General features: G+C 49.2%; 1 protein-coding gene and 4 long non-coding RNA genes across 6 annotated transcripts; all 5 read right to left on the reverse strand.

Annotated features, from left to right (window-relative positions):
- Window positions 1–18,784: 18,784 nt before the first annotated feature.
- On the reverse strand, window positions 18,785–23,440 carry LOC142923852 (uncharacterized). Its single transcript, XR_012940892.1, has 5 exons — window positions 23,025–23,440; window positions 21,640–21,763; window positions 21,009–21,104; window positions 20,102–20,172; window positions 18,785–19,668 (listed from the first exon to the last, which is right to left on the reverse strand). It is a non-coding gene; the product is annotated as an uncharacterized LOC142923852 (long non-coding RNA).
- Window positions 23,441–23,624: 184 nt separating this feature from the next.
- Window positions 23,625–27,407, reverse strand: LOC142923853 (uncharacterized). The gene is made up of 4 exons (XR_012940893.1): window positions 27,277–27,407; window positions 25,992–26,157; window positions 24,427–24,528; window positions 23,625–24,123 (listed from the first exon to the last, which is right to left on the reverse strand). It is a non-coding gene; the product is annotated as an uncharacterized LOC142923853 (long non-coding RNA).
- Window positions 27,408–53,338: 25,931 nt separating this feature from the next.
- Window positions 53,339–62,556, reverse strand: LOC142923844 (U3 small nucleolar ribonucleoprotein IMP4-like). Of its 2 annotated transcripts, none has more exons than XR_012940885.1 (8): window positions 62,427–62,556; window positions 61,115–61,280; window positions 59,550–59,651; window positions 59,166–59,246; window positions 58,143–58,252; window positions 56,131–56,885; window positions 55,224–55,294; window positions 53,339–54,790 (listed from the first exon to the last, which is right to left on the reverse strand). XR_012940885.1 is itself a non-coding variant. In XM_076064828.1 (8 exons), the coding sequence occupies exons 5-6, from the start codon at window positions 58,191–58,193 to the stop codon at window positions 56,712–56,714; spliced, it is 225 nt and encodes a 74-aa protein (XP_075920943.1). In that variant the 5' UTR covers window positions 58,194–58,252; window positions 59,166–59,246; window positions 59,550–59,651; window positions 61,115–61,301; window positions 62,427–62,554; the 3' UTR covers window positions 53,339–54,790; window positions 55,224–55,294; window positions 56,131–56,711. The 2 variants fall into 2 exon arrangements, 1 of the variants encoding a protein (XP_075920943.1); XM_076064828.1 differs by having other exon boundaries at window positions 61,115–61,301; window positions 62,427–62,554.
- Window positions 62,557–84,968: 22,412 nt separating this feature from the next.
- On the reverse strand, window positions 84,969–89,027 carry LOC142923858 (uncharacterized). The gene is made up of 2 exons (XR_012940901.1): window positions 88,405–89,027; window positions 84,969–87,568 (listed from the first exon to the last, which is right to left on the reverse strand). It is a non-coding gene; the product is annotated as an uncharacterized LOC142923858 (long non-coding RNA).
- A 2,737-nt stretch (window positions 89,028–91,764) lies between these two features.
- On the reverse strand, window positions 91,765–94,854 carry LOC142923865 (uncharacterized). The gene is made up of 3 exons (XR_012940910.1): window positions 94,714–94,854; window positions 93,400–93,586; window positions 91,765–91,934 (listed from the first exon to the last, which is right to left on the reverse strand). It is a non-coding gene; the product is annotated as an uncharacterized LOC142923865 (long non-coding RNA).
- Window positions 94,855–144,179: the final 49,325 nt, after the last annotated feature.

Below are 144,179 nucleotides of genomic sequence, written 5' to 3' on the forward strand. Positions count from 1 at the left end.
TTTGTTGATTTTGGTGTAATTGCTATCATTAAGAAGGTCCTGGATTATGTTGCTGAATGTGGTTTTATCCATGATGACAGTAGCATTGCCCTTGTCGGCTGAGAGGATGACTTTGTCCTCTCTATTTTTTAATTTGGTGAATTCAGAGCGCTCGTCCTTGCTGATGTTATTAATAGGATTCTTAGCATTTTTAAAGATGGTGGCAATTTTAAATCTTGCCACGTCTGTCGGGATGCGTCCCAAGCCTTTGAGGGCTACATCTACCTGGGTTTTTATATCATCCACTGGGATGTGTTTGAGGGTGACAGCAAAATTCAGCCCTCTAGCTAGTACCGATTTTAGGCTATCGGAGATTGTGCTGTTACTCTGATTAATAGCAGTCTTTTTTATGTGTGGATCTGGTTTCTTTTTTGACAAGTTATTGAATTTAGCAATAAGGTTAACCTTGCATTTGGAAGACATTGTTGTGGCAGAAGAAGCAGTCATGTTATCTACAAGGTTCCAATCAGATGCGGACATTTTATATTTTGATTTAAAGCTTTTGTGACTGCAGTAATTCATATTCTTAGTTTTTTCGGTAAAGTCACGTTGAAGGGAAACAACAAAATAATAATAATATATATAAAACAATAAAAAATTCTCACGACGTTTCGACCATAACTCAAACGGTCGTCTTCAGGTGTGTTGGACCAACACCTCGGCCGTTACAGATCATTATTATAATTCAGTAGGCTCACATGACATTGACTTTTCCAAGACAGAGGTTCTTTGTAAGCCATCTGGCTTCCATGAGAGATTCGTTCATGAGGCTATCCACATATACAAGCACAGAGACAATTTCAACCGAGAAGATGGATTCTATCTTAGCAATCATTGGAAAGATTTGATAAACCATTTCAGATCTTAATTGATTGTTCACGCTTACAGTGGCTTTCAGACAGCATACATTATAAAAAAAAAATTCGTCTCCCCCCTCCTCTTTTCAGAATATAGATGGACTAGTCCTAAATAAACTGCCAAATCGTTGCGCATGGCGCTAACGTTTTTTTATAAATAAATAAATGCGCCGTTTAAAAATAAATTTATGCAAACCAACACACCTGAAGACGACCGTTTGAGTTATGGTCGAAACGTCGTGAGAATTTTTTTATTGTTTTATATATATTTTATTATTTTGTTGTTTCCCTTCAACGTGACTTTACCGAAAAAACTAAGATTATGACTTTTTACCTGTTAATGTTAAGTGTGATTGTAGGAGACATTTGTCTAAATTATCAAGTTCAAGCCGGAGTATTCTTATCCTCTCTGAGATTAGAGAAAGGCTAGCTCTGAATAAGATCCGTTTAGAGTTGGGTTAAGTGACAGAAGCAGATGTGAGTTTAAATGTGGTCGGTATTATCTTGTTGTCGCGGCATCTCTTCAGAAAGGTGAGTGACTCGATCATGTGAGCCTTCTTGTCTCGCAGTCTGTTAAAGGTTCTAACAGATGTGTGGAACCTATTTGCGTGGTTAGTTTATTAACCTTCCCCCACACTGTTGATTAGCACCATTGGCTACATGCGGTGCAAAATAATTTCAACATACATAGCTGGGATTGGCAAAAACATCCCAATCCTGAAATATTTACCCTATAAATTGCTCAAAATTTAGGTTCACACACCTGTTGTTGTTATTCTCCTCGTGCCTACAGAAATCCTGGCTCACTTTGGCCCTCACTTGACCGACCGCGAAAAGCTGGAGCTCGCAGCCATGCAAGAAGTGTGGTACTTTGCACTCGACAACAAACCCAAGGGATGCAACAGGCATGGATATGATGACGACGAACGTAATTACATTCTGGTGAGGCTCACCACAAAACTACAGCCTTGGGGGCGGTCACAGGGCCCAGAGGTAGCGGGGTTTGTGGCTTCTTATTATTGCACCTGAATTACCAACCAGGGCACACACCAACGCGCTTCAAAATCAGAATGTTTAATCCCGAGTAAAGCCCTTTTAGATAAGAAGCAATTTTTCAAGGGAATCTTCGCCAACAGACAGTATCAAAGCATTCGACAATTACACCCACTCACACACTTACTCACCCACCCCCAGACGCACTCACTTGCTGACTCACTCACTCATTCACCCACTCAATCACTCACCGACCCACTCGCCCACTCACCAATGCACTCACCCGCACACATCTGAATCAGAAGTTTATTTCCCGAGTAAAGCCCATTGAGCTCAGAAGCTCTTTTTAAGGGTGACTCAGCCAGCAGACATCTGAGCATTCCAAATTATGGTTAAAAATAACTTCATAATTCCAAGCAAATGTTTTTGTTAAAATTACATTAGCACTTCTTAAACGTTGTGATTTTAACAATAGTCAGTTTAAATGATTATACCTTTTGTTCAGTTCCGACATGATCACCTCCACTACCGCTATGAGGTGCTCAAGATGATTGGGGAAGGAGGTCAAGGCCAGGTGATCCAGTGCCTTGACCACAAGAGGAACACCCTGGTAGCTGTAAAGATCCTGGTGTCACCGTCGAGGTAAGACTTCAGAGACGTGCCATCACGAGGCCGACGTTGTTAAGTCCATTGTCGTGCAATGCGGTGGTGACACTCATGCTTCACAGCGAGAAGGGGGGCCTTGGTTCGGCTCCTGACTCGGGCACCATCGTGTGTGGAGTGTGTACCTTCTACCCCTGTTCTGCATCGGTTCCTTCTAGGTACTCTGGTTTTTCGTCTCTAAAGCTTAAAATACATACACACACAGTGTGAACTGGTATCGGCCAAAACATCCCATTGCTACAAGATTACCTCCACATTACAGTAAGTCATCATTTAATGCTGTAGATACATTCATGAAAAGTTCCGCGTTAAGCGAAAAAGCATTGAGCGAAAAGAATCTCTCCATAAATAATGTAACAATAAAGTTTGGCGAGATGCAATGTATGCATACACTGTGAGATGATGAGACCAATAACTGAGGCTATGCTATAGTAATAGGTTTTACCCTTTTAACTGGCACAAAAACTGACACCTTCTTTGGTTCTTTCGGTAATGTCACGTAGAATGAGAATAAAATAATAAAATAATACAATAAAATTCTCACGACGTTTCGGCCACAATGCAAGCGGCCGTCTTCAGGTGAAAGTTACAGACCTGTCGGGACGACAGAGCTCAACACACCCGAGACGGCTTTTCTTAGAGCTTAGTCTCCACTGGTGTTGGACCAGAAGAGTGGAGACTAGGCTCTAAGAAAAGCCGTCTCGGGTGTGGACCAATGAAATTCAAGGACAGTGCATATTATTATCAGAGTTGTCTCTTTTGTTTGCATTTTGACTGCTTGTGTTGTGGTTATTGCAAACATGATGCCTTGAATAAAGGTGTCAGTTTTTGTGCCAGTTAAAAGGGTAAAACCTATTACTATATCTTGTTACTGGCAAAGGAGGTATCATAATGAGGCTATGCTGTCACGTTACTTTTATCATTCCGAGTACTGTATCATACCGCTCAACAGTGCAGCTCAAAAAAGTATTTTGTTGTCGACTACTCACAAACCACGTTATGATGGGCTTATTCCGTGTTATAATGGGTGCGTATCTTGTTAGAATGTGCGTGTTCCATGTTGTAATGGTCGCGTTTCTTGTTACAACGGACACATTCTGCATTGTGTAAAAAGTGTTGAAGAACCACGTTATAACGAAAACGCGTTGTTTTAACGGGCGTTTGCATTTAGTTTTCCCGAATGACCAATCCGATTTGAATGGCTCTTCACCTTCAAATCCTATTGGGTACCCTACGCCAGCTCCTGCGCCCCGTATGGTACCAATGAGAGTCGAGAACGCTACTCTAGCTCACAATGCCATTAGACCTGGTGAAAGTATATTTAATTATTAATTCTGAATAGCATTTGCCTCTGGGTGTCCCTTAAGCAAGTGTAAGTTATTAATTTGTGGACTTCCTCTGCGCAGCTCCAAGGAAGAAACATTGCAGAGGATGGAGCTCCAGATAGCTCTGGAACTTCAGAGTGAGGACAGCAATGAAGATTACAACGTCATCAAAGTCCTAAACAGCTTTGATTTCAGGGGACACCACTGCCTTGTCCTGGAGCTGTTGAAGTATGTACCGCGTGTTCCATCTCCCCCTCCCTCCGCTAATAGCGTGGTTAACTGATTAACTAAACAAACTTTTTGTTTTCGTGGGAAAGTCCACTGACCTATTAGTTATTTTTTTGTAAGCGACCTGCCCACAAATGATAGCTTAACAAAGTAACTTATCACGTGGAAATGTATAGCAGCCAAATACTATGAATGCATGTCGATTCGAAATGTGGAGGGGAAAACCAGAGGACCTACAGAATAATCCACATGATCACAGGGAGAACATGCAAACTCCAAATGTACATGCGTCAGGTTCGGGATCAAACCCCACGACCTTACCAGGCGGAGTTGTTAACTTCTCCCCATGGATAACCCTCTACCACCTGGCAAAAATGCCAATGAAATCAAGTTGTCAAGTGGGCAAATGAGCCAAATAATTTGGTTCATCGACAAACCAACGACCTGAACCTACACTGAACTATGACTCTGAATATTGGTCGTGAACATGCACGAACAATATTAAGATTGTTGTTAGCAGAATCAGCACAGCATTTAAGGAGATGACACTGACACTGTGTTGGTGTTGTTTCTGCTTTTGTCTTTCTCACAGGGAGAGCCTTTATGATGTGATGAGAGAATCGGGGTTCCGGTTGGACATGGAAATGGTGAAAAGTTATACCAGGGGAATCCTCATGTTCCTGTCCCACATCTTTTCCAGGAACATAGTTCACGCGGACATCAAGCCAGTGAGTGGACACAGCATTCAGTATGATTTTGTTGCAGAGGCGTATTGTTAGTAGGGAATCGTTCCACGGAGAAAACCGGCCACATTAGTCACAAGGTCTATGCGTTCGCTGTTTCCATCTAACTGGAAGGAGGCAGGGTCATTGTACCCCTGGTGAAGATAATGCGGTATGAATTAAACTGTAGTGTAGAGTCGTGTCGGTATTGGGGACTCACCATAGACAAAACCGGCAACGTTGATCACAGCGTTGCCCCAGTCCTTCGGAGACAGAAACTGGAGCAAATAAAGACTATTTCCTAAGTGTGCCAAACGTGTATTTTGACCTGACAGCTGCCCGTTGTCGGCTTCCACACTGCGAATGGAAAACTTCCGAAGACAAACGCGCGGTGGATAGCGTCATGGAATACGCGAGCTCTCATGTGTAGCTTTTGGTCCGTAACCCGTTAAAGGGCACTCTTGCAGCTGTGAGCTCAATGCACTCTCCTGTCAGAGGAACCATGATCAGTTGTCAATAGAGCTGCCCTCCTTTACTTCGATGGTCCCTTAGAGTGCTTTGAACATGAGCCTCAAATCAAATCTCTTTTCTAGATGCAATTGAAAGGGGCAACCCCCAGTAATAGCTGTCAACAAACATCAAATGTTGCACTTGACTGACGCTCGTTGACGGCACTACGCCTCGTCTAGTTCCCCTGTTTAGCGTAGGTGGTGGTACGTGATCGTTCCACTGCTGGCTGAATGTTATCGGCATAACCTCTGCATTTGAATTCATTCTGCCCCTTCTCCTGCAGGAAAATGTTCTCATCAAGGACACCGTGACCGGCACTGTGAGGGTCACGGACTTTGGCACGAGCTTTTTTGTGGAAAGTCAACGTGAGTGACCTCTCCTGGGTGTGTGAGCGTCTGCGTGTGGGTGTTTGTCTGATTGTGGATATGTGTGAGTATCTGCATCTCTGTACATGTGACTGTTCATGTGTGTGATGAAGATGCTGTTTAAGAAACAGTGAGTACACAAACACATATATGTGTTGTTCTTGTGATTGGTGTGCAGCTATGAATGTTGGTGGGACTCTGGAATACTCGGCTCCGGAGCTGCACTTGGGCTACAGCTTGACCTGTGGCGTAGACATGTGGGCGCTGGGTTGCACGGTGGCGGAGTTGGCGACGGGCAGACAATTATTTCAGTCCGACAGTGACAAAGATTACCTCCCGCGCTGCATTGAGGTATTTCCCACTGGGCGTCCATCCGCTCGTGATGCCCCTCTCTTTCCTTGGAGTCGTGGGTTTTGGGGGTGGCAGGAGGGGAGGTGGCCACTTAGTGATCTGGCGAATAGCGGCCGTCGTATGTTGTGTATGAGTGTACACGTGTCCATCTTGTACGTGTGAGGGGAGCAGTAGTGTAGCGGTTAGCATGCTGCGCTCATGGCCCACACTAGTGATGATTATCTGAACCGGTCCTGGGCCTCCCTTAGTTAGACTCAGCCTTAAATGAGTACCTAGTGCAGTGTGTAAAATACCTGGGTCAATGTGGCCACTCACCCCCTGTCTCTGTGTGCCATAATGCTTGCCCTCAACAAGCGCTGCTGCTGTTGTTACGCTATACTAACAGCACTTGCCCCTACAGTCAGCCGAGGATACACGGGTGACCTTTGTCTTTGTCTCAACCATGTGCAGATTCTGGGAATGCCTCCACGATACATGGTGAATTCAGCTCCCGACAGAAGGCAGTTTTTTGGTGAGTTAAAGGGTGGTGCGAGTGACGGACCGGATTCAGTTTTAAGAAGAGGCCTGCGGCTGTTGTTATTTTTTTGGTGGGGGGGGGGGGGAATGGCCTCTTTTTATTTTAAATTCCTTGGGTGAGTGGGTGGGTAAGTCGGTGTGTGGGCAAGTAGGTTGTAGGGTAAGTGGGCGAATTGGTCAGTGGGTAAGCAGGTGGGCGGGTGAGTGGGAGGTGGTTCGGTGATTGGGTAGGTGAGTGAGTGATTGTGTAGGTGGAAGAGTGGGTGGGTGGGTGAGTAGGTTGATGGATGGGTCGGTAAGTGGGTAAGTAGGTGACGTGGTGGTTGGTGACTGCATCTGTCCCGCTGTGCATGGCTCCCGCAGACCGTCAAGGGAAGATGTTGTGCCCAGGCAAGAAAAGGGTACCGGGGAGCTTCCCACTTGAAAGTGTGCTCAAAAGCCACGACCCGGCGTTTGTGGAATTCGTCAGCTTCTGTCTGCGGTAAGACACACCCACCACCCCCTCCCAATGAGGATCCCCCCCCCTCCAATTGATCGGCGATCACTCTCCACCGATCGCCAGGAAAATGTGGAGCTGAGTGGGACTGCCGATGTGCAGTACCACCGGTGTCAAGATCGCCCTCTGTGGAGGATGGAGAGGTCCGTGCAAGACGCTGCTGGCCAATGCGATGCTCGGGGCATTTTTAGTCTACTGGGCATCAGAGGATTGCCACTGTTCCTGCTGCTTCCGCTGCTGCCGTGCATTCCTGACCTTGTAGGAGAAGGGAAGCAACTTCAATGCTCTCACCACGCTTCTCTCACTACGTGTGGCGCGTGTGTCTCCCACGCGTCTCTCAACAGATGGGTTCCGGATTCTCGTATGACGCCAGCGCAGGCGCTGGATCACAGCTGGCTCCGGACCGCGGCCACCAGCACCACCAGCAATGCCACCACCACTGCTACTCCTGGCCGTGTCCAGTGCTTTGGAGCTGCTGAACGACGGTAACCCACATTCTGCTGACCAATTTTCAAGGCAGTCCATAGAGAGGTGTGGGGCCCAGGGCAAGTCACAACTCCCACATGGAGAAAGTGGCCCAAGTATGGGCATCAAACCCAGGTCCCTCTTTGGCTGTGAGTTCCAGCCCTGCCGCCCACAAACTAACACACGGAGAGTTCAAATCTCACCTGTACATTCGGTTATATACGGATGTATTTTTATAATTGCTTTCTGGGTGAGGACAAATAATGAAGTGGCCATATCTTTGCCATGTAGGTAACCCTTCATCCACTGTGACATCGCCAGCTCCCCCCCTCCCCCCCGATGGTGGGGGAGGGGATGGCTGCGATCTCTGCTGTAGCAGTAAGTTGGAACAATGTCGTGCGCATATCTTCACAGAGCGGAGCCGGCGCTGCCCCCATTCTCTTTGCTCGCCTGGGCCTCTGATTGGAGGCTGAAGGTTGTGGAGGAAGAGGAAACCCAGGTGGAGGAGCTGGTGTTGCAGGAGGAAGAGACCCTGGTGGAGGAGCTGGTGGTGCAAGAGGAGGAGACTCTGGTGGAAGAGCTGGTGGTGCAGGAGGAGGAGACCTTGGTTGAGGAGCTGGTTTTGCAGGAGGAGGAGGCCTTGGTGGAGGAGCTGGTGGTGCAGGAGGAGGAGACTCTGGTGGAGGAGCTGGTGGTGCAGGAGACCTTGGTGGAGGAGCTGGTTTTGCAGGAGGAGGAGACCTTGGTGGAGGAGCTGGTTTTGCAGGAGGAGGAGACCTTAGTGGAGGAGCTGGTTTTGCCAGAGGAGGAGACTCTGGTGGAGGAGCTGGTGGTGCAGGAGGAGGACACCCTGGTGGAGGAGATCGTTGTGGAAGAGATGGTGGTGGAGAAGGAGAAAACAAGGAAAGAGGATCAAGTGATGGTTATGCAGGAGAAGAGGAAGCCAGGGGGCCTGGCCCGCATGGGGAGAGTCATCCGCTCACTCCTCCGACGCGTGCTGCTGTGTGGTGGCCGGTCCACCGCACAGTAGAGATGGAGGTGGTCGTTGATCGGTCTGATCCATGACCACTATCACCACACCTACCACACACACCCTGTACCCACCCACCCCGTGACACCCACCACACTCCACACACACCCTGCACCCACCCACCCCGTGACACCCACCATCCACCACACTCCACACACACCCTGCACCCACCCCATGACACCCGCCACACTCCACACACACCCTGCACCTACCCACACTGTGACACCCACCACCCACCACACTCCACACACACCCTGCACCCACCCACCCCGTGACACCCACCATCCACCACACTCCACACACACACCCTGCACCCACCCACCCCGTGACACCCGCCACCCACCACACTCCACACACACACCCTGCACCCACCCACCCCGTGGCACCAACCACCCATCACACACCACACACACCCTGCACCCATCCACCCCGTGACACCCACCATCCACCACATTCCACACACACCCTGCACCCACCCACCCCGTGACACCCATCACCCACCACACACCCTGCACCCACCCACCCCGTGACACCCACCACACTCCACACACCCTGCACCCACCCACACCGTTACACCCACCACACACCACACTCCACACAGCCTGCACCCACCCACCCCGTGACACCCACCACACTCCACACACCACACACCCTGCACCCACCCACTCCGTGACACCCGCCACCCACCACACTCCACACACACACCCTGCACCCACCCACCCCGTGGCACCAACCACCCATCACACACCACTCACACCCTGCACCCATCCACCCCGTGACACCCACCATCCACCACATTCCACACACACCCTGCACCCACCCACCCCGTGACACCCATCATCCACCACACACCCTGCACCCACCCACCCCGTGACACCCACCACACTCCACACACTCTGTACCCACCCACGCCGTGACACCCACCACACACCACACTCCAAACACCCTGCACCCACCCACCCCGTGACACCCACCACACTCCACACACCACACACCCTGCAACCACCCACCCCGTGACACCCACCACACACCACACACCCTGCACCCACCCACCCCCTTGACACCCACCACCCACCACAATCCACTCACACCCTGCACCCACCCACCCTGTGACACCCAACACACTCCACACACCCTGCACTCACCCACCCCATGACACCCACCACTCACCACACACCCTGCAACCACCCACCCCGTGGCACCCACCACACACCCTGTACCCACCCACCCCATGACACCCACCACACTCCACACACACCCTGCACCCACCCGCCCCGTGACACCCATCACCCACCACATACCCTGCACCCACCCACCCCGTGACACGCACCACCCACCACACTCCACACACCCTGCACCAACTCACCCTGTGACACCAACCACACTCCACACACACCCTGCACCCACCCCGTGACACCCACCAGCCACCACACTCCACACACCCCCTGCACCCACCCACTCCGTGACACCCACCACCCACCACACTCCACACACACCCTGCACCCACCTACCCCGTGACAACCACCACACACCACACTCCACACAAAGGGTTAAGGGTTTTGAGGGTTACGTGTTTAAAGGATTAGGGGTGGAGAGATCTAGGGGTTTATAGAATTATGGTTTTAACAGTAAAGGGGTATAGAGTGTTAGGGGGTTTGGGATTTTTTGTTGTATTTGGGTTATGGTTTCAAAAGGTGAGGAGTTTAGATGGATAGGGTTTTATGGGTAAATCGGTTTAAAGGGTTAGGGATTTAGAGGATTATAAGTTAAGGGTTTAGAGGTTTACAGGGTGATGGGTTTAGGGGTTTAGAGGGTTAGGTATTTAGAGGGTGTGTGGTTTAGAGGTTTAGGGGTTTAGAGGCTGAGGGTTTTAAGGGTAAAATGTTTTAGAGGTTTAGCGGTTTAGAAGGTGATTAGCTTAGAGGGTTAGGGTTTTAGAGGGGTACAGTTTAGAAGGTTATGGGTTTATAGGGTTATAATTGTAAGGAGTTTGGTGTCCTGAGGTTTAGACGGTTTATGGGTTTCGATTGTTAAAGGGTTAGTGGTTTAGAGGGCTTGGAGTTTATAAGGTTACGTGTTAAGGGTTTAGAGGTTTTTTAGGGGATAAGCGTCTTCGATGTTTTGGGGGTTTCTAGGGTTATGGTGTTTAGGGGTTGAGCGTTTTAGGGGTTGAGGATTTTAAGGGTTAGGGGTTTAGAGGGTTGGTGTTTAGAGGGTTAGGGGTGCAGAGATCTAGGGCTTTTGAGAATTCGGATTTTAACGGTAAAGGGGTTTAGAGTGTTAGGGGGTTTGGGGTTTCAGGGTATTTGGGTTCTGGTTTCAAAGGGTGAGGAGTTTAGAAAGGATTTGATTTAATGGGTAAAGGCGTTTAGAGGGTTTGGGATTTAGAGGATTATAAGTTGAGCCGTTTAGAGGTTTACAGGGTTATGGGTTTAGAGGTTTAGGGGGTTAGAGGGTGAAGGTTTTAAGGATAAAGGGGTTTAGAGTGTTATGGGTTTCGAGAAGTAGCTGTTTAATGGGTTTATGGGTTTCGATTGTTATAGGTTAAGTGGTTTAGAGGGTTAGGAGCTTAGAAGTTTCGGGGTGTTTCGGGGATAAGGGGTTTCGTGGTTTATAGACTTCGAGGGTTTAGGGGTTGAGAGTGTTAGCGCTTGAGGGGATTCAAGGGTTAGGGGTTTAGAGGGTTAGGGTTTTAAGGTTAAAGGGCTTTATAGTGTTAGGTGTTTAGAGGATTGGGCTATTAGTGGTGTAGGAGTTTAGAGGGTGAGGGGTTTAGCAGGTTAGGTGCCGAGAGGTTTACGGTTTTAGGGGTTGCGGAGTTTAGAGGGTTTGGTGTTTAGACAGTTAGAGTTTTGGGGGTTTATGGGTGGGGTTTTCGAGGGAGAGGTTTTTAGACAGTTAGGGTTTTAAGGGTAAGGTCGTTTAGAGGATTAGGTGTTTAGAATGTTAGAGTTTAGAAGATTTTGGGGTAAAGAGGGTTGGGGGTTTAGAGAGTTAGGTGTTTAGAGATGTATGGGTTTCGATTGTTAGAGGTTGAATGGTTTAGATGGTTAGGAGTTTAGGAGGTTATAATTGTATGTGTTTAGGGGTTTAGAGGTATGGGGGTTTTGAGGGTTAGGGGTTTATAGGGTAATGGGGTTTAGCGGTTTAGAGGGTTATGGGTTTTGGGATTTGGGAGTTTAGAGGGTTTAACACCAAGACTTTGACAACTAATATTATCCATACTAAAGGTGTTTTGGATTTCTCTCCAACACTTAATGGCACTTTTTTATTGTCATGACAAACTTTACTAATTGGCTGTGTCGGATGGTGTCTGGTTTAACGACACATTTATATTTACACGATCTAACCCGAAAATATATTTATTATGCGTTTAGAGGGTTAGGGGCTTAGAGTGTTATGTGTTTAGAGGGTTAGCGTTTTAGGGGTATAGGTGTTTTAAGGTTTAGGTGTCTTGAGGGTTAGTTCTTTAGAGGGTATGGGTGTTAAATGTAGATTTGAAGTTTTCGTGACTGCAGGGATCCATACTCTTTGGTTCTTTCGGTAAAGTCACATAGGTAGAAATAAAATAAAACAAATCGCGACGTTTTGATCGCAACACAAGCGATCTTCATCAGGTGGGACAACCACAGCAAGAAATGCTGAAGTCGGCGGGAGAGCTGCCATGGCAAGAGGTTATATAGTTTAGAGAGGGGGGAAGAGGCAAGGGGACAGAGAGAAAAGGGGGGGGTGTGGGGTAGGAAGAGGGGGGCACGTAAGCGCTAGGGGAAGAGGACGTTAGGCTGGTGGGGGGACATGGGCGGGGCAGCAGTAAAACCGGCAGGTAATGATGGAAACAACAACACAAGTTAAGGCATTACCTGGTTGATAACATCCTTCCAGTGATTATTTAATTTGTATCCATCTTCTCGGTTGAAGTTTTGTCTATACCCTGGAGTCTACAAACTGAGTTGTAACTTCGGCCGCAGTTACGTTGGAGAAATAAAACGACACGTCTCGGACCGTGTTCACGAACACAAGGCGGATCTGAAACATAGCAAACCAATACCTCTGCCGTAGTGGCCATTGTTATAACGCTGTAGGCTCGCATGATATTGTTATTTTCGGAGGCCAAGGACAAAACTTCAATCGAGAAGATGGATACAAATTAAACAATCACTGGAAGGATGTTATCAACCAGGTAATGCCTTAACTTGTGTTGTTGTTTCCATCATTACCTGCCGATTACTGCTAGCCCCGCCCACGTCCCCCCACCCCAGCCTCACGTCCTCTTCTCCTAGCGCTCACGCGGCTCCCCTTCCTCTCCCTACCCCACACCCTCCCCTCTCTCTCTGCCCCCTTGCCTCCGCCCCCATCTCATACCTGTATAACCTCTTGCCACGGCAGCTCTCCCGCCGACTTCAGCATTTTCTTGCTGTGGTTGTCCCACCTGAAAATATCACTTATGTTGCGATCGAAACGTCGTGATTTGTTTAATTTTATTTAATTTATACCTACGTGACTTTACTGAAAGAACCAAAGAGTATGGATTCCTGCAGTCACGAAAGCTTCAAATAAAGATTAAAATAGTTTAGTTTAATTTGTTTATTTTTGAACAGTTTGTCTTTCCTGTCATTTTTTGTATTTTTTTAGTTATGTTCTGACCTGCCCGATTGGACAGCTGTGAAAACAGATCTTTGTAGCTCATCGATTTCATCCAGTGTAAATAAATATTCAGATTTAAATTTTATTGACCTCTGTGCGAGTCTATGGATTTCTGAGTTTGTGGGCCTCTGTGAGTGTATGGGTCTCTGTCTGAGTCTATGGATCCCTGTGTCAGTATATAGGGTCGCCGTATGAGTCTGAGTGTCTGAAGGAATGTATGGGTCTCTGTTGGAGTCTATGGGTTTCTGGTTCTGGGTCTGAGTGGGAATCTATGGTTCTCTGAGTATGGTTGTTTGTGCGAGTCTTAAGTGCACAAACTGAACTTAAAAAGGGCATTGAGGGGTGCGGAATCCAAGTTGACTATTAAGCTCCCCGCAGTGCAAGCCAGCTCTCTAGTCGTGTCATCATACAGCCCCTGTAATTCTTTATAATAATAATTAGACTTACTCCAGGAAAGCCACGCTGAGTCATAGTAAGGTCCTGAATTTGGTTTTTATTGTAAGATCTTTTCAATCAATGAATAACGAATGCTTACACAAGTGGGGGGAAACCGGAGCACCCGGAGAAAACAAACGTATGTGAAGGGGCAGCAGGCAGCATTTTAAACCGTACAGGTGACGATGGCGATGATCCCACTTGCTATAATGCCTTCTCCTGGCCAGTCAGATGCTTTCTCCTGGCCAGCCAGGAGAAGGCACCTCAATGTCCACGGGAAGGGGGTTTCACAATATTTACTGTGTGATCCACCAACCCTTGCTGCCTTCTACAGTGCTGGATCGCAGGCTTGCGTCACCACCTTCTGGCGAGTATTTGTAGTTATTATTTAAAGCTATATAGCACTCACAAGAACGACTCAAGAGGCGCGAGGAGCCACAGACATGCAGGAAGGAAGCCACGTGGTGAGCCAGCACCAACGATTGTCCAGGCTCTACGGTACTCTATGTATGGAGGCATTATTGGCTAATTAATAACGAGTGTTTGTACAAGTGGGGGAAATCGGAGCACCCAGAGAAAAGCCACGTGTGTGAAGGGGCAGCATTTTAAACCATACAGGTGACGATGGCGATGAGTCCACTTGCTGTACTGCCTTCTCCTGGCGAGGCAGGTTATGCACCTCGACTTCCACGGGAAGAGGATTTCACAACATCATTGTGCGGTGATTTACGAACCCTCGCTGCCTTCCCCAGTGCTGGATTTGAGACGTGCACCACTAACATCAGGCGAATGATAACAACAACAACAATAACTATACTTATTACTTGGTAGCAACAGGCGAAATAAAACAACAGGCAAATTATAACAGGCCAATTAAAACAGGCGAATGATAACAGGCAAATGAAAACAGGCGAATGATAACAGGCGAATGATAACAACAGGCATATGTTTAGAACAGGCGAGTAATAACAACAACAATTATTATTTACACTTAGAACTTGATAACAACAATATTTATACTTATAACGTGATCAAGCAGGCCTCAGAGGTGCGAGGAACCACAGACAATCAGGAAGGAAGCCACTTGGTAAGCTGGCACCAACGATTGCCCAAGCTCTGTGACCCTATTGATACGTTTTTATCGACCAGATAGGGAGCGTTACGTGTGGGGGGGAAACCGCCCCCTTCGGTGCCTCCATGGTCCAATAGCTGGTCTTCTTGGCGCCACGGTCCCGAGCCCCCTAAAAGTTCCTCATGGAGCAAATCAACGGGTGGGCCATTGCCTTGTCAGGGCTCATTCATTGCTCCGGATCCCACCTGAAAATGCCAGGCGCAGATCCCCACATCATTAAAGCCACGGGTGCATTTATCCCAGATATAAACAATTGCAAACTATTTGACTATTTTTTTTTACTTTAACCAGGCAAGGCCCACTGAGCTATACAGCTCTCTTTCAGAAGCGGCCACACAATTACAGCTCAACAAATTGGCTTATTACGTGGACATTAGTAGCCAAATACTCTAAACATGTGCTAATAAATGTGGAGGGAAAACCCGGAGGATCCGGAGAAAAATACACGCGACCACGGGGAGATAGCATACAAACTCCAAATACAAAGGTGTCAGGGTAAGGATTTAATACACGACCTCCTGTATACCCTACAAAATAGTTAACATCTCGCCACCGTGGCGCCCAATTCTGATCACATGACATAGCAAAACGAACGTCGCGGTGCATAGCAATAATTCAATTGGGCAATTACTGAGCGTTCATAAACGTGAGGGGATACAGGAGTACCCAGAGAAAACCCACTCGTGCAAGGGGGCAACCCTCTATCCCATGCAGACAGAGATGGTGCTTATCCCACTTGCTGTACTGCCTTCTCCTGGCCAGCCAGGATATGCCACCTCAACACCCACTACACCATGAACTTTGTGAACCGAGTTTAAATTTCTGGCCACGGCGAACATCAGTGGCTATCTCCCTCTTCCTCTCTCGTCCCTGCTATTATCTCCCTCTTCTTCCCGCGTCCCTCCCACTATCTACCTCTCCAATCCGTCCCACCATCTCCCTCTTCCTCCCTCGTCCCTCCCACCATCTCCCACTTCCTCCCCAGTACCTTCCACTATCTCCCTCTTCCTCCCACTTGGCTCTACTAGTAATCTCCCTCTTCTCCCGTCCCTCGCACTATCTCCCTTTTCTTCCCCCATCCTTCCCACTATCTCCCTCTGCATCTCCAATCCCTCGCACTCTCTCCCTCTTCCTTCCTCTTCCTTCCCACTATCACCTTCTTACTCTAACCGATCTGCCTAATCCTCCCAAATAACTCCCACTATCTCCCTCTACTTCCCCAGTCGCTCCAACTATCTCCCTCTTCATTCCCCTTTCCTGCCACTATCTCCCTCTTCCGCCCCCTTCCCTCCCACCATCTCCCTCTTCCTCTCCCGTCCCCCCCGCTATCTCCTTCTTTCTCTCACATCCCTCCCACCTCCTTACTCCCCCGTCCCTCCCACTATCTTCTCATCCTCCCCCATCCATCCCACGATCTTCCTCATCCTCTCCCGTACCTTCCGCACCTTCCTTATTTAACACCATCAGGTTCACAGACTCGCCCTCGCTTCTCCCAGTCAAATAGCCTAGCTTAGACACAACCCCCACCATGTTACACTGACGGCATCGACCGAGACAGCCAACAACTATCCGGCCGCCCAATTATCTAGTGAAGACGGCAGCGACCAAGTCGGCAAAGACGACAGTGCCGACGAGACGACTCCACTTCCCAGAACGTGCAACCACGAGCTCTCGCTCTCCGCTGCTTTTATCCGACTCGGCCGCGCCTCCCTTCTCCAACCCACGAGCGGGTTCCAGTGTCTTCCAGGGAGGGTCTCTATGATCCTTGCCCCAGTGCCTCCGCCCTGCTGACAAACCCGCATGAGGCTCACTGGCGTGTGTACTCCCCGTCCACCGCAGTTGCCGCTGCTGGACAACAACTATTACTCTACAGTTGTACTGCCCCTCTGTACCGTGCCCCCGAGCCATCAACACGGACTCACAGCATCAACACAGACGCACATGATCAACACAGACTCACAGCATCAACAGACTCACACGATCAACAGACTCACAGCATCAATACGGACTCACACCATCAACACGGAAACAGGGTCAGTGAGCAAGATGGCGGATGAGTGCATACATGATGTGAGTGGTGGTGAGTTCAAGTTAAGCACCCAGTTTTAAATCTTATTTACTCCCACCATCACCACCACCCTACATACAAGTCGGAAGTAAATGCCTACACACCCTACATACAATCGTCAGTAGTAGTGGGGAGAAGAGGGCATCAGTGGGGGCGAGGCATGAAGCGTTGAGAAGCCCTCAGATACTCCATAAAACCCCGAGTTTCATGGAGTATAATTTTCAGCATTACAGTTCCATTTTTTTTACGTTAACAAATGTCTCGCCATATATTACACCGTATAGGTAACTAGATTGGGCGAGGGATGGTCTTTTTTGTTGAACAATCAATAAAGCTACGGTGTCGTACTGTGCCCGTATCCGTGTACGGTACTGTGCACTAAAGGAAGAAAAATGGAGCGGCTGAACCTCACTGCCTCCTTACCGGAGGCTGTAAACATCAAGTGACCTGAAAACTGCGATGGGACGTGAAAGACAACATGGAGAGACAAGAGGGCGCCACGTGTGTTCTTCCATGGCAGCAGCAGCATCAACGCAGGCAATGAGGTTCAAATGGGCACAGGAACTTTGAGGTGGACCCACGAGGGTTTGAGCCACAGCGGCGTGCAATCGGCGACCTCTATACGCTTGGCGCAATCCGCACCGTCATTTCACGGAGCCCTTGTCCACTCGACGAGTGCGACGACGCCGTCCCACCGTCATTCGGCGCCTCGTGGTGACATCACAACAGCAAAGCGACAGGTGTTGTTTATTCATTTCTTGAGGCAATTCGAGGGCCCGGTTACATCGCGTTGTGATACACGCACACACCGTCAACATATACTACACCGGTTATAAAAAAAAAAGCAGGGGATAGAAAGGTGGGGGAGCGGACCCGACCACAGGTATTGTTTAAAAGACGTCAAGCGGACCGGGGGTTTTAAATGCAAGTCCATGCGGACACCAACATCCGAACGATTGTACCAATAAATCCTGAACCTTCTGGAAGATTTCAGCTCCCGCTGGTTTGGATCAGGGTGATGTTGGGGCAAATTCCATTAATTGGGAAAGGTGGCAATCTTGTGGGAATGTCCTCGCCAGAGAAGAAACTTGTCGCTTCCATGTTTTATTTTCATCCGACGTCCCATTAGCGAGATCCAGAGCGTGACGGACTCATATGGAGTCGGCCTCCTGTAATTTTTCTGGTCTCATTCTCACCACAGGTGAAGGCAGAGCCACACATCAACGTGCCAATGGGGCCACGGTTGAAGTGGTGGGGCCACGGTTGAAGTGGCGGTGGCCACGGGTCATGTGGCCTCTATGTATTTTCCATGTTGAAGGCCGATTGCCCCAAACATTGCCCGTCATATGCAGTGTCACTGAATAACGTGTGAAACATACTGTAGCATATACAAAATTGTATTTTCTTCATACATTAAATACAATAAACACAATAAACATGAAATGCGTATAGGACATTTATAACTCTCTCAATGACCAAACTTGTATTTTATGAACACACTTATACGAGCAAAATATGACAAAAGTGTTCCAGATTTCAGTTTCAATTGAGACTGAAATCCGGAATCATTACCCCCTACTGACAGACTAATAATACCCGCTCGCAGGCCAAGTGCTGATTCACCTTGGGGCCTCGCCTGGTATAGAGGTCGTGGGTTAAATCCCGACGCCTGTATATCTGGAGTTTGCATGTTCTCCCCGTGACCGCGTGGATTTTTCTCTGGGTCCTTCGGTTTTTCCCTCCACATTTAGAAACATGCGTTTAAAAGTATTTGGCTGCTATATATTTCTGCGTGACAAGCCACTTTATAGCGCTTTCATTTGTGGCCCGGTCGTTCCTGAAAGAGAGCTATACAGCTGAGTGGGCCTTACCTGGTAAAATAAAAAGAGATTAGTTTTGTTAGTTTATTTTGTGCCACAGGGGGACAGCTACAGGGGGGGGGTGCCCATTAAAATGGTCGAGATGAGATGCAACTTAAGGCGCTTGTGACTTCCCAAAAATATTATTTATGGCAGGTTTTCACATCTAAACATCCCGGGTGGCATTGAAGCCAAGAGCTCCCACCCTAGGTGAGTAGCTACGAGAGCGGTGCTGTGCACGGCGACACGCCACTTTCTCCATCTGCCTGACTTGGTATTTTCTTTTTTGTTACTTAAATAAATGTTAATGTTTCGTTTTGTGTACGCGTGTATGTACACCGTTTGGGGAGCGGTGGTGCAGCAGTTAGCGCACTACGAACTCAGCCATCTGAGTACATGGTGTGGGGTGTGTATAACATCGCAAAACTGGGGAGGACAAAGGCAGCCAGACGTGGGGCTGGCCACACAACCACTTCTGTGCCATGCCGGCCATCATAGGTGCTACCCGTTAACAGCACTTGCCCCAGCAATCTGTTAACGGCGATACGGAGTACCTTTGTCTTTTTGTGCAATTGTGTGCTTCTGTGTGCGACGCATGCGACGATGTGCATGTTTGTGTTTGATAAATGTACATCCGCAATGTGTGTGTGACGCGTATGATGCACGTGTGTGACGACGGTTGGAACAGCGATTCACGCACTGCCCTATCCACGCGGCGACCTCTCCTCAACGTCTCGAGCCTCGGCGGAGAGCGCCGCGAGGTTCGACTCCAACTCCGGCTTTCCAGGGACAAACCCCCCCCCCCCAATGCCCCTCCCCCCAGGCCCATGGGGGGGGGGGGAAGTCGCTCCCCTCCCTCACTCCACGCTCAGGAACTTCCTCTTCTTCGCCGTGTTCATGTACGGTCGCCAAGGCCACTCCACCTCGGCGGTGGCCGCGTTGTCCAGCGTGCCCAGTTTAATCTCATAGACTGCGCGACACACAAAAGCAAAGATCCCCCCCATGCAGCCTTTAACAGACGGCGTGGGAAAAGCGCTGTTCGTGTGTTAGCATGTAGGAAAGCCAGCACGGCACACCAAGGGGTGGGTGTGGGTGGCCAGCATTACGTCCGATCATCTTTGAATTTACACATCGCATCCGGGGTGGGGGAATGCGAGTCGGGTCACGGTACAGCGAATGCGACCAGAGCAGCGACCCCACTGACTCAAGTTCCGATCCGCTCTACAAGTCACCCGCGGGCCACCTAGCCCGAGGCTAGACTCTTACATTCAGCCCATCATCCTCTCAGGGGTCGATAAAATTTACAACCACTTCGTAGGGAAGTCCACAAGGAATGTGGAATTTCCACCGCCTCTGCAGGGGTGTAAAGTGGAGACGAGTAACAATGTGTCAGGCAGACTTACGCTCCATCTCGAATCACGGTCCCACCTCCTTCAACTCGATGTCCTTGCCGTCGCGCTTGTAGACGTTGTGCCTGTTGGGAGGGGGGAAGGGGGGCACAGAAGTCACGGGAGGGGTGGCGGCAAGTCACACGGACGGCGCTGGACTCTCATTACGTGTCCTCGCAGACGTTTGCCAGTTAGAGGCCAGCGGCCACACTGTTTAAAACTGCGGATGCATTAGCAAATGAACAACATTACGCGCCTTCAGCTTCAGAGATGGCGTTAAATAAAAACTCTGTGCTGTTGCTCGAAAACTAAAGTAAAACGAAACTATTTTTATTTTACCACTGAGCTATGTAGCTCTTTTTCACATAAAAATGTATAGCAGCAAAATACTCGAAATTCAAGTTTCTAAATGTGTAGGGAAAAACCCGGAGGACCCGGAGAAAAATCAAAGTGACCAGGAGGAGAACATGCAAACTCCGAATATACAGGCGGACACACAGCACCTGGCCCAAAAGTCTGCTCACTCTTTCCCATTCCGAGACATCTGCAAGTTGCCGGGTGGTAGGTGTCACGTTCACCGCTGAATCTCGGTACGCGCGAGCGGCTCGGCGTTAATTTTATTTATAGAGGCGTAGCGCTGCTGTTTTTAAAAGGCGTTGCCCTCACCGCAGAGAACCGTAGTGACACGACCGGCACTCTATGGAACAAAACTGTGCCACACGCCCTCCCGCATAGTCTTATGGGAGCAAAAGGTATGTCTTCAGGTCAGAAGACGTACTTGAGTTTTTCTTACGGTTCCGTTTCGACGACGTATATGTACATCATGGAAATGAGAAAGGGTTATAGCCTATACGAGGGATCTTTGTGCTTTGGGGATGGGGGAGGAAGATGTGGGTGAGACTGGCACGGTGCCCGCACGCACCCTCTTTCCGAGTCGCGACGTGAAGTTGTGCATCACGAGGTGTTGGAATGCCTCGGACATCATGTCCACGTCCGGATGTCGTGCCGCATCACCACGCTCGAGAGTGTCAAGTACACCGTGGCATCGTACCACGTGTCACATGAACAGCATGCCGGAAAGTTAGACACACCACAGGTGTCACACAGACTGTACTGGAGAGTTAAACAGACTGCCCTTCCATCTGCGGCATCATACCACATCACACCACATACACAGTTAAAACACCACAATTCCATGTCTGCAGCGTCATACTACACACCGCACATCGTACGCACAGCTAAATACACCTCCATCCCCGTCTGTTGCACCGCATCACACACGTCACACCATGCATCACACCGGGGAGCGGGAGCGGAGTAGCTATCTCATTACACTACAAATCCGGTGACCTGACTTCGATTTCCGGTGTGTCCAAGCATCGACAGTGGGGAGACAAAAGGGGCCAGATGCGGTAATGACCACACCACCCACCCCGCCGTGTGCCCTGCCGGCCTTCGTAGGTCGCTCGACAAACAGCATTTGCCCTGACAGCCTGTTAAAGGCTACACGGGGGAGCTTTGTCGACTGCGGTGCGTGCGCGTGCCTGGCATACCGCGGTGCTCATGCAGGACAATGAAGTCGTTGACGGCGTTGACGCAGCACGCCCACACCAGCGCCTGCAGCTTGTGGCCTCCGTGGTTCATCGGCTGAGCGTTCGGCAGGATCAGCTTCATCTCCTGCGGTGGTGGTGGGAGGGTGGTGGTGGTGTGGTAACATGACAGCAAGCGGTCACACGCCGAGTCCGCTCTTCCCACCGGCGTCCGTCCCGGCCACGCTGCTTTCGCCCCCCCCACTTCCCCGCCCCCCCACTGTATCCGACTCGGGTTGTGTTGTTTGTTTTTTCCATTGCGGAAGCCGAGCCGAGCCATGCCGGTATACGGGGTCGCCAAACCCCGTGTTGGCACAACTGGGATGCACCATTGGAAAAACTTTACTATTTTTATTTTACCAGGTAAGGCCCACTGAGCTATGCAGCTCTTTTCCAGAAGCGACCTGGCCACAAATCATAGCTCAACTAAGTGGCTTATCGCCATGTGGAAATTTATAGCAGCCAAATACTCTTAAACGGACGTTGATTCTAAATGCGGAGGGAAAAACCGGAGGACCTGGAGAGAAATCCACGCGACTCCTCGGAAAGAGGCACGCAACTCCAAATATACAGCAGGCATCAGGGTCAGGATTGAACCTGCGACCTCCTGTATACCAGGTGAGGGAGTTAACATCTCGCCACAGTGGCGCCCCCAATGGTACATCTTTCCGTGACCACCGACCGTGCGTAGTGCTACAGTAGATACATTTTCGATGAATGGAAGGGATCGGTCATCGCGAAAAGGCGGACTGAATCGCGAGGAATGAAGTTGACAAAAGCTGCATGCACCAAACCAAAGTGTCCAACGCTCCACCACTTACGACCCCCCCCCCCCCCCCACAAAGCCTCCACCTTTCATCAACAACCAGATTTCTTCTGGTTAACTCAACGGATGCGAGTTGTCTCACACTGCACAAGCCCGATGATTGGTCGACACGACTCGTGTGAGGTGCAAGGAACTGATTCTAAAGCCGATAGAGAACACGTGTGTGTGTGTGCGGTAATTTAGCAGTTAGCATGCTGCCCCACAAACCTAGTGACCCGAGGTTTATTTCCGTTCATGGCCAACACCAGTGGCGATTATCTGAACTGGTCCTGGGCCTCCCCTAGATCAACTCAGCCTCAAACGAGTACCTAGTGCGGTGTTTAAACATCATTACCAGAGAGATAAAGGTGGCCAGTTGTGGTGCTAGCCACCTACACCCTCGCAAACAGCACCTGTCCCAAAAACCTGTTAAGGCTATATGGGGGACCTCTGTCTTTGCGCGCTTGTACACATGCAATACACGAGGACCCACATTCCTCGTGTGACCCCAAACCCTGTAGCCCCTGTGACCCCGTGCCCGCACCTTGATGAACTGCTTGAGGAGGGAGCTGGGGTCGCGTGAGGTCGTCGCCATGATGTGTGGGTCCTTCACGCCGGCTCAGCGGTACTCGTCATCCATGTGGCTGCTCACTCCTACTGACACGGGGGGGGGGGTGGATAGAAAGAGGTGGTAGATGGGGCAGGGGGGACGGAGAGGGTAGGTTATCATTTGCCATACTTCACCGTGCAGGTGAGTGAAGGTGTGTGTGTGGGTGGATGGATGGAAGGAGCGACCAGGAATGGTTGAGAATATCACTCTGCAGTGATCGCGTTGATTTTGTGTAGCGAGCTGAGCAATAATGAGACCTGGATGAGTCCCAATTGCAAGAGTGGGTGGGTGATATGGCAGGTGAGTGGGTAAATTGAGTAAAATGATGAGTGAGTGAATGAGTGCGTCAGTGCATGTTAAACCTCTTTGTTACAGCACGTAGCCAACCGTGGTAATCGGAAGTGTGACAAACTAACCACAAAAAGTAGTTCTCAAGAAATGAGTTTGTCAATCTAGACGATGATTTAAAAGTGCAAAGCTCCAGTGGCTTCCTAATATTGTAAGGAAGACCGCTCCAGAAGGAAGACTGCTCCAGAAGCACACGTTATGTGGTGACCACGGCCTTCATTTGACATTCCACAAAAATTTACGCCAGCCATCACACACACACGGCCGACTCTTTTTCCACGTTCACGCCACGGGATTTTTCAAAGTCCACTTGGGAAGCAATCGCCGTGCAGTATTTACGGTCAACGCAACTGCGGCATTAAACCCATTAAACCGGTGGGGGGGGGGGGTTGAGGGCCCGCCGTTCTCGAACCGCGAACCTCCGCGGCAAAACACGGTGCCACCGCTTGGCAGGAAGGACCGACGGCGAGCCGGGGATGCGCGCCGACTCGGCGTGTCTAGCGGGCGGAGACGCGCGACGCTTATCCCTCTGCCTCGGGAGTCTCGCGAGAAGGAAGAGAGAGAGAGATGCGAGGAGACGTGATGGTGAGGGATGTGAGATCACCCTCCCCTCCCTGGTCGAACTCCACGGCCTTCTGGAGTTCAAGCGCCTCCCACCGCAGGTCCGTAGGCAGCACCAGGTTTTCTTCGGTGACGAGGTCAGGGGGACAGGGGGCAGTGGGTGGGGGGCGGGCAGGGGAGAATTAACAAGGAAGAAAAATCATGCGCACGCATGGATTCATTCGGAAACGCTTTCCAACGTGCGGTTGTCTTCTCGCCTGTATTGTCAGACCGTCTTGTCCCATCTTAGTCCGTCTTGCGTGTCTCATTGTCTCTAGATCCGTCTCTAGTCTGTCTTGCGTGTCTCAACGTCTCTAGTCTGTCTCGCTGTCTCTCGTCCGTCTTGTCGTCGCGACCCCATCTCTAGATCCGTCTCGCCGCCCGTTACCATCGAGCGCCCTCTTGAGCTGCGCCTTCTCCTCTACGAGGACCTTCTTGGCCTCCTGCGCCTTGCGGTAGAGGTACTCGCCGTGCAGTTGCGCCTCCTCAGCTGCACCACCAAACAAAGACAAAGATCCCCCATGTAGCCTTCGACAGGACTGTCGGGTGCAAGTGCTGTTAACGAGCAGCACCTTTGATACACGAAGGGGGGTAGGTGGCCAGCACCACATCCGGCCGCCTTAATTTCCCCAGTGGCGATGTTTACACAACGCATCAGGTACTCATTTGAGGCTGAGTTGACCAAGGGGAGGCCCAGGAACGGAATCGTCACCAGTGTTGGCCGTGAGCGGGAATTGAACTCGGGTCGCTGGGTTAGTAGTGCAGCGTAGTGCTAATCGCGAGACGACCATAAACAACAACCGCCATTCGCCACGAAGTGGTGGAGATGTCACCACGGCGCTCGTGCCAGGCTACGTGCAGGTTAAGGCCACATGAAGCGTCGAACGCCCGCTGGCAGCAGGAGGTCACAGACAGACAGACCCAGGTTGCCATTGGTTGCTTGACTGAGATGACTGGCCGATGCACCACCTGTGCCCCCTACTGTGCTACACTACCGCTCCAACCTACACAAACTCTCTTGGGCTATACTCTTTGGTTCTTTCGGTAAAGTCACATAGGCATAAAATATAAAATAAATTAAATCACGACGTTTCGGGCACAACACAAGCGTCCATCATCAGGTGGGACAAACCACAGCAAGAAACAATTGCCGACGTGGGCAAAAGAGCTGCTGTAAACAAGAGACTATATAGGTAAGAGAAGGGGGGAGGATCAGGGAGGAGAGATAGAGAGGGGGGGTATGAGGGGAGTGCTGAAGAGAGCGGGGCTGGGAGTGGGAAGCTTAAGAAATTAGAGATGCGGAAAGTTAAGGCAACACCATAAAGCAGTTAAGGTTTTACCTGGTTAATAACATTCTTCCAATGATTACTCAATTTGTATCCATCTTCTCGGTTGAAGTTATGTCTGTGTTTATATATCTGGATGGCTTGATGAACAAACCTTTGATAGTAGCCCGAAGGTTTGCAGAGCGGCACCACGATACTCCTAGCGACGTCGTTGATTAATGTCTGTAATTAATATCGATGGTGAATCTCTGTAATTAATATCGATGATTCGATTCCACGAGAACAGATTCCACAAGAATCGATTCCACAACTATTTTAGTAAAGCGAAGTACGCGATTCGATTCAAACGTGTTCGTTCCGGTCTCATCAGAATCGGTATTGATTCTGTGCTGGAGGAATCCAATGAGCTATAAAGCTCTTTGATCAAAGATGTGCCAGTAGAGGGCACGGGGTCATAACGTCACAACAAACAATACAAAAACGATAGGAGTGCAAAGGGAATGGTAGCAAACCACTAAAAATAGATTAAATAAACCATATAAGTTCATACTCTTTGGTTCTTTCGGTAAGAAGTCTCGCTCTCCGTTCCACCCACTACAACTGGCGTCAGAAGTAGCCAAATAGTAAGATGAATCGCTATAATGGAGACGCGAAGAAAAACTCGTACCAGGGCTCCAGTGGAAGAGGAGGACGACTCAACACCACTGGGGTTGGCAGCCCCGGAAGGGGGAGGAGAAGCGACGCCGGCCGAGCTGCTCACTGCCCGGCCGCCCGGCGGCTCACCACCGTCGGAGAGGGCGCTTCAGGTGGCTCACTCCCGCCTCGCCCAACTCCTGCACGCGGCGGCATCCATCCTCGACGAAATACATCGCGGGTTATAACCACAACAAATATAATCACAATCACTGCGACCATAATCGCCGTAACCACAAATATAATCATAACCACCAGCTACATAACCACAAGTATAAACACTACTGCCACAAATATAACCATAACCACCACAACCATAACAACCAACATAACCACCACAACAACCACAATGATGCTGATACACTCTCACACCATGTGGGTCCCCTTGTCTCCTTGTGTCTCCCTGTGGGTGAGTGGATGGGTTGGCGAGAGAGTCGGTGGGTTGGCAAGAGAGTCGGTGGGTTGGTGAGAGAGTGGGTGGGTGGCAGAGTGAGTGACCGGTGGCAGTGGGTGACCGGTGACTAAGTGGGTGGGTGGCAGTGGGTGACCGGTGACCAAGTGGGTGGGTGGCAGTGGGTGACCGGTGACGAAGTGGGTGAGAGAGTGGGTGGCTGAGTGGGTGGCTGAGTGAATTGGTGAGTGGATGAGTGCCAGAGTGGGTGGGTGAATGGCTGAGTGGGTGGGTGAGAATCAGTATGTTTTTGCTGGAGGAATCCGATGAGCTATGAAGCTCTTTTTCATAGATGCCCAGAGAGTGGCTGAGTGGGTGGCTGAGTGAGTGTCGGTGGGTGTGAGTGGGAATGAAATCTAACCTGCACCTCTGCATTGCAAATCCAGCGAGCTAACGCCCTGCGTGTGGTGGGGTAAAGTGCGGGCATGGCCACTTTGCTCCAACACGTCCGGACCAGCGTGGAAGAGTAGACCAAATACCTCTATATAGCGGCCTCTAGTGGATGCCTTTTTCCAGCAGCAGGCGATTCGCCTCCACAACAAACCCGTCCCTCCAGGGATAAAAACACACGGCAGTCTGGGAGTGCCTCTCATCAGCTATGGCTCAACACGAGGGCCACTCTGGGGCCGGTTTCCACCGTCAGCGCCTCATCATCAGCAGCAGCAGGGCCGGGCTCTGCTTGAAGCAGCGCCGTGAACTCAGCAGGCGTCTAGGACGTGACGGCTGTGGGCCAGGCGCCTCCTCCTCTGTCTCCCCCCACCGCCGCCGCCGCCACTGCTGACGTGGACACACCGCGCGAGGTTCTGACCTTCAGGCTGAGTCGACGTAGAGGAGGCCCAACGAGCCGCCGCTTCAGAAGATTTCGCGACCCACTGACGGTGGCCGTGAGCGGGAATCCAAATCAGCTGCTCGCCACCCACAATCCACAGCGCGCGCCGCCTCCACTCGCCCCCTGCCTGACCGGAAGTAGCAGCGGGGGGAGGGGGGTGGGCAATGGGGGCGTGAGGGGGGGGGTTGAGGGGGAGCATGGGCGGGGGTTGCCAGGGGGGCAAGGGGGGTCGCGAGGGGGGGGATGCTTGGGGGGGGGGTTGTGAAGGGGGAGGGGCAGGGGGGGAAAGAGGGAGCATGGGGGAGGAGCTTAGGTGAGGGGGAGGAGCTAATGGCTATTACACCACGCCGCGTCTCGCGCCACGTGCTTCGCCTGGCAGTTTGGCCGTTAGGCGTGGAACCGAGCTGTGGGTGAGTGGTGGCGGTGGTGGTGTGAGTCTTTCTATGTGAGTCTGTGTGTGAGTCTCTCTAAGTGAGTCTCTCTGTGTGAGTCTCTCTGTGTGAGTCTGTGTACGTGTGTGTGGGTCTGTGTGAGTCTGTGTGTAGCAGTGACCCGGTCTCAAATGAGTACCTGGTGCGATGCGTAAACATCGCCACTGGGGAGACAAAGGCGGTCGGGCGTGGTGCTAACCACCCACCCCTTCGTTTACCGTGCCGGCCTTCATACGTACTGCTGGCTAACAGCACTTGCCCCTACAGCCTGTTAAGGCTCTATGAGGATCGTTGTCTTTGGTGTCCTGTATTAGCAGGAGGAGTGGTGGTGTTAACGTTGGTGGTATTAGTGGTGGTGGTGTTAGTGATGGTGGTGTTAGTGGTGGTGTTTGTGGTCTTAATAATGGTGGTGTTGGTGTTAGTGATGGTGGTGTTAGTGGTGGTGGTTGTTCGAGGTATTGTTGCTGGTGTTAGTGATGGTGGTGTTGGTGGTATTAGTGGTGGTCGTGTTAGTGATGGTGGTATTATTGGTGGTAGTGTTAGTGGTGTTAGTGGTGGTGGTGTTGGTGGTGGTGGAGTTGATGTTGGTGGTGGTGTTTTTAGGGTTCGTAGTGTTAGTGGTGGTGTTAGGAGTGGTGTTAGTGCTGGTGTTAGTTGTGGTGTTAGTTGAGGGGAGTGGTAGTGTAGCGGTTAACGTGCTGCGCTACAAACCTGGCGACCCGGGTTCGATTTCCGCTCACGGCCAACACCAGCAACGATTATCTGAACTGGTCCTGGGCCTCCCCTAGGTAGACTCAGCCTCAAATGAATACCTGGTACGATGTGTAAACATCGCCGCTAGGGAGACAAAGGCGGCCAGGCGTGGTGTTAGCCACCCACCCCCTCGTGTGCCATGCCGACCTTTATAGGTGCTCGCTAGCAGAAATTGCCCCTACAGTATATTCAGGCTATACGGGGGATCTGTCTTTGTTAGTGGTGGTGGTGTTAGTAGTGGTGTTAGTGGTGGTGCTAGTGGTGGTGTTTGTCGCGGTGTTGCTGGTGTCCGAACAAAGGAGCGACGCTCACAACAACGACCTTTGACCTGGGCGGCTGAAATGTAGCACGTTGGCACAGTCATCTCAGTCAGTCAACTCTTGGCACCTGGGTCTGACCTGTGACCTGTCAGTGAGCCTTCAGCATTTCACGTGGTCTCAAAGTGCACCTGGCCTGGCATTTGCTGCTGCTTAGTGGCAAATGGCGGTCTTTGTTGTTTTTGTTGTGTTTCGTGTTGTGGGTGAGTGGTGAGGTTGTGAGTCTGTGATGATGATGATGTGAGTCCGTGTTGATGATGAGAGTCCGCATTGTGACATGACGCGTGTTTAGACATGAGTATTGTCGCACACCATCGGTTTTGTGTGACCCTCACCTGCGTCTCCCGCTCTCCACGCAGAGACCCGGACCGTGCGAGAAACGCAGTGAGCTCTGAGCACCCTACTCTGCAAGTTGCTGCCATGGAGGTACGTGTGGCTCTTCAACTCGTGTGGTAAAATATGGGTGGACGTGTGTTTTCCCCTCGACTTGTGCCTACCTGTCACCTACCTGTATACCTGGATGTGCTTCTCCTTGTCCGCCTGAGTATGTGTATGTCTATCAGAGTGTGTCTCCGAGATCCTGTTGGTGTGCCTGCCTGTCTACGCGTGAGCATTTACAGCACTATTATCTATCCACTGATGAATGAGAATGCCTTCCTCCCTGAGACCTTGCTACCCCTCAAATGCTGTGATGGAATAATCCGCCAAGCGCCGATTTTGTCGCACCATCTCTCTGGTGGCTCTCCTCTCCGATGTGTTTCCTTCCTTGGCTGCCGCTCCGTTATTATTCTTCACTATCAGCCATTGTTGTCCCTCCTTGCCATGGCTCGTCATGCCCGATCCCCAATCACTCTTTAACAATTTGAACAATCCCTGCGTGTGACCTCAAAATCCACGCATCTTTCATTGTTAATCCAAGCATGGCATCTGATATTGGCCAAATATTCCAATGCTGAGAAACGACAACATCTCGGCAGGACCCTCCTGAATGTGGAGCCCAGGATCTCAGAGATGCTGGCTCAGTGCTCGCCTTCTGCACTTGCTCCAACATCTTAATCAAGCCTATGTGGTGGACCTTTGTCTTTGTGTGTGTGTAGATGAGCCGAGCTGGAGAGGCTCGGAGTAACGACACGTCTTGCACCACGTGGAGTGCGCTGTCCTCAGACGGCACCGGCTCCATCTGTAGCAAATCGCCGAAAGGTAAGAACAGTAATGAGGGACGTCACAGTGGCCACGGTAAATAGTGGGACATCATGATGGCCATGTTGCATGGGGGACGTCACAGTGCCTTTGGTGTATGAGAGATTTTATGGTGATTGTATGGGTGATGTCAAGATAGCAATGCTACATGGGGGACTTAATGGTAATCATGTTTTGATTTAAAGCTTTCGTGGCTGCAGGGATTCATATTCTTGGTTCTTTCGGTAAAATCACGTAGAAGGGCAACAATAAAATTATAAAAATATAAAACAATAAAAATCTCACGACGTTTCGACTGCAACACAAGTAATCATCATCAGGTGTGAAAACCACAGCAAGAACCACAGCAAGAAAAATTGAAATTTTCTTGCCGTGGTTTTCACACCTGATGATGATTGCTTGTGTTGCAGTCGAAACGTCGTGAGAATTGCATTATTTTATTGTTTCCCTTCTACGTGACTTTACCGAAAGAACCAAGAATATGGTAATCATGTTGCATTAGAGACTGCATCATGGTTGCCATGTTACATGGGGGACTTCATGGTGGCCATGTTGCATGGGGATAATTATCTGTGCTCTGGCCTCAGTACTGAAACAACATCAAACGCTTTCAGAATTGCTTCTGCGGCCATCTTGAATGCTCTTCCAATATTAGGAAACCACTGAAGCTATCCGCGTTTAAATCATCAAGTTTGACAACTAATATCTATACTCATTCGCTCTATCGGTAATGTCACGTAGGTAGAAATAAAATAAAACAAATCACGACGTTTCTATCGCAACACAATCAATCTTCATCAGGTGGAACAACCACAGCAATGATAAAATGCTGAAGTAGGTGAGAGAGCTGCTGTGGCAAGAGGTTATCGGTAAGAAAGGGGGGAGGAGCAAGCGGGGGAGAGAGAGGGGAGCTGCGTGAGCGCTAGGGGGAGAAGAAGTGAGGCTGGGGGGGACGTAGGCGGAGGTAGAAGTGGTAAGCTGAGTATGGGACATGGTGGGAAAGTAAATCTGAAAAATCTACCAGTACCTGGCGCGTGTGATGGAAACAACCACAACCAGTTAAGGCTTTACCTAGTTAATAACATCCATCGAATGATTGCTCAATTTGTATCCATCTTCTCGGTTGAAGTTATGTCTATGTTTGTATATCTGTATGGCTTCATGAAAAAACCTTTGATAGTTACCTGAAGGTTTGCAGAGTACCTTGGTCTCGGAAAAAAACAATATCACGCGAGCCCACAGCGTTATAACAATGGTCAGACACGGCAGAGGTATTGGTTCTGCGATGTTTCAGATCTGCCTTGTGTTCGCTAACACGGTCCGTGACATGTCAATTCATTTTCCCAATGTAACTGCTACCGCAGGTAAAACTCAGTTTGTCGACTCCAGGATATTGCATGTCAGGATCGGATTAGATCACGGATTTTGTGTACTGTATTGAATCAGACTTGGATCTTGTGTTTGTTTAAGATTTTGGAAATATTTTTGGTAACACCTGCTATGTATGGTAAAGTGATGGTTTTGATAGGCGTCTCAGTGGATTGTTTCTACATGGTTGGAGAAACAGCTTTGCGAATAATGCTGTCCCAGTACCCATTCATCTTAAGAGTCTGGTGTACGTGTTCCAGTTCACTGGCTTGGTGGTGTTGGTTGCAAATGCAGTGGCCCTATGGTGTAGTGGTTTGATGAGGGAATTCTTCTGCGCCGGATGGTGGTGGGAATTAGGTTTTAGATAGGTCTCTTCTCAAACAAAACATCCAGGAATTAGTAGCTTACCATCCTTCTCCACTTCCATGGTGAATTTGATGGATGGGTGTATGGAATTTATGTTGTTGAGAAATTGATTCAATGTTGGCAGGCCATGTGGCCAAATGACGAAAGTGTGATCTATGTATCTCTTCCACAAGGAAGGACGTTGGGTGCATGTCTGGATGACATCAGTTTCAAATTTCTCCATGAAAACATTCGCTATCACTGGTGATAAGGGGGGACCCATGTGGGTACCTTGATTTTGTTTGTAGAAAGTACCATTCCTGGTGAAGTAAGTGCCGGTTCAGCGTTTCTACTGCTGCATGATTTTTTTTCCGCCTGAGGACGACCGCTTGTGTTGCGATCGAAACGTCGTCATTTATTTTATCCATATGTGACTTTACCGAAAAAAACAAAGAGTAAATGTTAGTAAGGCAGTTCCTAACCAAAGTTGGTCCATGTTGGACCAAGTCTTCAATTATTGCTAAGGTGTCAGGTACAGGAACCTTGGTGAACAGAGAGACTACATCAAAGCTGACGAGCAAATCATCTGGGGACAGTGAAATGCCTTTGATTAGAGAGATAAAGTGAGCTGAGTTTCATACTGCTGAGGTAGTCTTGCCCGTGAATGGAAGCAAGGTCTCAGACAGAAATTGGGCCAGTTTGTAGGGAGGTGAGTTGATAGTGGAAACGATGGGTCGAAGTGGAGTATCTTCTTTATGGATTTTTGGAAGACCATATAATCTGGGTGGTCTATTAGCAGAAGGTTTTAGGGAGAACTGCTTGAATGGTTCGATTAGAGAAGTCGAATTGGTAATGATATTGTTTGTTTTTATAGCCAGGCAGTTGGTCGGATCTTTGTTGATTTTGGTGTAATTGCTATCATTAAGAAGGTCCTGGATTATGTTGCTGAATGTGGTTTTATCCATGATGACAGTAGCATTGCCCTTGTCGGCTGAGAGGATGACTTTGTCCTCTCTATTTTTTAATTTGGTGAATTCAGAGCGCTCGTCCTTGCTGATGTTATTAATAGGATTCTTAGCATTTTTAAAGATGGTGGCAATTTTAAATCTTGCCACGTCTGTCGGGATGTGTCCCAAGCCTTTGAGGGCTACATCTACCTGGGTTTTTATATCATCCACTGGGATGTGTTTGAGGGTGACAGCAAAATTCAGCCCTCTAGCTAGTACCGATTTTAGGCTATCGGAGATTGTGCTGTTACTCTGATTAATAGCAGTCTTTTTTATGTGTGGATCTGGTTTCTTTTTTGACAAGTTATTGAATTTAGCAATAAGGTTAACCTTGCATTTGGAAGACATTGTTGTGGCAGAAGAAGCAGTCATGTTATCTACAAGGTTCCAATCAGATGCGGACATTTTATCTTTTGATTTAAAGCTTTCGTGACTGCAGTAATTCATATTCTTAGTTTTTTCGGTAAAGTCACGTTGAAGGGAAACAACAAAATAATAAAATATATATAAAACAATAAAAAAATTCTCACGACGTTTCGACCATAACTCAAACGGTCATCTTCAGGTGTGTTGGACCAACACCTCGGCCGTGACAGATCATTGTTATAATTCAGTAGGCTCACATGACATTGACTTTTCCAAGACAGAGGTTCTTTGTAAGCCATCTGGCTTCCATGAGAGATTCGTTCATGAGGCTATCCACATATACAAGCACAGAGACAATTTCAACCGAGAAGATGGATTCTATCTTAGCAATCATTGGAAAGATTTGATAAACCATTTCAGGTCTTAATTGATTGTTCACGCTTACAGTGGCTTTCAGACAGCATACATTATAAAAAATAAAAAAAAATAAAAAAAAATTCGTCTCCCCCCTCCTCTTTTCAGAATATAGATGGACTAGTCCTAAATAAACTGCCAAATCGTTGCGCATGGCGCTAACGTTTTTTATAAATAAATAAATGCGCCGTTTAAAAATAAATTTATGCAAACCAACACACCTGAAGACGACCGTTTGAGTTATGGTCGAAACGTCGTGAGAATTTTTTTATTGTTTTATATATATTTTATTATTTTGTTGTTTCCCTTCAACGTGACTTTACCGAAAAAACTAAGATTATGACTTTTTATCTGTTAATGTTAAGTGTGATTGTAGGAGACATTTGTCTAAATTATCAAGTTCAAGCCGGAGTATTCTTATCCTCTCTGAGATTAGAGGAAGGCTAGCTCTGAATAAGATCCGTTTAGAGTTGGGTTAAGTGACAGAAGCAGATGTGAGTTTAAATGTGGTCGGTATTATCTTGTTGTCGCGGCATCTCTTCAGAAAGGTGAGTGACTCGATCATGTGAGCCTTCTTGTCTCGCAGTCTGTTAAAGGTTCTAACAGATGTGTGGAACCTATTTGCGTGGTTAGTTTATTAACCTTCCCCCACACTGTTGATTAGCACCATTGGCTACATGCGGTGCAAAAGAATTTCAACATACATAGCTGGGATTGGCAAAAACATCCCAATCCTGAAATATTTACCCTATAAATTGCTCAAAATTTTGGTTCACACACCTGTTGTTGTTATTCTCCTCGTGCCTACAGAAATCCTGGCTCACTTTGGCCCTCACTTGACCGACCGCGAAAAGCTGGAGCTCGCAGCCATGCAAGAAGTGTGGTACTTTGCGCTCGACAACAAACCCAAGGGATGCAACAGGCATGGATATGATGACGACGAACGTAATTACATTCTGGTGAGGCTCACCACAAAACTACAGCCTTGGGGGCGGTCACAGGGCCCAGAGGTAGCGGGGTTTGTGGCTTCTTATTATTGCACCTGAATTACCAACCAGGGCACACACCAACGCGCTTCAAAATCAGAATGTTTAATCCCGAGTAAAGCCCTTTTAGATAAGAAGCAATTTTTCAAGGGAATCTTCGCCAGCAGACAGTATCAAAGCATTCGACAATTACACCCACTCACACACTTACTCACCCACCCCCAGACGCACTCACTTGCTGACTCACTCACTCATTCACCCACTCAATCACTCACCGACCCACTCGCCCACTCACCAATGCACTCACCCGCACACATCTGAATCAGAAGTTTATTTCCCGAGTAAAGCCCATTGAGCTCAGAAGCTCTTTTTAAGGGTGACTCAGCCAGCAGACATCTGAGCATTCCAAATTATGGTTAAAAATAACTTCATAATTCCAAGCAAATGTTTTTGTTAAAATTACATTCGCACTTCTTAAACGTTGTGATTTTAACAATAGTCAGTTTAAATGATTATACCTTTTGTTCAGTTCCGACATGATCACCTCCACTACCGCTATGAGGTGCTCAAGATGATTGGGGAAGGAGGTCAAGGCCAGGTGATCCAGTGCCTTGACCACAAGAGGAACACCCTGGTAGCTGTAAAGATCCTGGTGTCACCGTCGAGGTAAGACTTCAGAGACGTGCCATCACGAGGCCGACGTTGTTAAGTCCATTGTCGTGCAATGCGGTGGTGACACTCATGCTTCACAGCGAGAAGGGGGGCCTTGGTTCGGCTCCTGACTCGGGCACCATCGTGTGTGGAGTGTGTACCTTCTACCCCTGTTCTGCATCGGTTCCTTCTAGGTACTCTGGTTTTTCGTCTCTAAAGCTTAAAATACATACACACACAGTGTGAACTGGTATCGGCCAAAACATCCCATTGCTACAAGATTACCTCCACATTACAGTAAGTCATCATTTAATGCTGTAGATACATTCATGAAAAGTTCCGCGTTAAGCGAAAAAGCATTGAGCGAAAAGAATCTCTCCATAAATAATGTAACAATAAAGTTTGCCGAGATGCAATGTATGCATACACTGTGAGATGATGAGACCAATAACTGAGGCTATGCTATAGTAATAGGTTTTACCCTTTTAACTGGCACAAAAACTGACACCTTCTTTGGTTCTTTCGGTAATGTCACGTAGAATGAGAATAAAATAATACAATAAATTTTCTCACGACGTTTCGGCCACAACGCAAGCGGCCGTCTTCAGGTGAAAGTTACAGACCTGTCGGGACGACAGAGCTCAACACACCCGAGACGGCTTTTCTTAGAGCTTAGTCTCCACTGGTGTTGGACCAGAAGAGTGGAGACTAGGCTCTAAGAAAAGCCGTCTCGGGTGTGGACCAATCAAATTCAAGGACAGTGCATATTATTATTATCAGAGTTGTCTCTTTTGTTTGCATTTTGACTGCTTGTGTTGTGGTTATTGCAAACATGATGCCTTGAATAAAGGTGTCAGTTTTTGTGCCAGTTAAAAGGGTAAAACCTATTACTATATCTTGTTACTGGCAAAGGAGGTCTCATAATGAGGCTATGCTGTCACGTTACTTTTATCATTCCGAGTACTGTATCATACCGCTCAACAGTGCAGCTCAAAAAAGTATTTTGTTGTCGACTACTCACAAACCACGTTATGATGGGCTTATTCCGTGTTATAATGGGTGCGTATCTTGTTAGAATGTGCGTGTTCCATGTTGTAATGGTCGCGTTTCTTGTTACAACGGACACATTCTGCATTGTGTAAAAAGTGTTGAAGAACCACGTTATAACGAAAACGCGTTGTTTTAACGGGCGTTTGCATTTAGTTTTCCCGAATGACCAATCCGATTTGAATGGCTCTTCACCTTCAAATCCTATTGGGTACCCTACGCCAGCTCCTGCGCCCCGTATGGTACCAATGAGAGTCGAGAACGCTACTCTAGCTCACAATGCCGTTAGACCTGGTGAAAGTATATTTAATTATTAATTCTGAATAGCATTTGCCTCTGGGTGACCCTTAAGCAAGTGTAAGTTATTAATTTGTGGACTTCCTCTGCGCAGCTCCAAGGAAGAAACATTGCAGAGGATGGAGCTCCAGATAGCTCTGGAACTTCAGAGTGAGGACAGCAATGAAGATTACAACGTCATCAAAGTCCTAAACAGCTTTGATTTCAGGGGACACCACTGCCTTGTCCTGGAGCTGTTGAAGTATGTACCGCGTGTTCCATCTCCCCCTCCCTCCGCTAATAGCGTGGTTAACTGATTAACTAAACAAACTTTTTTGTTTTCGTGGGAAAGTCCACTGACCTATTAGTTATTTTTTTGTAAGCGACCTGCCCACAAATGATAGCTTAACAAAGTAACTTATCACGTGGAAATGTATAGCAGCCAAATACTATGAATGCATGTCGATTCGAAATGTGGAGGGGAAAACCAGAGGACCTACAGAATAATGCACATGATCACAGGGAGAACATGCAAACTCCAAATGTACATGCGTCAGGTTCGGGATCAAACCCCACGACCTTACCAGGCGGAGTTGTTATCTTCTCCCCATGGATAACCCTCTACCACCTGGCAAAAATGCCAATGAAATCAAGTTGTCAAGTGGGCAAATGAGCCAACTAATTTGGTTCATCGACAAACCAACGACCTGAACCTACACTGAACTATGACTCTGAATATTGGTCGTGAACATGCACGAACAATATTAAGATTGTTGTTAGCAGAATCAGCACAGCATTTAAGGAGATGACACTGACACTGTGTTGGTGTTGTTTCTGCTTTTGTCTCTCTCACAGGGAGAGCCTTTATGATGTGATGAGAGAATCGGGGTTCCGGTTGGACATGGAAATGGTGAAAAGTTATACCAGGGGAATCCTCATGTTCCTGTCCCACATCTCTTCCAGGAACATAGTTCACGCGGACATCAAGCCAGTGAGTGGACACAGCATTCAGTATGATTTTGTTGCAGAGGCGTATTGTTAGTAGGGAATCGTTCCACGGAGAAAACCGGCCACATTAGTCACAAGGTCTATGCGTTCGCTGTTTCCATCTAACTGGAAGGAGGCAGGGTCATTGTACCCCTGGTGAAGATAATGCAGTATGAATTAAACTGTAGTGTAGAGTCGTGTCGGTATTGGGGACTCACCATAGACAAAACCGGCAACGTTGATCACAGCGTTGCCCCAGTCCTTCGGAGACAGAAACTGGAGCAAATAAAGACTATTTCCTAAGTGTGCCAAACGTGTATTTTGACCTGACAGCTGCCCGTTGTCGGCTTCCACACTGCGAATGGAAAACTTCCGAAGACAAACGCGCGGTGGATAGCGTCATGGAATACGCGAGCTCTCATGTGTAGCTTTTGGTCCGTAACCCGTTAAAGGGCACTCTTGCAGCTGTGAGCTCAATGCACTCTCCTGTCAGAGGAACCATGATCAGTTGTCAATAGAGCTGCCCTCCTTTACTTCGATGGTCCCTTAGAGTGCTTTGAACATGAGCCTCAAATCAAATCTCTTTTCTAGATGCAATTGAAAGGGGCAACCCCCAGTAATAGCTGTCAACAAACATCAAATGTTGCACTTGACTGACGCTCGTTGACGGCACTACGCCTCGTCTAGTTCCCCTGTTTAGCGTAGGTGGTGGTACGTGATCGTTCCACTGCTGGCTGAATGTTATCGGCATAACCTCTGCATTTGAATTCATTCTGCCCCTTCTCCTGCAGGAAAATGTTCTCATCAAGGACACCGTGACCGGCACTGTGAGGGTCACGGACTTTGGCACGAGCTTTTTTGTGGAAAGTCAACGTGAGTGACCTTTCCTGGGTGTGTGAGCGTCTGCTTGTGGGTGTTTGTCTGATTGTGGATATGTGTGAGTATCTGCATCTCTGTACATGTGACTGTTCATGTGTGTGATGAAGATGCTGTTTAAGAAACAGTGAGTACACAAACACATATATGTGTTGTTCTTGTGATTGGTGTGCAGCTATGAATGTTGGTGGGACTCTGGAATACTCGGCTCCGGAGCTGCACTTGGGCTACAGCTTGACCTGTGGCGTAGACATGTGGGCGCTGGGTTGCACGGTGGCGGAGTTGGCGACGGGCAGGCAATTATTTCAGTCCGACAGTGACAAAGATTACCTCCCGCGCTGCATTGAGGTATTTCCCACTGGGCGTCCATCCGCTCGTGATGCCCCTCTCTTTCCTTGGAGTCGTGGGTTTTGGGGGTGGCAGGAGGGGAGGTGGCCACTTAGTGATCTGGCGAATAGCGGCCGTCGTATGTTGTGTATGAGTGTACACGTGTCCATCTTGTACGTGTGAGGGGAGCAGTAGTGTAGCGGTTAGCATGCTGCGCTCATGGCCCACACTAGTGATGATTATCTGAACCGGTCCTGGGCCTCCCTTAGTTAGACTCAGCCTTAAATGAGTACCTAGTGCAGTGTGTAAAATACCTGGGTCAATGTGGCCCACCACCCCCTGTCTCTGTGTGCCATAATGCTTGCCCTCAACAAGCGCTGCTGCTGTTGTTACGCTATACTAACAGCACTTGCCCCTACAGTCAGCCGAGGATACACGGGTGACCTTTGTCTTTGTCTCAACCATGTGCAGATTCTGGGAATGCCTCCACGATACATGGTGAATTCAGCTCCCGACAGAAGGCAGTTTTTTGGTGAGTTAAAGGGTGGTGCGAGTGACGGACCAGATTCAGTTTTAAGAAGAGGCCTGCGGCTGTTGTTATTTTTTTGGTGGGAGGGGGGGGGGAATGGCCTCTTTTTATTTTAAATTCCTTGGGTGAGTGGGTGGGTAAGTCGGTGTGTGGGCAAGTAGGTTGTAGGGTAAGTGGGCGAATTGGTCAGTGGGTAAGCGGGTGGGCGGGTGAGTGGGAGGTGGTTCGGTGATTGGGTAGGTGAGTGAGTGATTGTGTAGGTGGAAGAGTGGGTGGGTGGGTGAGTAGGTTGATGGATGGGTCGGTAAGTGGGTAAGTAGGTGACGTGGTGGTTGGTGACTGCATCTGTCCCGCTGTGCATGGCTCCCGCAGACCGTCAAGGGAAGATGTTGTGCCCAGGCAAGAAAAGGGTACCGGGGAGCTTCCCACTTGAAAGTGTGCTCAAAAGCCACGACCCGGCGTTTGTGGAATTCGTCAGCTTCTGTCTGCGGTAAGACACACCCACCACCCCCTCCCAATGAGGATCCCCCCCCCCTCCAATTGATCGGCGATCACTCTCCACCGATCGCCAGGAAAATGTGGAGCTGAGTGGGACTGCCGATGTGCAGTACCACCGGTGTCAAGATCGCCCTCTGTGGAGGATGGAGAGGTCCGTGCAAGACGCTGCTGGCCAATGCGATGCTCGGGGCATTTTTAGTCTACTGGGCATCAGAGGATTGCCACTGTTCCTGCTGCTTCCGCTGCTGCCGTGCATTCCTGACCTTGTAGGAGAAGGGAAGCAACTTCAATGCTCTCACCACGCTTCTCTCACTACGTGTGGCGCGTGTGTCTCCCACGCGTCTCTCAACAGATGGGTTCCGGATTCTCGTATGACGCCAGCGCAGGCGCTGGATCACAGCTGGCTCCGGACCGCGGCCACCAGCACCACCAGCAATGCCACCACCACTGCTACTCCTGGCCGTGTCCAGTGCTTTGGAGCTGCTGAACGACGGTAACCCACATTCTGCTGACCAATTTTCAAGGCAGTCCATAGAGAGGTGTGGGGCCCAGGGCAAGTCACAACTCCCACATGGAGAAAGTGGCCCAAGTATGGGCATCAAACCCAGGTCCCTCTTTGGCTGTGAGTTCCAGCCCTGCCGCCCACAAACTAACACACGGAGAGTTCAAATCTCACCTGTACATTCGGTTATATACGGATGTATTTTTATAATTGCTTTCTGGGTGAGGACAAATAATGAAGTGGCCATATCTTTGCCATGTAGGTAACCCTTCATCCACTGTGACATCGCCAGCTCCCCCCCTCCCCCCCGATGGTGGGGGAGGGGATGGCTGCGATCTCTGCTGCAGCAGTAAGTTGGAACAATGTCGTGCGCATATCTTCACAGAGCGGAGCCGGCGCTGCCCCCAATCTCTTTGCTCGCCTGGGCCTCTGATTGGAGGCTGAAGGTTGTGGAGGAAGAGGAAACCCAGGTGGAGGAGCTGGTGTTGCAGGAGGAAGAGACCCTGGTGGAGGAGCTGGTGGTGCAAGAGGAGGAGACTCTGGTGGAAGAGCTGGTGGTGCAGGAGGAGGAGACCTTGGTTGAGGAGCTGGTTTTGCAGGAGGAGGAGGCCTTGGTGGAGGAGCTGGTTTTGCAGGAGGAGGAGACCTTAGTGGAGGAGCTGGTTTTGCCAGAGGAGGAGACTCTGGTGGAGGAGCTGGTGGTGCAGGAGGAGGACACCCTGGTGGAGGAGATCGTTGTGGAAGAGATGGTGGTGGAGGAGAAGGAGAAAACAAGGAAAGAGGATCAAGTGATGGTGATGCAGGAGAAGAGGAAGCCAGGGGGCCTGGCCCGCATGGGGAGAGTCATCCGCTCACTCCTCCGACGCGTGCTGCTGTGTGGTGGCCGGTCCACCGCACAGTAGAGATGGAGGTGGTCGTTGATCGGTCTGATCCATGACCACTATCACCACACCTACCACACACACCCTGTACCCACCCACCCCGTGACACCCACCACACTCCACACACACCCTGCACCCACCCCGTGACACCCACCATCCACCACACTCCACACACACCCTGCACCCACGCCATGACACCCGCCACACTCCACACACACCCTGCACCTACCCACACTGTGACACCCACCACCCACCACACTCCACACACACCCTGCACCCACCCACCCCGTTACACCCACCATCCACCACACTCCACACACACACCCTGCACCCACCCACCCCGTGACACCCGCCACCCACCACACTCCACACACACACCCTGCACCCACCCACCCCGTGGCACCAACCACCCATCACACACCACACACACCCTGCACCCATCCACCCCGTGACACCCACCATCCACCACATTCCACACACACCCTGCACCCACCCACCCCGTGACACCCATCACCCACCACACACCCTGCACCCACCCACCCCGTGACACCCACCACACTCCACACACCCTGCACCCACCCACACCGTTACACCCACCACACACCACACTCCACACACCCTGCACCCACCCACCCCGTGACACCCACCACACTCCACACACCACACACCCTGCACCCACCCACCCCGTGACACCCGCCACCCACCACACTCCACACACACACCCTGCACCCACCCACCCCGTGGCACCAACCACCCATCACACACCACTCACACCCTGCACCCATCCACCCCGTGACACCCACCATCCACCACATTCCACACACACCCTGCACCCACCCACCCCGTGACACCCATCACCCACCACACACCCTGCACCCACCCACCCCGTGACACCCACCACACTCCACACACCCTGTACCCACCCACGCCGTGACACCCACCACACACCACACTCCAAACACCCTGCACCCACCCACCCCGTGACACCCACCACACTCCACACACCACACACCCTGCAACCACCCACCCCGTGACACCCACCACACACCACACACCCTGCACCCACCCACCCCCTTGACACCCACCACCCACCACAATCCACTCACACCCTGCACCCACCCACCCTGTGACACCCAACACACTCCACACACCCTGCACTCACCCACCCCATGACACCCACCACTCACCACACACCCTGCAACCACCCACCCCGTGGCACCCATCACCCACCACACACCCTGTACCCACCCACCCCATGACACCCACCACCCACCACACTCCACACACACCCTGCACCCACCCACCCCGTGACACCCATCACCCACCACATACCCTGCACCCACCCACCCCGTGACACGAACTACCCACCACACTCCACACACCCTGCACCCACTCACCCTGTGACACCAACCACACTCCACACACACCCTGCACCCACCCCGTGACACCCACCAGCCACCACACTCCACACACCCCCTGCACCCACCCACTCCGTGACACCCACCACCCACCACACTCCACACACACCCTGCACCCACCTACCCCGTGACAACCACCACACACCACACTCCACACAAAGGGTTAAGGGTTTTGAGGGTTACGTGTTTAAAGGATTAGGGGTGGAGAGATCTAGGGGTTTATAGAATTATGGTTTTAACAGTAAAGGGGTATAGAGTGTTAGGGGGTTTGGGATTTTTTGTTGTATTTGGGTTATGGTTTCAAAAGGTGAGGAGTTTAGATGGATAGGGTTTTATGGGTAAATCGGTTTAAAGGGTTAGGGATTTAGAGGATTATAAGTTAAGGGTTTAGAGGTTTACAGGGTGATGGGTTTAGGGGTTTAGAGGGTTAGGTATTTAGAGGGTGTGTGGTTTAGAGGTTTAGGGGTTTAGAGGCTGAGGGTTTTAAGGGTAAAATGTTTTAGAGGTTTAGCGGTTTAGAAGGTGATTAGCTTAGAGGGTTAGGGTTTTAGAGGGGTACAGTTTAGAAGGTTATGGGTTTATAGGGTTATAATTGTAAGGAGTTTGGTGTCCTGAGGTTTAGACGGTTTATGGGTTTCGATTGTTAAAGGGTTAGTGGTTTAGAGGGCTTGGAGTTTATAAGGTTACGTGTTAAGGGTTTAGAGGTTTTTTAGGGGATAAGCGTCTTCGATGTTTTGGGGGTTTCTAGGGTTATGGTGTTTAGGGGTTGAGCGTTTTAGGGGTTGAGGATTTTAAGGGTTAGGGGTTTAGAGGGTTGGTGTTTAGAGGGTTAGGGGTGCAGAGATCTAGGGCTTTTGAGAATTCGGATTTTAACGGTAAAGGGGTTTAGAGTGTTAGGGGGTTTGGGGTTTCAGGGTATTTGGGTTCTGGTTTCAAAGGGTGAGGAGTTTAGAAAGGATTTGATTTAATGGGTAAAGGCGTTTAGAGGGTTTGGGATTTAGAGGATTATAAGTTGAGCCGTTTAGAGGTTTATAGGGTTATGGGTTTAGGGGTTTAGAGGTTTAGGGGTTTAGAGGTTGATGGTTTTAAGGATAAAGGGGTTTAGAGTGTTATGGGTTTCGATTGTTATAGGTTAAGTGGTTTAGAGGGTTAGGAGCTTAGAAGTTTCGGGGTGTTTCGGGGATAAGGGGTTTCGTGGTTTATAGACTTCGAGGGTTTAGGGGTTGAGAGTGTTAGCGCTTGAGGGGATTCAAGGGTTAGGAGTTTAGAGGGTTAGGGTTTTAAGGTTAAAGGGCTTTATAGTGTTAGGTGTTTAGAGGATTGGGCTATTAGTGGTGTAGGAGTTTAGAGGGTGAGGGGTTTAGCAGGTTAGGTGCCGAGAGGGTTACGGTTTTAGGGGTTGCGGAGTTTAGAGGGTTTGGTGTTTAGACAGTTAGAGTTTTGGGGGTTTATGGGTGGGGTTTTCGAGGGAGAGGTTTTTAGACAGTTAGGGTTTTAAGGGTAAGGTCGTTTAGAGGATTAGGTGTTTAGAATGTTAGAGTTTAGAAGATTTTGGGGTAAAGAGGGTTGGGGGTTTAGAGAGTTAGGTGTTTAGAGATGTATGGGTTTCGATTGTTAGAGGTTGAATGGTTTAGATGGTTAGGAGTTTAGGAGGTTATAATTGTATGTGTTTAGGGGTTTAGAGGTATGGGGGTTTTGAGGGTTAGGGGTTTATAGGGTAATGGGGTTTAGCGGTTTAGAGGGTTATGGGTTTTGGGATTTGGGAGTTTAGAGGGTTTAACACCAAGACTTTGACAACTAATATTATCCACACTAAAGGTGTTTTGGATTTCTCTCCGACACTTAATGGCACTTTTTTATTGTCATGACAAACTTTACTAATTGGCTGTGTCGGGTGGTGTCTGGTTTAACGACACATTTATATTTACACGATCTAACCCGAAAATATATTTATTATGGGTTTAGAGGGTTAGGGGCTTAGAGTGTTATGTGTTTAGAGGGTTAGCGTTTTAGGGGTATAGGTGTTTTAAGGGTTAGGTGTCTTGAGGGTTAGTTCTTTAGAGGGTATGGGTGTTAAATGTAGATTTGAAGTTTTCGTGACTGCAGGGATCCATACTCTTTGGTTCTTTCGGTAAAGTGACATAGATAGAAATAAAATAAAACAAATCGCGACGTTTTGATCGCAACACAAGCGATCTTCATCAGGTGGGACAAAACACAAACGATCTTCATCAGGTGGGACAACCACAGCAAGAAATGCTGAAGTCGGCGGGAGAGCTGCCATGGCAAGAGGTTATATAGTTAAGAGAGGGGGGAAGAGGCAAGGGGACAGAGAGAAAAGGGGGGGGGGGTGTGGGGTAGGAAAAGGGGGGGGCACGTAAGCGCTAGGGGAAGAGGACGTTAGGCTGGTGGGGGGACATGGGCGGGGCAGCAGTAAAACCGGCAGGTAATGATGGAAACAACAACACAAGTTAAGGCATTACCTGATTGATAACATCCTTCCAGTGATTGTTTAATTTGTATCCATCTTCTCGGTTGAAGTTTTGTCTATACCCTGGAGTCTACAAACTGAGTTGTAACTTCGGCCGCAGTTACGTTGGAGAAATAAAACGACACGTCTCGGACCGTGTTCGCGAACACAAGGCGGATCTGAAACATGGCAGAACCAATACCTCTGCCGTAGTGGCCATTGTTATAACGCTGTGGGCTCGCATGATATTGTTATTTTCGGAGGCCAAGGACAAAACTTCAATCGAGAAGATGGATACAAATTAAACAATCACTGGAAGGATGTTATCAACCAGGTAATGCCTTAACTTGTGTTGTTGTTTCCATCATTACCTGCCGATTACTGCTAGCCCCGCCCACGTCCCCCCACCCCAGCCTCACGTCCTCTTCTCCTAGCGCTCACGCGGCCCCCCTTCCTCTCCCTACCCCACACCCTCCCCTCTCTCTCTCCCCCCTTGCCTCCGCCCCCATCTCATACCTGTATAACCTCTTGCCACGGCAGCTCTCCCGCCGACTTCAGCATTTTCTTGCTGTGGTTGTCCCACCTGAAAATATCACTTATGTTGCGATCGAAACGTCGTGATTTGTTTAATTTTATTTAATTTATACCTACGTGACTTTACTGAAAGAACCAAAGAGTATGGATTCCTGCAGTCACGAAAGCTTCAAATAAAGATTAAAATAGTTTAGTTTAATTTGTTTATTTTTGAACAGTTTGTCTTTCCTGTCATTTTTTGTATTTTTTTAGTTATGTTCTGACCTGCCCGATTGGACAGCTGTGAAAACAGATCTTTGTAGCTCATCGATTTCATCCAGTGTAAATAAATATTCAGATTTAAATTTTATTGACCTCTGTGCGAGTCTATGGATTTCTGAGTTTGTGGGCCTCTGTGAGTGTATGGGTCTCTGTCTGAGTCTATGGATCCCTGTGTCAGTATATAGGGTCGCCGTATGAGTCTGAGTGTCTGAAGGAATGTATGGGTCCCTGTTGGAGTCTATGGGTTTCTGGTTCTGGGTCTGAGTGGGAATCTATGGTTCTCTGAGTATGGTTGTTTGTGCGAGTCTTAAGTGCACAAACTGAACTTAAAAAGGGCATTGAGGGGTGCGGAATCCAAGTTGACTATTAAGCTCCCCGCAGTGCAAGCCAGCTCTCTAGTCGTGTCATCATACAGCCCCTGTAATTCTTTATAATAATAATTAGACTTACTCCAGGAAAGCCACGCTGAGTCATAGTAAGGTCCTGAATTTGTTTTTTATTGTAAGATCTTTTCAATCAATGAATAACGAATGCTTACACAAGTGGGGGGAAACCGGAGCACCCGGAGAAAACAAACGTATGTGAAGGGGCAGCAGGCAGCATTTTAAACCGTACAGGTGACGATGGCGATGATCCCACTTGCTATAATGCCTTCTCCTGGCCAGTCAGATGCTTTCTCCTGGCCAGCCAGGAGAAGGCACCTCAATGTCCACGGGAAGGGGGTTTCACAATATTTACTGTGTGATCCACCAACCCTTGCTGCCTTCTACAGTGCTGGATCGCAGGCTTGCGTCACCACCTTCTGGCGAGTATTTGTAGTTATTATTTAAAGCTATATAGCACTCACAAGAACGACTCAAGAGGCGTGAGGAGCCACAGACATGCAGGAAGGAAGCCACGTGGTGAGCCAGCACCAACGATTGTCCAGGCTCTACGGTACTCTATGTATGGAGGCATTATTGGCTAATTAATAACGAGTGTTTGTACAAATGGGGGAAATCGGAGCACCCAGAGAAAAGCCACGTGTGTGAAGGGCAGCATTTTAAACCGTACAGGTGACGATGGCGATGAGTCCACTTGCTGTACTGCCTTCTCCTGGCGAGGCAGGTTATGCACCTCGACGCCCACGGGAAGAGGATTTCACAACATCATTGTGCGGTGATTTACGAACCCTCGCTGCCTTCCCCAGTGCTGGATTTGAGACGTGCACCACTAACACCAGGCGAATGATAACAACAACAACAATAACTATACTTATTACTTGGTAGCAACAGGCGAAAGAAAACAACAGGCAAATTATAACAGTCCAATTAAAACAGGCGAATGATAACAGGCAAATGAAAACAGGCGAATGATAACAACAGGCGTATGTTTAGAACAGGCGAGTAATAACAACAACAATTATTATTTACACTTAGAACTTGATAACAACAATATTTATACTTATAACGTGATCAAGCAGGCCTCAGAGGTGCGAGGAACCACAGACAATCAGGAAGGAAGCCACTTGGTAAGCTGGCACCAACGATTGCCCAAGCTCTGTGACCCTATTGATACGTTTTTATCGACCAGATAGGGAGCGTTACGTGTGGGGGGGAAACCGCCCCCTTCGGTGCCTCCATGGTCCAATAGCTGGTCTTCTTGGCGCCACGGTCCCGAGCCCCCTAAAAGTTCCTCATGGAGCAAATCAACGGGTGGGCCATTGCCTTGTCAGGGCTCATTCATTGCTCCGGATCCCACCTGAAAATGCCAGGCGCAGATCCCCACATCATTAAAGCCACGGGTGCATTTATCCCAGATATAAACAATTGCAAACTATTTGACTATTTTTTTTTACTTTAACCAGGCAAGGCCCACTGAGCTATACAGCTCTCTTTCAGAAGCGGCCACACAATTACAGCTCAACAAATTGGCTTATTACGTGGACATTAGTAGCCAAATACTCTAAACATGTGTTAATAAATGTGGAGGGAAAACCCGGAGGATCCGGAGAAAAATACACGCGACCACGGGGAGATAACATACAAACTCCAAATACAAAGGTGTCAGGGTAAGGATTTAATACACGACCTCCTGTATACCCTACAAAATAGTTAACATCTCGCCACCGTGGCGCCCAATTCTGATCACATGACATAGCAAAACGAACGTCGCGGTGCATAGCAATAATTCAATTGGGCAATTACTGAGCGTTCATAAACGTGAGGGGATACAGGAGTACCCAGAGAAAACCCACTCGTGCAAGGGGGCAACCCTCTATCCCATGCAGACAGAGATGGTGCTTATCCCACTTGCTGTACTGCCTTCTCCTGGCCAGCCAGGATATGCCACCTCAACACCCACTACACCATGAACTTTGTGAACTGAGTTCAATGATAGCGATGGTGTCACCATCGCTATCATTGAAGACCTGGTTCATCAAGGACTGCATACTGATGTACCCCCCCTGGTGAGACATTGCTTAACCAACACTTACTTCACCTGGAATGGAACTTTCTACAAACAAACTGAGGGCACCCCAATGGTCTCCCCCCTATCTCCGGTTGTAGCCAACGTATTCATGGAAAAATTTGAAACTGACGCCATCCAGACTGCCACTCTACGCCCGACCTTATGGAAGAGGTACGTTGATGACACCTTTGTCATCTGGCCACATGGCCAGCCTGCTCTAGACCAATTCCGCGACCACATCAATTCCATACACCCAGCCATCAGATTTACCATGGAGGTCGAAAAAGATGGCAAACTACCCTTTTTGGATGTCTTAATTAAAAGAAGACATGATGGTTCAATGAGCCACTCTGTCTACAGGAAAGCTACCCATACAGATGCTTACTTGAAACCGGATTCCCACCACCATCCATCCCAAAAAAACTCCCTCATCAAGACTCTATACCATAGAGCCCAATGCATTTCCGACCAGGAACACATTACCAGTGAACTCAAGCACGTACACCAGGCTCTCAGGGCTAATGGCTACTCCGACTACACAATCCGCAAAGCCATCACTCCAGTCATGAAGAAGGATCCTCTTGTGGAGCCACTCAAAACCATCACCTTACCCTACATTGCAGGGGTCACTAAAAAGATCTCCAAAATCCTGAACAAACACAAGATCCAGGTCCGATTCAACACAGTACATAAAATCCGTGATTTAGTTCCATCTGTAAAAGATGCTGTTCCAGACATACAGTACCCGGGCGTTTACAAACTAAAGTGCCTCTGTGGTAGTAGCTACATTGGAGAAACCAAAAGACATATCTCGGACCGCATCCGCGAACACAAAGCAGACTTGAAACACGGTAGGACGAACTCCTCTGCCGTGGCAGATCACTGTTATAATTCAGTGGGCTCACATGACATTGACTTCTCCAAGACGGAGGTTCTTTGCAAACCAACCGGCTACCATGAGAGATTCGTTCATGAGGCCATTCACATATACAAGCACAGAGACAATTTCAACCGAGAAGATGGATTCAGGCTTAGTAACCACTGGAAAGATGTTTTAAATCATTTCTGTTCTTAATTAATTGTATTTTTACGATGACCTTCAGACCGCAGCTCTTTCGCCAGCATTGCCTCTTAATACCTCTCACACCACGGTTAATGGTATAGTTTTACAATATGGAGCATACTAGGGCCTCGCAGCTGTCTCTCTCCCCCTCCTCTGTTCCGACCATGGACGAACTCGTCCGTCTGAACGGGACCCGTAGCTATCCGTGGGGCTGAAATTTGAGGGTAAGAATCCACCCATTTTTTCGCCATATAGCATTGTGATATATAACGACTTATTGTTGGTAGCTTAGCTGATTGGAGAATATAGAGTTTATTGATAACATGAAGGTAATTTATATTTTAGTTTTTATTGGTTCACTATATAGTACTGTGAATAGCTCAGATGTGTAGTCATTTCTGTGACCAGTCACTAGCTAATCACTCAGTTGTTTCAATGCTGGATTCGCCTAGTTATTTCAATGCTAAATTCTCCTGTTTGATTTGTACTAAGGGCCTCGGTGAATGTGTATGCTCTGACTTTAACGTAGCTATTTCTGCAGCAGGTACAAGCTAACCACTCAGCTATCTCAATGCTAAATTCTATGCTAATTCCATTGTCAAGATGTGTATGCCTTAACTTAGCTATTTCAATGCTAAATTCTATGCTAATCCCTTTAACAATGGGTGCCTCTGCGGGTGTGTATGCTTTAACTTTTAACATAGCCATTTCTGTGACCAGTCACAAGCTAATCATTCAGCCATTTCAATGCTAAAATCTATGCTAATTCCTTTGTCAAGGCGCTTTGTTCCTCTCACACAGCTTAAAGGCCGTATCTGAATGTGGCTCTTTCACTCCAGCGCTGTCCTACCATACAGTCTCGCTCCCTTCACCTGATGAAGGCCGCTTGTGTTGTGGCCGAAACGTCGTGAGAATATTATTGTCTTATTTTATTTTATCAATTTATTATTTTATTATCATTCTACGTGACTTTACCGAAAGAACCAAAGAAGATGAATCATTGCAGTCACGAAAGCTTTAAATCGAAACTCTAAACATGTGTTAATAAATGTGGAGGGAAAACCCGGAGGATCCGGAGAAAAATACACGCGACCACGGGGAGATAACATACAAACTCCAAATACAAAGGTGTCAGGGTAAGGATTTAATACACGACCTCCTGTATACCCTACAAAATAGTTAACATCTCGCCACCGTGGCGCCCAATTCTGATCACATGACATAGCAAAACGAACGTCGCGGTGCATAGCAATAATTCAATTGGGCAATTACTGAGCGTTCATAAACGTGAGGGGATACAGGAGTACCCAGAGAAAACCCACTCGTGCAAGGGGGCAACCCTCTATCCCATGCAGACAGAGATGGTGCTTATCCCACTTGCTGTACTGCCTTCTCCTGGCCAGCCAGGATATGCCACCTCAACACCCACTACACCATGAACTTTGTGAACCGAGTTTAAATTTCTGGCCACGGCGAACATCAGTGGCTATCTCCCTCTTCCTCTCTCGTCCCTGCTATTATCTCCCTCTTCTTCCCGCGTCCCTCCCACTATCTACCTCTCCAATCCGTCCCACCATCTTCCTCCCTCGTCCCTCCCACCATCTCCCACTTCCTCCCCAGTACCTTCCACTATCTCCCTCTTCCTCCCACTTGGCTCTACTATCTCCCTCTTCTCCCGTCCCTCGCACCATCTCCCTTTTCTTCCCCCATCCTTCCCACTATCTCCCTCTGCATCTCCAATCCCTCGCACTCTCTCCCTCTTCCTTCCCCTTCCTTCCCACTATCACCTTCTTACTCTAACCGATCTGCCTAATCCTCCCAAATCACTCCCACTATCTCCCTCTACTTCCCCAGTCGCTCCAACTATCTCCCTCTTCATTCCCCTTTCCTGCCACTATCTCCCTCTTCCACTCCCTTCCCTCCCACTATCTCCCTCTTCCTCTCCCGTCCCCCCCGCTATCTCCTTCTTTCTCTCCCATCCCTCCCACTTTCTTCCTCCCCCGTCCCTCCCACTATCTTCTCATCCTCCCCCATCCATCCCACGATCTTCCTCATCCTCTCCCGTACCTTCCGCACCTTCCTTATTTAACACCATCAGGTTCACAGACTCGCCCTCGCTTCTCCCAAGTCAAATAGCCTAGCTTAGACACAACCCTCACCATGTTACACTGACGGCATCGACCGAGACAGCCAACAACTATCCGGCCGCCCAATTATCTAGTGAAGACGGCAGCGACCAAGTCGGCAAAGACAGTGCCAACGCGACGACTCCACTTCCCAGAACCTGCAACCACGAGCTCTCGCTCTCCGCTGCTTTTATCCGACTCGGCGCGGCCTGGCTCCGCCCTGGCCGCGCCTCCCTTCTCCAACCCACGAGCGGGTTCCAGGGTCTTCCAGACAGGGTCTCTGTGATCCTTGCCCCAGTGCCTCCGCCCTGCTGACAAACACGCGTGAGGCTCACTGGCGTGTGTACTCCCCGTCCACCGCAGTTGCCGCTGCTGGACAACAACTATTACTCTACAGTTGTACTGCCCTTCTGTACCGTGCCCCCGAGCCATCAACACGGACTCACAGCATCAACACAGACTCACATGATCAACACAGACTCCCACGATCAACACTCACAGCATCAATACGGACTCACACCATCAACACGGAAACACAGGGTCAGTGAGCGAGATGGCGGATGAGTGCATACATGATGTGAGTGGTGGTGAGTTCAAGTTGAGCACCCAGTTTTAAATCTCATTTACTCCCACCACCCTACACACCCTACATACAACAGTCGGAAGTAAATGCCTACACACCCTACATACAATCGTCAGTAGTAGGAGTGGGGAGAAGAGGGCATCAGTGGGGGCGAGGCATGAAGCGTTGAGAAGCCCTCAGATACTCCATAAAACCCCGAGTTTCATGGAGTATAATTTTCAGCATTACAGTTCCATTTTTTTACGTTAACAAATGTCTCGCGATATATTACACCGTATAGGTAACTAGATTGGGCGAGGGATGGTCTTTTTTGTTGAACAATCAATAAAGCTACGGTGTCGTACTGTGCCCGTATCCGTGTACGGTACTGTGCACTAAAGGAAGAAAAATCGAGCGGCTGAACCTCACTGCCTCCTTACCGGAGGCTGTAAACATCAAGTGACATGAAAACTGCGATGGGACGTGAAAGACAACATGGAGAGACAAGAGGGCGCCACGTGTGTTCTTCCATGCCAGCAGCAGCATCATCGCAGGCAATGAGGTTCAAATGGGCACAGGAACTTTGAGGTGGACCCACGAGTGGTCGAGCCACAGCGGCGTGCAATCGGCGACCTCTATACGCTTGGCGCAATCCGCATCGTCATTTCACGGAGCCCTTGTCCACTCGACGAGTGCGACGACGCCGTCCCACCGTCATTCGGCGCCTCGTGGTGACATCACAACAGCAAAGCGACAGATGTTGATTATTCATTTCTTGAGGCAATTCGAGGGCCCGGTTACATCACGTTGTGATACACGCACACACCGTCAAGATATACTACACCGGTCATAAAAAAAGCAGGGGATAGAAAGGTGGGGGAGCGGACCCGACCACAGGTATTGTTTAAAAGACGTCAAGCGGACCGGTGGTTTTAAATGCAAGTCCATGCAAACACCAACATCCGAACGATTGTACCAATAAATCCTGAACCTTCTGGAAGATTTCAGCTCCCGCTGGTTTGGATCAGGGTGATGTTGGGGCAAATTCCATTAATTGGGAAAGGTGGCAATCTTGTGGGAATGTCCTCGCCAGAGAAGAAACTTGTCGCTTCCATGTTTTATTTTCATCCAACGTCCCATTAGCGAGATCCAGAGCGTGACGAACTCATATGGAGTCGGCCTCCTGTAATTTTTCTGGTCTCATTCTCACCACAGGTGAAAGCAGAGCCACACATCAACGTGCCAATGGGGCCACGGTTGAAGTGGTGGGGCCACGGTTGAAGTGGCGGTGGCCACGGGTCATGTGGCCTCGATGTATTTTCCATGTTGAAGGCCGATTGCCCCAAACATTGCCCGTCATATGCAGTGTCACTGAATAACGTGTGAAACATACTGTAGCATATACAAAATTTTATTTTCTTCATACATTAAATACAATAAACACAATAAACATGAAATGCATATAGGACATTTATAACTCTCTCAATGACCAAACTTGTATTTTATGAACACACTTATACAAGCAAAATATGACAAAAGTGTTCCAGATTACAGTTTCAATTGAGACTGAAATCCGGAATCATTACCCCCTACTGACAGACTAATAATACCCGCTCGCAGGCCAAGTGCTGATTCACCTTGGGGCCTCGCCTGGTATAGAGGTCGTGGGTTAAATCCCGACGCCTGTATATCTGGAGTTTGCATGTTCTCCCCGTGACCGCGTGGATTTTTCTCTGGGTCCTTCGGTTTTTCCCTCCACATTTAGAAACATGCGTTTAAAAGTATTTGGCTGCTATATATTTCTGCGTGACAAGCCACTTTATAGCACTTTCATTTGTGGCCCGGTCGTTCCTGAAAGAGAGCTATACAGCTGAGTGGGCCTTACCTGGTAAAATAAAAATAGATTAGTTTTGTTAGTTTATTTTGTGCCACAGGGGGACAGCTACAGGGGGGGGGGGGGGGGGTGCCCATTAAAATGGTCGAGATGAGATGCAACTTAAGGCGCTTGTGACTTCCCAAAAATATTATTTATGGCAGGTTTTCACATCTAAACATCCCGGGTGGCATTGAAGCCAAGAGCTCCCACCCTAGGTGAGTAGCTACGAGAGCGGTGCTGTGCACGGCGACACGCCACTTTCTCCATCTGCCTGACTTGGTATTTTCTTTTTTGTTACTTAAATAAATGTTAATGTTTCGTTTTGTGTACGCGTGTATGTACACCGTTTGGGGAGCGGTGGTGCAGCAGTTAGCGCACTACGAACTCAGCCATCTGAGTACGTGGTGTGGGGTGTGTATAACATCGCAAAACTGGGGAGGACAAAGGCAGCCAGACGTGGGGCTGGCCACAAAACCACTTCTGTGCCATGCCGGCCATCATAGGTGCTACCCGTTAACAGCACTTGCCCCAGCAATCTGTTAACGGCGATACGGAGTACCTTTGTCTTTTTGTGCAATTGTGTGCTTCTGTGTGCGACGCATGCGACGATGTGCATGTTTGTGTTTGATAAATGTACATCCGCAATGTGTGTGTGACGCGTATAATGCGCGTGTGTGACGAGGGTTGGAACAGCGATTCACGCACTGCCCTATCCACGCGGCGACCTCTCCTCAACGTCTCGAGCCTCGGCGGAGAGCGCCGCGAGGTTCGACTCCAACTCCGGCTTTCCAGGGACAAACCCCCCCCCAATGCCCCTCCCCCCAGGCCCATGGGGGGGGGGGGAAGTCCTCCCCTCCCTCACTCCACGCTCAGGAACTTCCTCTTCTTCGCCGTGTTCATGTACGGTCGCCAAGGCCACTCCACCTCGGCGGTGGCCGCGTTGTCCAGCGTGCCCAGTTTAATCTCATAGACTGCGCGACACACAAAAGCAAAGATCCCCCCCATGCAGCCTTTAACAGACGGCGTGGGAAAAGCGCTGTTCGTGTGTTAGCATGTAGGAAAGCCAGCACGGCACACCAAGGGGTGGGTGTGGGTGGCCAGCATTACGTCCGATCATCTTTGAATTTACACATCGCATCCGGGGTGGGGGAATGCGAGTCGGGTCACGGTACAGCGAATGCGACCAGAGCAGCGACCCCACCGACTCAAGTTCCGATCCGCTCTACAAGTCACCCGCGGGCCACCTAGCCCAAGGCTAGACTCTTACATTCAGCCCATCATCCTCTCAGGGGTCGATAAAATTTACAACCACTTCGTAGGGAAGTCCACAAGGAATGTGGAATTTCCACCGCCTCTGCAGGGGTGTAAAGTGGAGACGAGTAACAATGTGTCAGGCAGACTTACGCTCCATCTCGAATCACGGTCCCACCTCCTTCAACTCGATGTCCTTGCCGTCGCGCTTGTAGACGTTGTGCCTGTTGGGAGGGGGGAAAGGGGGCACAGAAGTCACGGGAGGGGTCGCGGCAAGTCACACGGACGGCGCTGGACTCTCATTACGTGTCCTCGCAGACGTTTGCCAGTTAGAGGCCAGCGGCCACACTGTTTAAAACTGCGGATGCATTAGCAAATGAACAACATTACGCGCCTTCAGCTTCAGAGATGGCGTTAAATAAAAACTCTGTGCTGTTGCTCGAAAACTAAAGTAAAACGAAACTATTTTTATTTTACCACTGAGCTATGTAGCTCTTTTTTACATAAAAATGTATAGCAGCAAAATACTCGAAATTCAAGTTTCTAAATGTGTAGGGAAAAACCCGGAGGACCCGGAGAAAAATCAAAGTGACCAGGAGGAGAACATGCAAACTCCGAATATACAGGCGGACACACAGCACCTGGCCCAAAAGTCTGCTCACTCTTTCCCATTCCGAGACATCTGCAAGTTGCCGGGTGGTAGGTGTCACGTTCACCGCTGAATCTCGGTACGCGCGAGCGGCTCGGCGTTAATTTTATTTATAGAGGCGTAGCGCTGCTGTTTTTAAAAGGCGTTGCCCTCACCGCAGAGAACCGTAGTGACACGACCGGCACTCTATGGAACAAAACTGTGCCACACGCCCTCCCGCATAGTCTTATGGGAGCAAAAGGTATGTCTTCAGGTCAGAAGACGTACTTGAGTTTTTCTTACGGTTCCGTTTCGACGACGTATATGTACATCATGGAAATGAGAAAGGGTTATAGCCTATACGAGGGATCTTTGTGCTTTGGGGATGGGGGAGGAAGATGTGGGTGAGACTGGCACGGTGCCCGCACGCACCGTCTTTCCGAGTCGCGACGTGAAGTTGTGCATCACGAGGTGTTGGAATGCCTCGGACATCATGTCCACGTCCGGATGTCGTGCCGCATCACCACGCTCGAGAGTGTCAAGTACACCGTGGCATCGTACCACGTGTCACATGAACAGCATGCCGGAAAGTTAGACACACCACAGGTGTCACACAGACTGTACTGGAGAGTTAAACAGACTGCCCTTCCATCTGCGGCATCATACCACATCACACCACATACACAGTTAAAACACCACAATTCCATGTCTGCAGCATCATACTACACACCGCACATCGTACGCACAGCTAAATACACCTCCATCCCCGTCTGTTGCACCGCATCACACACGTCACACCATGCATCACACCGGGGAGCGGGAGCGGAGTGGCTATCTCATTACACTACAAATCCGGTGACCTGACTTCGATTTCCGGTGTGTCCAAGCATCGACAGTGGGGAGACAAAAGGGGCCAGATGCGGTAATGACCACACCACCCACCCCGCCATGTGCCCTGCCGGCCTTCGTAGGTCGCTCGACAAACAGCATTTGCCCTGACAGCCTGTTAAAGGCTACACGGGGGAGCTTTGTCGACTGCGGTGCGTGCGCGTGCCTGGCATACCGCGGTGCTCATGCAGGACGATGAAGTCGTTGACGGCGTTGGCGCAGCACGCCCACACCAGCGCCTGCAGCTTGTGGCCTCCGTGGTTCATCGGCTGAGCGTTCGGCAGGATCAGCTTCATCTCCTGCGGTGGTGGTGGGAGGGTGGTGGTGGTGTGGTAACATGACAGCAAGCGGTCACACGCCGAGTCCGCTCTTCCCACCGGCGTCCGTCCCGGCCACGCTGCTTTCGCCCCCCCCACTTCCCCGCCCCCCCACTGTATCCGACTCGGGTTGTGTTGTTTGTTTTTTCCATTGCGGAAGCCGAGCCGAGCCGTGCCGGTATACGGGGTCGCCAAACCCCGTGTTGGCACAACTGGGATGCACCATTGGAAAAACTTTACTATTTTTATTTTACCAGGTAAGGCCCACTGAGCTATGCAGCTCTTTTCCAGAAGCGACCTGGCCACAAATCATAGCTCAACTAAGTGGCTTATCGCCATGTGGAAATTTATAGCAGCCAAATACTCTTAAACGGACGTTGATTCTAAATGCGGAGGGAAAAACCGGAGGACCTGGAGAGAAATCCACGCGACTCCTCGGAAAGAGGCACGCAACTCCAAATATACAGCAGGCATCAGGGTCAGGATTGAACCTGCGACCTCCTGTATACCAGGTGAGGGAGTTAACATCTCGCCACAGTGGCGCCCCCAATGGTACATCTTTCCGTGACCACCGACCGTGCGGAGTGCTACAGTAGATACATTTTCGATGAATGGAAGGGATCGGTCATCGCGAAAAGGCGGACTGAATCGCGAGGAATGAAGTTGACAAAAGCTGCATGCACCAAACCAAAGTGTCCAACGCTCCACCACTTACGACCCCCCCCCCCCCCACACAGCCTCCACCTTTCATCAACAACCAGATTTCTTCTGGTTAACTCAACGGATGCGAGTTGTCTCACACTGCACAAGCCCGATGATTGGTCGACACGACTCGTGTGAGGTGCAAGGAACTGATTCTAAAGCCGATAGAGAACACGTGTGTGTGTGCGGTAATTTAGCAGTTAGCATGCTGCCCCACAAACCTAGTGACCCGAGGTTTATTTCCGTTCATGGCCAACACCAGTGGCGATTATCTGAACTGGTCCTGGGCCTCCCCTAGATCAACTCAGCCTCAAACGAGTACCTAGTGCGGTGTTTAAACATCATTACCAGAGAGATAAAGGTGGCCAGTTGTGGTGCTAGCCACCTACACCCTCGCAAACAGCACCTGTCCCAAAAACCTGTTAAGGCTATATGGGGGACCTCTGTCTTTGCGCGCTTGTACACATGCAATACACGAGGACCCACATTCCTCGTGTGACCCCAAACCCTGTAGCCCCTGTGACCCCGTGCCCGCACCTTGATGAACTGCTTGAGGAGGGAGCTGGGGTCGCGTGAGGTCGTCGCCATGATGTGTGGGTCCTTCACGCCGGCTCAGCGGTACTCGTCATCCATGTGGCTGCTCACTCCTACTGACACGGGGGGGGGGGGGTGGATAGAAAGAGGTGGTAGATGGGGCAGGGGGGACGGAGAGGGTAGGTTATCATTTGCCATACTTCACCGTGCAGGTGAGTGAAGGTGTGTGTGTGGGTGGATGGATGGAAGGAGCGACCAGGAATAGTTGAGAATATCACTCTGCAGTGATCGCGTTGATTTTGTGTAGCGAGCTGAGCAATAATGAGACCTGGATGAGTCCCAATTGCAAGAGTGGGTGGGTGATATGGCAGGTGAGTGGGTAAATTGAGTAACATGATGAGTGAGTGAATGAGTGCGTCAGTGCATGTTAAACCTCTTTGTTACAGCACGTAGCCAACCGTGGTAATCGGAAGTGTGACAAACTAACCACAAAAAGTAGTTCTCAAGAAATGAGTTTGTCAATCTAGACGATGATTTAAAAGTGCAAAGCTCCAGTGGCATCCTAATATTGTAAGGAAGACCGCTCCAGAAGGAAGACTGCTCCAGAAGCACACGTTATGTGGTGACCACGGCCTTCATTTGACATTCCACCAAAATTTACGCCAGCCATCACACACACACGGCCGACTCTTTTTCCACGTTCACGCCACGGGATTTTTCAAAGTCCACTTGGGAAGCAATCGCCGTGCAGTATTTACGGTCAACGCAACTGCGGCATTAAACCCATTAAACCGGTGGGGGGGGGGGGGGGTTGAGGGCCCGCCGTTCTCGAACCGCGAACCTCCGCGGCAAAACACGGTGCCACCGCTTGGCAGGAAGGACCGACGGCGAGCCGGGGATGCGCGCCGACTCGGCGTGTCTAGCGGGCGGAGACGCGCGACGCTTATCCCTCTGCCTCGGGAGTCTCGCGGGAAGGAAGAGAGAGAGAGATGCGAGGAGACGTGATGGTGAGGGATGTGAGATCACCCTCCCCTCCCTGGTCGAACTCCACGGCCTTCTGGAGTTCAAGCGCCTCCCACCGCAGGTCCGTAGGCAGCACCAGGTTTTCTTCGGTGACGACGTCAGGGGGACAGGGGGCAGTGGGTGGGGGGCGGGCAGGGGAGAATTAACAAGGAAGAAAAATCATGCGCACGCATGGATTCATTCGGAAACGCTTTCCAACGCGCGGTTGTCTTCTCGCCTGTATTGTCAGACCGTCTTGTCCCATCTTAGTCCGTCTTGCGTGTCTCATTGTCTCTAGATCCGTCTCTAGTCTGTCTTGCGTGTCTCAACGTCTCTAGTCTGTCTCGCTGTCTCTCGTCTGTCTTGTCGTCGCGAGCCCATCTCTAGATCCGTCTCGCCGCCCGTTACCATCGAGCGCCCTCTTGAGCTGCGCCTTCTCCTCTACGAGGAACTTCTTGGCCTCCTGCGCCTTGCGGTAGAGGTACTCGCCGTGCAGTTGCGCCTCCTCAGCTGCACCACCAAACAAAGACAAAGATCCCCCATGTAGCCTTCGACAGGACTGTCGGGTGCAAGTGCTGTTAACGAGCAGCACCTTTGATACACGAAGGGGGGTAGGTGGCCAGCACCACATCCGGCCGCCTTAATTTCCCCAGTGGCGATGTTTACACAACGCACCAGGTACTCATTTGAGGCTGAGTTGACCAAGGGGAGGCCCAGGAACGGAATCGTCACCAGTGTTGGCCGTGAGCGGGAATTGAACTCGGGTCGCTGGGTTAGTAGTGCAGCGTAGTGCTAATCGCGAGACGACCATAAACAACAACCGCCATTCGCCACGAAGTGGTGGAGATGTCACCACGGCGCTCGTGCCAGGCTACGTGCAGGTTAAGGCCACATGAAGCGTCGAACGCCCGCTGGCAGCAGGAGGTCACAGACAGACAGACCCAGGTTGCCATTGGTTGCTTGACTGAGATGACTGGCCGATGCACCACCTGTGCCCCCTACTGTGCTACACTACCGCTCCAACCTACACAAACTCTCTTGGGCTATACTCTTTGGTTCTTTCGGTAAAGTCACATAGGCATAAAATATAAAATAAATTAAATCACGACGTTTCGGGCACAACACAAGCGTCCATCATCAGGTGGGACAAACCACAGCAAGAAACAATTGCCGACGTGGGCAAAAGAGCTGCTGTAAACAAGAGACTATATAGGTAAGAGAAGGGGGGAGGATCAGGGAGGAGAGATAGAGAGGGGGGGTATGAGGGGAGTGCTGAAGAGAGCGGGGCTGGGAGTGGGAAGCTTAAGAAATTAGAGATGCGGAAAGTTAAGGTAACACCATAAAGCAGTTAAGGTTTTACCTGGTTAATAACATTCTTCCAATGAATACTCAGTTTGTATCCATCTTCTCGGTTGAAGTTATGTCTGTGTTTATATATCTGGATGGCTTGATGAACAAACCTTTGATAGTAGCCCGAAGGTTTGCAGAGCGGCACCACGATACTCCTAGCGACGTCGTTGATTAATGTCTGTAATTAATATCGATGGTGAATCTCTGTAATTAATATCGATGATTCGATTCCACGAGAACAGATTCCACAAGAATCGATTCCACAACTATTTTAGTAAAGCGAAGTACGCGATTCGATTCAAACGTGTTCGTTCCGGTCTCATCAGAATCGGTATTGATTCTGTGCTGGAGGAATCCAATGAGCTATAAAGCTCTTTGATCAAAGATGTGCCAGTAGGGGGCACGGGGTCATAACGTCACAACAAACAATACAAAAACGATAGGAGTGCAAAGGGAATGGTAGCAAACCACTAAAAATAGATGAAATAAACCATATAAGTTCATACTCTTTGGTTCTTTCGGTAAGAAGTCTCACTCTCCGTTCCACCCACTACAACTGGCGTCAGAAGTAGCCAAATAGTAAGATGAATCGCTATAATGGAGACGCGAAGAAAAACTCGTACCAGGGCTCCAGTGGAAGAGGAGGACGACTCAACACCACTGGGGTTGGCAGCCCAGGAAGGGGGAGGAGAAGCGACGACGGCCGAGCTGCTCACTGCCCGGCCGCCCGGCGGCTCACCACCGTCGGAGAGGGCGCTTCAGGTGGCTCACTCCCGCCTCGCCCAACTCCTGCACGCGGCGGCATCCATCCTCGACGAAATACATCGCGGGTTATAACCACAACAAATATAATCACAATCACTGCGACCATAATCGCCGTAACCACAAATATAATCATAACCACCAGCTACATAACCACAAGTATAAACACTACTGCCACAAATATAACCATAACCACCACAACCATAACAACCAACATAACCACCACAACAACCACAATGATGCTGATACACTCTCACACCATGTGGGTCCCCTTGTCTCCTTGTGTCTCCCTGTGGGTGAGTGGATGGGTTGGCGAGAGAGTCGGTGGGTTGGCAAGAGAGTCGGTGGGTTGGTGAGAGAGTGGGTGGGTGGCAGAGTGAGTGACCGGTGGCAGAGTGAGTGACCGGTGGCAGTGGGTGACCGGTGACTAAGTGGGTGGGTGGCAGTGGGTGACCGGTGACCAAGTGGGTGGGTGGCAGTGGGTGACCGGTGACGAAGTGGGTGAGAGAGTGGGTGGCTGAGTGGGTGGCCGAGTGGGTGGCTGAGTGAATTGGTGAGTGGATGAGTGCCAGAGTGGGTGGGTGAATGGCTGAGTGGGTGGGTGAGAATCAGTATGTTTTTGCTGGAGGAATCCGATGAGCTATGAAGCTCTTTTTCATAGATGCCCAGAGAGTGGCTGAGTGGGTGGCTGAGTGAGTGTCGGTGGGTGTGAGTGGGAATGAAATCTAACCTGCACCTCTGCATTGCAAATCCAGCGAGCTAACGCCCTGCGTGTGGTGGGGTAAAGTGTGGGCATGGCCACTTTGCTCCAACACGTCCGGACCAGCGTGGAAGAGTAGACCAAATACCTCTATATAGCGGCCTCTAGTGGATGCCTTTTCCAGCAGCAGGCGATTCGCATCCACAACAAACCCGTCCCTCCAGGGATAAAAACACACGGCAGTCTGGGAGTGCCTCTCATCAGCTATGGCTCAACACGAGGGCCACTCTGGGGCCGGTTTCCACCGTCAGCGCCTCATCATCAGCAGCAGCAGGGCCGGGCTCTGCTTGAAGCAGCGCCGTGAACTCAGCAGGCGTCTAGGACGTGACGGCTGTGGGCCAGGCGCCTCCTCCTCTGTCTCCCCCCACCACCGCCGCCACTGCTGATGTGTGCACACCGCGCGAGGTTCTCACCTTCAGGCTGAGTCGACGTAGAGGAGGCCCAGCGAGCCGCCGCTTCAGAAGATTTCGCGACCCACTGACGGTGGCCGTGAGCGGGAAACCAAATCGGCCGCTCGCCACCCACAATCCAGAGCGCGCGCCGCCTCCACTCGCCCCCTGCCTGACCGGAAGTAGCAGCGGGGGGAGGGGGGTGGGCAATGGGGGCGTGAGGGGGGGGGTTGAGGGGGAGCATGGGCGGGGGTTGCCAGGGGGGGCAAGGGGGGTCGCGAGGGGGGGGGGATGCTTGGGGGGGGGGTTGTGAAGGGGGAGGGGCAGGGGGGGAAAGAGGGAGCATGGGGGAGGAGCTTAGGTGAGGGGGAGGAGCTAATGGCTATTACACCACGCCGCGTCTCGCGCCACGTGCTTCCCCTGGCAGTTTGGCCGTTAGGCGTGGAACCGAGCTGTGGGTGAGTGGTGGCGGTGGTGGTGTGAGTCTTTCTATGTGAGTCTGTGTGTGAGTCTCTCTAAGTGAGTCTCTCTGTGTGAGTCTGTGTACGTGTGTGTGGGTCAGTGTGAGTCTGTGTGTAGCAGTGACCCGGTCTCAAATGAGTACCTGGTGCGATGCGTAAACATTGCCACTGGGGAGACAAAGGCGGTCGGGCGTGGTGCTAACCACCCACCCCTTCGTTTACCGTGCCGGCCTTCATATGTACTGCTTGCTAACAGCACTTGCCCCTACAGCCTGTTAAGGCTCTATGAGGATCGTTGTCTTTGGTGTCCTGTATTAGCAGGAGGAGGAGTGGTGGTGTTAATGTTGGTGGTATTAGTGGTGGTGGTGTTAGTGATGGTGGTGTTAGTGGTGGTGTTTGTGGTCTTAATAATGGTGGTGTTGGTGTTAGTGATGGTGGTGTTAGTGGTGGTGGTTGTTCGAGGTATTGTTGCTGGTGTTAGTGATGGTGGTGTTGGTGGTATTAGTGGTGGTCGTGTTAGTGATGGTGGTATTATTGGTGGTATTATTGGGGGTAGTGTTAGTGATGGTGGTGTTAGTGGTAGTGGTGTTGGTGGTGGTGGAGTTGATGTTGGTGGTGGTGTTTTTAGGGTTCGTAGTGTTAGTGGTGGTGTTAGGAGTGGTGTTAGTGCTGGTGTTAGTTGTGGTGAGGGGAGCGGTAGTGTAGCGGTTAACGTGCTGCGCTACAAACCTGGCGACCCGGGTTCGATTTCCGCTCACGGCCAACACCAGCAACGATTATCTGAACCGGTCCTGGGCCTCCCCTAGGTAGACTCAGCCTCAAATGAATACCTGGTATGATGTGTAAACATCGCCGCTAGGGAGACAAAGGCGGCCAGGCGTGGTGTTAGCCACCCACCCCCTCGTGTGCCATGCCGACCTTTATAGGTGCTCGCTAGCAGAAATTGCCCCTACAGTATATTCAGGCTATACGGGGGATCTGTCTTTGTTAGTGGTGGTGGTGTTAGTAGTGGTGTTAGTGGTGGTGCTAGTGGTGGTGTTTGTCGCGGTGTTGCTGGTGTCCGAACAAAGGAGCGACGCTCACAACAACGACCTTTGACCTGGGCGGCTGAAATGTAGCACGTTGGCACAATCATCTCAGTCAGTCAACTCTTGGCACCTGGGTCTGACCTGTGACCTGTCAGTGAGCCTTCAGCATTTCACGTGGTCTCAAAGTGCACCTGGCCTGGCATTTGCTGCTACTTAGTGGAAAATGGCGGTCTTTGTTGTTTTTGTTGTGTTTCGTGTTGTGGGTGAGTGGTGAGGTTGTGAGTCTGTGATGATGATGTGAGTCCGTGTTGATGATGAGAGTCCGCATTGTGACATGACGCGTGTTTAGACATGAGTATTGTCGCACACCATCGGTTTTGTGTGACCCTCACCTGCGTCTCCCGCTCTCCACGCAGAGACCCGGACCGTGCGAGAAACGCAGTGAGCTCTGAGCACCCTACTCTGCAAGTTGCTGCCATGGAGGTACGTGTGGCTCTTCAACTCGTGTGGTAAAATATGGGTGGACGTGTGTTTTCCCCTCGACTTGTGCCTACCTGTCACCTACCTGTATACCTGGATGTGCTTCTCCTTGTCCGCCTGAGTATGTGTATGTCTATCAGAGTGTGTCTCCGAGATCCTGTTGGTGTGCCTGCCTGTCTACGCGTGAGCATTTACAGCACTATTATCTATCCACTGATGAATGAGAATGCCTTCCTCCCTGAGACCTTGCTACCCCTCAAATGCTGTGATGGAATAATCCGCCAAGCGCCGATTTTGTCGCACCATCTCTCTGGTGGCTCTCCTCTCCGATGTGTTTCCTTCCTTGGCTGCCGCTCCGTTATTATTCTTCACTATCAGCCATTGTTGTCCCTCCTTGCCATGGCTCGTCATGCCCGATCCCCAATCACTCTTTAACAATTTGAACAATCCCTGCGTGTGACCTCAAAATCCACGCATCTTTCATTGTTAATCCAAGCATGGCATCTGATATTGGCCAAATATTCCAATGCTGAGAAACGACAACATCTCGGCAGGACCCTCCTGAATGTGGAGCCCAGGATCTCAGAGATGCTGGCTCAGTGCTCGCCTTCTGCACTTGCTCCAACATCTTAATCAAGCCTATGTGGTGGACCTTTGTCTTTGTGTGTGTGTAGATGAGCCGAGCTGGAGAGGCTCGGAGTAACGACACGTCTTGCACCACGTGGAGTGCGCTGTCCTCAGACGGCACCGGCTCCATCTGTAGCAAATCGCCGAAAGGTAAGAACAGTAATGAGGGACGTCACAGTGGCCATGGTAAATAGTGGGACATCATGATGGCCATGTTGCATGGGGGACGTCACAGTGCCTTTGGTGTATGAGAGATTTTATGGTGATTGTATGGGTGATGTCAAGATAGCAATGCTACATGGGGGACTTAATGGTAATCATGTTTTGATTTAAAGCTTTCGTGGCTGCAGGGATTCATATTCTTGGTTCTTTCGGTAAAATCACGTAGAAGGGCAATAATAAAATTATAAAAATATAAAACAATAAAAATCTCACGACGTTTCGACTGCAACACAAGTAATCATCATCAGGTGTGAAAACCACAGCAAGAACCACAGCAAGAAAAATTGAAATTTTCTTGCTGTGGTTTTCACACCTGATGATGATTGCTTGTGTTGCAGTCGAAACGTCGTGAGAATTGCATTATTTTATTATTTTATTGTTTCCCTTCTACGTGACTTTACCGAAAGAACCAAGAATATGGTAATCATGTTGCATTAGAGACTGCATCATGGTTGCCATGTTACATGGGGGACTTCATGGTGGCCATGTTGCATGGGGATAATTATCTGTGCTCTGGCCTCAGTACTGAAACAACATCAAACGCTTTCAGAATTGCTTCTGCGGCCATCTTGAATGCTCTTCCAATATTAGGAAACCACTGAAGCTATCCGCGTTTAAATCATCAAGTTTGACAACTAATATCTATACTCATTCGCTCTTTCGGTAATGTCACCTAGGTAGAAATAAAATAAAACAAATCACGACGTTTCTATCGCAACACAATCAATCTTCATCAGGTGGAACAACCACAGCAATAATAAAATGCTGAAGTAGGTGAGAGAGCTGCTGTGGCAAGAGGTTATCGGTAAGAAAGGGGGGAGGAGCAAGCGGGGGAGAGAGAGGGGAGCTGCGTCAGCGCTAGGGGGAGAAGAAGTGAGGCTGGGGGGGGACGTAGGCGGAGGTAGAAGTGGTAAGCTGAGTATGGGACATGGTGGGAAAGTAAATCTGAAAAATCTACTAGTACCTGGCGCGTGTGATGGAAACAACCACAACCAGTTAAGGCTTTACCTAGTTAATAACATCCATCGAATGATTGCTCAATTTGTATCCATCTTCTCGGTTGAAGTTATGTCTATGTTTGTATATCTGGATGGCTTCATGAAAAAACCTTTGATAGTTACCTGAAGGTTTGCAGAGTACCTTGGTCTCGGAAAAAAACAATATCACGCGAGCCCACAGCGTTATAACAATGGTCAGACACGGCAGAGGTATTGGTTCTGCGATGTTTCAGATCTGCCTTGTGTTCGCTAACACGGTCCGCGACATGTCAATTCGTTTTCCCAATGTAACTGCTACCGCAGGTACAACTCAGTTTGTCGACTCCAGGATATTGCATGTCAGGATGGGATTAGATCACGGATTTTGTGTACTGTATTGAATCGGACTTGGATCTTGTGTTTGTTTAAGATTTTGGAAATATTTTTGGTAACACCTGCTATGTATGGTAAAGTGATGGTCTTAATAGGCGTCTCAGTGGATTGTTTCTACATGGTTGGAGAAACAGCTTTGCGAATAATACTGTCCCAGTACCCATTCATCTTAAGAGTCTGGTGTACGTGTTCCAGTTCACTGGCTTGGTGGTGTTGGTTGCAAATGCAGTGGCCCTATGGTGTAGTGGTTTGATGAGGGAATTCTTCTGCGCCGGATGGTGGTGGGAATTAGGTTTTAGATAGGTCTCTTCTCAAACAAAACATCCAGGAATTAGTAGCTTACCATCATTCTCCACTTCCATGGTGAATTTGATGGATGGGTGTATGGAATTTATGTTGTTGAGAAATTGATTCAATGTTGGCAGGCCATGTGGCCAAATGACGAAAGTGTGATCTACGTATCTCTTCCACAAGGAAGGACGTTGGATGCATGTCTGGATGACATCAGTTTCAAATTTCTCCATGAAAACATTCGCTATCACTGGTGATAAGGGGGGACCCATGTGGGTACCTTCATTTTGTTTGTAGAAAGTACCATTCCTGGTGAAGTAAGTGCTGGTTCAGCGTTTCTACTGCTGCATGCATTTTTTTTCCGCCTGAGGACGACCGCTTGTGTTGCGATCGAAACGTCGTCATTTATTTTATTTTATCCATATGTGACTTTACCGAAAAAAACAAAGAGGAAGTGTTAGTAAGGCAGTTCCTAACCAAAGTTGGTACATCAGCATTCAGTCCATGTTGGACCAAGTCTTCAATTATTGCTAAGGTGTCAGGTACAGGAACCTTGGTGAACAGAAAGACTACATCAAAGCTGACGAGCAAATCATCTGGGGACAGTGAAATGCCTTTGATTAGAGAGATAAAGTGAGCTGAGTTTCATACTGCTGAGGTAGTCTTGCCCGTGAATGGAAGCAAGGTCTCAGACAGAAATTGGGCCAGTTTGTAGGGAGGTGAGTTGATAGTGGAAACGATGGGTCGAAGTAGAGTATCTTCTTTATGGATTTTTGGAAGACCATATAATCTGGGTGGTCTATTAGCAGAAGGTTTTAGGGAGAACTGCTTGAATGGTTCGATTAGAGAAGTCGAATTGGTAATGATATTGTTTGTTTTTAAAGCCAGGCAGTTGGTCGGATCTTTGTTGATTTTGGTGTAATTGCTATCATTAAGAAGGTCCTGGATTATGTTGCTGAATGTGGTTTTATCCATGATGACAGTAGCATTGCCCTTGTCGGCTGAGAGGATGACTTTGTCCTCTCTATTTTTTAATTTGGTGAGTTCAGAGCGCTCGTCCTTGCTGATGTTATTAATAGGATTCTTAGCATTTTTAAAGATGGTGGCAATTTTAAATCTTGCCACGTCTGTAGGGATGTGTCCCAAGCCTTTGAGGGCTACATCTACCTGGGTTTTTATATCATCCACTGGGATGTGTTTGAGGGTGACAGCAAAATTCAGCCCTCTAGCTAGTACCGATTTTAGGCTATCGGAGATTGTGCTGTTACTCTGATTAATAGCAGTCTTTTTTATGTGTGGATCTGGTTTCTTTTTTGACAAGTTATTGAATTTAGCAATAAGGTTAACCTTGCATTTGGAAGACATTGTTGTGGCAGAAGAAGCAGTCATGTTATCTACAAGGTTCCAATCAGATGCGGACATTTTATCTGTTAATGTTAAGTGTGATTGTAGGAGACATTTGTCTAAATTATCAAGTTCAAGCCGGAGTAGTCTTATCCTCTCTGAGATTAGAGAAAGGCTAGCTCTGAATAAGATCCGTTTAGAGTTGGGTTAAGTGACAGAAGCAGATGTGAGTTTAAATGTGGTCGGTATTATCTTGTTGTCGCGGCATCTCTTCAGAAAGGTGAGTGACTCGAACATGTGAGCCTTCTTGTCTCGCAGTCTGTTAATGGTTCTAACAGATGTGTGGAACCTATTTGCGTGGTTAGTTTATTAACCTTCCCCCACACTGTTGATTAGCACCATTGGCTACATGCGGTGCAAAAGAATTTCAACATACATAGCTGGGATTGGCAAAAACATCCCAATCCTGAAATATTTACCCTATAAATTGCACAAAAGTTTGGTTCACACACCTGTTGTTGTTATTCTCCTCGTGCCTACAGAAATCCTGGCTCACTTTGGCCCTCACTTGACCGACCGCGAAAAGCTGGAGCTCACAGCCATGCAAGAAGTGTGGTACTTTGCGCTCGACAACAAACCCAAGGGATGCAACAGGCATGGATATGATGACGACGAACGTAATTACATTCTGGTGAGGCTCACCACAAAACTACAGCCTTGGGGGCGGTCACAGGGCCCAGAGATAGCGGGGTTTGTGGCTTCTTATTATTGCACCTGAATTACCAACCAGGGCACACACCAACGCGCTTCAAAATCAGAATGTTTAATCCCGAGTAAAGCCCTTTTAGATAAGAAGCAATTTTTCAAGGGAATCTTCGCCAGCAGACAGTATCAAAGCATTCGACAATTACACCCACTCACACACTTACTCACCCACCCCCAGACGCACTCACTTGCTGACTCACTCACTCATTCACCCACTCAATCACTCACCGACCCACTCGCCCACTCACCAATGCACTCACCCGCACACATCTGAATCAGAAGTTTATTTCCCGAGTAAAGCCCATTGAGCTCAGAAGCTCTTTTTAAGGGTGACTCAGCCAGCAGACATCTGAGCATTCCAAATTATGGTTAAAAATAACTTCATAATTCCAAGCAAATTTTTTTGTTAAAATTACATTCGCACTTATTAAACGTTGTGATTTTAACAATAGTCAGTTTAAATGATTGTACCTTTTGTTCAGTTCCGACATGATCACCTCCACTACCGCTATGAGGTGCTCAAGATGATTGGGGAAGGAGGTCAAGGCCAGGTGATCCAGTGCCTTGACCACAAGAGGAACACCCTGGTAGCTGTAAAGATCCTGGTGTCACCGTCGAGGTAAGACTTCAGAGACGTGCCATCACGAGGCCGACGTTGTTAAGTCCATTGCCGTGCAATGCGGTGGTGACACTCATGCTTCACAGCGAGAAGGGGGGACTTGGTTCGGCTCCTGACTCGGGCACCATCGTGTGTGGAGTGTGTACCTTCTACCCCTGTTCTGCATCGGTTCCTTCTAGGTACTCTGGTTTTTCGTCTCTAAAGCTTAAAATACATACACACACAGTGTGAACTGGTATCAGCCAAAACATCCCATTGCTACAAGATTACCTCCACATTACAGTAAGTCATCATTTAATGCTGTAGATACATTCATGAAAAGTTCCGCGTTAAGCGAAAAAGCATTGAGCGAAAAGAATCTCTCCATAAATAATGTAACAATAAAGTTTGGCGAGATGCAATGTATGCATACACTGTGAGATGATGAGACCAATAACTGAGGCTATGCTATAGTAATAGGTTTTACCCTTTTAACTGGCACAAAAACTGACACCTTCTTTGGTTCTTTCGGTAATGTCACGTAGAATGAGAATAAAATAATAAAATAATACGATAAAATTATCACGACGTTTCGGCCACAACGCAAGCGGCCGTCTTCAGGTGAAAGTTACAGACCTGTCGGGACGACAGAGCTCAACACACCCGAGACGGCTTTTCTTAGAGCTTAGTCTCCACTGGTGTTGGACCAGAAGAGTGGAGACTAGGCTCTAAGAAAAGCCGTCTCGGGTGTGGACCAATCAAATTCAAGGACAGTGCATATTATTATTGTGTTGAAGAAAAGTGTTGAAGAACCACGTTATAACGAAAACGCGTTGTTTTAACGGGCGTTTGCATTTAGTTTTCCCGAATGACCAATCCAATTTGAATGGCTCTTCACCTTCAAATCCTATTGGGTACCCTACGCCAGCTCCTGCGCCCCGTATGGTACCAATGAGAGTCGAGAACGCTACTCTAGCTCACAATGCCGTTAGACCTGGTGAAAGTATATTTAATTATTAATTCTGAATAGCATTTGCCTCTGGGTGTCCCTTAAGCAAGTGTAAGTTATTAATTTGTGGACTTCCTCTGCGCAGCTCCAAGGAAGAAACATTGCAGAGGATGGAGCTCCAGATAGCTCTGGAACTTCAGAGTGAGGACAGCAATGAAGATTACAACGTCATCAAAGTCCTAAACAGCTTTGATTTCAGGGGACACCACTGCCTTGTCCTGGAGCTGTTGAAGTATGTACCGCGTGTTCCATCTCCCCCTCCTTCCGCTAATAGCGTGGTTAACTGATTAACTAAACAAACTTTTTTGTTTTCGTGGGAAAGTCCACTGACCTATTAGTTATTTTTTTGTAAGCGACCTGCCCACAAATGATAGCTTAACAAAGTAACTTATCACGTGGAAATGTATAGCAGCCAAATACTATGAATGCATGTCGATTCGAAATGTGGAGGGGAAAACCAGAGGACCTACAGAATAATCCACATGATCACAGGGAGAACATGCAAACTCCAAATGTACATGCGTCAGGTTCGGAATCAAACCCCACGACCTTACCAGGCGGAGTTGTTATCTTCTCCCCATGGATAACCCTCTACCACCTGGCAAAAATGCCAATGAAATCAAGTTGTCAAGTGGGCAAATGAGCCAACTAATTTGGTTCATCGACAAACCAACGACCTGAACCTACACTGAACTATGACTCTGAATATTGGTCGTGAACATGCACGAACAATATTAAGATTGTTGTTAGCAGAATCAGCACAGCATTTAAGGAGATGACACTGACACTGTGTTGGTGTTGTTTCTGCTTTTGTCTCTCTCACAGGGAGAGCCTTTATGATGTGATGAGAGAATCGGGGTTCCGGTTGGACATGGAAATGGTGAAAAGTTATACCAGGGGAATCCTCATGTTCCTGTCCCACATCTCTTCCAGGAACATAGTTCACGCGGACATCAAGCCAGTGAGTGGACACAGCATTCAGTATGATTTTGTTGCAGAGGCGTATTGTTAGTAGGGAATCGTTCCACGGAGAAAACCGGCCACATTAGTCACAAGGTCTATGCGTTCGCTGTTTCCATCTAACTGGAAGGAGGCAGGGTCATTGTACCCCTGGTGAAGATAATGCGGTATGAATTAAACTGTAGTGTAGAGTCGTGTCGGTATTGGGGACTCACCATAGACAAAACCGGCAACGTTGATCACAGCGTTGCCCCAGTCCTTCGGAGACAGAAGCTGGAGCAAATAAAGACTATTTCCTAAGTGTGCCAGACGTGTATTTTGACCTGACAGCTGCCCGTTGTCGGCTTCCACACTGCGAATGGAAAACTTCCGAAGACAAACGCGCGGTGGATAGCGTCATGGAATACGCGAGCTCTCATGTGTAGCTTTTGGTCCGTAACCCGTTAAAGGGCACTCTTGCAGCTGTGAGCTCAATGCACTCTCCTGTCAGAGGAACCATGATCAGTTGTCAATAGAGCTGCCCTCCTTTACTTCGATGGTCCCTTAGAGTGCTTTGAACATGAGCCTCAAATCAAATCTCTTTTCTAGATGCAATTGAAAGGGGCAACCCCCAGTAATAGCTGTCAACAAACATCAAATGTTGCACTTGACTGACGCTCGTTGACGGCACTACGCCTCGTCTAGTTCCCCTGTTTAGCGTAGGTGGTGGTACGTGATCGTTCCACTGCTGGCTGAATGTTATCGGCATAACCTCTGCATTTGAATTCATTCTGCCCCTTCTCCTGCAGGAAAATGTTCTCATCAAGGACACCGTGACCGGCACTGTGAGGGTCACGGACTTTGGCACGAGCTTTTTTGTGGAAAGTCAACGTGAGTGACCTCTCCTGGGTGTGAGCGTCTGCGTGTGGGTGTTTGTCTGATTGTGTATATGTGTGAGTATCTGCGTGTCTGTACATGTGACTGTTCATGTGTGTGATGAAGATGCTGTTTAAGAAACAGTGAGTACACAAACACATATATGTGTTGTTCTTGTGATTGGTGTGCAGCTATGAATGTTGGTGGGACTCTGGAATACTCGGCTCCGGAGCTGCACTTGGGCTACAGCTTGACCTGTGGCGTAGACATGTGGGCGCTGGGTTGCACGGTGGCGGAGTTGGCGACGGGCAGGCAATTATTTCAGTCCGACAGTGACAAAGATTACCTCCCGCGCTGCATTGAGGTATTTCCCACTGGGCGTCCATCCGCTCGTGATGCCCCTCTCTTTCCTTGGAGTCGTGGGTTTTGGGGGTGGCAGGAGGGGAGGTGGCCACTTAGTGATCTGGCGAATAGCGGCCGTCGTATGTTGTGTATGAGTGTACACGTGTCCATCTTGTACGTGTGAGGGGAGCAGTAGTGTAGCGGTTAGCATGCTGCGCTCATGGCCCACACTAGTGATGATTATCTGAACCGGTCCTGGGCCTCCCTTAGTTAGACTCAGCCTTAAATGAGTACCTAGTGCAGTGTGTAAAATACCTGGGTCAATGTGGCCCACCACCCCCTGTCTCTGTGTGCCATAATGCTTGCCCTCAACAAGCGCTGCTGCTGTTGTTACGCTATACTAACATCACTTGCCCCTACAGTCAGCCGAGGATACACGGGTGACCTTTGTCTTTGTCTCAACCATGTGCAGATTCTGGGAATGCCTCCACGATACATGGTGAATTCAGCTCCCGACAGAAGGCAGTTTTTTGGTGAGTTAAAGGGTGGTGCGAGTGACGGACCGGATTCAGTTTTAAGAAGAGGCCTGCGGCTGTTGTTATTTTTTTGGTGGGAGGGGGGGGGGGAATGGCCTCTTTTTATTTTAAATTCCTTTGGTGAGTGGGTGGGTAAGTCGGTGTGTGGGCAAGTAGGTTGTAGGGTAAGTGGGCGAATTGGTCAGTGGGTAAGCGGGTGGGCGGGTGAGTGGGGGGGGTGGTTCGGTGATTGGGTAGGTGGGTAAGTGAGTGAGTGATTGTGTAGGTGGAAGAGTGGGTGGGTGGGTGAGTAGGTTGATGGATGGGTCGGTAAGTGGGTAAGTAGGTGACGTGGTGGTTGGTGACTGCATCTGTCCCGCTGTGCATGGCTCCCGCAGACCGTCAAGGGAAGATGTTGTGCCCAGGCAAGAAAAGGGTACCGGGGAGCTTCCCACTTGAAAGTGTGCTCAAAAGCCACGACCCGGCGTTTGTGGAATTCGTCAGCTTCTGTCTGCGGTAAGACACACCCACCACCCCCTCCCAATGAGGATCCCCCCCCCTCCAATTGATCGGCGATCACTCTCCACCGATCGCCAGGAAAATGTGGAGCTGAGTGGGACTGCCGATGTGCAGTACCACCGGTGTCAAGATCGCCCTCTGTGGAGGATGGGGAGGTCCGTGCAAGATGCTGCTGGCCAATGCGATGCTCGGGGCATTTTTAGTCTACTGGGCATCAGAGGATTGCCACTGTTCCTGCTGCTTCCGCTGCTGCCGTGCATTCCTGACCTTGTAGGAGAAGGGAAGCAACTTCAATGCTCTCACCACGCTTCTCTCACTACGTGTGGCGCGTGTGTCTCCCACGCGTCTCTCAACAGATGGGTTCCGGATTCTCGTATGACGCCAGCGCAGGCGCTGGATCACAGCTGGCTCCAGACCGCGGCCACCAGCACCACCAGCAATGCCACCACCACTGCTACTCCTGGCCGTGTCCAGTGCTTTGGAGCTGCTGAACGACGGTAACCCACATTCTGCTGACCAATTTTCAAGGCAGTCCATAGAGAGGTGTGGGGCCCAGGGCAAGTCACAACTCCCACATGGAGAAAGTGGCCCAAGTATGGGCATCAAACCCAGGTCCCTCTTTGGCTGTGAGTTCCAGCCCTGCCGCCCACAAACTAACACACGGAGAGTTCAAATCTCACCTGTACATTCGGTTATATACGGATGTATTTTTAGAATTGCTTTCTGGGTGAGGACAAATAATGAAGTGGCCATATCTTTGCCATGTAGGTAAACCTTCATCCACTGCGACATCACCAGCTCCCCCCCTCCCCCCCGATGGTGGGGGAGGGGATGGCTGCGATCTCTGCTGTAGCAGTAAGTTGGAACAATGTCGTGCGCATATCTTCACAGAGCGGAGCCGGCGCTGCTCCCATTCTCTTTGCTCGCCTGGGCCTCTGATTGGAGGCTGAAGGTTGTGGAGGAAGAGGAAACCCAGGTGGAGGAGCTGATGTTGCAGGAGGAAGAGACCCTGGTGGAGGAGCTGGTGGTGCAAGAGGAGGAGACTCTGGTGGAAGAGCTGGTGGTGCAGGAGGAGGAGACCTTGGTTGAGGAGCTGGTTTTGCAGGAGGAGGAGGCCTTGGTGGAGGAGCCGGTGGTGCAGGAGGAGGAGACTCTGGTGGAGGAGCTGGTGGTGCAGGAGGAGGAGACCTTGGTGGAGGAGCTGGTTTTGCAGGAGGAGGAGACCTTGGTGGAGGAGCTGGTTTTGCAGGAGGAGACCTTAGTGGAGGAGCTGGTTTTGCCAGAGGAGGAGACTCTGGTGGAGGAGCTGGTGGTGCAGGAGGAGGACACCCTGGTGGAGGAGATCGTTGTGGAAGAGATGGTGGTGGAGGAGAAGGAGAAAACAAGGAAAGAGGATCAAGTGATGGTGATGCAGGAGAAGAGGAAGCCAGGGGGCCTGGCCCGCATGGGGAGAGTCATCCGCTCACTCCTCCGACGCGTGCTGCTGTGTGGTGGCCGGTCCACCGCACAGTAGAGATGGTGGTGGTCGTTGATCGGTCTGATCCATGACCACTATCACCACACCTACCACACACACCCTGTACCCACCCACCCCGTGACACCCACCACACTCCACACACACCCTGCACCCACCCACCCCGTGACACCCACCATCCACCACACTCCACACACACACCCTGCACCCACCCACCCCATGACACCCGCCACACTCCACACACACCCTGCACCTACCCACACTGTGACACCCACCACCCACCACACTCCGCACACACCCTGCACCCACCCACCCCGTGACACCCACCATCCACCACACTCCACACACACACCCTGCACCCACCCACCCCGTGACACCCGCCACCCACCACACTCCACACACACACCCTGCACCCACCCACCCCGTGGCACCAACCACCCATCACACACCACACACACCCTGCACCCATCCACCCCGTGAAACCCATCATCCACCACATTCCACACACCCTGCACCCACCCACGCCGTGACACCCACCACACACCACACTCCACACACCCTGCACCCACCCACCCCGTGACACCCACCACACTCCACACACCACACACCCTGCACCCACCCACCCCGTGACACCCGCCACCCACCACACTCCACACACACACCCTGCACCCACCCACCCCGTGGCACCAACCACCCATCACACACCACTCACACCCTGCACCCATCCACCCCGTGACACCCACCATCCACCACATTCCACACACACCCTGCACCCACCCACCCCGTGACACCCATCACCCACCACACACCCTGCACCCACCCACCCCGTGACACCCACCACACTCCACACACACCCTGCACCCACCCACCCCGTGACACCCACCATCCACCACACTCCACACACACACCCTGCACCCACCCACCCCATGACACCCGCCACACTCCACACACACCCTGCACCTACCCACACTGTGACACCCACCACCCACCACACTCCGCACACACCCTGCACCCACCCACCCCGTGACACCCACCATCCACCACACTCCACACACACACCTTGCACCCACCCACCCCGTGACACCCGCCACCCACCACACTCCACACACACACCCTGCACCCACCCACCCCGTGGCACCAACCACCCATCACACACCACACACACCCTGCACCCATCCACCCCGTGAAACCCATCATCCACCACATTCCACACACCCTGCACCCACCCACGCCGTGACACCCACCACACACCACACTCCACACACCCTGCACCCACCCACCCCGTGACACCCACCACACTCCACACACCACACACCCTGCACCCACCCACCCCGTGACACCCGCCACCCACCACACTCCACACACACACCCTGCACCCACCCACCCCGTGGCACCAACCACCCATCACACACCACTCACACCCTGCACCCATCCACCCCGTGACACCCACCATCCACCACATTCCACACACACCCTGCACCCACCCACCCCGTGACACCCATCACCCACCACACACCCTGCACCCACCCACCCCGTGACACCCACCACACTCCACACACCCTGTACCCACCCACGCCGTGACACCCACCACACACCACACTCCAAACACCCTGCACCCACCCACCCCGTGACACCCACCACACTCCACACACCCTGCAACCACCCACCCCGTGACACCCACCACACACCACACACCCTGCACCCACCCACCCCCTTGACACCCACCACCCACCACAATCCACTCACACCCTGCACCCACCCACCCTGTGACACCCAACACACTCCACACACCCTGCACTCACCCACCCCATGACACCCACCACTCACCACACACCCTGCAACCACCCACCCCGTGGCACCCATCGCCCACCACACACCCTGTACCCACCCACCCCATGACACCCACCACCCACCACACTCCACACACACCCTGCACCCACCCACCCCGTGACACCCATCACCCACCACATACCCTGCACCCACCCACCCCGTGACACGCACCACCCACCACACTCCACACACCCTGCACCCACTCACCCTGTGACACCAACCACACTCCACACACACCCTGCACCCACCCCGTGACACCCACCAGCCACCACACTCCACACACCCCCTGCACCCACCCACTCCGTGACACCCACCACCCACCACACTCCACACACACCCTGCACCCACCTACCCCGTGACAACCACCACACACCACACTCCACACAAAGGGTTAAGGGTTTTGAGGGTTACATGTTTAAAGGATTAGGGGTGGAGAGATCTAGGGGTTTATAGAATTATGGTTTTAACAGTAAAGGGGTATAGAGTGTTAGGGGGTTTGGGATTTTTTGTTGTATTTGGGTTATGGTTTCAAAAGGTGAGGAGTTTAGATGGATAGGGTTTTATGGGTAAATCGGTTTAAAGGGTTAGGGATTTAGAGGATTATAAGTTAAGGGTTTAGAGGTTTACAGGGTGATGGGTTTAGGGGTTTAGAGGGTTAGGTATTTAGAGGGTGTGTGGTTTAGAGGTTTAGGGGTTTAGAGGCTGAGGGTTTTAAGGGTAAAATGTTTTAAAGGTTTAGCGGTTTAGAAGGTGATTAGCTTAGAGGGTTAGGGTTTTAGAGGGGTACAGTTTAGAAGGTTATGGGTTTATAGGGTTATAATTGTAAGGAGTTTGGTGTCTTGAGGTTTAGACGGTTTATGGGTTTCGATTGTTAAAGGGTTAGTGGTTTAGAGGGCTTGGAGTTTATAAGGTTACGTGTTAAGGGTTTAGAGGTTTTGGGGTTTTTTAGGGGATAAGCGTCTTCGATGTTTTGGGGGTTTCTAGGGTTATGGTGTTTAGGGGTTGAGCGTTTTAGGGGTTAAGGATTTTAAGGGTTAGGGGTTGAGAGGGTTGGTGTTTAGAGGGTTAGGGGTGCAGAGATCTAGGGCATTTGAGAATTCGGATTTTAACGGTAAAGGGGTTTAGAGTGTTAGGGGGTTTGGGGTTTCAGGGTATTTGGGTTCTGGTTTCAAAGGGTGAGGAGTTTAGAAAGGATTTGATTTAATGGGTAAAGGCGTTTAGAGGGTTTGAGATTTAGAGGATTATAAGTTGAGCCGTTTAGAGGTTTACAGGGTTATGGGTTTAGGGGTTTAGAGGTTTAGGGGGTTAGAGGGTGAAGGTTTTAAGGATAAAGGGGTTTAGAGTGTTATGGGTTTCGAGAAGTAGCTGTTTAATGGGTTTATGGGTTTCGATTGTTATAGGTTAAGTGGTTTAGAGGGTTAGGAGCTTAGAAGTTTCGGGGTGTTTCGGGGATAAGGGGTTTCGTGGTTTATAGACTTCGAGGGTTTAGGGGTTGAGAGTGTTAGCGCTTGAGGGGATTCAAGGGTTAGGGGTTTAGAGGGTTAGGGTTTTAAGGTTAAAGGGCTTTATAGTGTTAGGTGTTTAGAGGATTGGGCTATTAGTGGTGTAGGAGTTTAGAGGGTGAGGGGTTTAGCAGGTTAGGTGCCGAGAGGGTTACGGTTTTAGGGGTTGCGGAGTTTAGAGGGTTTGGTGTTTAGACAGTTAGAGTTTTGGGGGTTTATGGGTGGGGTTTTCGAGGGAGAGGTTTTTAGACAGTTAGGGTTTTAAGGGTAAGGTCGTTTAGAGGATTAGGTGTTTAGAATGTTAGAGTTTAGAAGATTTTGGGGTAAAGAGGGTTGGGGGTTTAGAGAGTTAGGTGTTTAGAGATGTATGGGTTTCGATTGTTAGAGGTTGAATGGTTTAGATGGTTAGGAGTTTAGGAGGTTATAATTGTATGTGTTTAGGGGTTTAGAGGTATGGGGGTTTTGAGGGTTAGGGGTTTATAGGGTAATGGGGTTTAGCGGTTTAGAGGGTTATGGGTTTTGGGATTTGGGAGTTTAGAGGGTTTAACACCAAGACTTTGACAACTAATATTATCCATACTAAAGGTGTTTTGGATTTCTCTCCAACACTTAATGGCACTTTTTTATTGTCATGACAAACTTTACTAATTGGCTGTGTCGGGTGGTGTCTGGTTTAACGACACATTTATATTTACACGATCTAACCCGAAAATATATTTATTATGGGTTTAGAGGGTTAGGGGCTTAGAGTGTTATGTGTTTAGAGGGTTAGCGTTTTAGGGGTATAGGTGTTTTAAGGGTTAGGTGTCTTGAGGGTTAGTTCTTTAGAGGGTATGGGTGTTAAATGTAGATTTGAAGTTTTCGTGACTGCAGGGATCCATACTCTTTGGTTCTTTCGGTAAAGTCACATAGGTAGAAATAAAATAAAACAAATCGCGACATTTTGATCGCAACACAAGCGATCTTCATCAGGTGGGACAAAACACAAGCGATCTTCATCAGGTGGGACAACCACAGCAAGAAATGATGAAGTCGGCGGGAGAGCTGCCATGGCAAGAGGTTATATAGTTAAGAGAGGGGGGAAGAGGCAAGGGGACAGAGAGAAAAGGGGGGGGGGTGTGGGGTAGGAAGAGTGGGGGGGGGGCACGTAAGCGCTAGGGGAAGAGGACGTTAGGCTGGTGGGGGGACATGGGCGGGGCAGCAGTAAAACCGGCAGGTAATGATGGAAACAACAACAACACAAGTTAAGGCATTACCTGGTTGATAACATCCTTCCAGTGATTGTTTAATTTGTATCCATCTTCTGGGTTGAAGTTTTGTCTATACCCTGCAGTCTACAAACTGAGTTGTAACTTCGGCCGCAGTTACGTTGGAGAAATAAAACGACACGTCTCGGACCGTGTTCGCGAACACAAGGCTGATCTGAAACATGGCAGAACCAATACCTCTGCCGTAGTGGCCATTGTTAGAACGCTGTGGGCTCGAATGATATTGTTATTTTCGGAGGCCAAGGACAAAACTTCAATCGAGAAGATGGATACAAATTAAACAATCACTGGAAGGATGTTATCAACCAGGTAATGCCTTAACTTGTGTTGTTGTTTCCATCATTACCTGCCGATTACTGCTAGCCCCGCCCACGTCCCCCCACCCCAGCCTCACGTCCTCTTCTCCTAGCGCTCACGCGGCTCCCCTTCCTCTCCCTACCCCACACCCTCCCCTCTCTCTCTCCCCCCTTGCCTCCGCCCCCATCTCATACCTGTATAACCTCTTGCCATGGCAGCTCTCCCGCCGACTTCAGCATTTTCTTGCTGTGGTTGTCCCACCTGAAAATATCACTTATGTTGCGATCGAAACGTCGTGATTTGTTTAATTTTATTTAATTTATACCTACGTGACTTTACCGAAAGAACCAAAGAGTATGGATTCCTGCAGTCACGAAAGCTTCAAATAAAGATTAAAATAGTTTAGTTTAATTTGTTTATTTTTGAACAGTTTGTCTTTCCTGTCATGTTTTGTATTTTTTTAGTTATGTTCTGACCTGCCCGATTGGACAGCTGTGAAAACAGATCTTTGTAGCTCATCGATTTCATCCAGTGTAAATAAATATTCAGATTTAAATTTTATTGACCTCTGTGCGAGTCTATGGATTTCTGAGTTTGTGGGCCTCTGTGAGTGTATGGGTCTCTGTCTGAGTCTATGGATCCCTGTGTCAGTATATAGGGTCGCCGTATGAGTCTGAGTGTCTGAAGGAATGTATGGGTCTCTGTTGGAGTCTATGGGTTTCTGGTTCTGGGTCTGAGTGGGAATCTATGGTTCTCTGAGTATGGTTGTTTGTGCGAGTCTTAAGTGCACAAACTGAACTTAAAAAGAGCATTGAGGGGTGCGGAATCCAAGTTGACTATTAAGCTCCCCGCAGTGCAAGCCAGCTCTCTAGTCGTGTCATCATACAGCCCCTGTAATTCTTTATAATAATAATTAGACTTACTCCAGGAAAGCCACGCTGAGTCATAGTAAGGTCCTGAATTTGGTTTTTATTGTAAGATCTTTTCAATCAATGAATAACGAATGCTTACACAAGTGGGGGGAAACCGGAGCACCCGGAGAAAACAAACGTATGTGAAGGGGCAGCAGGCAGCATTTTAAACCGTACAGGTGACGATGGCGATGATCCCACTTGCTATAATGCCTTCTCCTGGCCAGTCAGATGCTTTCTCCTGGCCAGCCAGGAGAAGGCACCTCAATGTCCACGGGAAGGGGGTTTCACAATATTTACTGTGTGATCCACCAACCCTTGCTGCCTTCTACAGTGCTGGATCGCAGGCTTGCGTCACCACCTTCTGGCGAGTATTTGTAGTTATTATTTAAAGCTATATAGCACTCACAAGAACGACTCAAGAGGCGCGAGGAGCCACAGACATGCAGGAAGGAAGCCACGTGGTGAGCCAGCACCAACGATTGTCCAGGCTCTACGGTACTCTATGTATGGAGGCATTATTGGCTAATTAATAACGAGTGTTTGTACAAGTGGGGGAAATCGGAGCACCCAGAGAAAAGCCACGTGTGTGAAGGGGCAGCATTTTAAACCGTACAGGTGACGATGGCGATGAGTCCACTTGCTGTACTGCCTTCTCCTGGCGAGGCAGGTTATGCACCTCGACGCCCACGGGAAGAGGATTTCACAACATCATTGTGCGGTGATTTACGAACCCTCGCTGCCTTCCCCAGTGCTGGATTTGAGACGTGCACCACTAACATCAGGCGAATGATAACAACAACAATAACTATACTTATTACTTGGTAGCAACAGGCGAAAGAAAACAACAGGCAAATTATAACAGGCCAATTAAAACAGGCGAATGATAACAGGCAAATGAAAACAGGCGAATGATAACAGGCGAATGATAACAACAGGCGTATGTTTAGAACAGGCGAGTAATAACAATAACAATTATTATTTACACTTAGAACTTGATAACAACAATATTTATACTCATAACGTGATCAAGCAGGCCTCAGAGGTGCGAGGAACCACAGACAATCAGGAAGGAAGCCACTTGGTAAGCTGGCACCAACGATTGCCCAAGCTCTGTGACCCTATTGATACGTTTTTATCGACCAGATAGGGAGCGTTACGTGTGGGGGGGAAACGGCCCCCTTCGGTGCCTCCATGGTCCAATAGCTGGTCTTCTTGGCGCCACGGTCCCGAGCCCCCTAAAAGTTCCTCATGGAGCAAATCAACGGGTGGGCCATTGCCTTGTCAGGGCTCATTCATTGCTCCGGATCCCACCTGAAAATGCCAGGCGCAGATCCCCACATCATTAAAGCCACGGGTGCATTTATCCCAGATATAAACAATTGCAAACTATTTGACTATTTTTTTTACTTTAACCAGGCAAGGCCCACTGAGCTATACAGCTCTCTTTCAGAAGCGGCCACACAATTACAGCTCAACAAATTGGCTTATTACGTGGACATTAGTAGCCAAATACTCTAAACATGTGCTAATAAATGTGGAGGGAAAACCCGGAGGATCCGGAGAAAAATACACGCGACCACGGGGAGATAGCATACAAACTCCAAATACAAAGGTGTCAGGGTAAGGATTTAATACACGACCTCCTGTATACCCTACAAAATAGTTAACATCTCGCCACCGTGGCGCCCAATTCTGATCACATGACATAGCAAAACGAACGTCGCGGTGCATAGCAATAATTCAATTGGGCAATTACTGAGCGTTCATAAACGTGAGGGGATACAGGAGTACCCAGAGAAAACCCACTCGTGCAAGGGGGCAACCCTCTATCCCATGCAGACAGAGATGGTGCTTATCCCACTTGCTGTACTGCCTTCTCCTGGCCAGCCAGGATATGCCACCTCAACACCCACTACACCATGAACTTTGTGAACCGAGTTTAAAATTCTGGCCACGGCGAACATCAGTGGCTATCTCCCTCTTCCTCTCTCGTCCCTGCTATTATCTCCCTCTTCTTCCCGCGTCCCTCCCACTATCTACCTCTCCAATCCGTCCCACCATCTCCCTCTTCCTCCCTCGTCCCTCCCACCATCTCCCACTTCCTCCCCAGTACCTTCCACTATCTCCCTCTTCCTCCCACTTGGCTCTACTAGTAATCTCCCTCTTCTCCCGTCCCTCGCACTATCTCCCTTTTCTTCCCCCATCCTTCCCACTATCTCCCTCTGCATCTCCAATCCCTCGCACTCTCTCCCTCTTCCTTCCTCTTCCTTCCCACTATCACCTTCTTACTCTAACCGATCTGCCTAATCCTCCCAAATAACTCCCACTATCTCCCTCTACTTCCCCAGTCGCTCCAACTATCTCCCTCTTCATTCCCCTTTCCTACCACTATCTCCCTCTTCCGCCCCCTTCCCTCCCACCATCTCCCTCTTCCTCTCCCGTCCCCCCCGCTATCTCCTTCTTTCTCTCACATCCCTCCCACCTCCTTCCTCCCCCGTCCCTCCCACTATCTTCTCATCCTCCCCCATCCATCCCACGATCTTCCTCATCCTCTCCCGTACCTTCCGCACCTTCCTTATTTAACACCATCAGGTTCACAGACTCGCCCTCGCTTCTCCCAGTCAAATAGCCTAGCTTAGACACAACCCCCACCATGTTACACTGACGGCATCGACCGAGACAGCCAACAACTATCCGGCCGCCCAATTATCTAGTGAAGACGGCAGCGACCAAGTCGGCAAAGATGACAGTGCCGACGAGACGACTCCACTTCCCAGAACGTGCAACCACGAGCTCTCGCTCTCCGCTGCTTTTATCCGACTCGGCCGCGCCTCCCTTCTCCAACCGACGAGCGGGTTCCAGTGTCTTCCAGGGAGGGTCTCTGTGATCCTTGCCCCAGTGCCTCCGCCCTGCTGACAAACCCGCATGAGGCTCACTGGCGTGTGTACTCCCCGTCCACCGCAGTTGCCGCTGCTGGACAACAACTATTACTCTACAGTTGTACTGCCCCTCTGTACCGTGCCCCCGAGCCATCAACACGGACTCACAGCATCAACACAGACTCACATGATCAACAGACTCACAGCATCAATACGGACTCACACCATCAACACGGAAACAGGGTCAGTGAGCAAGATGGCGGATGAGTGCATACATGATGTGAGTGGTGGTGAGTTCAAGTTAAGCACCCAGTTTTAAATCTCATTTACTCCCACCATCACCACCACCACCACCCTACATACAACAGTCGGAAGTAAATGCCTACACACCCTACATACAATCGTCAGTAGTAGTGGGGAGAAGAGGGCATCAGTGGGGGCGAGGCATGAAGCGTTGAGAAGCCCTCAGATACTCCATAAAACCCCGAGTTTCATGGAGTATAATTTTCAGCATTACAGTTCCATTTTTTTTACGTTAACAAATGTCTCGCCATATATTACACCGTATAGGTAACTAGATTGGGCGAGGGATGGTCTTTTTTGTTGAACAATCAATAAAGCTACGGTGTTGTACTGTGCCCGTATCCGTGTACGGTACTGTGCACTAAAGGAAGAAAAATGGAGCGGCTGAACCTCACTGCCTCCTTACCGGAGGCTGTAAACATCAAGTGACCTGAAAACTGCGATGGGACGTGAAAGACAACATGGAGAGACAAGAGGGCGCCACGTGTGTTCTTCCATGGCAGCAGCAGCATCATCGCAGGCAATGAGGTTCAAATGGGCACAGGAACTTTGAGGTGGACCCACGAGTGTTTGAGCCACAGCGGCGTGCAATCGGCGACCTCTATACGCTTGGCGCAATCCGCACCGTCATTTCACGGAGCCCTTGTCCGCTCGACGAGTGCGACGACGCCGTCCCACCGTCATTCGGCGCCTCGTGGTGACATCACAACAGCAAAGCGACAGGTGTTGTTTATTCATTTCTTGAGGCAATTCGAGGGCCCGGTTACATCGCGTTGTGATACACGCACACACCGTCAACATATACTACACCGGTTATTAAAAAAAAGCAGGGGATAGAAAGGTGGGGGAGCGGACCCGACCACAGGTATTGTTTAAAAGACGTCAAGCGGACCGGGGGTTTTAAATGCAAGTCCATGCGGACACCAACATCCGAACGATTGTACCAATAAATCCTGAACCTTCTGGAAGATTTCAGCTCCCGCTGGTTTGGATCAGGGTGATGTTGGGGAAAATTCCATTAATTGGGAAAGGTGGCAATCTTGTGGGAATGTCCTCGCCAGAGAAGAAACTTGTCGCTTCCATGCTTTATTTTCATCCGACGTCCCATTAGCGAGATCCAGAGCGTGACGGACTCATATGGAGTCGGCCTCCTGTAATTTTTCTGGTCTCATTCTCACCACAGGTGAAGGCAGAGCCACACATCAACGTGCCAATGGGGCCACGGTTGAAGTGGTGGGGCCACGGTTGAAGTGGCGGTGGCCACGGGTCATGTGGCCTCTATGTATTTTCCATGTTGAAGGCCGATTGCCCCAAACATTGCCCGTCATATGCAGTGTCACTGAATAACGTGTGAAACATACTGTAGCATATACAAAATTGTATTTTCTTCATACATTAAATACAATAAACACAATAAACATGAAATGCGTATAGGACATTTATAACTCTCTCAATGACCAAACTTGTATTTTATGAACACACTTATACGAGCAAAATATGACAAAAGTGTTCCAGATTTCAGTTTCAATTGAGACTGAAATCCGGAATCATTACCCCCTACTGACAGACTAATAATACCCGCTCGCAGGCCAAGTGCTGATTCACCTTGGGGCCTCGCCTGGTATAGAGGTCGTGGGTTAAATCCCGACGCCTGTATATCTGGAGTTTGCATGTTCTCCCCGTGACCGCGTGGATTTTTCTCTGGGTCCTTCGGTTTTTCCCTCCACATTTAGAAACATGCGTTTAAAAGTATTTGGCTGCTATATATTTCTGCGTGACAAGCCACTTTATAGCGCTTTCATTTGTGGCCCGGTCGTTCCTGAAAGAGAGCTATACAGCTGAGTGGGCCTTACCTGGTAAAATAAAAAGAGATTAGTTTTGTTAGTTTATTTTGTGCCACAGGGGGACAGCTACAGGGGGGGGGTGCCCATTAAAATGGTCGAGATGAGATGCAACTTAAGGCGCTTGTGACTTCCCAAAAATATTAATTATGGCAGGTTTTCACATCTAAACATCCCGGGTGGCATTGAAGCCAAGAGCTCCCACCCTAGGTGAGTAGCTACGAGAGCGGTGCTGTGCACGGCGACACGCCACTTTCTCCATCTGCCTGACTTGGTATTTTCTTTTTTGTTACTTAAATAAATGTTAATGTTTCGTTTTGTGTACGCGTGTATGTACACCGTTTGGGGAGCGGTGGTGCAGCAGTTAGCGCACTACGAACTCAGCCATCTGAGTACGTGGTGTGGGGTGTGTATAACATCGCAAAACTGGGGAGGACAAAGGCAGCCAGACGTGGGGCTGGCCACACAACCACTTCTGTGCCATGCCGGCCATCATAGGTGCTACCCGTTAACAGCACTTGCCCCAGCAATCTGTTAACGGCGATACGGAGTACCTTTGTCTTTTTGTGCAATTGTGTGCTTCTGTGTGCGACGCATGCGACGATGTGCATGTTTGTGTTTGATAAATGTACATCCGCAATGTGTGTGTGACGCGTATGATGCGCGTGTGTGACGACGGTTGGAACAGAGATTCACGCACTGCCCTATCCACGCGGCGACCTCTCCTCAACGTCTCGAGCCTCGGCGGAGAGCGCCGCGAGGTTCGACTCCAACTCCGGCTTTCCAGGGACAAACCCCCCCCCCAATGCCCCTCCCCCCAGGCCCATGGGGGGGGGGGGAAGTCGCTCCCCTCCCTCACTCCACGCTCAGGAACTTCCTCTTCTTCGCCGTGTTCATGTACGGTCGCCAAGGCCACTCCACCTCGGCGGTGGCCGCGTTGTCCAGCGTGCCCAGTTTAATCTCATAGACTGCGCGACACATAAAAGCAAAGATCCCCCCCATGCAGCCTTTAACAGACGGCGTGGGAAAAGCGCTGTTCGTGTGTTAGCATGTAGGAAAGCCAGCACGGCACACCAAGGGGTGGGTGTGGGTGGCCAGCATTACATCCGATCATCTTTGAATTTACACATCGCATCCGGGGTGGGGAAATGCGAGTCGGGTCACGGTACAGCGAATGCGACCAGAGCAGCGACCCCACCGACTCAAGTTCCGATCCGCTCTACAAGTCACCCGCGGGCCACCTAGCCCGAGGCTAGACTCTTACATTCAGCCCATCATCCTCTCAGGGGTCGATAAAATTTACAACCACTTCGTAGGGAAGTCCACAAGGAATGTGGAATTTCCACCGCCTCTGCAGGGGTGTAAAGTGGAGACGAGTAACAATGTGTCAGGCAGACTTACGCTCCATCTCGAATCACGGTCCCACCTCCTTCAACTCGATGTCCTTGCCGTCGCGCTTGTAGACGTTGTGCCTGTTGGGAGGGGGGAAGGGGGGCACAGAAGTCACGGGAGGGGTCGCGGCAAGTCACACGGACGGCGCTGGACTCTCATTACGTGTCCTCGCAGACGTTTGCCAGTTAGAGGCCAGCGGCCACCCTGTTTAAAACTGCGGATGCATTAGCAAATGAACAACATTACGCGCCTTCAGCTTCAGAGATGGCGTTAAATAAAAACTCTGTGCTGTTGCTCGAAAACTAAAGTAAAACGAAACTATTTTTATTTTACCACTGAGCTATGTAGCTCTTTTTCACATAAAAATGTATAGCAGCAAAATACTCGAAATTCAAGTTTCTAAATGTGTAGGGAAAAACCCGGAGGACCCGGAGAAAAATCAAAGTGACCAGGAGGAGAACATGCAAACTCCGAATATACAGGCGGACACACAGCACCTGGCCCAAAAGTCTGCTCACTCTTTCCCATTCCGAGACATCTGCAAGTTGCCGGGTGGTAGGTGTCACGTTCACCGCTGAATCTCGGTACGCGCGAGCGGCTCGGCGTTAATTTTATTTATAGAGGCGTAGCGCTGCTGTTTTTAAAAGGCGTTGCCCTCACCGCAGAGAACCGTAGTGACACGACCGGCACTCTATGGAACAAAACTGTGCCACACGCCCTCCCGCATAGTCTTATGGGAGCAAAAGGTATGTCTTCAGGTCAGAAGACGTACTTGAGTTTTTCTTACGGTTCCGTTTCGACGACGTATATGTACATCATAGAAATGAGAAAGGGTTATAGTCTATACGAGGGATCTTTGTGCTTTGGGGATGGGGGAGGAAGATGTGGGTGAGACTGGCACGGTGCCCGCACGCACCCTCTTTCCGAGTCGCGACGTGAAGTTGTGCATCACGAGGTGTTGGAATGCCTCGGACATCATGTCCATGTCCGGATGTCGTGCCGCATCACCACGCTCGAGAGTGTCAAGTACACCGTGGCATCGTACCACGTGTCACATGAACAGCATGCCGGAAAGTTAGACACACCACAGGTGTCACACAGACTGTACTGGAGAGTTAAACAGACTGCCCTTCCATCTGCGGCATCATACCACATCACACCACATACACAGTTAAAACACCACAATTCCATGTCTGCAGCGTCATACTACACACCGCACATCGTACGCACAGCTAAATACACCTCCATCCCCGTCTGTTGCACCGCATCACACACGTCACACCATGCATCACACCGGGGAGCGGGAGCGGAGTGGCTATCTCATTACACTACAAATCCGGTGACCTGACTTCGATTTCCGGTGTGTCCAAGCATCGACAGTGGGGAGACAAAAGGGGCCAGATGCGGTAATGACCACACCACCCACCCCGCCGTGTGCCCTGCCGGCCTTCGTAGGTCGCTCGACAAACAGCATTTGCCCTGACAGCCTGTTAAAGGCTACACGGAGGAGCTTTGTCGACTGCGGTGCGTGCGCGTGCCTGGCATACCGCGGTGCTCATGCAGGACGATGAAGTCGTTGACGGCGTTGGCGCAGCACGCCCACACCAGCGCCTGCAGCTTGTGGCCTCCGTGGTTCATCGGCTGAGCGTTCGGCAGGATCAGCTTCTACTCCTGCGGTGGTGGTGGGATGGTGGTGGTGGTGTGGTAACATGACAGCAAGCGGTCACACGCCGAGTCCGCTCTTCCCACCGGCGTCCTTCCCGGCCACGCTGCGTTCGCCCCCCCACTTCCCCGCCCCCCCACTGTATCCGACTCGGGTTGTGTTGTTTGTTTTTTCCATTGCGGAAGCCGAGCCGAGCCGTGCCGGTATACAGGGTCGCCAAACCCCGTGTTGGCACAACTGGGATGCACCATTGGAAAAACTTTACTATTTTTATTTTACCAGGTAAGGCCCACTGAGCTATGCAGCTCTTTTCCAGAAGCGACCTGGCCACAAATCATAGCTCAACTAAGTGGCTTATCGCCATGTGGAAATTTATAGCAGCCAAATACTCTTAAACGGACGTTGATTCTAAATGCGGAGGGAAAAACCGGAGGACCTGGAGAGAAATCCACGCGACTCCTCGGAAAGAGGCACGCAACTCCAAATATACAGCAGGCATCAGGGTCAGGATTGAACCTGCGACCTCCTGTATACCAGGTGAGGGAGTTAACATCTCGCCACAGTGGCGCCCCCAATGGTACATCTTTCCGTGACCACCGACCGTGCGGAGTGCTACAGTAGATACATTTTCGATGAATGGAAGGGATCGGTCATCGCGAAAAGGCGGACTGAATCGCGAGGAATGAAGTTGACAAAAGCTGCATGCACCAAACCAAAGTGTCCAACGCTCCACCACTTACGACCCCCCCCCCCCCCACACAGCCTCCACCTTTCATCAACAACCAGATTTCTTCTGGTTAACTCAACGGATGCGAGTTGTCTCACACTGCACAAGCCCGATGATTGGTCGACACGACTCGTGTGAGGTGCAAGAAACTGATTCTAAAGCCGATAGAGAACACGTGTGTGTGTGCGGTAATTTAGCAATTAGCATGCTGCCCCACAAACCTAGTGACCCGAGGTTTATTTCCGTTCATGGCCAACACCAGTGGCGATTATCTGAACTGGTCCTGGGCCTCCCCTAGATCAACTCAGCCTCAAACGAGTACCTAGTGCGGTGTTTAAACATCATTACCAGAGAGATAAAGGTGGCCAGTTGTGGTGCTAGCCACCTACACCCACGCAAACAGCACCTGTCCCAAAAACCTGTTAAGGCTATATGGGGGACCTCTGTCTTTGCGCGCTTGTACACATGCAATACACGAGGACCCACATTCCTCGTGTGACCCCAAACCCTGTAGCCCCTGTGACCCCGTGCCCGCACCTTGATGAACTGCTTGAGGAGGGAGCTGGGGTCGCGTGAGGTCGTCGCCATGATGTGTGGGTCCTTCACGCCGGCTCAGCAGTACTCGTCATCCATGTGGCTGCTCACTCCTACTGACACGGGGGGGGGGGGGGGGGGTGGATAGAAAGAGGTGGTAGATGGGGCAGGGGGGACGGAGAGGGTAGGTTATCATTTGCCATACTTCACCGTGCAGGTGAGTGAAGGTGTGTGTGTGGGTGGATGGATGGAAGGAGCGACCAGGAATGGTTGAGAATATCACTCTGCAGTGATCGCGTTGATTTTGTGTAGCGAGCTGAGCAATAATGAGACCTGGATGAGTCCCAATTGCAAGAGTGGGTGGGTGATATGGCAGGTGAGTGGGTAAATTGAGTGAAATGATGAGTGAGTGAATGAGTGCGTCAGTGCATGTTAAACCTCTTTGTTACAGCACGTAGCCAACCGTGGTAATCGGAAGTGTGACAAACTAACCACAAAAAGTAGTTCTCAAGAAATGAGTTTGTCAATCTAGACGATGATTTAAAAGTGCAAAGCTCCAGTGGCTTCCTAATATTGTAAGGAAGACCGCTCCAGAAGGAAGACTGCTCCAGAAGCACACGTTATGTGGTGACCACGGCCTTCATTTGACATTCCACAAAAATTTACGCCAGCCATCACACACACACGGCCGACTCTTTTTCCACGTTCACGCCACGGGATTTTTCAAAGTCCACTTGGGAAGCAATCGCCGTGCAGTATTTACGGTCAACGCAACTGCAGCATTAAACCCATTAAACCGGTGGGGGGGGGGGGGGGGGGGGTTGAGGGCCCGCCGTTCTCGAACCGCGAACCTCCGCGGCAAAACACGGTGCCACCGCTTGGCAGGAAGGACCGACGGCGAGCCGGGGATGCGCGCCGACTCGGCGTGTCTAGCGGGCGGAGACGCGCGACGCTTATCCCTCTGCCTCGGGAGTCTCGCGGGAAGGAAGAGAGAGAGAGATGCGAGGAGACGTGATGGTGAGGGATGTGAGATCACCCTCCCCTCCCTGGTCGAACTCCACGGCCTTCTGGAGTTCAAGCGCCTCCCACCGCAGGTCCGTAGGCAGCACCAGGTTTTCTTCGGTGACGACGTCAGGGGGACAGGGGGCAGTGGGTGGGGGGCGGGCAGGGGAGAATTAACAAGGAAGAAAAATCATGCGCACGCATGGATTCATTCGGAAACGCTTTCCAACGCGCGGTTGTCTTCTCGCCTGTATTGTCAGACCGTCTTGTCCCATCTTAGTCCGTCTTGCGTGTCTCATTGTCTCTAGATCCGTCTCTAGTCTGTCTTGCGTGTCTCAACGTCTCTAGTCTGTCTCGCTGTCTCTCGTCTGTCTTGTCGTCGCGAGCCCATCTCTAGATCCGTCTCGCCGCCCGTTACCATCGAGCGCCCTCTTGAGCCGCGCCTTCTCCTCTACGAGGACCTTCTTGGCCTCCTGCGCCTTGCGGTAGAGGTACTCGCCGTGCAGTTGCGCCTCCTCAGCTGCACCACCAAACAAAGACAAAGATCCCCCATGTAGCCTTCGACAGGACTGTCGGGTGCAAGTGCTGTTAACGAGCAGCACCTTTGATACACGAAGGGGGGTAGGTGGCCAGCACCACATCCGGCCGCCTTAATTTCCCCAGTGGCGATGTTTACACAACGCACCAGGTACTCATTTGAGGCTGAGTTGACCAAGGGGAGGCCCAGGAACGGAATCGTCACCAGTGTTGGCCGTGAGCGGGAAGTGAACTCGGGTCGCTGGGTTAGTAGTGCAGCGTAGTGCTAATCGCGAGACGACCATAAACAACAACCGCCATTCGCCACGAAGTGGTGGAGATGTCACCACGGCGCTCGTGCCAGGCTACGTGCAGGTTAAGGCCACATGAAGCGTCGAACGCCCGCTGGCAGCAGGAGGTCACAGACAGACAGACCCAGGTTGCCATTGGTTGCTTGACTGAGATGACTGCCGATGCACCACCTGTGCCCCCTACTGTGCTACACTACCGCTCCAACCTACACAAACTCTCTTGGGCTATACTCTTTGGTTCTTTCGGTAAAGTCACATAGGCATAAAATATAAAATAAATTAAATCACGACGTTTCGGGCACAACACAAGCGTCCATCATCAGGTGGGACAAACCACAGCAAGAAACAATTGCCGACGTGGGCAAAAGAGCTGCTGTAAACAAGAGACTATATAGGTAAGAGAAGGGGGGAGGATCAGGGAGGAGAGATAGAGAGGGGGGGTATGAGGAGGGGAGTGCTGAAGAGAGCGGGGCTGGGAGTGGGAAGCTTAAGAAATTAGAGATGCGGAAAGTTAAGGCAACACCATAAAGCAGTTAAGGTTTTACCTGGTTAATAACATTCTTCCAATGATTACTCAATTTGTATCCATCTTCTCGGTTGAAGTTATGTCTGTGTTTATATATCTGGATGGCTTGATGAACAAACCTTTGATAGTAGCCCGAAGGTTTGCAGAGCGGCACCACGATACTCCTAGCGACGTCGTTGATTAATGTCTGTAATTAATATCGATGGTGAATCTCTGTAATTAATATCGATGATTCGATTCCACGAGAACAGATTCCACAAGAATCGATTCCACAACTATTTTAGTAAAGCGAAGTACGCGATTCGATTCAAACGTGTTCGTTCCGGTCTCATCAGAATCGGTATTGATTCTGTGCTGGAGGAATCCAATGAGCTATAAAGCTCTTTGATCAAAGATGTGCCAGTAGGGGGCACGGGGTCATAACGTCACAACAAACAATACAAAAACGATAGGAGTGCAAAGGGAATGGTAGCAAACCACTAAAAATAGATTAAATAAACCATATAAGTTCATACTCTTTGGTTCTTTCGGTAAGAAGTCTCGCTCTCCGTTCCACCCACTACAACTGGCGTCAGAAGTAGCCAAATAGTAAGATGAATCGCTATAATGGAGACGCGAAGAAAAACTCGTACCAGGGCTCCAGTGGAAGAGGAGGACGACTCAACACCACTGGGGTTGGCAGCCCCGGAAGGGGGAGGAGAAGCGACGCCGGCCGAGCTGCTCACTGCCCGGCCGCCCGGCGGCTCACCACCGTCGGAGAGGGCGCTTCAGGTGGCTCACTCCCGCCTCGCCCAACTCCTGCACGCGGCGGCATCCATCCTCGACGAAATACATCGCGGGTTATAACCACAACAAATATAATCACAATCACTGCGACCATAATCGCCGTAACCACAAATATAATCATAACCACCAGCTACATAACCACAAGTATAAACACTACTGCCACAAATATAACCATAACCACCACAACCATAACAACCAACATAACCACCACAACAACCACAATGATGCTGATACACTCTCACACCATGTGGGTCCCCTTGTCTCCTTGTGTCTCCCTGTGGGTGAGTGGATGGGTTGGCGAGAGAGTCGGTGGGTTGGCAAGAGAGTCGGTGGGTTGGTGAGAGAGTGGGTGGGTGGCAGAGTGAGTGACCGGTGGCAGAGTGAGTGACCGGTGGCAGTGGGTGACCGGTGACTAAGTGGGTGGGTGGCAGTGGGTGACCGGTGACCAAGTGGGTGGGTGGCAGTGGGTGACCGGTGACGAAGTGGGTGAGAGAGTGGGTGGCTGAGTGGGTGGCCGAGTGGGTGGCTGAGTGAATTGGTGAGTGGATGAGTGCCAGAGTGGGTGGGTGAATGGCTGAGTGGGTGGGTGAGAATCAGTATGTTTTTGCTGGAGGAATCCGATGAGCTATGAAGCTCTTTTTCATAGATGCCCAGAGAGTGGCTGAGTAGGTGGCTGAGTGAGTGTCGGTGGGTATGTGAGTGGGAATGAAATCTAACCTGCACCTCTGCATTGCAAGTCCAGCGAGCTAACGCCCTGCGTGTGATGGGGTAAAGTGTGGGCATGGCCACTTTGCTCAAACACGTCCGGACCAGCGTGGAAGAGTAGACCAAATACCTCTATATAGCGGCCTCTAGTGGATGCCTTTTCCAGCAGCAGGCGATTCGCCTCCACAACAAACCCGTCCCTCCAGGGATAAAAACACACGGCAGTCTGGGAGTGCCTCTCATCAGCTATGGCTCAACACGAGGGCCACTCTGGGGCCGGTTTCCACCGTCAGCGCCTCATCATCAGCAGCAGCAGGGCCGGGCTCTGCTTGAAGCAGCGCCGTGAACTCAGCAGGCGTCTAGGACGTGACGGTTGTGGGCCAGGCGCCTCCTCCTCTGTCTCCCCCCACCACCGCCGCCACTGCTGATGTGTGCACACCGCGCGAGGTTCTCACCTTCAGGCTGAGTCGACGTAGAGGAGGCCCAGCGAGCCGCCGCTTCAGAAGCTTTCGCGAGCCACTGACGGTGGCCGTGAGCGGGAATCCAAATCAGCCGCTCGCCACCCACAATCCACAGCGCGCGCCGCCTCCACTCGCCCCCTGCCTGACCGGAAGTAGCAGCGGGGGAGGGGGGCGGGGCATGGGGGGTGAGGGGCGGGTCACGAGGGGGAGGGCAGGGAGGGCAAGGGGGGGGTGAGGGGGAGCATAGAGGGGGTTCGTTAGGTGGAGAAAAAGGGGGGGCATGGGGGGTTGTGAGGGGGCATGGGGGGTTGCGAATGTGGAGGGGCGGGGGGGGAAGGGGGGTCACCAGGGGGGGCAGGGGGGTAGCGAGGGGGAGAGAAATGGCGGACCATGGGGGGTGGTCGCGAGGGGGGGCAGGGGGGGAGGAGCTCAGGTGTGAGGGGGAGGAGCTCATTGCTCTGACGTCACGGGGGGCGTGGTTACCTTGGACCACCCCCGCCTCTCGCGCCACGTGCTTCCGACTGGCAGTTTGGCCGTTAGAGAGACGCGGACCGACCCCAGAGCAGGAGTGGAACCGAGCTGTGGGTGAGTGGTGGCGGTGGTGGTGTGAGTCTCTCTGTGCAAGTCTGTGTGTGTGTGAGGCTTTCTATATGAGTCTGTGTGTGTGTGAGTCTCTGTGTGTGTGTGAGTCTCTCTGTGTGAGTCTGTGTGTGTGTGAGTCTCTCTGTGTGAGTCTGTGTGTGAGGCTCTGTGTGTGAGACTCTCTGTGTGTGTGACTCTCTGTGTGAGTCTCTGTGTGTGTGACTCTCTGTGTGACTCTCTGTATGTGTGAGTCTGTGTGTGTGTGTGACTCTTTGTATGTGTGAGTCTCTGTGTGTGTGTGTGAGTCTCTGTGTCTGTGTGTGTGTGAGTCTCTGTGTGTGTGTGTGAGTCTCTGTGTGAGTCTCTGTGTGTGTGAGTCTCTGTGTGAGTCTGTGTGTGTGTGTGTGAGTCTGTGTGAGTCTCTGTGTGTGTGAGTCTGTATGTGTGCGAGGCTCTGTGTGAGTCTGTGTGTGTGTGGAACGGTCGTAGAGCTGACAGCGCGCCGTGCTATGAACCCGGCGACCCCGAGTTGGATTCCCTCTAAAGGCCAACAGCAGTAACGATTATCTGAACCGGTGCTGGGCCTCCCCTATATCGACTCAACCTCGAATGAGTACCTGGTGTGGTGTGTAAAGATCGCCACTGGGGAGACAAAGGCGGCCGGGCGTGGTGCTGGCAATCCAACCCCCTCGTGTGTCGTGCCGGCCTTCATACGTACTGCTGGCTAACAGCACTTGCCCCTACAGCCTGTTAAGTCTCTACGGGGATCTTTGTCTTTGGTGTCCCATACTGGCAGGGGGAGGAGTGGTGGTGTTAATGTTGGTGGTATTAGTGGTGGGGGTGCTCGTGATGGTGGTGGTGTTAGTTGTGTTAGTGATGGTGGTGTTAGTGATTGTGGTTGTTAGTAGTGGTGATAGTGGTGGTGTTACTGGTGTTAGTGATGGTGGTGTTGGTGGTATTAGTGATGGTGGTGTAAGTGAGGTGATTGGATGCCATGGTGGTCCCCATCTTTAAGAAGGGAGACCGCACAGACTGTAACAACTACAGGGGCATCTCACTCCTCAGTGTGCCGGGAAAGGTCCTGGCAAGGATTATTCAACACTGCCTTACCAGGCATGCTGAGGAGAGGCTTGCGGAGCCCCACTGTGGTTTCAGGAAAGGGTGGTCCTGCACAGATGCCATATTTTCTGTCCGTTTGCTAAAGCAGAGGTGTAGGGAATTCCAACAAGACCTACATCTCTGCTTTATTGGCCTGGTAAAGGCCTATGACACCATCAGTAGGCCTGGGCTCTGGGTTCTTCGTGCTTTCGGAGTCCCTGACCCGCTGCTCACGATCTTTATGGACCTTCATTATGGTGAGCGGACCCGGGTAAAACTACATTGCCGGGAGTCGGAGCCATTCCCTGTTCACCTTGGGGTGCGACAGGGATGTCCTCTGGCTCCAACATTATTTAACATCTATTTCGACCACGTAGTTTGTGAGGCCTTCAGTAGCTGTACCGGAGGAATTTCCATCTGGTACAGATACAGTGGGAGGCTGATCAATGCCCGGATGCCGTCAAGGGATGGCTCCCTATTGGTCAACCACGTTATGTATGCCGATGATGTGATAATTGCGGCTCACTCAGAGGAGGAGTTGGAGGCGCTGCTGCTAAAACTGGAGTGTGCCACTAAGAGGTGGGGCCTTACCATCAGCCCCACCAAAACGAAGCACCTGCCTGGGTATATTGTACCATCGGGCACTCCACCTCCACAACTCCCAATCGGTGATGGGGCAGTTGTGGAGAGAGTGGAAAGTTTCCCATACCTGGGCAGTGTGCTCATGACCGTCTCCGGTTTAACAGCAGAGGTCTCACTCGAATCAGTCGAGCGGCATTATCTTTTCAGCAGTTGCGTAACGCTGTGTGGAAGCTACCTGGTCTGTCGCTCCACACGAAGCTTCGGGTCTTCTCAGCCACAGTCATTCCCTCCCTTCCCTACGCTTGTGAAACGTGGACCCCCCTAATGGAACATCTTTGCCGGTTAGAAACGTTGAGGCTGGCCTGCCTCTGATCAATCCTGGGTTTAACCAGGCTGGATTGTGTGAGGAACTCACAAATCCTCGAAAGATCTGGACAAAGCCTCATCAGTGAGCTCCTCCGGCAGGCAAGGCTGCGTTGGCTGGGCCATGTAGCCCGCATGCCCAATCACCGCATGCCCAAGCAGCTTTTATTTGGCCGGATCGAGGGGGCTGAAGGGACGCAGCACGGGCTAGAGAAGAGATAGAATGATGTGGTACAGCAGGATGTGGAGCTGAGTGGACTTGCCGATAACTGGTACCAGCTGTGTCAAGATCGGCCTCTGTGGAAGAGGCTCGTGAAGGACGCTACTGGGCAGTTGGAGGCAGTCGCCCTCCAACAACAACGGAGAGCGCAGGAACGACGCTCACAACAACGAGCAGAGCGCCGGATGGCTAAAGCACAGCAAGTTGGCACAGTAAGGGGCACAGGTGGTGCATCAGCCAGTCATCTCACTCAGTCGACCTGTGGCACCTGGGTCTGCCCCGTGACCTCCTGCCAGCGGGCGGGCGTTCGACACTTCACGTGGCCTCAAGGTGCACATGGCCTGGCACAAGCGTCGTGGTGACATCACCGCCACTTAGTGGCGAATGGCGATTGTTGTTGTTGGTGTTAGTGATGGTGGAATTTTTGTTGCTGGTGTTAGTCGTGGTGGTGTTAGTGATGGTGGTATTATTGGTGCTGGTAGTGGTGTTCGTGGTGGTCTTAGTGGTGGTGTTAGTGTTGGTGGTATTATTGGTGGTGGTGTTAGTAGTGGTGTTAGTGATGGTGTTAGTGGGGTAGTGTAGCAGTTAGCGCGCTGCGCTAAGAACCTGGCGACCTGGGTTTGATTCCCGCTCACAGTCAACATTGGTGACGATTATCTGAACTGGTCCTGGGCCTCACCCTAGATTGACTCAGCCTTAAATGAGTATCTGGTGCGAGGTGCAAACATTGCCACTGGGGAGACAAAGGCGGCCGGGCGTGGTGTTGGCTACCCACCCCCTCGTGTGCCGTGGCGGCCTTCATAGGTGCTCGCGGACAGCACTTACCCCAACAGTCTGTTAAGGCTATACGGGGGATCTTTGTTCGTGGTGTTAATTGTGGTGTTAGTAGTGGTGTTCGTAGTAGTGGTGTTCGTAGTGGTGGTGTTCGTAGTGGTGGTGTTCGTAGTGGTGGTGTTGGTGGTGTTAGGAGTAGTGTTAGTAGTGGTGTCCGAACAGAGGAGCAACGCTCACGACAACAACCTTTGAGCCGGGCATCTAAAATGCAGCAAGTTGGCACAGTCATCTCAGTCAGACAACTCATGGCACCTGGGTCTGACCTGTGACCGCCTGTCAGTGAGCCTTCGGCACTTCACGTGGTCTCAAAGTGCACCTGGCCTGGCACAGGCGCCGTGGTCACATCACCGCTACTTAGTGGCGAATGGCAGTTGTTGTTTTTTGTATTTTTCGTATTGTGTGACTGGTGAGGATGTGAGTCCGTGTTGATGAGAGTCCGCATTGTGACGTGACGTGGGTTTAGACGTGGGTGTGTCATGCCCCTTCAACTCTGCGTGTCCCTTGCCTCTGTCTGCCGCTCTCCACGCAGAGACCCGGACCGCGCGAGAGACACCGTGAGCTCTGAGCACCCTCGTCTGCAAGTTGCTACCATGGAGGTACATGTGGCTCCTCGACTCGTGTGGTGAAGTATGGGTGGACGTGTGTTCTCCCCTCTGCGTGTGCCTACCTGTCACCTGTATACCTGGGTGTGCTTCTCCTTGCCCGCCTAAGTGTGTGCGGGTCTATCAGAGTGTCTCTCCGAGATCCTGTTGGTGTACGTGCCCGTCTACGCGTGAGCATCTACAGCGCTGTTATCTATCCACTGATGGATGAACGCCTCCCTCCCTGAGACCCTACTACCCCTCACATCCTGTGATGGAATAATCCGCCAAGCGCCGATTTCGTCGCACCATCTCTCTGGCGGCTCTCCTCTCTGATGTGTTCTGTTCCTTGGTTGTCGCTCCGTTATTATTCTTGACCGTGAGCCATTGTTGTCCCTCCTAGCCATGGCTCGTCCGGCCCGAGTCCCACTCACTCCTCTTAACAGTTTGAACGATCCCATTGACCTGCGTGTGACCTCGAAATCCACACGTCTTTCATTGTAAATCCAAGCATGGCAACTGATATTGGCCAAATATCCCAACGCTGAGAACTGGCAACATCTCGGCAGGACCCTCCTGAATGTGGAGCCCAGGATGTCAGAGATGCTGGCTCAGTGCTCGCCCACTGCACTTGCTCCAACATCTTAATCAAGCCCATGTGGTGGACCTTTGTTTTTGTGTGTGTAGATCAGCCGAGCTGGAGAGGCTCGGAGTAACGGCGAGTCTTGCACCACGTGGAGTGCGCTGTCCTCAGCGCGCACCGGCTCCATCCACAGCAAATCGCCACAAGGTAAGAATAGAAATGAGTGACGTCAAGATGGCCACGCTGAATGGTGGGACATCACGACGGTCATGTTTCAAGGGGGACGTCACAGTGACCATGATGCATGGGGGACTTCATGGTGGCCATGTTGCATGGGTGATGTACCGTTCGAATTTTGCCGTTCTCTGGTCTAACACCGACGAGACAAGGTCATAAAGAAGGCTGTCTCTGGTGCGGGCCAGTCAGTTTCAAAGACAATGCCCATATATTATCGGAGCATGTTTGTTTGCATATTTTTCAACAAGTACGTGTGGTAAATGCAGACTTGATGCCTTGCAAAAGGTATCTATTTGGTGTTTGAACATATTAACACCTGTTTTTGTGCCAGAAATGGTAAAAGCTATTCTTATTTCATAAAATCCTTCTTGGCATACCTGTGTTATATTTATCTAATTCGTTAACCCCGTTTTCAAACCCAAGCAACCTAAGATGTCCTCAGAGCTGCATATAGCTGGACATCGAACAAAGATGATCACTGCATGGCACGCTTTCAGATGTGCTTCTGCAGTCATCTGGAATGCTCTTCTGACATTAGGCAGCCACTGGAGCGATGCACTTTTAAATCAATAATTTTTGCGAACTTGTTAGTTTGTTGCCTTTCCCCCTCACTTCTGATTAGCAGGGCTGCCGAAGCACGGTTTAACATACGGACATAACTGGTATTGGCCAAAACATCCAAATCCCCTGCAAATTCCTCAAATTGGGATCACACAGCAGACGTAATGGCAGCAGCGTCGCCCCCATTCTCTGTAAAGCATCTGCAGGAACCTCCTGAAAAGGAATCTTGAGACTTTTTGAGGCAGTGCTGCTTAAATGAAAGATCACCGACAGCTGTTGTTATTCTCTTGCCTGCAGCAATCCTGGCTCTCTTTGGCCCACAAATGACCCACCGGGAGAAGCTGGAGCTTGTCGCCATACAGGAAGTATGGTACTTTGCGCTCCGTAACAGATCCCGGGGACACAACAACGATGGATACGACGACCACGAACATCATTACATTCCGGTGAGACTCGCCACAAAGCCCCCGCCGTGGGGGCGGTCACAGGGCGCAGCGGTCGCGGGGTTCGTGGCTTCTTGTCATTGCAATTTAAGCAGCAACCAACCAGAGAAAGCACACGTGCACTCTCCCACACACTTCACAATCAGAAGTTTATTTCCCAAGTTAAGCCCATTGAGCTAAAGAGCTTTTTTTAGGGTGACTCGGCCAGCAGACATCAGAGCATTCCACAATTACAGATTTAAGAAAACCAAATACTTAATAAAAGCAATTATTTCGTAAAATAATGCTCACATGTTGTGATTTTCAAAATATAGTCAGTCTAAATTTGTGTAATTTTGTGCAGGTCCACCATGAGCACCTTCACTACCGCTATGAGGTGCTGAAGAAGATTGGGGATGGAGCTCAAGGCCAGGTGATCCGGTGCCTTGACCACAAGATGAACACCCTGGTGGCAGTGAAGATCTTGAGATCACCATTGAGGTAAGAATTCAGAGTGGTGTCGTCACAAGGACGACGTTGTTGTTACGTCAAGTGCTGTGGGCGGCCGTGTGATGAGGTGGTGACAAGTCGTGCCTCACGTAGAGGGTCCCCGGTTCGACTCCTGACTCGGGTGTCCTCCTGTGTGGAGTTTGTATGTTCTCCCCCTGTTCTGGATCAGTTCACTCTTACATTACATTAAGTCTTCATTTAACCCGGTAGATGCATTCCTGAAAAGTGCCGCATTAAGGGAAAGCACATTAAGCAAACATAATATCCCCATATATAATGTAACGATAAAGTTTTGCAAGATAAAATACACGCACACAGTGATGTAAAGAGATCAATAACGGATGGCATGCTGTCACGTCACGTGATCATTCCGCATTCCGCCTACTGTGTCATACCGCTCAGCTTTGCAATTTTATAGCGGGCACATTCCACGTTATAATGGGCGCTTTCCTGCATTAGAACAGAAGCATTCCGGATTATAATGCGTGCGGTCCGTGTTATAACGGGAGCCTTCCATGTTATCATGGGCACGTTCCACGCTATAAAAGGCGTGTTCCACGCTGTAATGGGGTTGTCCCATGTCATAACGGGCGTGTTCCGTGTTATAACGTGTGCGTTCTGCGTTATAGCAGCTACATCATGGGACCTCCTTTGCCAATACCAAAATATACTCCCAAAGAAGGTCCATGATGTAGCCGTTCACCCTGAGCTCTCATTACTCTGATAACGCTTGTCTTTGTGCTGTACGCCTTTTGGCGTCCTCTGGTCTAACATCGTTTTTGAGACGAGGCTCAAAAGAAAGCTGTCTCTGGTGTGGACCAATCAGTTTCAAAGACAATGCATATATTATCAGAGTATGTTTTTGTTTGCATTCTGACCACAAGTATTATGGTTAATGCAGACATGATTCCTTGTAAAAGGTTTCAGTTTGGTGTTTTAACATCTTAACACCTGTTTTGTTGCCAGAAAAAAATGGAAAATCTATTCTGATATTTTGGTACTGGCAAAGGAGGTCCCATGATATTCCACGTTATAATGCCTTGCTCTGTGAGAGCCACATTCAGTCACGACTCAGCTGTGGCTCAGTCTCTAAAACTCAGGCTCAGCTCTCGCTCAGCCATGGTTTGGCTCAGGCTTGAGCCGCTCAGCTGCTGTTAAAGATACATGAGTGGCTCAGCCGTGGCTTGGCTCAGCTTCTGGGAATCCTGAGTGTGGCTGGGGCCATGCTCGGAGTCGGCTCAATTCACACATTAGGGAATCACTACGTTCAGGCAACACCCCAAACCCCCTTCTATCCCTTGCTTATTTGATCCTCTTCCCGATCCTTTCTGGAACCTTCCATGAGCGCGCTATCGGAACTCACAATGCCATTACACTTGGGGAACGCATATTTATTTATTTAATTCGGAATAGAATTTGTTTCTGGTCATTCCTTTAGCAAGTCTAAGTCATGATTCATTTGTGGATTTTCTCTGCACAGCTCCAAGGATGATAAATTTCAGAGAAAGGAGCTCCAGATGGCTCTGGAACTTCAGGGCGAGGGCAGTGATGAGGAGTACAACGTTATCAAAGTCCTGAACCATTTTGACTTCAGAGGACACCACTGCATTGTCCTGGAGCTGTTGAAGTACGTACCATGTGTTCCCACCGCCCCCCCACCCCCCATAGCGTGGTTAACTACATTAGCTAAACTAAAACTTTTATTTAACAGGTAAAGCCCACTGCCCTATCAGTTATTTTTCACAAGCGGCCTGGTTACAAATTATAGCTAAAAAAAGTGGCCTATGTGGAAATGTATAGCAGCCAAATACTCTAAACACAAGTTTCTAAATGTGGAGGGACAAACCAGAGAACCCGGAGAAAAATCCACGTGACCAGGGGTAGAACATGCAAACTCAAAATATACATGCGTCACGGTCGGGATCAAAGCCCCAATCTCTTCCACACCAGGGGAGGGTGGTAACGTCACACCACCGGGGCTAGATGTTACTTTTGGGATTCCTGTGCCACCCACGCATTGCGGTACTGTGGAGCTGTCATGTGTCCCGGGTGCACGAGGCCACTCCTCTTTTCTCAATCAGCCCTGCCCACTTTTATATAGCCACGCCTCCACTCGATCAGCAGGTTGGCTGCAGCGCAGTGGTGACGCTTGTGCCCCTCGGTGAAAATCCCTGAGTTCGATTCTCAACTCGGACGCCTTTCTGCGTGGAGTTTGTATCTCCTAATGGATAATTCCACCACCCGGAAACAGAGCCAATGAAAGCAAGTGGACAGATGTGCTAACTGATTTGGTTCATCAGCAAACCGATGACCTAAACCCACACTGAGCTATGAATCATATTAGTCGTGAATGTGCAAATATAATATTAATATTGTCGTTATCAGGATCCACGCAGTATTGCAGGGTATGACACTGACGCTGCTTCGTTGTTGTCATTGTTGTTGCTGCTGCTGCCTCTTTCACAGGGAGAGCCTCTATGATGTGATTACGGAAGCGGGGTTCCGGAAATTGCACATGGGGATGGTGAAAACTTACACCAGGGGCATCCTCAAGTTCCTTTGCCACACCAAGGCCAGGAGCATCATCCATGCGGACATCAAGCCAGTGAGTGGACACAGCATTCAGCGTGACTTTGTTCCGGAGTTGTGTCATTATTGGGGACTCGGTCCATAGAGAAAACTAACCACGTTGGTCACAGGGTCGATGTGTTAGCTCTGTCCGTCTATCTGGAAGGAAGCAGGGTCACGTTACCTCTGGTGATGATCTGGTATGAATTAAACTGTCGTGTAGAGTCGTGTCGCTATTGGGGGACTCACCACAGATAAAACTAGCAATGTAGATCACAGCGTTGCCCCAAACTTTGGGAAACACAAACCGGAGCTGAAAAGAATGATTTTCAAAACGTGCCAAACACGCGTTTGAACTGACAGCTGCCCGTTGTCAGCTTCCATGCTGTGAATGGAAAACTTCCCAAGACAAACGCGCGGTGGAAGGCGTCACGAAATCCATGCGCCCTCGAGCGTGGTTTTTGGTCCGTAACTCGTTATCGGGCAGCTGAGCAACTAGGATAAGTTGTCTATAGAGCCTCGACTAACATCGCTCATCTTGACGCAATTGAAAGGGGCACCCCCAGTGGCAGCTGTCAGAAAACAGCGAATGTTGCACTGGACTCAAGGTTGATGACGGCGCTACGCCTCACCTAGTTCCCCTGTTTAGCTTGTACCGTGGTACGTGATTGATCCACTGCTGGCTGAATGCTATCGGCGTAACCTCCGAGTGTGAATTCCTTCTGCCTTTCTTCCTTTAGGAAAATGTTCTACTCAAGGATCCCGTAACCGGCACCGTCAGGGTCACGGACTTTGGCACCAGCTTTTTTGTGAAAAGGCAACGTGAGTAACCTCACCTGGGTATGAGTTTCTGCCTGTGGGTGTGTCTGTGTTCCAGTGTGTGTGTGTGTGCAAGTCTCTTAGTGTCTGTACATGTGACAGTGTGTGATAACGATGCTGTTCATGACACAGTGAGTATACACACACACCTACATATATATTTGTTGTTGTTGTGCAGCTCTGCATGTGGGTGGGACCCTGCAATACCTCTCTCCGGAGGTATTGCTGGGCTACAGATTAACGTGTGCAGTGGACATGTGGGCACTGGGCTGCACAGTGGCGAAGTTGGCGACCGGCAGGAATTTATTCCAGTCGGACAGCTGCGACGACCACCTCCCGTGCTGCATGGAGGTATTTCCAACTGGGCGTTCACCCGCTCGTGATTCCCCCCTCCTTTCTTGAAGTTGTAGGCTATGGGGGGGAGCCAGGAGAGGGGGGGCGATTGGCTACTTGGTGATCTGGCGAATGGCAGCCATCGTATGTTTTATGTGTGTACACGTGTGTGTCTTGTACGTGTGGGGGGAGCAGTGGTGTAGCGGTTAGCGTGCTCAGCTACAAACCTGCTAATGCGAGTTTGATTCCAATTCACGGCCAACATCAGTGAGGATTATCTGAACCGGTACTGGGCATCCCCTAGTACAAATCAGCCTCAAATGAGTACCTGGTGCCGTGTGTACCTGCTTCAATATGGCCAACCATCCCCTCTCTGTGTGTGCCACAGTCCTAGCCCTCAACAGGTGCCGCTACTGTTGCTGCTGCTGTTTCTACTCACTACTAAAAACACTTGCCCCTACAGTCTGCTGCGGCTACACGGGTGACTTTTGCCTTTATCTCAACCATGTGCAGATCCTCGGGTTGCCTCCAAAATGCATGATGGATGCAGCTCCTGACGGAATGCACTACTTTGGTGAGTTGAAGGGTGGGGCGAGCATCCGACCGGATTCAGTGTTAGGGTGTGGCCTGGAGCTGTTGTAGTTTTTTTGGGGGGGTGGCCATGGGGGGGGGGGTCTCTTTGTATTTTCAATTCCTTGGGTGAGTGGGTGGGTAAATAGGGGCGTGGGCGAGTGGGTAGGTGGGCAAAGTGGTGGTTGGTGACTGTGTGTTTCTCCTGCTGTGCATGTCTCCTGCAGATCGTTTGGGCATGATGTTCTGCCCAGTCAAGAGAAGGGTGCCAGGGAGCTTGTCACTTCAGAGGGCACTCAGAAGCCACGACCCGGAGTTTGTTGACTTTGTCAGCTCCTGCCTGCGGTAAGAATCATCCCCCACTCCCTCCCCCCTCCCCATGAGGATTTCCCCCACCAAGGTGATCAACGATCGCTCTCCACCGATAACCAGGAAGATGTGGAGCTGAGTTAACCTGCCGATGACCAGTACCACCGGTGTTAAGATCGCCCTCTTTGGAGGTCCGTTAAAGATGCTCCTCGGCAGTGCGAGGCTCAGGGCATTTTTAGAGTACTGCGTATTGAAGGATTGACGCTGCTACCAAGACTACCGCTGCTGCCGTGCATTCCTGGACCTCGTGGGAGAAGGGAAGGAACGTCAATCCTCTCACCACGCCTCTCTCACCATGTGCGCTGCGTGTGACCCCCGTGCGTCTCTCAACAGATGGGATCCGGATTGTCGTATGACGCCAGCGCAGGCGCTGGGTCACAGCTGGCTCCGGACCGTGGCCACCAGCACCACCAGCAACGCCACCGCCACCACCATTGCTGCTCCTGGCAGGGTACAGGGTTTTGGAGCTGCTGAGCGACGGTAAGCCACGAGCTGCTTGTCCAATGTTCAAGGCAGTCCATAGGGAGGTGTGGGGCCCGGGGCAAGTCACAATTAAATCGGAAGTATTAGCAACAATACAGGGGTTTTTTCGGTTAGATCGCATAGATATACATGTGTTGTTAAACTCACCACCACCCAACACAGCCAATTAGTAAGGTGTATCATGTAAACAAAATGTGCCAATTAGTTACTAGATCAGCACACCAGTGTTGGAAAGTAAACCCACCACATTTACTATTCGATTTCGACATTTTGCCGGGGATTGCAACCAGCCTCATAAGGTGACGGCCAGAATTGTGGAGAAATACTCCTGTTTCGGTCGTAAATAGTGATAAATGTGAATGTGATGTCATCATTTGTGAGCCAATCTGGTGCGAAAGCCTACGTGTTAAAAAGACATTTGACGTCTGACACCGTGACATCGAAGCACAGGGCCGCCAAAAGCACGGTGCCTGGGGCGGTTTCCCCAGTACACCGTACCCGGGGGACGGCTCTGCTCCTGTTAATGTATTTATATTTATTACTACTACCCTTATTTAGCCAGCATGAGCCTCACTCAGTCTCAAGACTCTTTTTCAGTAGAGTCCTGCCAAGTTGTTTGCAGTACAGAACAAATTTGCTTTTGCTACTGCTGCTATGCGATCCCGATTGAATGATTTGGAGGTTCAATTTCTAACACTGGCGAGGATGTCCATCCAACACTGGTTGCGTGGCGTGTGTCAGGGTTCAGTTACGTGGAGGAAAATGCCAAACCCAAAGGAATGAAAGTTACATTTTAATGTACAATTTTATTGAGGGACTGTGTGTTGTCTTGGAGGGGTCTGGGGCTGTTTTTGTTGATGTTTTGCTGCCTTGCCCAAGTTTACATTTAGTGTTGAAAATCTGGCAGAATTTTATGTACTTTGTGCTTATGTGCTCAATTTTTTGTGACTTGCTTACATTTTTACACGTTGCACTCCTTTTGTTTGTTGTTGTAACTTGCTGACCGTGTGCCTCGACTGCATATCTGTGAAAGAAGAGCTTCATAGCTTATCGGATTCCTCTTCATCCAGTCTAAATAATGTATTCTGATTTTGGAAACCAATGCAGGACAAAACGGGGGGGGGGGGGAGGGGGTAGAACACACTCCACATTCCACACGGAGAAAGTGGCCCAAGTATGGGAATCAAACCCAGGTCCCTCTTTGAATGAGTTCCAGCCCTGCCGCCTGCAAACGAACACATGTACAGTTCAAACCCCACGTATACATTCGGTTATATACGGATGTATTTTTATAATTGGTTCCTGGGTGAGGACAAATAATGAGACAGCCATATCTTTGCCATGTAGCCCTTCATCCTTTGTGATATCGTAAGACTAATGCCCATTCTGTAACCAGACCCACGATGGGCAAAGGTATGCTGCATTATTGCAGCATCGTTATTAGCCTGGTTAATCTATCTCTGCACACAGTTAGTCCGTACGCGGACGATGGTGGGGGGGCTGTGATCTCTGCTGTAGCAGGAAGTTGGAACGGTGTCGTGCGCATCTCTTTACAGAGCGGAGCCGGCGCTGCCCCCATCCTCCGCGCTTGCCCTGGCCTCTAAATGGATGCTGACGTTTGTGGTGGAAGAGGAGACCCTGGTGGAGGAGCTGGTGGTGCAGGAGGAGGAGGAGACCCTAGTGGAGGAGCTGGTGGTGCAGGAGGAGGAGACCCTTGTGGAGGAGCTGGTGGTGCAGGAGGAGGAGACCCTTGTGGAGGAGCTGGTGGTGCAGGAGGAGGAGGACACCCTGGTGGAGGAGCTGGTGGTGCAGGAGGAGACACTGGTGGAGGAGCTGGTGGTGCAGGAGGGGGAGGAGACCCTGGTGGAGGAGCTGGTGGTGCAGGAGGAGAGTCTGGTGGAGGAGCTGGTGGTGCAGGAGGAGGAGACCTTGATGGAGGAGCTGGTGGTGCAGGACGAAGAGGAGATGGAGGGGGAGACAGAGGAGGTGGAGATGAAGAAGGAGCAGGAGGAGGAGATGGTGGTGCAGGAGATAGTGGTGGAGGAGAAGGAGATGACAAGGAAAGAGGATCAGGCGATGGTGATGCAGGAGGAGAAGAGGAAGCGAGGGGGCCTGGCCCGCATAGGGAGAACCATCCGTTCACTCCTCCGACGCGCGCTGCTGTGTGGTGGCCGGTCCACCACACAGTAGAGGTGGTGGTCATGGATCGTTGTGAACCACGACCACTATCACCACACCCACCACATGCACACTCCACACATACACCCCCCTGTGATACCCACCACCCACCACACACACCCTGCACCCACCAACCCCGTGACACCCACCACACACTACACAAAGGGCTAGGGGTTTAGAGGGTTAGGGGTTTATAAAGTTATGGGTTTAGAGGTTTTGGGGTATTTTGGGGATAAGGGGTTTATATGTTTAGGTATTTCGAGGGTTATAGGGTTTAGGGGTTGAGAGTGTTAGGGGTTTAGGGGATTCTAGAGTTAGGGGTTTAGAGGGTTAGGGTTTTAAGGGTAAAGGGGTTTAAAGGGTTAGGTGTTTAGAGGATTAGGCTATTAGGGGTATAGGGGTTTAAAGAGTTAGGGGTTTAGGGGTTCAGAGGGTTATGGTTTTAAGGGTAGAGGGGTTAAGAGGGTTAGGATTTAGAGGGTTTTGGGTTTAAAGATTTTGTGTTTAAGGGTTTAGGTTAGGGGTTCAGTAGGTTAGAGGTTTGGGGGTTTATGGGTTAGGATTTTAGAGCGTGATGGGTTTAGACCGTTATGGTTTTAAGGGTAAAGAGGTTTTGAGGGTTGAGTTTTAGAGGGTTACAGTTTAGAAGGTTATGGTTTTAAAGGGTTCTCGGTTTAGAGAATTAGGTGTTTAGAGGGTTTATGGGGTTTGATTGTTAAAGGGTTAGTGGTTTAGAGGGTTAGGAGTTTATAAGGTTATGGGCTTAGGGGTTTAGAGGTTTTGGGGTTGTTAGGGGGTAAGCAGTTTAGAGGTTTGGGGGGTTTTAAGGGTTATGATGTTTAGGGTTTGAGCGTATTAGGGGTTTTGAGGGTTAGGGTTTTAGTGGGTTAAGGGTGTAGAGGGTTAGGGGATTAGAGGGTGAGGGGTTTAGAGGGTTGGGGTTTTCGGGGTATTTGGGTTAGGATTTCAAAGGGTGAGGAGTTTAGACAGATAGGGTTTTAAGGGTGAAGGGGTTGAGGTCTTTATTTGGTAGAGTTTAGAAGGTTATGGGTTTAGAGGGTTAAGGGTTTAGAGTTACTGTCGGTGTTTAGAGGTTTATGGGGTTTATGGGTTTTGATTGCTCGGTGTTTTGGTTTACAAGGTTACGAGTTTGAGAAGGTTATGGGTTTAGAGGTTTCGGTGTTTCGGGGATTAGAGGCTTATAAGGTGAGGGGTTTAAAGGGTTATGGTTTTACAGGTTTATGGGTTTAGACAATTTGGGGTTTAAGGGTTTAGAACAGGGGTGGGCAAATTTTTTGACTCGCGGCCCACAATGGGTTCTAAAATTTGACAGAGGGGCCGGGCCAGGAACAGATGGATGGAGTGTTTGTGTGAACTAATATAAATGTCATGTAAAAATAATAACATGAAAGGATTTGGCCTTTAACAGGTAGCAAAGCATTTATTTGCAAGGCAATTTAACAAATTGCACCAACATGAAAAATACAAAAACATGTCGTAACTCCCGGTCAAAGTGCACCATCTAATGGGGAAATGGGGGCATTACAGGAGAAAGGTAAAATTTAATTTAATAATAATATTTGTACACGTTCGGCGGGCCGGATTAAAAAGCCCAACGGGCCGTACTTTGCCCATGTCTGGTTTAGAAGGTTAAGGGTTTAGACAGTTAAGAGTTTTTGGGGTTTATGGGTTAGGGTTCTAAAGGGTGAGGTGTTTAGATGGTTGGAGTCTTCAGGGTAAAGTCCTTTAGAGAATTTGGTGTTTAGAGGGTTAGAGTTTAGAACGTTTTGAGTTTAGAGGGTTTAGAGAGTTACGTGTTTAGAGGTTTATGGGTTTCGATTGTTAGAGGTTGAATGGTTTAGATGGTTAGGAGTTGAGGAGGTTATAAGGGTATGTGTTTAGGGATTTAGAGGTATAGGGGTTTCAAGGGTTAGGGATTTAGAGTGTTAGGGGTTTAGTGGTTTGAGAGTTGAGGGTTTAACACCTAGACTTTCACAACTAATATTGGGTTAGTCTCCAATACTAAATGGCACTTTTTGTTGATGTGACAAATTTTCCTAATTGGCTGTGTCGGGTGGTGGCTGGTTTAACGACACATTTATAGTTACACAAGCTAACCCCCAAAAAACATTTATGGGTTTAGAGGGTTAGGGGTTTAGTGGGTTATGTGTTTAGAGGGTTAGCATTTTAGGGGTATAGGTGTTTTAAGGGTTAGGCATCTAGAGGGTTAGTTCTTTAGAGGGTTGGGGTTTAAATGTGTTGGGATTAGATTAGGGATTTAGGGTTTTAGAACGTTAGGGTTTTGAGGGTTAGGGTTTTAGAAGTTGAGGATTTAGAAGGTTGTGAGTTCAGAGGGTTAGGGGTCTAGAGGGTTAGTTCATTAGAGGGTTGTGGTTTAGATTGGTTGGTATTTTGAATATTAGGGATTTAGGGTTTTAGAAGGATAGAGTTTCAAGGTTTAGAGGGTTAGGGATTCAGAGGGTTGAGGGTTTGGTTTTTAATGGCTTTGAAGGTTAGGGTTAAAAGACTAAGGGGTTTGGAGAGTGAGGGGTTTTTGGAGGGTTAGGGTTAAGGGTAAAGGGTTTGAGAGGATTAGCGGTTTAGATGGTTATGGGTTTAAATGGTTAGGGATTTAGATAGTTACGGGGTTTAGAGGTTTAGAGGGTTTTATTTGTTCGAGGTTTAGTGGTTAAGGTCTCTGTGCGAGTCCAACAGGTTTATTTTAGTCTATGGTAAGATAAAAACAGTTCAGTTTAATTTGTATATATTTAAACAATTTGTTTACCTTTCCTGTCGTGTTTTTGTATTGTATTTTTGTTATGTTCTGACCCGCCCGATTGGACGTCTGTGAAAACAGATCGTTATAGCTCATCAGATTCATCCAGTATAAATAAATATTCAGATTAAAATTCTATTGACCTCTGTGCGAATCTATGGATTTCTGTGTGAGTTTTTGGGTCTCTTGAGTGTATGGATCTCTGTGTGAGGCTATTGGTCTCTGTGCATGTCAAAATGACTCTGTGTGAGTCTATGGGGTTGCCGTGTGAGTCTGAGTGTCTGTAGGAATGTGTGGGTCTCTGTTGGAGTCTATGGGTTTCTGGGTATGGTTGTTTGTGCGAGTTTTACATGCACAAATGGAACTTAAAAAGGCCATTGAGGGTTGCAGAATCCAAGTTGAATATTAAGTTCCCCGCAGTGCAAGCCAGCTCCCTAGTCGTGTCATCAAACAGCCCCTGTAATTCTTTATAATAATAAAAGACTTACTCCAAGAAATCCACACTGAGTCACAGTAGGGTCCTGAATTGGGGTTTTATTTTATAATCTTTGGTTTTATTCTGTTAAGACACGTAGGTAAAAAATAAATTAAAAATAAATAAAAAAATTAAACACGACGTTTCGAAGGCAACACAAGCTTCCGTCTTCAGGTGGAAACAGTCACAGCAAAAAATCGCTGCACCAAGTGGCGAGGCTCTGGAAACCTCTGGCTTAAATAAAGGTTAAGGGAGGGGTGGGGGAGGAGCCATGTAGGGGGACCTTGGTGGGGTGCGGGGCTGAGTTAATCCGTCTTTTGTTGTGTAGAGGGTGCGGGGGATGGGTCACTGTGTGTGTGCAATAGAAACGGAAAAAAATAGAAAAATTTAAGATCGGCAAGAATGTGCTGTCAGGGGGAAGTAGAAAAAAGGGAAATTGAAAGTTCAGAAGGAATATGCTTGGTACACCACTACTTGAAATTGCTGTTAGAAATTAGTTGACGTTTGGTATGATTTTAAACGTCCTTCCAGTGGTTGCTTAATTTGAAACTATCCTCTCGGTTGAAGGTATGCCTGTATTTGTATATCTGAATGGCTTGGTGAACACATCTCTGGTGATAACCTAGAGGTTTACAGAGAACCTTGGTATCGGAGAAGACAATCTCATGATCACCCATAGCGTTGTAACAATGATCTGCCACAGCAGATGAATTCGTTCTGCCGTGTTTCAGATCCGATTTGTGCTCGCGAATTCGGTCAGAGATATGTCGTTTCGCCTCCCCGATATAGCAATCACCGCAGGTACAACTCGATTTGTAAACTCCGGGGTACTGTAAGTCAGGGATGACATCCTTTACACATGGGATCAGATCACGAATTTTGTGTACTGTATTGAACCCGACTTGGATCTTGTGTTTGTTTAGAATTTTGGAAATCTTTTTGTAACGCCTGCTATGTATGGTAGTGTGATGGTTTTGATCAGAGTATCAAGTGGTTGTTTCTGTGTGGTAGGAGAAACAGCTTGGCGGATGGTACGGTCAGAGTATCCATTCCTCTTGAGGGCCAGCCGTACCAATTTTAATTCACTGGTCAAGTGGTGTTGGTCCGAGATGCAATGAGCCCTATGGTGTAACGTTTTGATGAGAGCATTCTTTTGAGCCGGGTGGTGGTGGTGGGAATCCGGTTTCAAGTAGGAATCTGTGTGGGTGGGCTTTCTGTAAACAGAATGTCCCAACGAGCCATCAAACCTCCTCTCAAACAGAACATCCAAGAATGGCAGTTTGCCATTTTTCTCTACTTCCATGGTGAATTTGATGGAAGGGTGTCTGGAATTGATGTGGTCCAGGAAAAGGTTCAAAGCTGGGAGGCCATGTTGCCAAATGACGAAAGTGTCATCCACATATCTCTTCCACAGGGAAGGACTGAGGGTGGATGTCTGGATGGCGTCCGATTCAAATTTCTCCATGAAAACATTGGCTATCACTTGTGACAAGGGGGAACCCATGGGAGTACCCTGATTTTGCTTGTATAAGGTACCATTCCAAGTAAAGTAGGTGTTGGTGAGGCAGTGCCTAACCAACGTGGGTACCTCGGGGTTTAGTCCGTGTTGGACCAGATCCACAATTATTTTAATGGTGTCAGGTATTGGGACCTTGATGAACAGAGAAACCACATCAAAGCTGATGAGGATATCGTCAGGGGCCAGTGCAATGTCTTTGACCATAGAGACCAATTGGGATGAGTTAAGTACTGCTGAGGAGGTCTTGCCAGTAAAAGGAAGCAGAGTATCTGACAGAAAACGGGCCAGTTTGTGGGTAGGGGAGTTGATCGTGGACACGATGGGTCGTAGTGGGGTACCTTCTTTATGGATCTTGGGAAGACCATAGAATCTAGGAGGTCTCGCAGCGGAGGGTTTTAGGGAGGGAATTTTGGCTGATTCAATTAGGGAGGTCGAATTTGTGATGATCTTGTTGGTTTTAATCGTTAGGCTGTTAGTAGGGACATTTTTAATTTTTGAATAACTCCCATCATTGAGTAGGTCCTGAATTTGATTGTTGTATGAGTCTTCATCCATAATTACAGTGGCATTGCCCTTATCGGCTGAGAGGATGACTATATCATCTCTCTCTTTTAATTTAGCGAGTTCAGAGCGTTCATGTTTGCTGATGTTGCTAACGGGTTTCTTAGCACTCTTAAGAATAGTGGCTATTTCAGCTCTCGTAACGTCTGCTTGGATGTGTCCTATACCTTTGAGAGCTACATCGACCTGACAAATGATATCATCTATTGGTATATATTTTGGGGTGACAGCAAAATTTAGCCCTTTAGCCAATACAGTTTTCAGATTGTCCGAAATCGGGGTGCAACTCTAATTGATAACAATTTTGTTCACGTCTAGTTTTGTGATCTGTGGAACTGGGTTTTTCTTTGATAGGTGGTTGAATTTAGCAATTAGGTTAGCCTTGCATTTGACTGATAGTGAATCAGCAGAAGAAACAGTCATATTATCAAAGTGGTTCCAATCATAAAGTGTTATTTTTTGTGTTAGCATTAAATGAGATTGTAGGAAAGTCCTGTCTAAACTACCGAGTTCAAATCAGAGTAACCTAATCCATTGGTTCTATTCGGTAACATCACGTAGGTAAAAAATAAAAAAACAAAAATCACGACGTTTCGGCCACAACACAAGCGGCCTTCATCAGGTGAAGGAACCAGGCTGTCTCGAGGACAGCGCTGGAGTGAAACACAGCCACGCTCAGACCCCGACCTTTAAGCTGTGTGCGAGGAAACAAGGTGCCTTGACAAAGGAAGTAGCATAAAAATTAGCATTTGATTGGCCGACTTAGCATGATGAACGGTGTAGAGGTGGTGTACATGCGGGTGCACATGCCGGTTGGCGCGGGGGGGGGGGAGGGGGAGTTTACCTATTGATGGTGTGAAAAGGGAATTTTTAAGAGCTGCGAAAGTTGGGGTACCACTACTTAAAAAATATTCTATACCATTGAAAATTTGTTTAATGTTTGGTTCGATTTAGAACATCTTTCCAATGGTTGCTTAATTTGAAACCATCTTCTCGGTTGAAATTGTGTCTGTGTTTGTAGATCTGAATTGCCTCGTGAACAAATCTCTGATAAAAACCCGTGGGTTTGCAAAGAACTTTGGTATCGGAGAAAATTATATCGTGATCACCCAGAGCGTTGTAACAGTGATCAGCTACGGCAGAATAATTCGTTCTGCCGTGTTTCAAATCTGATTTGTGCTCGCGAATTCGGCCAGAGACATGTCGCTTTGTCTCCCCGATATAGCAATCACCGCAGGTACAACTCAATTTGTAAACCCCGGGGTACTGTAAGTCAGGAATGACATCAGATCACGAATTTTGTGTACTGTATTGAACCGGACCTAGATCTTGTGTTTGTTTAGAATATTGGAAGTCTTTTTAGTAACGCCTGCTATATATGGTAGTGTGATGGTTTTGACCGGAGTATCAAGTGGTTGTTTCTGTATGGAGGGAGAAACAGCTTGGCGGATGGTACGGTCAGAGAATCCATTCCTTTTGAGGGCCAGGTGTACATGTTTTAATTCACTGGTCAGGTGATGTTGGTCCGAAGTGCAATGAACCCTATGGTATAAAGTTATGATGAGAGAATTCTTTTGGGCTGGGTGGTGGTGGGAATCAGGTTTCAAGTAGGAATCTGTGTGGGTGCGTTTCCTGTAGACAGAATGCCCCAATGAGCCATCAGGTCTCCTCTCAAACAGAACATCTATGAATGGTAGCTTGCCATCTTTCTCCACTTCCATGGTGAATTTGATGGCGGGATGTCTGGAATTTATGTAGTGTAGAAAAAGGTTCAGAGGTGGGAGGCCATGTGGCCAAATGACGAAAGTGTCATCCACATATCTCTTCCACAGGGAAGGTCTGAGGGTGGAAGTCTGGATGGCGTCTGATTCAAATTTCTCCATGAAAATATTGGCTATCACTGGTGACAAGGGGGATCGCATGGGGGTACCCTCATATCTTTTGTAGAAGGAGCCATTCCAAGTAAAGTAGGTATTGTTGAGGCAGTGCCTAACCGGTACAGGTGTATCGGCGTCTAGTCCATGTTGGACCAAATTTTCAATTGTTTCAATGGTATCAGGTACTGGGACCTTGGTGAACAAAGAGACCACATCGAAGCTGACAAGGATATCGTCAGGGGACAGTACAACGTCTTTGACCATAGAGACCAATTGGGCTGAGTTAAGTACTGCTGAGGCGGTCTTGCCAGTGAAAGGCAGCAAGGTATCTGACAGAAAACGGGCTAGTCTATAGGTAGGGGAGTTGATCGTGGATACGATGGGTCGTAGTGGGGTGCCTTCTTTATGAATCTTGGAAAGACCATAGAATCTAGGAGTTTTTGCAGCAGAAGGATTTAGGGAGGGACGTTTAGTTGGGTCGATTAGGGAGGTCGAACTTGTGATGATCTTGTTGGTTTTCATCGCTAGGCTATTGGTAGGGTCATTTTTAATTTTTGAGTAACTTCCATCGTTGAGCAGATTCTGGATTTTGTTGTTGTATGAATCTTTATCCATAATAACAGTAGCGTTGCCTTTATCGGCTGAGAGGATGACTATATCACTTCTGTTTTTTTTTAATTCGCGAGTTCAGAGCGTTCATTTTTGCTGATGTTACTAATGGGTTTCTTAGCATTCTTAAGAATAGTGGCTATTTCAGCTCTCGCAACGTCTGCTTGGATGTGTCCCACGCCTTTGAAGGCTACATCGACCTGAGAGATGATATCATCTACTGGTATGTTTTTTGGGGTGACAGCAAAATTCAGTCCCCTAGCCAGTACTTTTTCAGATTGTCCGAAATCGGGGTGCTACTCTGATTAATGACGATTTTGTTGATGTCGAGTTTTGTTATATGTGGAACTGGGTTCTTCTTTGATAGGTGGTTGAATTTGGAAATCAGGTTAGCTTTACATTTGACTGACAGTGAATCAGCAGAAGAAGCAGTCATGTTGTCTATGTGATTCCAATCAGAAGGTGACATTTTTTGTGTTAACATTAAATGAGCTTGTAGGAGAGTCCTGTCTAAAGTATCGAGTTCAAATCGGAGTAGCCTTATCCTCTCTGAGATTAAAGATAGGCTGGCCTTAAACAGAATCTGTTTAGAATTCGGAGAAGATACAGCAGAAGAAATGAGTGTGAAAGCGATAGGTATTACCTTGTGATTGCGGCATCTTTTGAGGAAGGTCAGCGTCTCGATGAGCTGTGACTTCTTGTCCCGTAGTCTGTTAAAAGCTCTAACAGATAGGTGAAAGCCCTCCCCGTAGAGGTTATCAATTCTAGATTTAAAGCTTTCGTGACTGCAAGGATCCATACTCTTTGGTTCTATTCGGTAAAGTCACGTAGGTAAATAATAAAACAACAAAAATCACGACGTTTCGGCCACAACACAAGCGGCCTTCATCAGGTGAAGGAACCAGGCTGTCTCGAAGACAGCGCTGGAGTGAAACACAGCCACGCTCAGACCGCGACCTTTAAGCTGTGTGCGAGGAAACAAGGTGCCTTGACAAAGGAATTAGCATAAAAAATAGCATTTGATTGGCCGACTTAGCATGATGAACGGTGTAGAGGTGGTGTACATGCCTGTGCACATGCCGGTTGGTGCGGATTGGAATCACGTAGACAACATGACTGCTTCTTCTGCTGATTCACTGTCAGTCAAATGTAAAGCTAACCTGATTTCTAAATTCAACCACCTATCAAAGAAGAACCCAGTTCCACATATAACAAAACTAGACGTCAACAAAATCGTCATTAATCAGAGTAGCACCCCAATTTCGGATATTCTGGAAACAGTACTGGCTAGAAGACTGAATTTTGCTGTCACCTCAAAACACATACCAGTAGATGATATCATCTCTCAGGTCGATGTAGCCCTCAAAGGCGTAGGACACATCCAAGCAGACGTTGCGAGAGCTGAAATAGCCACTTTTCTTAAGAATGCTAAGTAACCCATTAGTAACATCAGCAAAACTGAATGTCATGAACTTGCGAATTTAAAAAACAGAAGTGATATAGTCATCCTCTCAGCCTATAAAGGCAACGCTACTGTAATTATGGATAAAGATTCATACAACAACAAAATTCAGAATCTGCTCAACGATGGAAGTTACTCAAAAATAAAAAATGACCCTACCAATAGCCTAGCGATGAAAACCAACAAGATCATCACAAGTTCGACTTCCCTAATCGACCCAACTAAACGTCCCTCCCTAAAACCTTCAACTGCAAGAACTCCTAGATTCTATGGTCTTCCCAAGATTCATAAAGAAGGCACCACACTACGACCCATCGTATCCACGATCAACTGCCCTACCTATAGACTAGCCCATTTTCTGTCAGATACCTTGCTGCCTTTCACTGGCAAGACCGCCTCAGCAGTACTTAACTCAGCCCAATTGGTCTCTATGGTCAAAGACGTTGTACTGTCCCCTGATGACATTCTTGTCAGCTTCGATGTGGTCTCTTTGTTCACCAAGGTCCCAGTACCTGATACCATTGAAATAATTGAAAATTTGGTCCAACATGGACTAGACCCCGATACACCTGCACTGGTTAGGCACTGCCTCACCAATACCTACTTTACTTGGAATGGCTCCTTCTACAAACAAAATAAGGGTACCCCCATGGGATCCCCCTTGTCACCAGTGATAGCCAATATTTTCATGGAGAAATTTGAATCAGATGCCATCCAGACTTCCACCCTCAGACCTTCCCTTTGGAAGAGATATGTGGATGACACTTTCGTCATTTGGCCACATGGCCTCCCAGCTCTGAACCTTTTCCTACACCACATCAATTCCAGACATCCCGTCATCAAATTCACCATGGAAGTGGAGAAAGATGGCAAGCTACCATTCTTAGATGTTCTGTTTGAGAGGAGACCTGATGGCTCATTGGGGCATTTTGTCTACAGGAAACCCACCCACACAGATTCCTACTTGAAACCTGATTCCCACCACCACCCAGCCCAAAAGAATTATCTCAACAAAACTTTATACCATAGGGTTCATTGCATTTCGGACCAACACCACCTGACCAGTGAATGAAAAACATGTACAACTGGCCCTCAAAAGGAATGGATACCCTGACCGTACCATCCGCCAAGCTGTTTCTCCCTCCATACAGAAACAACCACTTGATACTCCGGTCAAAACCATCACATTACCATATATAGCAGGCGTTACAAAAAGATTTCCAAAATTCTAAACAAACACAAGATCCAGGTCCGGTTCAATGCAGTAGACAAAATTCGTGATCTGATCACATCCATGAAGGATGTCATTCCTGACTTACAGTACCCCGGGGTTTACAAATTGAGTTGTACCTGCGGTGATTGCTATATCGGGGAGACAAAGCGACATGTCTCTGGCCGAATTCGCGAGCACAAATCAGATTTGAAACACGGCAGAACGAATTCTTCTGCCGTAGCTGATCACTGTTACAACGCTGTGATTGATCATGATATAATTTTCTCCGATACCAAGGTTCTTTGCAAACCCACGGGTTTTTATCAGAGATTTGTTCACGAGGCAATTCAGATCTACAAACACAGACACAATTTCAACCGAGAAGATGGTTTCAAATTAAGCAACCATTGGAAAGATGTTCTAAATCGAACCAAACATTAAACTAATTTTCAATGGTACAGTATATTTTTCAAGTAGTGGTACCCCAAACTTTCGCAGCTCTTAAAAATTCCCTTTTCACACCATCAATAGGTAAACTCCCCCTCCCCCCCCGCGCCAACCGGCATGTGCACCCGCATGTACACCGTTCATCATGCTAAGTCGGCCAATCAAATGCTATTTTTATGCTAATTCCTTTGTCAAGGCATCTTGTTTCCTCGCACACAGCTTAAATGTCGCGGTCTGAGCGTGGCTGTGTTTCACTCCAGCGCTGTCCTCGAGACAGCCTGGTTCCTTCACCTGATGAAGGCCGCTTGTGTTGTGTCCGAAACGTCGTGATTTTTGCTGTTTTATTTTTTACCTACGTGACTTTACCGAATAGAACCAAAGAGTATGGATCCTTGCAGTCACGAAAGCTTTAAATCTAGAATTAACCTAATCCTCTCTGAGATTAATGATAGACTTGCCTTAAATAGAATCTGTTTAGAGTTCGGTGAAGATACAGCTGCAGATGTGAGAGTGAAAGTGATGGGTATTACCTTCTGGTCGCGGCATTTTTTGAGGAAGGTCAGCGTCTCGATGAGCTGTGACTTCTTGTCTCGTTGTCTGTTAAAAGCTCTGACAGATAGGTGAAAATCTTCCCCGTAGAAGTTGTTAATTCTAGATTTGAAGCTTTCGTGACTGCAAGAATTCATACTCTTTGGTTTTATTCGGTTAAGTCACGTAGGTAAAAAACAAATTAAAATTAAATAAAAGAAAAAATTAAAACGACGTTTCGGAGGCAACACAAGCTTCCGTCTTCAGGTGGAAACAGTCACAGCAAAAAATTGCTGCACCAAGTGGCGAGGCTCTGGGAACCTCTGGCTTAAATACAGGTTAAGGGAGGGGGGGGGGAGCCATGTAGGGGGACCTTGGTGGGGTGAGGGGCTGAGTTAATCCGTCTTTTGCTGTGTAGAGGGTGAGGGGGTGGGTCACTGTGTGTGTGCAATAGAAAAGGAACAATAGAAAAAATTAAAGATCGGCAAGAATGTGCTGTAAGGTGCGGAGTAGAAAACCGTGGAAATAGAACAGCTTAAATGCAGGTTAAGGGGCGGGGGAGGAGCCATGTAGGGGGACCTTGGTGGGGTGCGGGGCTGAGTTAATCCGTCTTTTGTTGTGTAGAGGGTGCGTGGGATGGGTCACTGTGTGTGTGCAATAGAAACGGAAAAAATATATAAAAATTAAAGATCGGCAAGAAAGTGATGTAAGGGGGAAGTATAAAAAAGGGAAATAGAAAGTTCGGAAGGAATATGCTTGGTATACCACTACTTGAAATTGCTGTTAGAAATTAGTTGACTTTTGGTATGATTTAAAACGTCCTTCCAGTGGTTGCTTAATTTTAAACCATCCTCTCGGTTGAAGCTATAATGAATGATGAGTGCTTACACAAGTGGGTGAAACCAGAGCACCTGGAGAAAACCCACGCATACGAGGGGGCAGCACTTTAAACCGTACAGGCAAAGATGGCGATTATCCCAATTTCTGTACCGTCTTCTCCTGGCCAGCCAGCCAGGAGAAGGCACCTCGACGCCCACGGGAAGGGGGTTTCACAACATTCACTGTGTGGTCCACTAACCTTTGCTGCCTTCCACTGCTGGATTACAGGCTTGCAACACGACCGCCTGGTGAATAATAGTAATTATTTAAAGTTTATTAGCGCGCACAAGAACGACTCAGAGGCATGAGGAACCACACACGTGCAGGAAGGAAGCCACGTGGTGAGCCAGTACCAACGATTGTCCAAGCTCTGCAGTCCTCTATGGAGGCATTATGCGCCAATTAATTACAAGTGTTTATACACGTGGGGGAAACCGGAGTACCCATAGAAAACCCATGCGTGCGAGGGTGAAACACTCTATCCCTGTACAGATATACAACAAGGTGAAGATGGTGATTAGTCCACTTGCTCTACTGCGTTCTCCTGGCGAGTCAGGTTATAGCACCTTGACGCCCACGGGAAGGGGATTTGACAACATCATTGTGCGGTGATTCGCCAACCCTCGCTACCTTCCACAGTGCTGGATTAGAGACGTGCGCTACCAACACCAGGCGAATGATAACAATAATAACTTTCTACTTATGACTTGATAACAACAGGCGAATGAGAACAACAGGCGAATGAGAACAGACGAATGGTAAGAACAGGCGAATGATACCAATAATATTATTTCCACTTACAACTTGATAACAATATTTATTTCTTCTTTTAACGAAATAATCACAATTTTTTCTCCTTATAACGTGATTACAACAATAATAACAACTATTTCTACTTTTAAATTGATAACAGGCAAATGATAAAGACGGGCACGACATCTACGTCTCTATATAAGGAACAAAACAGGGTGAACGCCTCCACAAATCTGGCAGTCGCCTGCTGAAGCTAGTTGTAATTACTGGCGAAACGTCGTACTCAGATTGTAAATGTTGTGGCTTGACTCTCCAACACACCGGTGTGCTGTACTAGTTACAAATTGGAATGTTCTGTTTACGTGACAACCCTTACTAGTTGGCTGTGTCGGGTGGTGGTGGGTTTTAACGACACATTTATAGATTTACGCGATCTAACCCCCAAAGAAACCTCTTATGGATGATATTGGTCATGAAAGTCTACGTGTTAAACAAACCCGAAGGAATCAGAGAAAAATCGACGCAACCACGGGAGAAGATGCAAACTCCAAATATACAGGCTCAGGGTTGGGATTGATGACTTCCTGTATACTGGGCGAGGTAGTTAACATCTCAACACCGTAGTGACCCATTTTCTGACTCAACCACCCACTCACACACTAACTCACCCACTCAACCTCCCACACTAAATTACCCACCCACCAGTCACCCAACCATTTATCCAAACACCCACTCACTCAACCACCCACACATTCACCTACTCACCACTCACATATTAACCTATCCACTCACACAATGACTCACTCACTCAAACACCCACAAACCCACCCACCCAACCACCCAGGAACCCACTCACTCACTCAATAAACAAAAACTACAAGTTAGTTATATAGATCTTTTTCAGCAGCGACGTGGCCACAAATGATGGCTCAACCAAGTGGGTTAGCACATATAAATGTATAGCAGCTAATTTCCTATAGAGGCATGTTTGTAAATGTGGAGGGAAAACCCAGAGAACCCAGAGAAAAATGCCCACGACCACAGGGAGAACATGCAAACTCCAAATATACAGCCATCAGGGTTGGGGTCAAACCTATGAATTCCAATATACCAGTTTAACACGTCAGCTTTCGCGACCAATATCATCCATAAGAGGGGTTTTATTTTATTTCTTACAATGTCCAATATACCAAGCGAGGGAGTTAACATCTCGCCACTGTGGCGCCTCATTATCTAACTCACCACCCAGTCAACTACTAAAGCCACCCACACACTTACTCACAAACTCACTCACAAATCCAGTCACCCTGCCACCCACTCAGCCGCCAACCCACTCGCTCATGGACACAGCCAGCCACTCAAAAACTTACCTGTGCACCCACCTACACACCCACTCATTAACTCTACGACCCACCCACCAACCGACTCACTCAATCACTGACCCACTCACTCAAGACTCCACTCACCCACCCACTCACCTATTCACTCCCCCACTCACAAACCCACCCATCCACCCACCCACTCTCTAACTCACACACTCACACGCCCGCTCACCCAGCCACTTACCTACTCACCCACCTACCCAACCACCCATGATTCAATCACACACCTACCCACTCAATAAACTAAAACTGAACTATTTTTCATCGTACTAGCTAAGGCCCACAGAGATATATAGATCTTTTTCAAAAGCGACCTTGTTACAAATGACAGGAAAAAAGTGGTTTATCACATATAAAGTGAGGGAAAAAAGTATTTGATCCCCTGCTGATTTTGTACGTTTGCCCACTGACAAAAAAAATGATCAGTCTATAATTTTAATGGTAGGTTTATTTGAACAGTGAGAGACAGAATAACAACAGTGGGTGGCATGGTGAGTGGGTGCGTGTGTGAATGGCTCGGTGGTTGAGTTTGTGGGTGGTTGAGTAAGTGGCTGGTTGAGTTAGTGAGTGGTTAAGTTAGTGGGTAGGTGTTTGAGTGGGTGAGAGAGTCCAAGAGCGAAGCGCCATGGTGACGAGATACTATCTTGCCTGGTATCCAGGAGCTTCTAGGTTCAATCCCTACCTTGTTGCGTCTCTATTTCCCTAAACATTTAGAAACATGCATTTAGAGGAGTTGTCTGCTATAAATGTATCCGTGATACGCCAAATTGTTGAGCTATCATTTGTGGTGAAGGTTTTTTTGAAAACGAGCTATATAGCTCAGTGTGCCTTACCTGGTAAAATAAACATAATTTAGATTTAGTTTAGTGTGTAGGTGAGTGGGAGGTGGGTGAGTGAGTGCATAAGTGGATAGGTGAGTGAGTCGGTGTGTGAGTGAAATAGTGGGTTAGAGATATAGTAGTGGGTGGCTTGCTGAGTGGGTGAGTGGATCGGTGGTTGAGTTAGTGGGTGGTCGAGTTAGTGGGTGGTTGAGTTAGTGGGTGGTTTAATTAATAGGTGATTTAGCTTGTGAGTGGTTGAATTATTGGGTGGTTCACTGATGGGTGAGTGGGTGAATAATTCCGTGGTAATGGGTAAGCAGATGAGTGGGCGGGTGGTTGGGTGAGTGGGTGGGTTAGAAATTGAGTGGGTTGCATGGTAAGTGGATGTGTAAGTGGGTGGGTAAGTAGGTGAGTGGCTGAGGGAGTGGGCAGCTGGTTGAGTGAGTGAGTGGGTTAGAAATTGAGTGGGTGGGTTATAAATTGAGTGGGTGGCAGGGTCAGTTAATGTGTAAGTACTGGGTGAGAAGGTGAGCAGCTCATTGAGTAAGTGAGTGCATGGGTGAGTAGGTGAGTGGATGGATGAGGGAGTGAATGGGTGGGTGGGTGAAGCAGGGCCCATATATCTACTGAGAATTTCATCATCGCCTGCGGCTGGGGTTGGCATCGTCCCCCACTCCTCCTGATGTCGAGGGTAAATGGGCGAGGTTTAGGACTGTGACTCATGCAGCTGCAATGGCTGCTTTTGGGTACGCGGTCCAGACCTCCCCAGAGACCCTGGTTGACAGAGGAGGCGTTCAAGATGGTTGAGAAAAAGCGACAGGCCCACTGTCATTGGCTACAGAATCCCACGTCAGAGAATGAGGAGGCTTACCGCAGCCTTCGCTCGGAGGTTCGGAGAGCCGTGAGGCGCTGCAAGGATGGGTGGTGGTCGCGGGTTGCTGAGGAGATGGAGTCTGCCTCAGTGGCCCACGATCACAAATCTCTATTTAACTCCATCAAAAAAGTAACCTGCAGCGCCACACCTATTACCATCATTAGGGGAAAAAACGGTGATCCAATCTCTGACCCCCCGGTGAAACAGGTTTGCAGATCTGCTGAGCATTTCTGTGAGGTCCTGGGGGAGGGAAAATCCCTCAGCCAGGAAAAAATCGTGGCACAAAGTGAGGATGACTCTGCTGAGGCTGCGGTGCCTCAAATATTGGAAGAAGTCACCGCCTGTGAGTGGCTGGCTGAAGTGCCATCTGTTGAGGAAGTACTGAAGGCAATCCGGAGTCTGAGACCAGGAAAGGCAGCGGGCAAAGATGATCTCCCAAGCGAAATGCTGAGGGAGGGTGGCGTTGGTGCACAGACTGCCCTATATGACATCATAACAACAGTCAGGACCACTTGACAGGTTACGCAGGATTGGAAGGATGCCCTGGTGGTCCCCCTCTTTAAGAAGGGAGACCGCACAGACTGTAACAACTACAGGGGCATCTCACTCCTCAGTGTGCCGGGAAAGGTCCTGGCAAGGATTATTCAACATCGCCTTTCCAGGCACGCTGAGGAGAGGCTTGCGGAGCCCCAATGCGGTTTCAGGAAAGGGCGGTCCTGCACAGATGCCATATTTTCTGTCCGTCTGCTACAGCAGAGGTGTAGGGAATTCCAGCAAGACCTACATCTCTGCTTTATTGACCTGGTCAAGGCCTATGATACCATCAGTAGGCCTGGGCTCTGGTTTGTTCTTCGTGCTTTTGGAGTACCTGACCCTTTGCTCACGATCATTAAGGACCTTCATGAGGGTGAGCGGGCCCGGGTAAAACTACGTGGCCGGGAGTCCGAGCCATTCCCTGTATACCTTGGGGTACGACAGGGATGTCCTCTAGCTCCCACATTATTTAACATCTATTTTGACCACGTAGTTCGTGAAGCTTTCAATAGCTGTACCGGGGGAATCTCCATATGGTACAGATATAATGGGAGGCTGATCGATGCCCGGGTGCGGTCAAGGGATGGCTCCCTATTGCTCAACCATGTTATGTATCTTCTTTGGTTCTTTCGGTAAAGTCACGTAGAATGATAATAAAATAATAATTTGATAAAATAAAATAACACAATAATATTCTCACGACGTTTCGGCCACAACACAAGCGGCCTTCATCAGGTGAAGGGGGCGAGACTGTCTGGTAGGACAGCGCTGGAGTGAAAGAGCCACGTTCAGATACGGCCTTTAAGCTGTGTGAGAGGAACTAAGCACCCTCAAATTTCAGCACCACGGATAGCTACGGGCCCCGTTCAGACGGACGAGTTCGTCCATGGTCGGAACAGAGGAGGGGGAGAGAGACAGCTGCGAGGCCCTAGTATGCTCCATGTTGTAAAACTATACCATTAACCGTGGTGTGAGAGGTATTAAGAGGCAATGCTGGCGAAAGAGCTGCGGTCTGAAGGTCATCGTAAAAATACAATTAATTAAGAACAGAAATGATTTAAAACATCTTTCCAGTGGTTACTAAGCCTGAATCCATCTTCTCGGTTGAAATTGTCTCTGTGCTTGTATATGTGAATGGCCTCATGAACGAATCTCTCATGGTAGTCGGTTGGTTTGCAAAGAACCTCCGTCTTGGAGAAGTCAATGTCATGTGAGCCCACTGAATTATAACAGTGATCTGCCACGGCAGAAGAGTGCGTCCTACCCTTTTTGGATGTCTTAATTAAAAGAAGACATGATGGTTCAATGAGCCACTCTGTCTACAGGAAAGCTACCCATACAGATGCTTACTTGAAACCGGATTCCCACCACCATCCATCCCAGAAGAACTCCCTCATCAAGACTCTATACCATAGAGCCCAATGCATTTCCGACCAGGAACACATTACCAGTGAACTCAAGCACGTACACCAGGCTCTCAGGGCTAATGGCTACTCCGACTACACAATCCGCAAAGCCATCACTCCAGTCATGAAGAAGGATCCTCTTGTGGAGCCACTCAAAACCATCACCTTACCCTACATTGCAGGGGTCACTAAAAAGATCTCCAAAATCCTGAACAAACACAAGATCCAGGTCCGATTCAACACAGTACATAAAATCCGTGATTTTGTTCCATCTGTAAAAGATGCTGTTCCAGACATACAGTACCCGGGCGTTTACAAACTAAAGTGCCTCTGTGGTAGTAGCTACATTGGAGAAACCAAAAGACATATCTCAGACCGCATGCGCGAACACAAAGCAGACTTGAAACACGGTAGGACGAACTCCTCTGCCGTGGCAGATCACTGTTATAATTCAGTGGGCTCACATGACATTGACTTCTCCAAGACAGAGGTTCTTTGCAAACCAACCGGCTACCATGAGAGATTCGTTCATGAGGCCATTCACATATACAAGCACAGAGACAATTTCAACCGCGAAGATGGATTCAGGCTTAGTAACCACTGGAAAGATGTTTTAAATCATTTCTGTTCTTAATTAATTGTATTTTTACGATGACCTTCAGACCGCAGCTCTTTCGCCAGCATTGCCTCTTAATACCTCTCACACCACGGTTAACGGTATAGTTTTACAACATGGAGCTTACTAGGGCCTCGCAGCTGTTTCTCTCCCCCTCCTCTGTTCCGACCATGGACGAACTCGTCCGTCTGAACGGGGCCCGTAGCTCTCCGTGGTGCTGAAATTTGAGGGCGCTTTGTTCCTCTCACACAGCTTAAAGGCCGTATCTGAACGTGGCTCTTTCACTCCAGCGCTGTCCTACCAGACAGTCTCGCCCCCTTCACCTGATGAAGGCCGCTTGTGTTGTGGCCGAAACGTCGTGAGAATATTATTGTGTTATTTTATTTTATCAATTTATTATTTTATTATCATTCTACGTGACTTTACCGAAAGAACCAAAGAAGATGAATCATTGCAGTCACGAAAGCTTTAAATCGTCATGTTATGTATGCCGATGATTTGGTAATAGCTGCTCATTCAGAGGAGGAGTTGGAGATGCTGCTGCTGAGACTGGAGCGTGCTACTAATAGATGGGGCCTTACCATCAGCAACACCAAAACGAAGCACCTGCCTGGGTATTTTGTACCATCGGACACTCCACCCCCACAACTCCCAATCGGTGATGGGGCAGTTGTGGAGAGAGTAGAGAGTTTTCCATACCTGGGTAGTGTGCTTATGACTGGCTCCAGTTTAACAGCAGAGGTCTCACTCTGAATAAGTCGAGTGGCAATATCTTTTCATCGGTTGCGTAACGTTGTGTGGAAGCTGCCTGGTCTGTCGCGCCACACGAAGCTTCGGGTCTTCTCGGTCACGGTCATTTCCTCACTTCTCTATGCTTGCGAAACGTGGACCCCCCTAATGGAACATCTTCGCCGGTTAGAAACATTTAGACAGGCCTGCCTACGATCCATCCTGGGTTTAACCAGACTGGATTGTGTGAGGATCTCACAAATCCTTGAAAGATCTGGGCAAGGTCCCATCGGTGAGCTCCTCCGGCGGGCAAGGCTGCGATGGCTGGGTCATGTAACCCGCATGCCCAGCCACCGCATGCCGAAACAGCTTTTGTTCGGCCGGATCGAGGGGGCTAAACGGGCGCGGCACGGGCTAGAGAAGAGATGGAGTGATGTGGTACAGGAGGACGTGGAGCTGAGTGGAGTTGCCGATGACTGGTACCAGCAGTGTCAAAATCGGCCTCTGTGGAGGAGGCTCATGAAGGACGCTACTGGGCATTTGGAGGTAGTCGCCCTCCAACAACAATGGAGGGCAGAGGAGCGACGCTCACAACAACGAGGGGAGCGCCGGGTGGCTAGGGCACAGCAGGTTGGCACAATAGGGGGCACAGGTGGTGCATCAGCCAGTCATCTCAGTCATCTCAGTCAGTCAACCCGTGGCGCCTGGGTCTGCCCCGTGACCTCCTGCCAGCGGGCGTTCGACACTTCACGTGGCCTCAAGGTGCACATGGCCTGGCACAAGCGTCGTGGTGACGTCACCGCCACTTAGTGGCGAATGGCGGTTGTTGTTATATATCTACTGTAATCACCCAGGAATGTATGTCCTTAACGTTCGTGACGTCACTCCACATCGACCAGCCCCCCTCATTAATATTCATGAGAAGGTGACGTCCTCCAAATGGACACACCCCCACCCCTCATTCATAATCATAAGCGGGTGACGTCACTCAAGATGCAGTACTCCCCCCCTCACTAATAATCATGAACAAGTGACGTCACTCCACATCGAACAGCCGCCCTCAATAATCATGAACAGGTTACGTCCTCCACATGGAACCCCCCCCCCCATCTCAGTAACATCTGGCAGTTCACCAGTTCAAGCGAGCCTGACTGCTGATGAGACACTGAGAGACGAAGCCTGTTTCAGGGTGCTGCTTGTGTTGAGTTAATGTTGATGATGAGATGCACTCTTAGAAGCGTGTGCGGCTGAGTAGCACCACTCGCATTGTGTGCGTGGAGAAGTGGCGATGTGGAGGCTGTACAGCTCGGATATCTTGTTCCTTGAGCTGCAGCAGCAGCAGCTGTAGTTATGCATTTGTCCACTAGAGGGCATCACGTGCCTTGTGGAGAACCTGCAGTGCCCCTACATCCTGTAGCCCTAACCCTATAGCCCTGACCCTATAGCCCTGACCCTATAGCCCTGACCCTATAGCACTGACCCTATAGCCCTGACCCTATAGCCCTGACCCTATAGCCCTGACCCTATAGCCCTGACCCTATAGCCCTGACCCTAACCTAATGCTTTTGGTGTCCTTCCCCGGCACCTCCGATTAGCACGGTTGGCTATATACGGTGCGAAAGAAATTCAGCCTTCAATAGCTGCCCCCAGACATGAGTGATCATTTGTGGTCAAGTGGCTTCTGAAAAATAAGCTAATACCTCATTGGACTTTACCTGATAATATTTTTAAAAATTGCTTAGTTTATTCTTTGTTTAGTGATTTGTTTACTTTTCCTATACGTTGCACTCCGATCGTTTTTTTTGTATTGTTTGTTGCTGTAACGTACAAAGCCGTCCCTACTGGACATCTCTGAAAAAAGCTTTATAGCTCATCGGATTCCTCCAGTATGATTACATATTCAGATTTCGATTCTTATATACATATCTGGGGCAGCTCGTGTTGGTAGTGAGCCCCGATGAAGGCCAGCAAGGCGCTCGAAGGGGACGGAATGGTCAGAACAGTGTCTGGTCCTCAGACTCACCAGAGACACTCACCAGGGACAGACTCACCACATATCGACACACTCACTCACCCACCCACTAATCCACTCACTCAATCTCCCACCCACCCACTCACCCTCACCCACCCATCCACCCACCTACTCACCCATCCACTCTGACTCACCCACCCACCCACTCTCACTCACCCACCCACTCACTCACTCATACACACACTCACCAACTCACCCAATCACTCAATCATTCAAATACCACTTACCCACGTACTTATTCACCCACTCACTCAATTACCCACTCACCCACCCACTCAACTACTCACCCACCCACTCACCCACTCACTCGCCCACCCACTCACCCACCCACCCATTCAACCACCCACTCACCCAGCCACCCACTCACTCACTCACTCACCCGCTCACTCACTCACCCACCTACTAACTCACCCACCCGCTCTCCCACCCACCCACGCACCCACTTGCCCACCAGCTAACTCACCCACTCACTCAATCACCTCCCCACTCACCCACCACTCATTCACCCACTAATTTACCCACTCACACATCCAACCACTCCATTACCCTCTCACACACAGACTCACGAACTCACCCATTCACCCAATCACTCATTCAAAAATCCACTCACCCCTATACTCATTCACCCACTCGCTCAATTACCCACTGACCCACCCAAGCACCAAATCATGTATCCAGCTCCCCATTCATTTAATTAGCCACTCAACCACTGATTCATTCAAACTAACTCACTGACCCACCCACTCACTCATCCACCCACCTAATAATTCACCAACTCAACCATCCACTTACTCATTAACACATTCACACATCCACCAATTTACACACTAACCCACTCATTCAATTACCCATCCACCCATTCAACCACCAACCATCCACTCACCCAGGCACCAACTGATCCAATTACCCATCCACTCACCCACATATCCACACACCGATGCACTCATTCATCCACCACCTACCCACCCACTTACTCAATTTCCCACTCACCCAAGCAGTAATGTGATGGTTTATAATGTGCAGTCAATGGCAACCGCGCTGAGACCATTAATTCACCAGACTTGAGAACCTGCTTTAATCGTAGGTGAATGCCTGGATTCAACCCCATTTTAGTGCTCTGACCTCTGAGCCACTGGACCATTTCTAAACAATCAACACCCCCCCCCCCCCCCCATGTTAAATACATAAGCAGCCTGTTTAGTAAGAAGCATTATTGAAATACTTTGCCAAGACAATTGGTATTGTGGAGCAGTCCTGCAATTGCTTTCTCATGCCTCTGCTGCCAAGAATAATTTACACAATAGAGACCTCTAGAAAGGCGTTTGAACGATATTTTGGTCTATTCTTCCATACTCGTCAGATGATTTTGAAGAGGAAGGAGTACCCACACTTTTACCCACCACACGCAACTTGCCACTCGATTTTGGTGTACCCAGTTGTACTGTTTGGCGGACAGAGGCAGGGGAACTTCAGATACTCGACCATTTGTTTCAACTGCTGTGCCAGAAGGTGGAACCAGCAATCTCTCCATTGCCAGTGAAGTTTACGAGCCATTGCATCACAGCAGCCCCCTCCAGTATGCAATGCTAAACGAGGGTCTCTCTCTCTGCGTGCACATCAGGGTAATATTGAATGAGGTGGTATGGACGTCTCGCTGCTTCGTGATGGATGTGATGGCAGTGGGAAAGTGGAGCAATGGAACAGCGGGGCATTAGGGCAGAGTGGCATCAAAGCAGTGGGGCAGCGGAGCAGAGGGGCAGTGAGGCAATGGGGCAGTGGGCAGAGGGGCAGCAGGACAGCGGAAGCAGCTTGGCAGAGGGGCAGTGGGGCAGTGAAGGGGTGGATGTGTCAGACGAATCGCCTGATGATCTTTTCCCACCACTGCTTGTACACGTTCTGAAGAAGGGCCATTGCCTGAAACTTCTCTCATGACATAGTTGTCATTGTACCGCCGCACACACAGCCGGGACACTGCACACGAGCCAAGGCACATTGAACCAACCCAGGCAGCGCTCACAAGCAATGCAAAGTTACATTGTTTCCTCATAGGTTTATGTCATAAAGTTTATAATAAAAACAACAATGATAATTATTACATAATGCATTGGATTGATGCTAACTCTTAACAGAGTTAGTCTGTTGGCAGCAGTCAGTGTCCAGTACAGTCCTGGCATCTGCTGCTCAGTTTCCTTCCCCGGCTGCGATCCCAGTGGCACCTCCATCACCCCAACTGTGCGGTCGACCGGCCGCAACCAAACAGCATCATGCTGCGGAAGAGCGCACGGATCGCGTTCGCCACACGAGCCAGGCCCTTTCGTTCCTGCACTACCACCGCCTCCTGCCACTCTGTCTCCTCCTCTGTCTCCTCCTCTGTCTCCTTCCCCGTCGCCTCCTCTGTCTCCTCCGTCTTCTCTTTCTCCGTCTTTTAGACCTCCTGCATCACCATCTCTTCCATCACCACCACCACCATCACCACCACCACCACCATCTTCTCCTTTTCCTCCTCCACAGCCATCTTCTCCTCCATCTCCTTGTCGTCCTCTTCGTCCTCCACCGCTATCTCCTCATTTGTCTTCTCCAACTCCCTCTCCACCTTCTCCATTTCCTCTTTCACCTCCTCCTTCACTTCCTCTTTCATCTTCTTCTCCACAACCTCTCTCTTCTCTTCAACGGCCTGCGAGGATTGCTGCGCTGACTCCGCTCTGTGAAGAGACGCGCATGACACCGTTCAACCTTCCTGCTATGGCAGACATCGCAGTCGTCTCCTTACAATCTGTAGGTGGACTGTGTGGCGGATTAATTCGAATTTAATAACCACACAAAACATCACAATCAGTGAGTACGCTTGGCATTGCAGCTGTCATTCTCTCAATGCAAGGCTAGCACGAAGAAAGGTGCTGCTGAATCTAACACAGACTGCTGTACTTTCACAGTAGCGGCTGGCATTGCTGTGTAAATCCAATCGAATTACTTGCAGTGACATTTGTATATGTGTACTATAATTGATCCCTGGCACACAATGGCATACTCATTTCCAATGACATCAGGGGAGATTTTTAACGTGTGCTATGAAGGAGAGAGTGTGCGTGTCTTTGTGGTTTACGCAGCAGCAGTAATACCCAGGGCAGGACGCCAGAGCTGAACTGTAAGCAGTGAGTGATGAACCCGCTATCGCTGGCCCGCTTCACCCATGCACGATTGTGGAAAAATATCTATGGTGATTCGTGGTCGACTAAGTTGCCCCCTTTGACTTTGATGGCATCTCAGAGCACTTTACACGTGATGAGCCACTCACATCTTGCATTTCTCGTCTCAATGCATTTGAAAGGGGGCACCCCCCTCCTCCCAATGGCAGCTATCCTTGTGCAGTAAAAATACACTTGGTAGTTGGCCAGGAAACGGGCATTAGTCTGGCAACAATATAGTGGATGTAGGGTTACATGGTGAATATATTACCGCATTGTTACGTGGTCTCACCCAGAAAGCAATTATGGAGAACATTTCTATCGCCGAATGTACATGTGGGGTTTGCATTGTCTGTGTGTTTGTGCGGGTGGCAGAGCTGGAACATCTTTGCCTCATAACTAGAGGGATCTGGGTTCGATTCCCAACTGGGCCACTTTCTCTGTGTGGAGTTTGTTCTCTCCCCCTGTTCTGGGTGGGCTCTGCAGCTTTCTCCCCATAACTGAACCCACATAAGCAATGCAAATCACTCAATTAGGATCGCAAACAACAGTCATTTTGTTCCCGATTACTAACAAAACTTGGCAGGACCCTGCTGAAAAAAGGTCTTGAGACTCACTGATGCTTATCCTGCGTAAAGAATAATAATAAATACACACAGGACACACGCAGAGTTGCTTACCCTGGCTCAGCGGCTCCTTCTCTAAAGACATCTTCTCCAATGTGCAGTGTGATTGGGCCCTGCACAGGAGTGGTAGTGGTGGTTGCAGCGGTAGCGGAGGAGGTGGCAGCGGTGCTGGCGGCGGTGCTGGTGGTGGTGCTGGTGGTGGTGCTGGTGGTGGTGCTGGTGGTGGTGCTGGCGGTGGTGCTGGTGATGGTGCTGGCGGTGGTGCTGGTGGTGGTGCTGGTGGTGGTGCTGGTGGTGGTGCTGGTGGTGGTGCTGGTGGCCGTGGTCCGGAGGCAGTGGTGCTTCAATTTTGTGAAGCGCTTCTCCTCCTCGAGAGGCTTCACCTCGCCGAGGTTATTCACCTCCCGAATGCTCCTCTGGTTCTTGGGGCGCCTACACTTGAGCTGCTTCTATTCGTGCATATGCGCAACGATAAGCACAGGAACATTCAAACATGCACACACATGCACAAAATAATACCCACACGCACGCAAACATGCATTTCCACCCATACACAAATGCATACTCACACACCTATGCATGGACGCAAACATGTATATTGACTCATGAAAATATGCTGAGCACACACATACATATACACAATCACCCGATGTTAAAACAAACCTTTACCAATCAGTACTTTTGAACACAGCATTAATGTAGCCCTAACCACTAAATCACCTAAACCCTGCAAACTAATGATACATGTTACACCCTCATATATTCCCACAGACACCTATCGACCCCACAGACCTCATGAACCCCATTGAGGCCTTGATCAACTGCGATAATTTAATGGCGATTGTTATTAACATTCATCACGGGCAATAGGTGCCACAGAATGTTCCATTGTAAGGATCTAGCTGCCCATAATCTGGAAAAATCTAACAGCAGCGCTCATCGTGGGCAACTGGAATAGCACCTTCCAATGAGCTCACAGACAGAGGTCGCGTCACTGCCTGAAAAAAAGGCCAATTGATGTGCATGCACGAGTGGGATATGGCGTGACATGGTGGCAAGATGGGGTGATGTCGGGAGATGATGTGGTGGTATTTAGATGTGATGTGTTGGAATGTTATGGAGAGATCGTGTCATGTGATGGTGTAGACACATGGTGAGGTTCTGTGATGGGTTATTGACTGGATGGTGGGGTGGTATGATGGGAAAGGTGGTGTGGAGAGATGGTTTGGTGATGTGATGTGTAGTCATGTTGTAGTTTTATCGTGTGGTGGCATCGTGTGCTATAGTGTACAGATGGTGTCCTTGACCCTCACCGACCACATACACACCTTTTGGTCGCCATTCTTGTCACCTTGGTTCGGGAAAGGGTCAACTCTGTCCATAATGTCCCCCCACGTGGTCGTTTGGAGCTGCGACGTCCGGACTACGGAGCACAGACATTTCATTCAAAGGATGAGTGATGGGTTAGAGAACGAAACACATGGAGATTTCACAGAACTCATTCTGAGATCCCTCTAGTTACCTCTTATCACACTACAGGCCCTGCTATTGAGAAATATTCATCACATGGCATTAACACTTTACATGTCATATTTTTGTGAGCATGTTGAGATCATTCATTCCATAAACTTGAGACCCTAGTTTAATTATAGGTTGCTGAAACCCAGAGCTTAATAAACGTTCTCTGCCATGCTGGATCAGTGTCTAATCCCTTACCCACCAAGCCAGTTCTGCTGAATGCCATTATTATGGAGTTCTCCTCTGCATTTCCTAGTAATTTGTGAAAAATAAGTTTATAGCTCATCAGAATTCTCCAGAATATATAAATATTCTGATTCTAACAAACTATTTTATGTAGGTATATGTAACTTACTCTCATAGTGCTCCAAGATATCAGCCCACTTAAGTTGTCTGTCCATGTTGTAGGTGTCGTGTCTGTTTGATGGTGGTGGCCTGGAGGGGTTAGAACAAGGATCAAATTTATCAACTCAATTAATCACTCATCCTCTCAATTATTACCATTTTCCACTCACAGTACCAGTTCACTCACTCTTGTGCATGTTGATTTACAAGCCCCTTCATTTACTTGCTTACTGCCAACTCACTCACTTGTGCACCCGCTCACTCACTCATTCACTCACCCACTCACACATGTTTATTCCAATCCACTATTCCATTGAACATAATCGTCAGACTTAACCATGTTCATGTAGAACCCATTTGTATTAATCCACTGGTTGATAAAGGCCTCTTAATGCCTCATGGATGATGAGGGTTATGTAACCATACTTAAAAACGCTGGTCACTGTGGGTTGGTGAAGGTCGGGGAGACTGCAAAAGAAAATATATTTCTGCACTGCCCTCCAATGCTCACAATGGCTATTACACCATTTATAGCACGTGGTGGCCACCCAATGCTAGGACATCCAATCACTCCCCAAGCTAGACCCTGCTTAGCTTCTGAGACCTGATGAAATCAGGAACATAACAGGTAATCTATTCAGAGGTCAACCAATCGAATTACCTGAGCAATATCCCTCGCCCAAACATCAAAATACTATTACTCAAGCATAACCCGAACACCTGATAGGCAACCCTAACCCCTCATACCGAACACTAACCCTTAATACACAAACCCTAACACACAACCGTAACTCTAACTCCTAAACCGTAACTGTATCACACCTACCCCTTTGGCAAACTCCAACCTCTAATTATAACTGTGAACTCTAACCCTTCACTCTATCCCCAAACACTAAAACTCAGCCTGTAGCCCATAACCACAACTTTTCACCCCTAATTATTAACAACGATCCCTGATCATTTTTAAAACGCCCGTGTCGGGCTCACTTTTCAGATGTGATGAAGACCAGGCTCACAACTGACGAGATTAACTTTACTTTTATCACCGGTTGTGCATCTTTTAAAAACTAGAATGCGAAATTATCGCGTCCAATTGCACATTATTTAATTGTAAATGCATTTACATAATTTTGCTTTACAAACAATGTTTTCCATCAATTAAATAATTGTTGAATAACAAGACAAAATGCAGGAGTATCTGCATTATTATGAAAAAACTATTGTAACAATTGGGAATTGTTTAATGATTAATGTTCACCTCTTTTGCATGCCGTTTCTATTTGAAACTAATTTTTACATCAATAATCAGTCACAAAAAACGACAATGTCAGAAATATCCACATCAATATTATTTCTACCGTCAAGAATCCAAGAATCACAATATCCACGACATTGCAGTTTGATTTTCTGATAACATATGCTAAAATTGTATATTTAAAAGTATTTGTTACAACACGTTACCTTAAGCTAAGCTAAACCCCCAAAACCCTCATGCTCATGTAGTGAGTGAGACTCCCACACCCTTGAAAGCCTCAATAATAAACCCCATTAACACGCAAACAATCCTTAAACCACCCCTTTCAGGCTCACCGGTTAAATGATGTGCAGGCTTACAACTGCTGAGATTCATTTCAGTTTCATCAACAATAGTGGAGGCTTTAATAACCACGAGGCTAAATAATCTCACGCTTATTTTAGCTGAGACAAGAAACACAGCGACCAATAAACACAGCTCTTCCAATATGAATGACACGTGGTGCATGACGTCATAGATATCATGATGTCAAAGGTACCACCCACATGACTGTGACATCCCTAACTGGAGACAACTACGTCATCAGCCAGGATCTGACCTGAACAGCAGACCCCTTCCTAATGTTAAATGTAATGTAACTCAGATTATTTCGGGCACAATTGTCCCAGTAATAAGAAAATGATGATTGTGTACATTTTATTCGTAATCTAGATGACTTAAACAGGCTCGTTTTCAACGTTTTGAATGGTTACACGGTTACGGTCTAAACAATGTTAGAAACAGCAATATATGAAGTGATATTCCAAGTTACGAATCTAATTGTCTTAATTTGATGGCAGACAATCCAATTACCACAATATTTCGGTTTAAAGCTTTCGTGACTGCAATGATTCATCTTCTTTGGTTCTTTCGGTAAAGTCACGTAGAATGATAATAAAATAATAAATTGATAAAATAAAATAACACAATAATATTCTCACGACGTTTCGGCCACAACACAAGCGGCCTTCATCACCTGATGAAGGCCGTGACTTTACCGAAAGAACCAAAGAAGATACCACAATATTATGAATATTTGAGTCTAGTTTGAGGTGACAATGTAAAATTATATTTTTAAAATGGCATCTTATGAAAAAAACTATTGTAACATTTACAATATTATAGAAATAAAAGAGAAAATCATAAATTGTGTCAAGCAGATGATCATACACTGCAATACAAATTAACAATTGGGAATTGTTTAATGATTAATGTTCACCTTTTGCATGCCGTTTCTATTTGAAACTAATTTTTACATCAATAATCAGTCACATAAAACGACAATGTCAGAAATATCCACATCAATAATATTTCTACCGTCAAGAATCCAAGAATCACAATATCCACGACATTGCAGTTTGATTTTCTGATAACGTATGCTAAAATTGTATATTCAAAAGTATTTGTTACAACACGTTACCTTAAGCTAAGCTAAACCCCCAAACCCCTCATGCTCATGTAGTGAGTGAGACCCCACACCCTTGAAAGCTTCAATAATAAACCCGATTAACACGCAAACAATCCTTAAACCACCCCTTTCAGTTTGATTTTATAATAACATTTGCTAAAATTATATATTTAAAGTATTTGTTACAACACGTTACCATAAGCTGAGCGAAACCCCCAAACCCCTCATGCTCATGTAGTGAGTGAGACCCCCACACCCTTGAAAGCCTCTCGGTCACGGTCATTTCCTCACTTCTCTACGCTTGCGAAACGTGGACCCCCCTAATGGAACATCTTCGCCGGTTAGAAACATTTAGACAGGCCTGCCTACGATCCATCCTGGGTTTAACCAGACTGGATTGTGTGAGGAGCTCACAAATCCTTGAAAGATCTGGGCAAGGTCTCAACGGTGAGCTCCTCCGGCGGGCAAGGCTGCGATGGCTGGGTCATGTAGCCCGCATGCCCAGCCACCGCATGCCGAAACAGCTTTTGTTCGGCCGGATCGAAGGGGCTAAACGGGCGCGGCTCGGGCTAGAGAAGAGATGGAGTGATGTGGTACAGGAGGACGTGGAGCTGAGTGGAGTTGCCGATGACTGGTACCAGCAGTGTCAAAATCGGCCTCTGTGGAGGAGGCTCATGAAGGACGCTACTGGGCATTTGGAGGTAGTCGCCCTCCAACAACAATGGAGGGCAGAGGAGCGACGCTCACAACAACGAGCGGAGCGCCGGGTGGCTAGGGCACAGCAGGTTGGCACAATAGGGGGCACAGGTGGTGCATCAGCCAGTCATCTCAGTCATCTCAGTCAGTCGACCCGTGGCACCTGGGTCTGCCCCGTGACCTCCTGCCAGCGGGCGTTCGACACTTCACGTGGCCTCAAGGTGCACATGGCCTGGCACAAGCGTCGTGGTGACGTCACCGCCACTTAGTGGCGAATGGCGGTTGTTGTTATATATCTACTGTAATCACCCAGGAATGTATGTCCTTAACGTTCGTGACGTCACTCCACATCGACCAGCCCCCCTCATTAATATTCATGAGAAGGTGACGTCCTCCAAATGGACACACCCCCACCCCTCATTCATAATCATAAGCGGGTGACGTCACTCAAGATGCAGTACTCCCCCCCTCACTAATAATCATGAACAAGTGACGTCACTCCACATCGAACAGCCGCCCTCAATAATCATGAACAGGTTACGTCCTCCACATGGAACCCCCCCCCCCATCTCAGTAACATCTGGCAGTTCACCAGTTCAAGCGAGCCTGACTGCTGATGAGACACTGAGAGACGAAGCCTGTTTCAGGGTGCTGCTTGTGTTGAGTTAATGTTGATGATGAGATGCACTCTTAGAAGCTTGTGCGGCTGAGTAGCACCACTCGCATTGTGTGCGTGGAGAAGTGGCGATGTGGAGGCTGTACAGCTCGGATATCTTGTTCCTTGAGCTGCAGCAGCAGCTGTAGTTATGCGTTTGTCCACTAGAGGGCAGCACGTGCCTTGTGGAGAACCTGCAGTGCCCCTACATCCTGTAGCCCTAACCCTATAGCCCTGACCCTATAGCCCTGACCCTATAGCCCTGACCCTATAGCCCTGACCCTATAGCCCTGACCCTATAGCCCTGACCCTATAGCCCTGACCCTATAGCCCTGACCCTAACCTAATACTTTTGGTGTCCTTCCCCGGCACCTCCGATTAGCACGGTTGGCTATGTACGGTGCGAAAGAAATTCAGCCTTCAATAGCTGCCCCCAGACATGAGTTATCATTTGTGGTCAAGTGGCTTCTGAAAAATAAGCTAATACCTCATTGGACTTTACCTGATAATATTTTTAAAAATTGCTTAGTTTATTCTTTTTTTAGTGATTTGTTTACTTTTCCTATACCTTGCACTCCGATCGTTTTTTTTTGTATTGTTTGTTGCTGTAACATACAAAGCCGTCCCTACTGGACATCTCTGAAAAAAGCTTTATAGCTCATCGGATTCCTCCAGTATGATTACATATTCAGATTTTGATTCTTATATACATATCTGGGGCAGCTCCTGTTGGTAGTGAGCCCCGATGAAGGCCAGCAAGGCGCTCGAAGGGGACGGAATGGTCAGAACAGTGTCTGGTCCTCAGACTCACCAGAGACACTCACCAGGGACAGACTCACCACATATCGACACACTCACTCACCCACCCACTCATCCACTCACTCAATCTCCCACCCACCCACTCACCCTCACCCACCCATCCACCCACCTACTCACCCATCCACTCTGACTCACCCACCCACCCACTCTCACTCACCCACCCACTCACCCACCCACCCATTCAACCACCCACTCACCCAGCCACCCACTCACTCACTCACTCACCCGCTCACTCACTCACCCACCTACTAACTCACCCACCCGCTCTCCCACCCACCCACGCACCCACTTGCCCACCAGCTAACTCACCCACTCACTCAATCACCTCCCCACTCACCCACCACTCATTCACCCACTAATTTACCCATTCACACATCCAACCACTCCATTACCCTCTCACACACAGACTCACGAACTCACCCATTCACCCAATCACTCATTCAAAAATCCACTCACCCCTATACTCATTCACCCACTCGCTCAATTACCCACTGACCCACCCAAGCACCAAATCATGTATCCAGCTCCCCATTCATTTAATTAGCCACTCAACCACTGATTCATTCAAACTAACTCACTGACCCACCCACTCACTCATCCACCCACCTAATAATTCACCAACTCAACCATCCACTTACTCATTAACACATTCACACATCCACCAATTTACACACTAACCCACTCATTCAATTACCCATCCACCCATTCAACCACCAACCATCCACTCACCCAGGCACCAACTGATCCAATTACCCATCCACTCACCCACATATCCACACACCGATGCACTCATTCATCCACCACCTACCCACCCACTTACTCAATTTCCCACTCACCCAAGCAGTAATGTGATGGTTTATAATGTGCAGTTAATGGCAACCGCGCTGAGACCATTAATTCACCAGACTTGAGAACCTGCTTTAATCGTAGGTGAATTCCTGGATTCAACCCCATTTTAGTGCTCTGACCTCTGAGCCACTGGACCATCTCTAGACAATCAACACCCCCCCCCCCCCCATGTTAAATACATAAGCAGCCTGTTTAGTAAGAAGCATTATTGGAATACTTTACCAAGACAATTGGTATTGTGGAGCAGTCCTGCAATTGCTTTCTCATGCCTCTGCTGGCAAGAAGAATTTACACAATAGAGACCTCTAGAAAGGCGTTTGAACGATATTTTGGTCTATTCTTCCATACTCGTCAGATGATTTTGAAGAGGAAGGAGTACCCACACTTTTACCCACCACACGCAACTTGCCACTCGATTTTGGTGTACCCAGTTGTACTGTTTGGCGGACAGAGGCAGGGGAACTTCAGATACTCGACCATTTGTTTCAACTGCTGTGCCAGAAGGTGGAACCAGCAATCTCTCTATTGCCAGTGAAGTTTACGAGCCATTGCATCACAGCAGCCCCCTCCAGTATGCAATGCTAAACGAGGGTCTCTCTCTCTGCGTGCACATCAGGGTAATATTTAATGAGGTGGTATGGACGTCTCGCTGCTTCGTGATGGATGTGATGGCATTGGGAAAGTGGAGCAATGGAACAGCGGGGCATTAGGGCAGAGTGGCATCAAAGCAGTGGGGCAGCGGAGCAGAGGGGCAGTGAGGCAATGGGGCAGTGGGCAGAGGGGCAGCAGGACAGCGGAAGCAGCTTGGCAGAGGGGCAGTGGGGCAGTGAAGGGGTGAATGTGTCAGACGAATCGCCTGATGATCTTTTCCCACCACTGCTTGTACACGTTCTGAAGAAGGGCCATTGCCTGAAACTTCTCTCATGACATAGTTGTCATTGTACCGCCGCACACACAGCCGGGACACTGCACACGAGCCAAGGCACATTGAACCAACCCAGGCAGCGCTCACAAGCAATGCAAAGTTACATTGTTTCCTCATAGGTTTATGTCATAAAGTTTATAATAAAAACAACAATGATAATTATTACATAATGCATTGGATTGATGCTAACTCTTAACAGAGTTAGTCTGTTGGCAGCAGTCAGTGTCCAGTACAGTCCTGGCATCTGCTGCTCAGTTTCCTTCCCCGGCTGCGGTCCCAGTGGCACCTCCATCACCCCAACTGTGCGGTCGACCGGCCGCAACCAAACAGCATCATGCTGCGGAAGAGCGCACGGATCGCGTTCGCCACACGAGCCAGGCCCTTTCGTTCCTGCACTACCACCGCCTCCTGCCACTCTGTCTCCTCCTCTGTCTCCTCCTCTGTCTCCTTCCCCGTCGCCTCCTCTGTCTCCTCCGTCTTCTCTTTCTCCGTCTTTTCGACCTCCTGCATCACCATCTCTTCCACCACCACCACCACCACCATCTTCTCCTTTTCCTCCTCCACAGCCATCTTCTCCTCCATCTCCTTGTCGTCCTCTTCGTCCTCCACCGCTATCTCCTCATTTGTCTTCTCCAACTCCCTCTCCACCTTCTCCATTTCCTCTTTCACCTCCTCCTTCACTTCCTCTTTCATCTTCTTCTCCACAACCTCTCTCTTCTCTTCAACGGCCTGCGAGGATTGCTGCGCTGACTCCGCTCTGTGAAGAGACGCGCATGACACCGTTCAACCTTCTTGCTATGGCAGACATCGCAGTCGTCTCCTTACAATCTGTAGGTGGACTGTGTGGCGGATTAATTCGAATTTAATAACCACAGAAAACATCACAATCAGTGAGTACGCTTGGCATTGCAGCTGTCATTCTCTCAATGCAAGGCTAGCACGAAGAAAGGTGCTGCTGAATCTAACACAGACTGCTGTAGTTTCACAGTCGTGGCTGGAATTGCTGTGTAAATCCAATGGAATAACTTGCAGTGACATTTGTATATGTGTACTATAATTGATCCCTGGCACACAATGGCATACTCATTTCCAATGACATCAGGGGAGATTTTTAACGTGTGCTATGAAGGAGAGGGTGTGCGTGTCTTTGTGGTTTACGCAGCAGCACTAATACCCAGGGCAGGACGCCAGAGCTGAACTGTAAGCAGTGAGTGATGAACCCGCTATCGCTGGCCCGCTTCACCCATGCACGATTGTGGAAAAATATCTATGGTGATTCGTGGTCGACTAAGTTGCCCCCTTTGACTTTGATGGCATCTCAGAGCGCTTTACACGTGATGAGCCACTCACATCTTGCATTTCTCGTCTTAATGCATTTGAAAGGGGGCACCCCCCTCCTCCCAATGGCAGCTATCCTTGTGCAGTAAAAATATACTTGGTAGTTGGCCAGGAAACGGGCATTAGTCTGGCAACAATATAGTGGATGTAGGGTTACATGGTGAATATATTACCGAATTGTTACGTGGTCTCACCCAGAAAGCAATTATGGAGAACATTTCTATCGCCGAATGTACATGTGGGGTTTGCATTGTCTGTGTGTTTGTGCGGGTGGCAGAGCTGGAACATCTTTGCCTCATAACTAGAGGGATCTAGGTTCGATTCCCAACTGGGCCACTTTCTCTGTGTGGAGTTTGTTCTCTCCCCCTGTTCTGGGTGGGCTCTGCAGCTTTCTCCCCATAACTGAACCCACATAA

Source organism: Petromyzon marinus, unplaced genomic scaffold (genome assembly GCF_048934315.1).
Source record: "Petromyzon marinus isolate PM22_M1 ecotype Great Lakes invasive population unplaced genomic scaffold, UKy_Petmar_22M1.pri1.0 PM_Scaffold_8, whole genome shotgun sequence".
Taxonomy (NCBI): domain Eukaryota; kingdom Metazoa; phylum Chordata; class Hyperoartia; order Petromyzontiformes; family Petromyzontidae; genus Petromyzon; species Petromyzon marinus.

What these genes read in the sequence shown, in the direction of transcription:
- LOC142923844 (XM_076064828.1), bottom strand. Translation starts at nt 58,193, where the DNA reads ATGGCGACGACCTCACGCGACCCCAGCTCCCTCCTCAAGCAGTTCATC. An exon ending in TCCTCAAGCAGTTCATCAAG is followed by an intron (nt 56,886 to 58,142) that starts GTGCGGGCACGG and finishes CCACCACCGCAG; the next exon opens with GAGATGAAGCTGATCCTGCC.